General features: G+C 34.4%; 2 protein-coding genes across 3 annotated transcripts; both read left to right on the forward strand.

The window, feature by feature from the left end:
• Window positions 1–40,429: 40,429 nt before the first annotated feature.
• ATERDJ2A (DnaJ / Sec63 Brl domains-containing protein) lies at window positions 40,430–94,903 on the forward strand. The gene is made up of 10 exons (XM_089819846.1): window positions 40,430–40,784; window positions 40,869–40,964; window positions 45,095–45,215; window positions 45,304–45,410; window positions 55,379–55,596; window positions 56,101–56,278; window positions 56,404–56,523; window positions 80,838–80,924; window positions 93,567–93,695; window positions 93,837–94,903. The coding sequence occupies exons 1-10, from the start codon at window positions 40,590–40,592 to the stop codon at window positions 94,677–94,679; spliced, it is 2,094 nt and encodes a 697-aa protein (XP_089675972.1). The 5' UTR covers window positions 40,430–40,589; the 3' UTR covers window positions 94,680–94,903.
• Window positions 82,918–88,169, forward strand: LOC149566538 (uncharacterized). Of its 2 annotated transcripts, XM_089819845.1 has the most exons (4): window positions 83,091–85,402; window positions 85,535–86,968; window positions 87,104–87,392; window positions 87,511–88,169. In XM_089819845.1, the coding sequence occupies exons 2-4, from the start codon at window positions 85,575–85,577 to the stop codon at window positions 88,072–88,074; spliced, it is 2,247 nt and encodes a 748-aa protein (XP_089675971.1). In that variant the 5' UTR covers window positions 83,091–85,402; window positions 85,535–85,574; the 3' UTR covers window positions 88,075–88,169. The 2 variants fall into 2 exon arrangements, with proteins under 2 accessions (XP_089675970.1, XP_089675971.1); XM_089819844.1 differs by having other exon boundaries at window positions 82,918–86,968.
• Window positions 94,904–144,179: the final 49,276 nt, after the last annotated feature.

Here is a 144,179-nt window from a genome sequence, read left to right on the forward strand (position 1 = left end):
ATCCCATAATTCAATAAGTATAAGTGAATGTGAATGCAAGAAAAAGATGCAAGCAAAGAATTGAAGGAAGTGAGAAGGGGTGAATTGATCAGAAAGCATACAAGGTGACTTAGAAGTGTGAAAGAATTGCAGAATCAATTTGCAGAACAGAGGAGAAGCTATACAACATTGTTATAATAGATCAAAATGATCAATATGGATAGAACTATGATCTGAAATCAACAAGGAAAAAGTTGTAAGTGTATCAGATCAAGCATTCTACTGTTACTTTCTAACAACTATATCAGTAGGGTGAAATCCTTTGGACTAAGGTTGATTTAACAGTCATTATAAAATCCTTTAACAAGGTGACTTTCCAAGTGAGTGTTTTAAAGTTCTTTAGCCAAGTACACTTTTAACAGGGTTTTAAAATCCTTTAATAGAGTAGGATCTAACAATCCTTTGTAAGCCTTTAATAGGGTAGGCCTTTCACAAGGTAGATCATGAAAATGGTCAAACTATGTAACCTTAATAGGTGACACTTTATTGTTGTAGTAGTGAAGAATTTTGGGTGTCATCCCCATGCCAGTTTTACCTTCTCATAAGAGGGTTTTTAGGTAATCATATCTGGTGTCACGTGTTTTTGTGGATGCATTTACTTTACATGTTATTGCAATTAGTTAATGCATGCATTATTTTAGGTTAAAAAATTTATTGGTTAGAGACTTGTACTTTTGATTCCCCCCCCCCCCCAAGAAGTATATATATTTCCCATTTGTATTTCCAAAAATTTGTATCAGAGCTAAGTTCTCATCAGGAGAAGCCTTATAGCTTAGAGAAAAGATCTTGAAATGGAAGTCTACAAATTTGGAAATACCATTGAAAATCAAGAGATTGAAATACATCTCTTACTACAACAACTAAATGAAGCCAAAGATGCCTTGAGAAGTTCGTTGAAGAGAAGGAAAGAGATTACTATGGTAGAACATGACACACAATACAAAGAGATTGACACCACAAAGTTATTTGCAAATGGTAATTCTTGTGAATTCAATGCAGCAATTGTAGATCTCATGGAAAAGAATATAGCACAAGTTGAAGAAATCATAAATCTAAAGTTGGAACAAGAATCACGAGCTATACTGCTATCTGAGGTGTCTGAACAAAAGAAGAAAGCTATAGAAGACAAGGCCATGATTGAAGATGACAAAACAATCTTGGAAAATAGATTGGAAGAAAAGTTAGTAGAGCTATCTAGGATCTCAAACATGCAATTAGGCACCCTAAGCCAAATGATGAATGCTCATCATGAGTTGAATGTCAAGGACATTGAAATAACTACATCGAAGTTACAGAATGAATAGCTATAAAATGACCTAAAAAGAGAAAAGGAGTTTGCTAAAAGTTTCAACAAGCCAAATGAAGCCATCAAGGACTTTGAGCAACTACTGAAATCCCCTAGATCCAGTAAAGACACATTAGGATTGGGCTACATAAGCACTGAAGAAGGAGAGTCATCCAAAGCCACTGAGGAAAGAAACAATAAAGGTAAGAATTCTAAACCTACTTGTCATCATTGTGGTAAGAAAGGACATACAGCCAATGCTTGTAGGAGTAAGAATGCTAGTTAGAATGCTAAGCCTAAGAATATGACTCAGTGTCACAAGTACAACAAACAAGGTCATTAGGCACATGAATGTAGAACCAGAACCATGCATGCACCAAAATTTGAAGTGCAGTGCTACAATTGTCAGAAGTTTGGACACAAAGCCTTTGAATGTAGATCCAAGTCCACATGGTCATCAAACAAGCCAACAAAAGGAAGAAGCTATGAAAACTCCTATATGGGTGATTACAATACAAGACATAGTTGTCATTATTGTCAAGAGTATGGACACATCCCTAAGAATTGCATAAGAACACACTTTAGTGGTAACTACAATAGATGGTTGAGTCAGACTACATGCTTTAGTTATTTGAAGACTGGTCATATCAACAAGCACTACCTAACAAGGACAAAGGCACCTAACTTAGAGTTCAACAAAGGAAAAGGCAAGGTAGATGTTGAACACATCAAAGGAGAAATGAACAAAACATGGAGGAAGAAAGATGGATGCAGCACATCAAATGAAGGGATCACTTCACCTGACAGGTCAAGTGGTCACATCTCATCAAATTAAGCAAAAGGAGGTATGTGGGACTGATATTTAAAATGTTTTATCATACATCAATTCCAAAAGAAGATAGTATTGAAAAGGATGTATTAGCATAAAGAAAGATGCAAGATAATAAGGAAAATCCAAGGTCAAATCTTTAAGTTTTCACCTTACTGTCAAGAGTGAAAAATCACCTTCAATTGGCGAGTAAGATCCTAGTATGTGTCGAGTTGTCTGCCAAAGTTAGTTGAAGCCGAGTCAATAGTAGCTGCCAAGTGAGGGAAATTTCTATAGAAGCTGAGTAAGGGTAATTCTAATAGCTACCAAGTGATGATAAAATCACTGAATGCCAAGTGAAATATAAGTTGCATTGAAGCCGAGTTTACAGCTATACAAGTACCATGCAATAGAAGTTATATTTTGAAAGGGTATAAGGTTGAATTTCACATATTTTTCATCATTACAAACATAGAGCAAGAGCAAGTAGAGCGAAGAAGTGATTGACAAGCGAGATTAAAGCATTTGTACGAATCATAGTGAAGATTGAGCGTCAGTTCATCGATTTCAAAGGTATTCTTCATCTACCAAGTTATGTAGTTTACATATTTGCTAAAACCCTAGCTTGCATAATGGCCTCAAGTTCAAAGAATGTAAAGGAGAAGGAACTATTTGAAGTTCAATTAGTCAAAAATGAGGTCAAACAACCATATTTTAGGGCCATACCAGAAGTTGCTTATAAAAATGACTTAGCAGGTGCGTTATCTGTCATTCCACCTAAGGTTGTAATGGTCCAAGATGTGAGGAAATGTTATAATTGCAAGGTAGGAGGCATTGGAGACATGGAAATCAGATAAGCATATGACAAACTATGTGAAAATAGAGTGTGTAAGGAGGAATTTAAAATTGTAGAGAGGAAGGGCTTAACCCGTGCCCTAGATTTCCCAACAGTTTTCAAAAGTGAATGGATCAAAATTATTCTGAGCAAAATACATGACAACTGTCCATGGCTAGAAGGTGGACCCATCAAAATTTCAAAAAGAATTGTACATAGGGTTACTAGATACCCAACCCTAAATCGGCCTAAAACATTGAGAAGCAATTCTAAAGAGGTAATTGAGTGAAATACAAGAGCTAAGTGGAACAAGTGTGGGATGACTATTGACACTATTATAGATACACTCCTTGAATTTTCCATTAGAGTCACATCACATAAATTCTATCAGTCAAGTAGACTGAATAATGTTCCATGTATAGCAGTTTATGTAGGCTATAAGATAGTCAAGAAAGATCATACCTATGATCTTGCAGAACTCTAGTTGCAACAAATAATGGAAAACCTAGGAGCAATAAGAAAGTCAAAGAGTGCTCAATGTAAGTTTGGTTCAATACTAATATGTATTTTTTCTATGTTCAAAATGAATTCCCATATTTTGGTAGATGGAAGACCAATAGGTCAATTGTTGTACAAATCAATGAGTATATTGAGCAAATGGGAGAGAATTTTGAGTCAATAATGATGAGCTATTTTGAAGATTTCAAGTAGTCCATCAAATAGAGGTTGAGAATTCTTGTTTCCCTAGTAAAGCAACATTACAATGATATTTGTTTTCTTGTAGATATTGACTGCACTTTCATCCAGGCTGCAGTACCTAGAGTTAGATGGTTAAGGCCTCTAGGTTATGAAATCAACATTGATGAAGCTTCAGCTGCTATCACTGCACTTCTTGCTTAAGAAGTTGATAAGATTGCCAAAAAAATTGGTAATTATGATGTTGTTAAGTCAAAGATTGAGATGGAATTTAAGACAGACTCAACTTTGAAAAGGAATGATAAAATGGTGAAGAAACTAAAAGTTAAGTTTGGGGAAGGTATAGAAGATAATGATGGAGAAGATGATGAAGAAGAAGAAGAAGAGGAAGAAAAGGTACAAGGTCAAGAACCTCTTGCTTTGACCCAATGAATGGGTGAAGATCAGGAAGAAGAAGGTGTCGAAGGAGATGATGTTGAGGAAGCACCAACAAAGCCACAACCTAAGAAGAGAAAAACCAAGACATAGCTCATTACACAACCAAAGGCAAAGAAGACTACAAAACCTAGTGCAACAAAGCCTCTAGCTCCAGCAACAAGAGCCACTACAAGGGAAACTACTCAGAAAGCCAAGGAGAAAGCTAAAGAGAAAACTAAGGTAACTGAGAAAACTAGTCCTATGCAAGAAGAAAATATGTAGCACAACCAAAGATAGATGATGAGTCATGCTCCCAATATGTAGCACAATTCAAAATGGTAATTCATGCTCCCAAATCTAATCTAGAAAACATTTCTAATAATGTTAGAGATAATGCAGATTTGATAGGTTTGAAAATCATTGAATTTGGCAAACTCTATAGAGAAGACCAAAACATGATAGAAGAGTCTGTATATGCCATGATGGAAAAATTCAAGAACACTCCTCTTGATTTTGATGATGCAATGCCTAAAGATTTGTATACAATTGTTAAGAATAAGTGGCATATTGCCTAAATATGGAAAAAGAAATAAGAGAATCTAAATTAGCACATGTGGTGCCAAAATTATCAAAAGGACAAATAACTAAGGCAAATAAGAAATATGCTAATAGATTTGCACCAAAGTATAGGGCATTCAATATTTTACAGAACAGAAATAAGGATGTTCTGAAGAAATCCACACAAATGTGGAGGTTAATATATGGTTTAACAACTGTAAAAGAAGGAGAAGCAGATCCCTTTGAGGGAAGAAATAATGAGGAAGAAGGTGAGGAAAAAGAAGAAGAAATAGTAAAAGAGAAAGAAGACACTACTATGGAGGAGACACACCAAAAGAAAGATAAGGTGGCAACATTTGATGAGCAACAAGCAGAACAGAATGTTGAAGATTCACAATTGCCATGAATGAGCCCTCCACATGACACAAACACACCTGCAAAGACCATAACAATGAAAGATGTTCCTGATAAATCACCTCAGAATATTAATCCTTTAACTGCAGAAGATTTGAAAAAGATACTTGAACAATCCACATTACAAGCCAGGCTATGTGAAAATCTTGTATTGGTCAGTGTGGGTGAACTTCAAAAAGTAGTAGCTAACATAACAAGGGAAAAGTTGAACACACAAGAACCACCTACTACTATCCCTACTGCTACCAGTGCTCAACAAATAATACAAACAGAGGATAAATCTATAAAGGTTGACACTACTACAAAAATTGATGAAGTTCAGATTGCAGAAGTAAAGGAGCCAACACTAGAACAAGCAGGATAGATAGATGTTTATGTACCTAATGCACAAACACAAGGTGCACCACATTTGATTGTAATTGATCAAGATAGATCTAATGAACAAAAGGACATACCCAAGGAAAAGGAGCAAGAAGCCATACAGACATTGGTAAACTTACCAAGATCTGGTACTACTACTAAAGTCCTTCAGAGGCTGAGCATTGATGCAATACCATTGCAGATTTCAACACCAGCCTCCATCTCAACAAAGGTTGCTAAGGTATTTCACTATGGTGATACACTTCTAGAAGAAGAACTAGTGATACAGAAATATGATTATGCAACAATGACATTCGAGCAAATCAATATCATGCAAGAAGCATTGGAAAGAAAGAAGAATCAAGAGTTACTCAGGAAAGAGTATAAATAGAGGCAAGCACTTCAAGAGATCAAAGACATCTTTTTAGATGCTTTTAGCATGCAAACACCTAATGAATCTAAACCCATATTAGAACAACTATCAAAAATCATTGAATAGTTGACGAATGAAGACTAGGACACTAATGTTAAACTCATGGCATGGTCAGAAAAGAAATTTCAAGGGAAAGTAAATGAGAAAATATCTGGTGAGATAGCACTATCACAAGTTGAACTGGCTAACAAAATTGAGAAAGTGAAGAAAGTGCTTGAGAATATATTCTCGTTGTACACAAAATTGTGTGATCCCACACTCTTCACACAAGAAATGAGCCACAAAATTTTGAGTCCGGAAAGAAACTTGAAGGTCTCAGGTATGTAACTACCTCAAAATCTAGCTCAAAGTGAGAAGCACTTTCATTCAGTGCTTCATACACAAAATCAACTAGTTGTGTTAATAGTAGAAGAGGCTAACATAAGAGCCAAGTTGATTATTATACAAGCCTCCCTTACCCTTCATATAGAAATACTCCAAAAAGAACTAGCATATGCAGAGATAGTATTAAAGAAAGATCCTGATCTTTCAACATTGGATGGACTAATTCATCTTGCAGTAGAGACAGCCATCCAGATAAAGTCCTTAGATGTTGCATTAGACAACTGGGATGCTACTTTGAAGATTATAATGGAAGTCCACAAGAACTTTTTGGACAAATACACAATCAGTGTATAGAACCTTTGACATTAGTGTCAAAAAGGGGGAGATATTACCAAATAAAGGGAAAGACAAATATGAAATGGGGAGAGCAAGAAAAGAGGGAGTTAAACTAGCAAAAGAACAGAAAACAAAGTATATATGACAGAAATAGAGTGTTAGTACTTTTGAAGACAAAGAGTATCAGCATGAAGTAAATCCACTCAGATAAGAGAAGAAATTTTGGATACAAAATGGGCACATTAACTCAGGGGGAGTTACACAAATTTTGAGTGAAAATTTTTGAGGTATATACATTTTGAAGTTTTGTATATATATGTTGAACTATGTATATATTATACTCGAGGAAATTAGATTTGTTATGTACAGTTAAGTGTTTTTGCCACCCATGTGAAAGGGGGAGATTGTTGATCTTAGATTGGTTTTGACAATTGAGTGTCAACACACTTAAGATATTTACTAAGTTCATCTCGAGCTAGTAACACATGCCAAGTATAATATGTGTAGATGTCGAGTTGCAATGACTGCCAAGTCACTCATGTGTCACGCAATTCAAGTGTCGAGTGAACAATTGATGCCAAGAAAGTTCAAGTGTCAAACAAGATAGAATTATAGTAAGTGTGGAGCATCAATATTATCAAGTGTCGAGTAACATAGAATGGACCTAGTTGTTTGTGATGGCACAAACAACTATGTAAAGCATTTTTTGAGCTAACTTATGGATAGATCTCAAAGCTTTGAAGATAAGATCAAATCTATTTTGATTCCCTATGCGATCAACATGTAACCAATCAAAAAAATGGAAGTAATTGAGTTAGAAAATGAATGAATCTTAGTCATAGATTCATACCTAACCCTAAGCCACCAAAGTCTTTTTAAAGAGAGATGAAGCCCCATAATTCAAAAAGTATAAGTGAATGTGAATTTGAGGAAGTGATGTGAGTGAAGAATTGAGCGAAGTGTAAAGGGGTGAATTGATCAGAAAGCATACAAGGTGACTTAGAAGTGTGAAAGAATTGTAAAATCAGTTTGTAGAACAAAGGAGAAGCTATACATCATTGTTATAATAGATCAAAAGGATCAAGATGGACAGAACCATGATCTGAAATCAAAAAGGCAAAAGTTGTAAGTGTATCAAATCAAACATTCTACTATTACTTTCTAACAACTATATCAGTAGGGTGAAATCCTTTGGACTAAGGTTGATTTAACAGTCATTGTAAAATCCTTTAACAAGGTGACATTCCAACCGAGTGTTTAAAGTCCTTTAGCCAGCCACACTTTTAACAGGGTGTTAAAATCCTTTAACAGTGTAGGATCTAACAATCCTTTGTAAGCCTTTAACACGGCAAGCCTTTCACAGGGCAGATCATGAAAATGGTCAAACTATGTAACTTTAACAGGTGACACTTTATTGTTGCAATAGTGAAGAATTGTGGGTGTCATCCCCACCCATGTTTTACCTCCTCATTGAAGGGTTTCTGGGTAATCATATCTAGTGTCAAGTATTTTTGTGGATGCATTTACTTTACATGTTATTTCAATATGTTAATGCATGCATTGTTTTAAGTTAAAAGTTTTATTGGTTAGAGACTTGTACTTCTAATTCAAACACACCCCCCCCTCCCCCCCCACACCTCTTAGAAGTATATATATTTCCCATTTTTATTTCCAATACCGCCCCCCCAGTAATTCCTATTTCTAATAGCTCCAATGTTCAAATGTTGCTAGAGGGATATTTAGAGTGGGAGATAAACTATCTATGCTGTGATTTGGGGTCTAATTTGCTTGCTAGGACCTTGTAATTTCTACCATTTTAGTTTCCAAAGTATGATCTTTCAATCATTTTGTAATGAATGTTGTATTTTCTTCTCTACTATCTTTTCTTGACTTTACTTCCAGAGTTGGTTGAACATAATTGTGAGTTGTGTTACAATCTGTGAGGGGTTCCACTTTATGTCTTTCTATAATTCCCTCCACTTGATTAGGAGTGTGTTTTCCATTTACCTTCTGACATCCTATCAAAAAAATTGAGTTTTGCATTCTTAATGTGGTTTTCTTCAAATTTTGAATTCTGGAAATACGTAAGATGTACCATATGTTCCTCTTGACCTAGTGATATTTGATCATTTATATCATTTTGGATAAGTAGTATATTATGAGATAACTTTTGATAAAATTTTAGGCTAGCATTTAAGTCATTTATGAAGTTCTTCTTGATCTAACATAGATTACATTGTTTGAAAAAAGTTACAATATTGGAAAAATCCTCTTTACTCTTATTAAGCTCATCTTCTTTCCAACTCTCCCACTCCTCCTGAATAATCATACTACTTTGAGGTAAAATTTTACTCGACTGCTTATTTTGGACATCAAATGCTAATAGCTTCCCTTTCCCCTAGTTAGTAATCCCTCCTAATCTATTCTACCTTATTCAACCTATTTATCTTTTTAAAGATGTTATAAAGATTGGAAGTCTTTTCCATCAAATTTGAAGTCCTCTTAGGTTTAAGATTCTTAATATTATTAACTTTACCTCTAGATTTTTTAAAGGAAAGGTTATAAATGGACTTGTTGGTGATGATCTTTATGATTTTAGGTTGCTTATTACCAAATTTTGAGTGAATGAGAAAACTAACATTATTGGTCTGATAGTTGTTATACTTCATTCCTATCAAGTTTCCTAAATCTACACCAATTTTATTTAAGATATGATCTTGATTTAATTTGGGTGGAATACATTTACATTCAAATCAAGTAGGAACACTAATTTTCTCTATGCTTGTTTCGCCAAAATTAGGTTCCCAAGCTAAAAATTTTACAAATTGTCCTTTATAAAGAAGATATGGTGCTGTGAGTAAATCATTCTTGATTGCTATATTTTGACAATGCATATATAATAAATAATCAGAAAAGAAAGAGATACTTACCTGTTCCCCACAATAATTCCTTAGTCATTTCAATAGATTGTGTAATTTATCTTAGGGGGCATTCTAGATAACAAATACTACTAATTCTTGACATTGCCTCCATCTATTTTTTGTATATTTGTTGCTAATAATGACATCTTTATAGTTTTCTTTCTTAGGAGTAGATAAAGAAATATTAGTATTATGAATGGGAAGTGAAGGGTTAGAACTAAAAACCTTACTGGTATTGTGAAAATAATTAGGCTTCCTATGAGGGGGAATATAAGCTTGGTGAGAACTAGATAGGATCGTAGGATTGGAAGGGTTAGGGTTTGAATTAGAAGGATGAGAAAGCTTCTTAGGTCCAATAGGAATGTTGTTTGCAACAGAGACCTTTGATGGCTTAATAGGGAAGGCATTGACACTATGATCAATGGAGAATGAAAATTAAGTTTTTGATGATAGGGAGGGAGCAAGGTTAGCAACATATTTGGTGTAGGAAAAACACTCAACTTGCTTGCTAAAGCATTTTTCATCACTAAGCTTATCAAGAATATTAGAGAAAGTTTTACGAAGCTTGGGTCCTAATTTACCTTGCACTTAAAGTTTTTTATGATTTTGCACTAGTACCCAACCATCCTCTGACTTTCCTATTTCACAAATATTTAGGGCTTTTGCTTCGCCGCTACTTTGTCTTGAATAGAATGTGCTATAACCAATGATGCAAAAGTAGATCAAAGATTGCTAGATTTGAGACATGGATTTTCCTTGTTGGGTTTTGAAATTGAATTAAGATTATATTTATTATCCCATTTAGAATCATTAGAACTTTCTTCCTAACATAAGATCCTCGCTTACAAAGTTCATAATTCTTAATCTTATGTACTAGATTTCCTAAAATAGAAGGTTTACCAGTTCCTGTTATAGAATTTCGAACAAGATCCTAATTTAGGGATGAGTCTTCCAAGGGGAGTTGATGAAAAATATCAAAATTGTTCATTGTAGGTAGAGGGAGAGAAAGGGCATATTTGGTTTTTGAAAAAAGCACTTCTTTCTTATTCACTGCTTTTTCTGCTTTTCGTATTCGAGCCATTTTTTTCACAGATAGGTAGATCAATTTGATTATTTTGAAAAGAATAAAAAATTTCATCAAGTAATATCTACATTTACATGGATAACTTGGTTGATAATATTTTTTTTATAAGGCTTTGGATTTAAACTTGAGTGTCCAATCATTATTGTGTGGATTCTTTCCTAACTACAATATGAGTCATATTATTTTGTGGCAAATAAGCTTAGCATCATAAAAAGTCTACAATCATATAAAGATTTTTCCATCATAGATGAAGCATACTCTATAGATTAGTGGACTCTATAATTTTATAAATTATGCCATCATCCTTTTCAACTTCGCCTAGAATTCATCAAAAGGAGACTTAACCTTCACTTACTAGTAAAAATAAATTATAAATTCATCATATTAGTCTAGTTAGAAACCCTCATAGTAATGTTTTGTTAGAGAACCATTTTGAATAGATAACCAAATCTATCCATTATTAGGATAAGGATACTTAAACTTATTAAATTCCATGCTCAACATAGTGATGAAAGGAAGAAACTATGAAATTATTCAAACATGTATACAAAATGCTTGGAATAATTTGTATTGATAAGAAGTAAAAAAGAAAGGAAGAACTTTAACCTGATACAAAGTAGCTTAATGTGTGGAAAGATGAAGTAGTCTCCATGGAGTTTGCTATAGGGCTCAGAAAGACAAAGCCATTGTGATGGGTTTTTAATTTATTTTATAATCGTACACATTATTACCAGGCTCACATTAATAACAACCACTTTGACATTGTTTTTCATGAGGCATGAAATGATTTATGCCCTATCTACAAATAAAGTAGTCTAAAAAATACTAACATAAATGTCTGCCATGAGAAATTGACGCGACCTTACTAGCGAGGCACTTAATGTGCCTTTGCAACAATGAACAACTCTAGAAAATGCATTGACATGAGAAGGATGCCAAAAATTGCCCATTGTGATGGGGACACTAAATCAACTTTTATGAATCATTGAAGGATATAAGAGATCACAGTTTCAACACCAATATATATTGTCGTCAAAATTTTGACGAACGTGGGCATTATTAAAAAATGCAAATTAAAACCAAATATAATGGCCATCAAAAAATATCATAAAAAATTTATTCCTAATGTATTAGTCTGCCATGGTTCTTTACACAATAGAGTCTGGAAGGGTACTTTCAATTCCTTCCCATGTGACAACAAAATCAACCAGAATGGATTCTAGACTACCCTATCAGCCTCCACAAGTGTGCTTTACCAGTCAACTTTGGGGGGAGATTTTGGCAGGAAATTAGATGTACTTGTCATAGAATCCTTGGCATACTCAATGACCAAGTCGCCGATAATAGAATCTAGAGGGGATCACCACACAAAGGGTGGGGGAGAAGGCTCCCCCCAGGAAAGACCACCATTTTAAAAATTCAAAAAATCTTACAGAGCAAAAATAGAAGAGAGCATTATAGAACACACACGACTTAGTGTTTTGTTAGGTTTACTTTTATTAGATAACTGGGGGGGGTGAATCAGTTATGTTCAGTTATCCTACAATCCCTTCAAACAATTTCAATACCAAACTAACTCCATAATCGTCATAAGAATTCACTCAATGTACTTATTCAATTTCTCAATTTACTCACACAATCAATTTATTCCAAACTATCCATTTACTATTAAGTTACAATTGATCAACAATAATAAAACTTAGTTATCACCAAACATTAACCTAGTTGTTACCGAGTTGTGGTAAAATGTAAACAACATAAAGATTAACTTGCAACATAACAACATTCGCATATTTGACACCATGATTTTTAACATGGAAACCTTGTAAAGGGAAAAACCACTTAGGATACACAACCTAAATTTTCACTCTTCTAAAGTGAGCTCTGCTAGGAGCCAACCTTTTAAAAGGTTTACATATACATTGTTAATATGACCTTGTTGGAGGATTAACACCAAAAGATCATCTAGACCTTACCACTCCTTGATCATGTCTAAAGAGTGGTCTTCTCTAAAGGACTTATAAACGCTACTAATTGATGTTACCATATAATATTTCAAAGACTTGTTAGGTCTACCCAATTAAGCATTTTTTTCTGTTGCAATATTAGAAAGTAACTATACAAAGTATCTATTAGGTATAATAGTACCTTGCTCCTCTGATCTCTTTACTGGCTTATTCACTCCTTCACTCTTCCACTTCTTACAACTTTGCTTGTTCTTCACTCTACTATGCTTGGTCCACCTTTGCTTCCTTCAACTTCAACAACTTTACACTCTAGTCTTCTCCAACAATATCGGCAACCAAAAAATTGATTCAACTCCTCCTAAAATAATAGTGTCTATGCTTCTAGAGTCTTCCAATTATTGCTATTTAATCACAATCGTCAATCTTAGATACAATGCATTCAGTCACTTAGAAAATAGAACTTTGTGCTCATCCTTATCTTTCTTCAATCTCCCTCATCACATCTTCACTGCATTTTCCCAGTCATTGATCTTGTAACAAACTTTGACTTTTGCCTTTTAACTTCTCGAACATTCTATATTTCCACCAAAAGTTGACCTTAGATTTTATGCTTACAAACTTGTTCTTCTTATTGTTACTCGGTGAACATAACATTTTAGTCAGGTAATATATCACTCGATTAATACTAAAATTACTTGGGAAATACTAAATTTCCAACTTTACTCTGCCAATTGTTCGGTGAACACTATAGTCACTCGGTGAATATTGCCTTCCTTCTTTAACCTTATCACTTGATGTATTTTTGTAACACATTACATTAAAATATTACATAATTGTAAAACAATCAAACCAACATTAGATTATCATTGTCCAACTCATTCAAGTGCCCATTGAATACCATACTTAACTCCATCTTCAACACACTTTCTTCAAATCCTCTTAATCAATCAAATGATATGACATTCTACTGAACTAACATAATGTCTCGCCAACTAAGACTTGACATCAATAACAACATAACAACTGATATGACTCTTTTACATACATTCATAACATCATCAATTACATAATTAGTTGGGGCTAACAACTTTTTCCCATTGTAACAACTTTCAGTAGACAAAATATTCTTTGATGATTATTTTATGATAGATAAGTCCTAAATTAGATCATAATTAAACTCCATACAAATAACATTATATAGATTATATTTGTTATACAATTAGTTTTTTGAATATTTTCACTTTATAATAACCTATTTATTATTTCCTTAATATGATTAATTAATAATATTATAACTTCATAAATCTAAGAAGACTTCAATAACTTTAAAGTGGAAAACTATTTTTTAGCCAATAGGCTATTTGTGAGAACTTTGTTCCCAGAAATTGATTTTTTGATGGAAAAGTTGTCAGTTTGGTCGAAAAATTGTAAATCCTTCCCATTAATTATTTACCCACCAATTTTTATATCACTCCACTTTTAAGTCTTATGTTGATATTTATTGGTTGTTATCTAACTATTGTTTTTATTTTTCTATTTATTTAAAAAATAATTACTTGTGATCTCTACATTAGCTCAGGTTGTGATCTCTATTTGTTTAACTTTTGATTTTTAAAATTGATTTAGATTTTAGTTTTATGTATTATTTTAATAATTTTTTTATATTAGTTTTTTTTTTTTAATATTGTTTTTTAGTTTCTATAATTTATTTACTCAATAGAATATTTGTTAGAGATTTCATTTTATTTTTGTATTTCTCTTTGATCAATTTTTTTAAAATGATTTTTTTCATATTTGATAAATTTAATTTAAATAAATAATATTAATAATCTAATTTGTTCATGATACGAATAATTTGATTGAGGTATGCCCCATTTATGTTGTAATAATATAGGACCATAATCTAGGCTAGATTAAAGGTTTTCTTTTCCCATTCTTTCCTACCAGTGCTCGTTTGAATGGTGGAACGCTACTGTATGTATTTATTTTATTAGTAATCAATTATCATGGCCATTGGTTGTTTACTAATAAAAAAATAATAATAATAATATAATTTCTTCACATAAGATTATATTTTAAATCTCCACTTTTAACTATTGTTTTTCTTTTCTGATTTATTTTAAAAATAATTACTTGTGATCTCCACATTAGCTCATGTTGTGATCTCTATTTTTTTAACTTTTGATTATTAAAATTGATTTAAGTTTTAGTTTTTAAATTATTTTTATATTAGCTTAATTTTTTCTTTAAATATTATTTTTTAGTTTCAATAATCTATTTAGTCAATAGAATATTTGTTAGGTTAGAGACGTTATTTTTTCATATTATTTTTTTGTATTTTTCTTATTAATTTTTTATAATAGATTTTTTTGATGGGATTTAAAAAACAAAAAAAATCATATTTGATAAATTGAATTTAAATAATTAATATTTATTAATCTATTTTATTTTTTTAGTAAATATTATGTTATTTAAATTTAAAATTATTAATAATCTAATTTGTTCAAAAGATGATATTTTAAAAAATAATTTTATTATCGAGCACCTATAAATAATTATCATAATATAAATAGGGCATATCAAAACAATGCGAAATTTTAATAAAGTTACTACCAAAAAATAATATTTAGACAAAGTGAATTTTGGAAATTTCTAATGAAGGCAACTCAACAAAAACGATAAAACAAAAAGAAAAAATCTCTATTTTTGTTCTTTCTTTAGAAATTAATTTCTAAATTAACAAGTGCCACATAGTGGTTTGTATGTGCCTTATTGTAAGTTGAAATAATTTAAAGTTTACTAAATTATGAAATAAATTCAAGAAGTGTCACATAGTGGCTTAGTACTTACCTTTAGCTTTTATATAAATATAATTTTAATCTAATAAATTTATTATATTTTATAAATTATTTTAATTAATAAAAATATTAGATAATCATAGTTTTCTATAATGATATCAGTTATAATTTAAATTTAAATTATATTTATAAAAAAAAAATTATTTTTTTATTTTTTAATCGATGAACGGTCGAAGCCTTTGATTAATATAATAAAATATTTACAAAAGCTTGCCTCCATTCAAAAGAAGCATTGCTAGGAAAGAACGGAGAAGAAAACCTCCAATCTTGCCTGCGACATAAGTCCTATATTATTACAAATATAAAAGGGGCATACCCTAGTGATGATACTTAAAATTGGAGTGTTTTACAAAATAGAGGGATTAATCCCATTTAACATCTACATCACATCTAAGAGTTGTGCATATGAAACTAGGCAAATTACAATAGTTCATATCCTTCATGTGAAAGAAAATACACCATTGAGCCATCCTCGCTTCATGTTGGGCTAGTCAGAAACATGTTAGCAAACAACGAAAACACAAAAGAAGAGCAGATATCTGAATAACAAGTATGTTATTTCATATTGTAAATATGAGAATATAAAAACCTATAAATAAGATACTTAACTTGAAAGCACTTCCCAAGTGAGCTCAAAAATTAGAATTCAACATATAAGGTAGAATAAACATAGTCTTATCCATTAAAAATCTGAAGAAAAGCAAGAATTGAAAAAGGTGAAAACTAAAAACAAAGTTGCATAAAAGATAAAATTGAAATAAGTTAGAACTACTTAATACCGCCACCCAAAACCATCTAACAAAGGATTAGAGACCAAATTCCCCCACCTACCATTATCCATAATAAATCTAACTCAGTTAAACATTCCTATTTCAACAAGCTAATACCATCCTCCAACTATTGATTAATCAGAGTGGATTCCAAACGTTCTCTCGACCCAACACCAAATAGCTTGATATTATTTAATGAACTATTGCAACACGAGTGAAAGGAATACAATCACACCAAAAGAAACCATGCAATAAGTTGCAAATTCAAGAGAAGCTTTCACACTCCTGCCCATCTATACTTCTAGCTGTATCAGTAACTACTATCTAAACAACAAACCCTCATGCCATATTGTTACATAGCCCAAAACTGGGAAAAGAATAAAACCATCTAGGAGTAAATAAAACAAGGAATCCTCAAACAAATAGGGAGGGGCGATATTCCCCTACCCAATCATACAATAATCATAACCCCTATCTCCAACTGCAGATAAAAGGATACATACCATTCCGCCATCCAAATACATGAAACAAATTAACAGGGGAAGGGGATAGACTCCAAGAGGGACCATTACAAGGAAACTCGTGCTCAAATTAAAAGTCTTGTATAAGCATTCTACTTATAGACTAGAATATTATTAGGTCTGTGACCCTTAATTAGATGAATATTAATACCATCTGCCCCATAGTTTGCTAGTTGATCAGCTATTGAGTTTCCTTCGCAATAAATATGACAAATTCGGTAATCCTCAAAGTGATCAATAAGATTAAGGATAGATTATAGTCTTGAGTTAATGACCCAATTAGGAGTTGATCACTTCCTAATTGCATTCAGAATAATTTGAGAGTCTCCTTCGATAACCACTTTGGTAATTCCAACCTCCAAACACAAATTCAAACCTGCTTCCAATGCCTCTAGTTCAACCAAGTTATTAGAGGTGGGCCTAATGGCTATTTCTTTTTTCGCTAACCATTTCCTAGAATTGTTCTTAATAATGCAACTGATTCCTGCAATCCCAGGGTTACCGCGAGCAGCTCTATCAAAATTGAGCTTCGCCCATCCTGTCGGGGGATGGGACCATCTACAGTTAGCCCTATTTTCTTTGCTTTTTTTATTATAGATGAGGGGGATTAATTAGGTTAGCCCAATTCTTTTTCATAAGCCCATCCCAAGATGAAAAGGAACCTTCTTCTTTCATACATTTCCTGAGATGCAAGTTAGTGACTTCTACGATACTTGCCTCAATTTTTAAGAACAACTCATCTATCTTCAATTTAGAATTATGAAAAATACACCTATTCCTCTCCTTCCAAATTTCCCAAGAAACAATTGACGGACATATATTCCAAATCTTACTGTAGACACATTTAACCAAGCTAGTTGGCCAGCTAATAAGAAGGTCCCCATAAGATTTTGGGAACGGTGCAAACCAACCTAACTTAGATCTCAGTCATTCCCAACAGTAAAGTGAGTAGGGACATCCAAAAAGTAAATGATCAAACTCCTCCAGATGTTGTTTACACAGTACACATCTAGATGGACCATATATCCCAAATTTACTTAACTGTTTCGCAGTTAAGATCCTATTTTGAAAGGCTAGCCATAGGAAGAATCCAGCCTTAGGGAGACAAGCCCCATCCCAGCATAGTTTAAGTGGGATATCTAAATTTTTCCAACTTTGAGAGAAGAGAATTGTATTATAACCATCCTTAACTTTGTAATTCCCATCATTGGTTGCTGCCCATATAAGCTTATCCATTCTTTCGGATAGCTTGACAGCCCTATCCAAGATAATCTTGATGTATTCTTCTACTTCTACCTGATCAAGACCCAAGCTTTCCATTGATTTCCAAACCCATCTAGTCACACCATTAATCAATATCTTTGTTTTATATTTACCGACTTCCGTGCCCCATTAAGAAATTAAAACTTTCTTTAAGTGTTTTGGATAGGCTTTGGAAATAATAAGAGGATGTCCATCCCATGAATCCTCCCAAAATAGGGCTTTATCACCTATGCCAACCTCCCAAGTGAGGAACTTACCAATAAGGTCACAACAATTTAGTATAAGGTTCCAGCTTTCAGATCCTTTGGGGCGATTCTTCATTCTAAAGATAGGCATGGGGTCTTCCACATTTAGATATTTGTTGTATAATATCTTAGCCCATTTTTTATCCCTTTCAATGAATAATCGCCAAATGAGTTTCGCACCCAAAGCTTTGTTCTGCCATTCTAGGTTTTTAATGCCTAGTCTGCCCAATGCTTTAGGTTTACAAATATTATCCCATTTGATTAGTGCCAGTTATTTATTTTCATCACAATCCTTCCAAAGAAAATTGTTGAGTTTAGATTGCAGTTTAATATGATGACTCTTTGAAAGAGGGAGGCAGGATAGGGGATAAATCGGAATGGTAGAGAGCACTGAACTAAGTTTGGTGACCTTACCTACTTTAGAAAGCCATTTGTCCTTCCAACCCCCGATCCTGACATCCAATTTCTCAATAGTGTTATGCTAGACTTTGCAGGATTTAAAGCCTTTTCCAAGTGCAATTCCCAAATATTTACATGGGAATTGTCCTTTCCTATAGCCCATCAACTCACAAACCCAATCTTCCAAATCTACTTTAGTATTTAGAAAGAAAATCTCGGACTTATGCTCATTTACTTTCTAACCTGAAGCCATCACATATGATTTTATAATGGATTTAAACTCAAAAACTTTAGAAATAGTACTCTTTCCAGGGAGGATAGTATCATCAGCATATTGTTGATGAGTGATATTCGGTATGTTACTTGTGACAGTAATACCCAAAAGTCGTTGATTCTGATGAGCCGCCGTTAAGGCTCTCCCAAAAGCTTCAACCATAATGATAAAGAGGAAAGGTGATAATGGATCACCTTGCCGAATACCCCTAGAGATTTCAAAGAAACCTTTAGGCGTACCATTAATAAGGACAGATATTTTGGGCATAGAGATGAATTTAAATATGAGATTAATCCATTGGTGTGATAATCCAAAGGCTTCGAGCACCTTGCACAAAAATCACCAATCAACCATATCATACGCTTTTTGTATATCAAGCTTCATAAACATACATGGTTCCTTACTTTTGCCAACTAAATGAATAGCTTCTTGAATAGTAATTATACCATTAAGAATGGATCTTCCAGGAACAAAACATGTTTGTTCCTCAGAGATTAATTTAGGCAGGAAACTTTTAAGCCTATTTGCCATGATCTTGGAAAAGATCTTATAAATCATATTGCAGAGAGCAATAGGCCTATAGTCTCCCGCTATCTTAGTATCATTATTTTTAGGAATTAGGGTGATAAAGAAGAAATTAATTTTTGATAGAAGGGCGCCTCCATTTCTTGAGGCTTCAATGGCTTTCCATAAATCGACACCGATAATGTCCCAACACTTTTGGAAGAAGAAAGCCTGGAAGCCATCTGGACCAAGAGATTTATTGGGGTTCATATTAAAAACTATAGATTTTACCTCATCCAAGGTAATAGGTTTATTTAAGAACTTATTGTCTTCCTTAGTGATAAGTCTAGGAATATAATTTAGCATCTTATCATGTGCCACTTTATTGGATCCTTCATAGTTGTTAAGTATATTTTTAAAATGGGTTACAAAAGTATCAACAATTTTGCTTGGCTTTTCAACTAGGATACCCTAATAATTTTTAATACAAGTAATTTTATTCTTAGATCTGTTGTATATAGTTGAGTTATGAAAAAAAATTGTATTACGGTCTCCTTCTAACCATTTTTTCCTTGATTTTTGTGGCCAGAAAGTTTCTTCTTTTGATAGAATTAATTCCTATTTAGCTAATAACTCTTTTTCTAGCTGATATCTTTCATTGTTCATACCATTCTTTATAATATCCATGTGTAGGTTTTTAAACTTGTTTTCTATTTCTAGCTTTTCTTTGAATATATTGTTAAAATGACATTTATTCCATTTAAGGATGCACTCTTTAAGTAACTTTAGTTTATAGACAAATGAAAACATCTTCGAACCTTCTAATATCTCTTGATCCCACCAAATTTTAATATTGTTAATGAAATCTAGATCTAGGAACCACATTTTTTCACATTTAAATGGGTTTCGCGAGGGTTTGTGAGGTTCTGAAAGTTCCAGATGAACTGGATAATGGTCTGACCTAGCAATGGGCAGAATAGCTGATTGAAAGTTAATATTATTATCAGCTAGTTCACCTACGATGAAGAACCTATCTAATTTCTTCATAATATATGCGAAGTCTTTCCTTCTATTATTCCACGTGAAGTTCCCATTGCTGGTAGGGACATCTATCATGTCATGTTCCTTAACCCATGCTCTAAAGTCTAAAGATGATTGCGAGAGATGGTATATACCACCTATCTTTTCAATTAGGTCTAAAATAGTATTGAAATCTCCTCCTATTAGGAAGGCATAGTCTTTAAAGTTTAGAATGAACTTACTAATCTCATTTCAAACTTGTTTTTTGTCCCCATAACTAATCAGACCATAAACATTGATAAGGATAAACTACAAATCAGACTTAAGACTCTTAACGCTAGCACTAATCCAATGAGGACATTGATAAAGACAGCTAAGAGATACCTTCTTGGGGTTCCATAAAACTCCTAAACCACCAGAAGCTCCTACAGATTCTTGGAATAATGAGCTCCATAAGCCTAACATTTTATCTAATTTAATAGCTTCATCATTATTAAGTTTAGTTTCTTGAATTATAACAATATCTGAATCAAAGGATCTAAGGTTTTGTTTTACTAACCTTTTCTTGCTAGGGGCATTTAGTCCCCTAGCATTCCATGTTGTTATCTTCATGTCTCTTTGGGAAGGACCTTCCCCTTCCCTGCATTAAAAAGCTGATCAATTTTTTGCTACTCTCTACTGAGCCCTTCTGCTTCTCTCAAGTCTTTTAGTGATCTCCTACCCCTCTTGCCTTTGGACTTACTGAAGTTAGGAGAGCTCAAACTATCCTAATTCTACTGGATCCCCAGAATTTCTATCACTTTTTTGGGTCTAAAATCATTGCTATTCTTATGATTCCTCTTCCCCTCTGTATTTTTAGCTTCTAATTCATTAATGATCTTATCAATGATTTCTACCTAAAAATCTTCTTCCACACCATTTCCCATAGTATTGTCACCTCTGTGTCCCAAATCTGCAACCTTCGTGTCAATGCTTTGTTCTAATCATCTAGCTTTATCCTTTGCCTCTATGCTTACCAAGTCTCTTCTAAGATCATCACAAGTATAATTGTTGCCCCCTAGTTTGATGATTCTCTAGATAAGTTCAATTTTATGCTTCTCTGAACTGTTATTGATTTCTTCAAAGCTTAAAACCTGAACTAATTCATCTACTAACTGCTCCAAATTCTCATCTCTTGAGCTCAATTCATATACATCTACCTCTATATTGCCTTTTGTGTTTAAGAATTCTTGAACCATTTTTGCTAGAGATCCCTCACCTTTATAATCCTTCTCTTTGCAAGCCATCTCTGTTGGAGTGAACGGAGAGCTTTTGAACTCTAAAGGAGTCTGCCAGAATTTAGAGGCTTTGTATTGGCATCCTTTAATAGGTGTGACAATAGATGGTTCCACCATCTGGCATTTTACCTTTGAAGATATTTCCTTTGTAGGTACATTGAGCTCTTCTGGATTTGGATCTACTTCAAATAACATGTAATTTTCCATATCTTCAATGTTGGTATCTTTAGACATCCTTACATCTCCTAGTGGCTAGTCACCATGCATCAAATTGACTGAATCCACAACTTCTATGATTTCCAATGGCCTAGGCTTGATTGGTGTTAAAGCCGGCTCAATTGCCATTTGCTATTTACTTTTGTTCGAAACTGAAGAGCCTTGATCCTTTGATGATCTATCTGGAAGTTTCTGTACCTGTGTAAATTTTTGCTTCTCATTAGTTGAGCAATCCTTGTCTAATGGAGAATTTGCCTCAGAGTTCTTGACAATAACCAATTTGAGTCTTATCTGGGACTCTGGTTTGCCTTTAGCAGAGGCCTTACCACCTTTATGAGAGTCTGTATTTCCCTTAAAATGTTTATAATCCATGTTAAAAGGATCCAGTTTACACATTTCCACCCTTGATTTCCTTCTTTGTTCTCTGAACTTTGGGAATAACTTCTGAAAATCTAAAGTGCTTGGAAGAATGTCAGTGTATGTCTTATTGCCCTTTTCTATTTTAATAATTTATGAGATTGCTCCTTTGTAGGAGTGCAGATAGCAATCATATGATGCTTTCCTTGTATCAACTTTAATTATTTTTGTTTTAAAGAGCATTCTAACATCATTATCATACAGATAAGAAGAATCTACAACTAAGAGATCTCCTAGTCCAAACCCTAGGGATTTAAGAATCTCTAAATTATTTAACTCCAGTGGCATGGACATAATATGAAACCAGACTGGACATATGATATCTAAACTCTCTAAATTGAAATTAGTATACCAAGCAATGAATTTCATAGCATACCTATTAAAAAAACATTCAGAGACATTCATGAATTGATTTCTAATGCCTTCATTACTGCATTGTAGATAAAGAACATTGTCTGAGAAGTAAGAAATACTTACCTGTGATCGGCAGTTATCTTCTAACCAATCAGATAGAGAAGGTAAATCTTATTTTCAATCCACACCAGATAGCATAAATGCCACATAATTTGCATTCATCCCAAGCATCTTCTATACTTTTCCCATGGATGGTTATGGATCGAACTACCTAATTTGAAGAATCTGAGCCCTTAGGATTTGGGGATGCCCTAGGAATTGTAGATTCCAGGCGACGATGTGGGGGAGATGTACAAACTAGGGATATTGGGGTAGTCAATGGATGAATGGTCAATTTTACGAGGAGTGAGATGTGCTGATGGATCTGCCCTACCCAGGTTTGACCATGGCAAAACTGGCGGTTCATGAAAGGATTTAGCATATTTGGTTAAATAAAAAATTCTAAATTGTTCCTCAAGGCTATCTAATGTGAAATATGCCCGAGAATAATGATGAATAGATCGATCAGGGCTACGACTTGCAGAAGTTCCTTGGACTCCTCTAGACGACCTTGATTTTTGTTTAAGATCATTCCACTGATTCGCTTCCAATACCTTTAGTACCTCAAATTTGTTTGAGGTTTTGACCTCAAAATTTGGTCTAAGATTCTTTTGAGCCTTTTGAGAATCAGCCTTATTCTTCTTTTTTCGCTTATGAGTAGGCTATTACCATGAATGATGATCGTTTCTCTACTCTATAAAATTTGCATTTTCACCGTGGATTGCCATTTTTAACGTTTTTACACATATAGATAAAATAACTATTTATTTAGAATATATTTATAAATATAATTATTAATATGTGTTCTATTATATATATGTCATCTGATAATATTATATTAGAAATATTTTTTTTTATCTATAAACAACTGAAGCCTAGATTAATTATTATTATTTGTTTGAATTAATTATTATTATATGTTAGGAAAATGGTGAGTAGAGGAAAAATTGTGAAAAAAGTGAACTTTTCAAAGTAGGTGAATTTTTTTAAACCCTACACAAATAAAAATGTAGAGTGACATCCATTTAGACATGCACAGACATCCAAACATGCCTTCCGGGGGCAACAAAGCCCTTGAGCTCAGAATAGGAAGAGGGATACAGGTTACAAGGGCAAAGAGAGGGTCATTACTTCTAACTATTTTGCTCTGTTAGTAGATTTGTAGATGGAGAGGATGATGGAAAACACAATATTAGGCAATGGTCAGGGTCTATATGATGAAGGTAAGGATTCTGCCCCAACCAAAGTATACTCGATATCCAACCTAGATAAGTAGATATTCGTGTTCAATTCCAACAAATATGCTAGTCTAAACCTGAATCCTCTCTACCTAGGGCAAGAGGGTTTCATTCCTTATTCGTGCCCAGATGTTTCATCCCATTCATTGATTAGCCCTCCATTGTTTGCCCCCTCCATTTACATCCCTCCTCGCCGCAGAGAGATAATGAATCTTCATATGGACCCTTTGCCCTCTCATACCATCCATCAATCCATAACTAAAAATGAAGAGATGGTTCTCATCATCAGCAATCAAGATAGTGAAGAGCAATAGGAAGAATGTCAAGAGGTAGGTCTTTTCACCTTTTGGAATGGTCCCATAGCAGAAATGCACAAATTGATTGATTAGTTTGAGGATTTCTATGGCTCCCAGGTATGTATCTCTCAATACCCTGATAGAATTCTCTTTATTCATTGTTGTGATGAATTGGTTAAAAAAGATTTTCTTAAGGTTTCTAATTGTATGTTTAGAGGTCATGCCATATTTTTTTTTATTGGATCCCTAATTGTGATAAAGGAAACTTACAGTTTACAGTTCCAACCTTGTTTGTAGTTAAATCACTACCTCCAAAATTAAAACATATAAGCATTTTAAAAAGGATTGGTAGATCATTAGGAAATCTATTTGGTTTGGACTTGGCATATGAAAGAAGCAATGATGTAAAACTCTTAATCAAATGCCAAATTAATAAAACTAATAGCAAACCTTTAAAATTCATTACAAATAGATCTACATACAACTTAAAATTTCATAAGTACGAGGGCAGAATATCAAACATGATCAGACTTGATGATGAGAGAAGGCACTCCTTCAACATGTCATCAAAAAATTTAGATCTCAATAGATCTTTACATTTAATCAAAGGAAGGAAACTCAGGATGATCCAAGAATATCGTGATCTAGAAGATTGCAATATTAGTTATGATTCAAATATGCTAGAAGCAAAGAAGGAAAAAGAAAATAATAAAATAGGGCAAAAGAAAGGGTGTCAATAGGTTAGTCCACATATATCTGCTAAAAGTGATGCATGAAATCTTCAGTCAGATAGGATCAATCATACAATCAATCGCAAATCTAATTCATCTCTATGGGAAGCCTCTAGTCAAGAGTATTTTTTTGGGGATAAGGAAATATCTCCTAAAACAAGTAGCAGACCTAGGCTTCAGAGCATTATTGTGGATAACAAAAAATAGAGAAAGAATGATAGGAAAAGCAAAAGAAAGAAGATCAGGGATAAAGAGATTCAGTCTGTATTGGAACAATAGGTACTCATGGAAAAAGGGAAGAGCTCATCCAATACTAAATCAGCCAATCATAAGAAGTTAGAGGAGCTGCTCAATGATAAAGATTCAAAGGTCAAGTTAAGACACACATGTGAAGTTGACAATCATGAAGAGAATTCAGAATTTCAGAAAGCAGATGATCCAAGAGACAATCAAGAAGATAAGATAGAGGAAATTGAGAAATCTATGATGTTTAACTCCAATAAGGAAAGTAAAGAGGAAATTATTATTCAAAAGGATACAAACCTATCAGAACTTTGTCAGCCTTAGGTGTTAGATAGTAACATGGTAACCTCGGTCATAAAAAATAAGTTTTGGCAAACCCTAGCTGCCACAATCAGCTCTCCATTTACACCTTATAGCAAGCAACAAAATAGAGAAAGGTTTATTAAGCAAGCAGATAAGTTGCTAGTAAAGGAGCTACACAATTTCCTGAACAAGTAAAGTAATCTAGATTTAGTAATGGATGATTTGAGCTTAACAAAATCATAAGAAACTAACCTTGATCAGCTCACCGATGAATTAATCCAAGTGTTTTGTTTTGAAAGTATTGACAAAAGCATGAATGCTCATAAGGAAGAACTTATTGAGAGGGTCCTCAAATTAGGTGGGAACAATTACACCTACGAAGATCTTAGAAAGGACATATTAAATATTGAACAAGAGGATAATTTTGATAAACAATTTTAGATGACAGTGTTTGGTTCAGACATGGAGCAAAAGAGTAGTGGTATCAACAATGTCAACAAAGTGGGATATGATTTAGAGTTAGAAAAGCATATTGGTATCCTAAATCAAATTTTATTAGAATCTGAAAATGAAGAACTTGAAAATAATTCAATTGAGAAGATTGTTACTGTTCAAAAAGTGGAATCTAATCTAGATCAGCTTGGTATCCATATGAATCAAGAAGGGCTCAAATCTCCTACATGCGGAAAATTAAAGGGCGAAAGAGGAAGAAGGTCACTAAAGGAACTTAGGGAAGCATATGGCCACAACATAGAGCAACAAAAGATAGACCAAATTTTCAACATTGGGAAGGGGAAGTGCCTTCCCAAGAAGGTATGAAGATCACTACTTGGAATGCTTGGGGTCTTCGTACCCCTAGTAGAAAGAGGTTATTATAACATAACCTCAAATCCTTTGATTTTGATATTGTTTTAATTTAGGAAACTAAATTAAATAAATTAGAAGTTAAGATAAACAAGATGCTAGGAGTATGGAGTTCTATAATTCAAGAATCACTAGGGGCTTCCAGGGGTTTAGGTATTCTTTGGGATCCCAGGAAGGTCTATATAAACATTCTAAATAGTAGCAGTAACTGGATTAGTGGTAATGTTCAAAGCTTAAAATCAGATCTTAAATTTATTATCATCAATGTTTATGGACTAACTAGCAATTTTGGTAAAAATCTAGTTTGGAAGGACATTGGTTCATTTATGAATAGACATAAGGACAATCTATTTGTTTTAGGAGGCAACTTTAACACAATCTTAAACATTGATGAAAAGGTAGGTGGTACTCAATTATTATCACAAGCATCCAAAGACTTCAAAGAGTGGTGCGTGACACATAACTTGATTGATACCCCAATTAATAATGGATTATACACATGGAATAATAGGAGAAAGGATTTCACATATATCACAAAAAAACTAGATAGGTTCATGATTAAGGGTGATCTGGATGTTAGAAATCTAAAGTTCCAGTATTCTATTTTGCCTATAGCCGGGTCTGATCATTTCCCGGTTAGATTCAAATTTCTTGAGCCGCACAAGCCAGCTAGGAACCCATTTACATGTGAGAAAATGTGGTTCTTAGATCCAAACTTCATCAATAATATCAAAGAATGGTGGGCTCAAGATAATTGTGAAGGTTCAAAGATGTTTGTCTTTGTCACCAAACTGAAAATGCTTAAAGAACATATACTTAGGTTGAATAAGGAACAATTCAATAACATCTTTAAAGAAAAATTGGATATAGAAAAAAAATTGAAAGATTTAAATTTCAAAGTAATTAATAAAGGTATGAACAATGAAAAATATCTATTAGAAAAAGACTTGTTAGCTAGGCAAGAAGATATTCTATCCAAAGAGGAGATATTTTGGAGACAAAAATCAAGAGAAAGATGGCTCGCTAAAGGGGATCATAACACTAAATTCTTTCACAATTCCACATTATGTAATAGATTAAAGAGCAAAATAATGTGTGTCAAAAATTAGTTGGGTGTTCTAACGATAAACCAGGTAAAATTGCGAACATCTTTATTAATCACTTCTAGAACATTCTAAATAACCACAAATGCTCAAGTAGAGTATTGCAAGCTAATCTTTTGAAAGTCATCCCAAAAATTGTTACACACGAAGATAATAAGATTTTAAACAAACTCATAATCTTGGAAGAAGTTAAGAAGGTAGTATTTGATATGAATCTAGATAAATCCTGAAGTCCAGATGGATTCCAAGCATTCTTCTTTCAAAAATACTAGGATATTATTGGTATTGATCTGTGGAAAGCAATCAAAGCATCCAGGAATGGGGGTGCTCTTCTTTTTGAAATCAACTATTCTTTTATTGCACTGATTCCTAAGAAGTCTGATCCTGAGACCCCAGGTGATTTTAGACCAATTGCCTATGTAATATTGTGTATAAAGTTTTTTCCAAGGTCTTTGTGAATAGACTTAAAGGTATCCTCCCTAAAATTGTTTCAGAGGAATAAACTAGATTTATGCCAGGTAGATCTATTGTTGATGGTATTATTACCATTCAAGAGACCATTCATTCTGCATGCTCTAATAAAGAAGCATGCATGTTCATGAAATTGGACATTCAAAAAGCATACGATATGGTTGACTGGAGGTTTATATGTAAGGTTTTAGAAGCCTTCGGGGTTTCTCATCAATGGATCAACCTCATTTTCAAATTCATATCAACTCCTAAAATTTCCATTCTTATTAACAATTTGCCAGAAGTTTTTTTGGAGATATCAAGGGGCATTAGAGAAGGAGATTCATTATCTCCCTCACTTTACATCATCATGGCAGAGGCATTTGGGAGAGCAGTGACATATGCATATAAAAAGTATAGGATTTCAGGAGTTACAGTTACGAGCAATATGCCAAACATCACTCATCAACAATTTGTTGATGACACTATCTTACCTGGCAAAAGCATGGTTCAAAAGGCTATTAGTCTAAAAAACATCATAAAAATGTATATGGAAGCCTCCAGATAGAAAGTTAATGAGCTCAAATCTGAGATCTTCTTTATTAATACTAGTCCAGATATAGAACAACAAATATGCAACATAATGGGCTACAAAAAAGTGCCTTTCCTTGCAAATATCTTGGTATTGCTCTAGAGAAAGGAACAAAATCAAGTAAGGTCCGGCATAATACTCTGGAAAAATTGGACTCTAAGCTCAGTTGTTGGAAGGACAAATGGCTAACAAAGGCCGATAAATGTACCAAGACCCGATCAATTTTATCAGCCATTCCTACCTTCCCATTATTTTGTCTTCCTCTATCCAAGCAGAACCTCCATAAATTTGAATCCAAAATGCATAATTTTCTGTGGAGAGACTGTGAAGAGGAAAAGAAATTAGCCCTTATCAAATGGGATAGCATTTGTAAACCCAAGGATTTGGGCGGACTAGGGATCAAAAACTTACAATGGCAAAATGAAGCCCTTGAGGCAAAACTTATTTGGTGCCTCTATAATGAAAGAGAGCACAAATGGGCTAAGATTATTTACAATAAATATCTTAATGTGGAGGATCCTCTTTCATTTTTTAGAGTTAATAACCCTCCTAGGGGATCGGAGAGTTGGAACTTTATGATTAGATGTCGTCATATGATCTCTAAATTTTTTACTTGGGATGTAGGCAAGGGTGATGAGGCCCTCTTTTGGGAGGATTCCTGGGATGGTCATCCTTCCCTTCCTTAGAGTAACATCCCAACGGATTTAAAAAACAAGTTAATTAACCTATGGGGTAACAAAGTCAGGGACTACAAGACTCTGGTGTACATAGATGGGATCCCCAAATGGAAGTGGAAATCACTGGATGATTTAGGCTTGGATGTTGAGACAATTAAAGCTTTCAAAAAGTTACTAGAAGACAAGAAGCTTAAGCATTTAGAAAAGAGAGATGTATTAATCTAGGCCGCCTCTAATGATGGTAAATACAAAGTTAACAATGGATATAGGGTTATTTTAGAATCTCAAAAATTGGAGAAAGTGGATATTCTGCTAAAGCTCTATTGGGATACGTCATGCCTTCCAAAAGTTGGATTCTTTTTATGGCTAGCTATCCAAAATAGGATCCTAACTATGGATAGGTTATTTAAACTTGATATTCAAGGGCCATCTAGATGTGTATTATGTAAACAAAATTTCAAAGATGTGGATCACATTCTATTTAACTGTCATTTTTCCCAAAATTGATGGGAGTGGCTTAGGAGCATGTTGGGTTGGTCCACCCCTTTCCCAAAGTCTTTGTCTAATCTTCTTAAAGGCTAGCCCATGACTTTGGTTAAGGGTGTATAGAACAAGCTATGGAATATTTCTCCATCCATCGTGGCCTAGGAAATCTGGAAGGAAAGGAATTGTAGCATTTTTCGTAACCTGGAGTTTAAAACTAAAGAATTAATTGCAAAAATAGAAGATAGTATTGTGGAAATGACTAACTCGTACCTTAGGAATGTTTGGCTAGAGGAAGGATCCTTTTCAAGTTGGGACGGGCAAATGAAGAAACGTTGGTCTAATTTGATCAATCCTCCTCTATTCTATATGAAGAATAATAAAGAGGCTAGAAAAAATTGTAGATGGGCACCACCACCAAATGGTTGGGTTAAACTAAATTTTTACATAGTTGCTCATGGCAATCTAGGTGTAGCTAGTATCGGATGTATCATTAATGATGATTCTGGACATTAGGTAGCTAAAAAAACTATGTCTATCAAACCTACTTCTAATAATCTAGTGGAACTAGAAGTGTTGTATCAAGGTCTCCAACTATGTCTCATGCTTAAATTTAACAAAGTCATTGTCAAAGGAGACTCACAAATTGTCTTAAATGCTACCAGGAAACGTTCTACCCCTAATTGGGTACTCAAGTCTTAGTTAGAAGGGGTCCTTGTCTTAATGGATAAGCTTGAAGATTGCAGGATATGTCATATCTTTAGGGAAGGCAATCAAATAGCGGACCACTTAGCAAACTTGGGGGTGGACAAAGCTAATTCCTTGCTCTTTAAAGACTTTTCACCTCTTCCAAATTAAGTTTGGGTTCTTAACTTAGGTGTTGTAGTGTTTATTCCTGTCATTCTTAGTTCTCTTTTCCTTTTAGTGTTTATCCCGTGACATAATCATCTACAATCAAGTGCTAGTTAATGGTTTATATGGGATGACATCATGTGCCAGCCTCACTTCTAGTTGTGTCTAGATGCTTTTGTCTTCTTTATCTGGGTGTTGAATCCTACATGTATCACTTTCCATCTCTTCCCTAGTCATGTATTTGAATATCTATTTGTTTCATGCAATAGAAAATCAAACCATGGCATTTTGTGGTAATGTAAAACTAGAGAGATGGAATAAAATCCTTTTCCCAGTTGACAACATGACACAGATTGCCATTAGCCAAGCTCTCGAGGAAGGGGTCTTCGACTACTAGTATACTTGGAGGACTAATAGCAATATTATTGGGTCCTTCATTGGATGCTTGGCCTGTGCTAAGGTTGAGGCTGGAGATATTATCAGATTATGCAGTGACCTATTTGTCCTGACCTGGCGAAAGGGCTTGGAACAAGCAGTGCTTAGCATTGATGGAAAATTCAGAATTCCTTTGCCTAAGAAGTACATGAAGCTTCCTGTGGGTTCTCCGAATTTAGAAACTGCAACTCGACACCCATCTCTGGTAATTTGAGAAAGCCTAACATTCTATTGTGAGTGGCCTAAAATGGAGACCAACATTTACTTTCTACTTCGTTGGAGAGGGGTAATTGTAGACAATAGCAGGGACTAGCTTATTAATTACCTTCATTTGTTTAATGTGTATATCCAACCAGGAGTGACATTTGACAACCTTGACGCCCTTAATTTCTGCACTCCGAATGTAGAAAAAACCAATAGGGCCAAGGTTGACTTCAAATTTCTGCCTAACTACTATGTGGAAAAACCTAATGACATCCCAAAAGTGATTATGGTATATTGGAAGTGAAGGAGCTGCTTCGAATGGACTCTAGGAACTTGCTCTATTTTGATAGGGTTAGTAAATTGGGTTCGTAATGTAATGCAACTTAGATAAGATGGTTATGTAATGACCCTATATACTTAGCATTGTATTAGACTTCTATGCACAAGTTTTGGCTAATCATCTAGAAACCCTAAGACTCACATGAAATGTATCTATTTTGATTAATACTACACACACACGCATGCACACGCACACGCACACGCACACGCACACGCACATGCACACGCACACGCACACACACACGCACACACACGCGCGCGCGCACACGCAAACACACACACACATTGGACTATCTTTTGTTTATATTCATCTCTATATTTAACTTAATCATGAATGCTTGTAGGGCTTTTAGTTTCTAGGCTTTACAACTTGGTAGGGTTTGTTTTTTCACCATGGATGGATGCAGTTCGTTATTTTTAGGGTTTCTTTCTTTATGGCTCAGCTCTTTGTCTTTTTTACTACTACTCTTATATAGCTCTATTTATAGTCTATTTGCTTAAGGTAGGCTTTTTCATCAAATCTCGTAGAATGGTTGCTTTTATGCTCTACATGTAGTCTTGGAAAGGCAATGTTTTCTTACGTCTCTACCTCGAATGGTAATTATCTCCTCTGGATGGTTGTATATGATCAATTGAGGGTTTTTTGAGTGATCATTATTGGGTTCGACGTTATATGTTTAAATACCAATAAAGATATTCAGCTCGATTGAATTTTATGATTAAAAGGATTATGAAAAGTAGGTTTTAGAACAGGGTAGGATTTCTTTATCCGTTATCCTTCATTGCATTTTGTTTGATTGGTTTTGAAATGAAGGCTAACAACGGGTTTTGCTGTAGGCTTGTGATTCAGTTTATTATGCTTGATAATGGTAGTAAGCTTTGTCTACGAAGTCCCATTTTATGAATTGAAATTCTAATTGCTCTGATTTGGATGGTTGTGGTACAATCCCTCATTTGTTTCGTAAGCTCCTTTTGTTGTATCATCTTCCTTATCGGATTCTATGAACAAGGTGGATTTCACTGAGATTTTGATTTAGTGCTAAACATAATTTGGAGATTATTTATGAGTGCTTCATTTAGTGGTATTTATTCATATCGTGGTCAATATTACAGGTATTTTTTGATTCCCTTTCCTACTTTGTTTTCGTTCTAATAGTTGGGCATACTATTTTGAGGTAATAGCCAAAGTATGCTATTTGGTTTAGAGCATTTTCAATTTTGCTTGCTGATGGTTTGCCTTTGATTGATATTTATCTTATGGGTTTTGTTATTGTCTTGTCCTTAGGTTGTCTTCTTATTGTTCTCTTATGTTCAGTTTGGTAGACATTCTTTGACTTAGATAGGGGCACTTAAAAGGAGATATTTATTGTTATAACAAGGGTTAAGTTACTAAGAGGTATCCAAGAGGTATTGCTCAGTTTGCATTCTTTTAGGCCTTCTTAGTGATGGATTTTTTATGGTTTCTCCCTACCTGTTTATGTTACATATTATATGTAAATCCATGATCTTCATAACTTTGGTAAATAAATATCAACAAAGAAAGGAAAGCAGATCCGTTTGGAATCCATGGATGCTTGACTCATTCTTTTAAATTCTATATGTTTTCTAACATGATTGATTGACTAAGTTGAGTAGGTGGAATGTGAGTTTGGTGTGGGAGGAATGCCAACACATAGGTGGTTTTCATGTCTAGTTCAGGTGAATCATGATAAATGTATTAATAATTGTAACCAAAATTGATGCAATCTCTTAGGGGTATGCCCCTTTTAAGATGTAATAATATTGGATGCTTGTCCCGATCTAGATTGGAGGTTTTCATCTCCATTCTTTCCTACCAGTGCCCGTTTGAACGGAGTAAAGCTATTGTAATTTTTTATTAAATTAATAAAATTAATCAAGGCCTTGACAGTTTACCAATAAAAATAAATATTATTATATGTTAAGCGAAGGTAGATTCGAACACAAGACCTCCCACATGAGAGGCTCACAAGTTATCGTTGCATTGTAGGCTTTTACCTATATTATATTAGAAATATATTAGAATATGAAAATAATAATATTTTTATAATAATAATATATAATAGTATTTTTGAAACTATTATATAATATACGAAAGATATTATTTTAGTATTTTTAATTGAATGATAAATATTATATTATAAAAAATATAATATAAAAATATAAAAAATTAAACCAAATCATTTACATTAAAAATATTAAACATTAAATGAATCATATTCACCTTAATAAAAACTAACTCTTATAATTATTAGTTTTACAATCCACCCTACCAATTTAAGAGCTAAATGAATTCAACTAATCAAATCTTAGAAAAATAAAATTTTAAAATTGTAATGTTAACAATCATGCATCTATGTTATGCAACATATTAGTTCCATAGAAAATTTTAAAATCAATTAATTTTTAAGTCGTAGGAACCAAAAAATTTAATCACTAGTTAAAATATATATTTTAAAAAAATATCACAATAGTACTTAGCCTACCGACAAGTATTAATTAGCCTAACGTCAAGTACTAATAGAAGGAGAATGTAATAGAACTTATTTAAATGGAATAATTATTTAATATTAAATTTTTAATTTATTTTTATTAAGTATAAGGATATCAAAAGTACATCGAAATCTCAAAGTATCCGAGAATCCGAGGACAAGCCTCACACCAAAAAAGGAGGATTACATATACATAAGAAGGATGATGAGCAAAAGAAGAAAATCAGTGGAGCACATCTTCGATGGTGTCAAACCAAGCTGTCCAACCCAATGGGCCTTCCATCCAGACCGGATTCTTCTAATCTTGGATTTGTTGTAGCATGTTGATATTCTCTCCAGTAGAACCATGAGGAGGCCTCTTGATTTCTTTGCAAATGAGCTTGAGAGTTTGAGTAAACATGTGGATGTTGTCCAAGTGCCACTTCCAAAAGTATCCATCCTTCACCTTGTGAGCAAAGAAAATTTCATATCCATCCTTAAGCAGCCTTTTGAATTTAGCCTTGTTGGTTCTCATAGTAAATTGCACTTGCGAGAAAATTTTGAAATAAGTGAGACTTTGAAAAGACTCAGTAAGAAATCTCGAGAAATTCTGAAACCTTTCTTCATTTTTGCATTTCCAAATTTGCCATAAGATGTTAGCTGAAAGAATGTCCTTGAACATATTGACATCTTTTTTTGCATTATAAACAAAACCAATAATGATTTCAAAAATACTAAAAGTAGAGGGAACAGAGATACCAAACATAAGCCAAATCTCCTTAGCAAAACTATAATAATAAAAAAAAAAAATGTCTTCCCGTTTCTGGGGTTTTGCAAATGTTGTAGTAATTAATATTAGCAAAAGTGTTTCTAATTGAAAGCTTGTTAAGAATCAACAACCATCTGAAATACTTAATATTAGGATCAATTGAGCTTTTCTAGCAAAAATCAAGAAGTTTACTCCAAGCAAAAACATCTAAATCAGTATGCCAAAAATTATTAAGGTGACAGATAATATCTTCATTGTAATTGATGACATTGTAAATGTTCTTAGCCTTAAGATTGGGCAAAATAATTCCACTAGGCCATTTAATATTAAGGAATCTGTCATAATCGATGTGACAAATCACAGGGAGATCCTTACAAGCTTTAAGAATCATATTATAAGTCTTTCTGTGAGAATATGGAAGGTTAAACTTGCTTTTTAAATCATGCCACTGGATAAGGCTATCCCTTTCAAAGATGTCAATGAACTGATTGATCCCATGGTTAGCCCAAAACTTAGCATAATAGCCTTAGGTAAGAGCAAGGGGTTTATTTCCCAACTTAAGGTTCCACCAAATGGATCTTTTATCGTGAAGGGACTTATCATCAAAGAAATTTTTGTTAGTGATGAGATGCATGACATGGCTCCAGGATTTCTAAATGGATTTAAAAATAGGAGAGCCTTGAACAATGATAGGAAAGTCACCACATATGAGATTAGCAAGAGGAAGATTATTCCAAAATTTAGCATTTTTAGGATAACCTCTTTCAATATTACTACGAATCAGGACCTTCCAAGGGTCATCTCCTTCTAAAGCATGAAAGATCCATTTGGAGGCCAAGGCAATACCACTAAGCTTTAGGTCTTTAAGCCCAAGTCCCCCAAGGAGCTTGTTAACATGGCACCACTTCCACTTAACAGAGTGAGACTTATTGTTTCCTTTACCATCTGATCAGAGATAATTTCTCATAGATTTCTGAATTTCCAGCACTTGGTAATCACTAAACATCTAGGTAGAGGCATAATAAATATTGTAAGAAGAAAGAATCTTTTAACAGACTTGGATTCTACCAACAAGAGATAAATACCTGTTATGCCATTTATTAAGCTTATTAAAAATCTTATCCTTTATCCAACTCCACATCTCCTTTAAGGAGGGTTCAATAGAGAAAGCGATGCTGAGGTATTTAACAATCTTAGACAGGCCACCCCATTGAAACCCAACATTTTCAAACCAAACAAGAGGTTGGTTCTCCCATCCAAGACATATAGACTTAGCTTGAGACAGTCGTGCTCCTGATATTTTACAAAAGAAGTTTAGCTTATTAATCACGACTTCAAAATTGGTTTCAGAGGCTTCATGATAAAGAGAAGTGTCATCAACAAATTGGTAATTTATGATCTCATTATTATCAGGGAGGGTGATACCTTAACCGCTGGGGAGAGAGAATTATTCCTTAGACTATAAAAGAGAGCTTTAGAAGCAATCACAAAAAGGGCTGGGGCTAGCGGGCAACCTTGCCTAATCGACCTGCTCAAAGGGAAAGGGGTTGAGAGAAAACCATTAATATTAATTTGAGCATAGGCATCTCTAAGGAGCATTCTAACGACGTTACAAAAGGAGGGGAAACCAAAAGTCTCAAGACTCCACTCAACTCTGTCATAGGCCTTTTCAAAGTCCAATAAGAACGTAGCCACATTTTGGTTGGTAAGTTTAGCCCAATTAAGAGCCCCCCAACCAGTGATAAGGTTTTCAAGGATATATCTTCCCTTGATAAAACCAGTTTGAGTAGGACAAACAAATTTAGGAAGAATGGACTCCAATCTTTGAGATATAATCTTGGCAATAATTTTATAAGAGACATTCAACAGAGTTATGGGTCTCCAATTTTTAATGAAGGATTTATCATCTTCTTTGGGAATAAGTTTAATAATCCCAGTGTTAATATTCCTACCCAGAGTCCCAGAGTTAATGGCTTCATTATAGACATTAAATAAAACTTTACAAATCCAATTGTTGTTATGCTTATAAAACTCCACAGGCATCCCATTAGGGCTAGGAGCTTTATCATTGTTAAAGGAGTTAATGGAGTTCTCAATTTCCTCAATAGATATAGGCTATTCAAGGAAGGAAGCATCAGTAACTGAGATTCTCTTGGGAATTAGATTTCTGTATTGATCTCTGAGGGCCTTAGCTTCTTGGGAATCCTCAGAAGTGAAAAGATTCTCATAAAACTGGGCAATTTTTTATTTATTGGAGTCTATATCCGTGATTAGCTGGTTATTTATGAGGATCTTATCTATATTTTCTTTTTCCTAATTATGTTTGATAAGATTAAAGAAGAATTTACTACCTCTATCCCCAAATTGAAGCCAATGGGCTCTTGAACGAATCTTGGCTCCCAGGGCTTTGTGGTGTTGATGCTTACGAAGAGCATTCTTAGCATGAGCCGATTGATGGCAAAGGTGAGGATCATCAGGATTATTTTGAATATCTTTCTCGGCATTATACAGATGATTGTTAAGGCAAGACTCTTTGGATCTAAAATCTTTGGCCTTTTTTTTACCAACAGTTTTGAGAAGAATCTGCCAAGCAGAGATATTCATGTTCCATCGATCAATGTGAGACAAGGAGGGATAGTGGGAATCATTAATAAGTCTTATAATATTGATAGTAGTAAGAACCTCTTCATCATTTAAAAGATTGGTATTAAGGATAAATTTGTGATCTCCCTAATTATGACAGACGGGGAAACAATTGAAATTGACAGATATAGAAATCGGGTGGTGGTCCAAGAGAGTGGAAGGAGAGACCAACACCAGATTATTAAGATTGTCAGGGATAACAGAGAAGAAATTGCTATTGAGGTAGAATCAATCAAGCCTAGAATAGATTCTATTTTGACCTTTTTGAAAATTGCACCAAGTAAACCAGAGACCAGGATTCCTATTCTTATTTCCAATTAAGGGATGAAAAAGAGACTTAGCATATTTGAAGGTATTGCAAGCCCTTTTCTCCTACTCCTTCCAAGAGAAGGGGAGGCCTCCCATTTTATCCTCTTGGTGCTCAATCATATTAAAATCCCCTCCAAAGATCCAAGGGATATCAGGCAGTGAACTAAGCCACAACCAAAACATGCTTCTGTCAGTATAATCATTAGCAGCATACAAGGAGCATATGCTAAAATCAAAACCATTATAATTGAAAATAATCTAGATAGCTCTATTACAAGGAGAGAAGCCAGAACTCTTTATGTGAGGACCCCATTTAGGGTTGATTAAGATGGCAACACCTCCCCTGCCCTAATGGTGGTTAGTGAAGAACTTTATAGCATCTCTCCAAATGAAATTACGATTGGATTCTAATATGAATCCAGTAGACTTAATCTCCTGCAACATGATAAAGTCTAGATTATTCCTGGTACTGAGAAAACTTTTAACAACAAACTTTCTGTTGAGACATTCAAGACCATGAATATTCCAGGAAATAAAATTCATTGAGAAAAGTTCTTGGAGTTAGATGATACAGGTTCTCCGCTATCCTCCATAGGAGTAACATCTTCAGTGTGGGGATGATTATTATCAACCTTATTCTTTTTTTTAGAACTAGGAGGTCTACCCTTCTTCTTTGAGGTAAAAAAAAAACATTATCAGAGAGAGACTGAGATGAGATATCCAGTCTTTACGACTGGTTGTTAACCTGAGAGGGGGCCACAGGAATGACTTTGAGGATAAAGTCATTTGAAATTTCCTTAAAAACTTTTGTAGGGGGTTTAAGAGTGGTCGTGGATATGGAGATGGAAGGGGAGGGGACAGGAGGATTATCTAAATCCTAAGGAATCACATTCGAGTTGTTGCTTTGAAGAGGCAGGGCTAAAGGCACACTAGGGGTTTGAGTGATTTTTCCTCTTTTTAGTAATCGCTTGGAAACCATCAGCATCTATGATGCTAGAGAAAGAAGCATTATTGGAGGCTGGCATTGGTAAGGAGGAGGGACAGGATTGCGAGGAGGTGAAGGGAGGGGGCGAGGTGTTGGCATTAGCAGAGGAAGAGTTCAAATGGGTGGAAGTCAGGGTATTCAAAGTCTTAGGATTATTAGGGCCTTTATTGCTGATAATAGGGCAATCTTTCCTACGATGCCCTTCTCTCCTGTAGAGAAAACACGCATTTAGCCCTCCAAGGGTTTCAATAAGGCAAGAAATAACTTCATTAGCAATGGAAATTGAAAGCTCTTTAAGCAAATCATGGCCCAGTTTCAGGGCAATCAAAACCCTAACATCAAGATGGGGGATCAATCCAGCAAAATCATCCATACAGAGGAATTTACCAAGGGGCTCAACAAGTTGTAGAATAAATCTCCACAAAAGGGTGGGATTTGCTTTATAAGGACCCATTTTGGGGCCGAGAGGGCAATTATTTCATCCAAGTTAGCCTCGACATTCCATGCCAGAGCTCGAAAGGCGGTGTTTTGAACAATCCAATATTCTTTTTTAAGGAAGACTATTTGAGATTCAACATTATTAAAGAAAACCACAAACAATCCCTTTTGAATTTGCCTGCAAAATGATATTTGATATCCGGGCTTTAAGTGCCAATAGTTTTAGAACCAATCATCAAGGAATTTTCTTGCAGGGACTCTATCAATTTCCATCGTAGAGAAGAAAATGGCGGTGGTTTTAACCTCTCCTTTTCACCTATAATTTCAGCTAGCATCTCAAGATTGGGAGCAACATGAAAAGAAGAAGGTTCCCTAGATTGCTTACCTTGGGTTGAGCTTTCATTTTGAGCAAGTGTGGTGAAACGGGCTCCGGAGACGATTACGGGCGTCGAATTAGCAATAGCCTCCAGGAAGGTCCTCGGTTTACCAGTACTGCCATGAGATCTAGTAGTATTGCTACCAAATTTAACCTCAAAATTGGATGCAGGTGGATTATTACTAAGCGGAGTAGATTCGTCCGCACTAGTAAATGAAATATAAACTGGAGTTACGGGAAGAAGAGTGGGCATACCTGGGAATGTCCTTACTTGCCAGGTCATTAAAAGACATACCTTTTGTAGTTGCCACCTCTACGTTGTCATGACATTCAAAGTTTAGGATGACGCCAACATCAGAAGCCAGCGGGTCTCTATCTGACATGATCAAAGATGTCAGAAATTAGAAAAAATTAAGACAATTAGTTTAGAAGTAATTTATAATAGTATTGTAAATATTTATAAACTTTATATATAAAAAAATAATATAACTATCAAATTATGAATAATGTGTGGAATATTCTTTCTACAACAAAATTACATTTAGATCTAAATAGGGTGAAATATTTAAATATAAAATATAAATTAAGATGATTAGAATAGAACTATAGTAGAAAAATTAAACTTAAAAAATAATTTAAGTTGCATCTCCAAATTCTTAAAATATTGCTTCACATTGCAGGTTGTGTTTTGGTAGTGGGAAATCCACTCCTATAACACGCAAATATGAACCAATCAACTTACAATAAAATAATTTTAATGATTTAATAAATAAAAAAACTCACATATGTACCTAAAAAAAATAAAAACTAATAACTAATAATAAAAAATAAAATAATTGATATTAATCAGAAGTTTACTGTAGGTGATTGCACTACGGCAAATACAATAAATAAGACACCCTCTTGAGTAAAGAACAAGCCTCGACTCCATATCCAAGTTTTCAATCGTGAACTTTGGTATTCTAAATTCACATTTTCTAAGGCAAACTCGTAGATTTCTAGGGAACATTTGCCTTTCATAGCGATCAGCGATCTGCGATCTGCCAAGGCAAAGGTGAAATCGTAGCGAAGCGAAGATGGCTACAGGTGGAGCGGAGAATAGCGGGTTGTTCCCAATTTTCATACTGGCGATGGTGGCGTTGTGGCTGGTGCCCTACACTATCCACCGCCTGGTCAATGCCGCCTTCAAGCGCGCCAAGTCCAGGAGCATACACTGCCACTGCTCTCTCTGCCTTCGTTCTGGCAAATTCCGAACCTCCATGTTCAAAAAGGTAACACTATCGTTCCTCCGCTCCCTTCGATCCAACAACGGTTTTTATCTTATCTTTATCTAATGGATTTTTGTTTTGACGTAGATCTCTAAATTTTCAACGTGTGGTAACTTGACGCTTATTCTGCTCTGGATAGTAATGTTCGTACTCGTGTATTATGTCAAGCATATTAGTCGCGAGGTATGCCCCCATCCCTATGCCCTTAATTAAATGTTTTAACCAAATATATTCTCCCTTTGCACCCGTCATTTGCTATAAATGTCTGTTTCCTGTGCTTCTATATTGCTATACTGGTAGATTTATAGATTTATTACTGTTGATTTAAGTATAATGAGAATTCGTGTTGTCCATGTCTGGTTTATGGATTTTGAGGATGTTGAGCGTACATGGGCTCTGGCATATTAATTGGCTGAAAAATAAACCTTTTGAGTCGTTTTAATCAATGACTTTTTGTAGAGGAAGAGAGCTATTTAATAATTTATTTATTGGGAATCCTTCATTTCTTCTCATAAGTAAATTTCAAATTTAATGTTTTGTTGGGCCTCTTACAATATATTTTTTTGGTTCTACCCTTTGTTTAGTTGTAGATATGTTTAACAGCCTCAAATGGCTGTGTGAAACTTCTGAAATGAAGGCGTCGGGCTTGGGGGTAGAGAGGTATAATTTGCCTCGTTACAGAGTCTAGGAACAAGCGTTGACCATATGTTATGATTTTCATAAAACACGGCCTATTTCTGTCAATCTGATCATTTGCAAAGTTGAACTAGAATTACTTGTGAAATTTGTTTTGTGATCACAATTCGTCTGTTGTGAAAATGTTCTTTGCTTGCATTATACACGTGGAAGAATTTCATCGGATAGCACCAGCTTTTTAACAGAAGGCTTTCTTTCATCAGAAAAATATGAAATCATTCGGTGCTTGCAAAGTTAGCAACTTTATAGGATCAGAGACTTATGTAGGTGTTCTATATGTGTGTCATTCTTCTTTTGACATACACGAATCACGTTTTTGCTTTTCATGTAATCAATAAGAAACATTCTTCTGTCCATCATGGTATCTGGTATATTTTTTTGTCATGCATGAACTATGTTTTTGGAGCTCATATTAGTCAATATCAAACATTATTCTGTCAATCATGGTATTTAGTACATTTTTGGTATTCCTTGTACCTTTCTAACTTGAAATTCATGTCATTCTCCTCAAATTTTTTCACGAAGTATAGGTATCTTGTTCTTCTCATAGCAGTGCAGGTTTTTAAACATCACCATTTCCTATTTAGATTCCCCTTCATTACCCTAACTGTGATTACTGTGTCTTTTTGTTATTTTACAATCCCTGCCCCACATGTAATAAATCACACATTAATTATCTGAATCTGTGGGGTTCACCCAAAGCCCGCCTGGTCAGCAGAGGAGGCTTAAGGTTGTGGGTAGTTTCCCATGGTCTTGGGTTCGAATCCGGTGGCCTGATTCAATGATGCACTGGTTCTGCGGGTGAGTACGTGCATCCCCTGGGCATTCGTCTTGCCCTAGCTCGCCTCAGGCTACTGGATACTGCGGTGGGTTGCGGGGATAACCCTGTGTCAATTTTGTTTTTTCGTAAGTCTCAATCTGTACCTCATAATTAAAAAAATTTCTAATATACAAGGAATCCTCAATAGTAAATAAAATTTCAAATATATTATAGGCTGCAAAATGCTCTTTGTCAATATAACTTCATGCTTAGACGGTAGACACAAGAATGGAACATATGTGATCAGTCCCAATAATACTATTATCAACAAGACGAGTTTTTTTTCCGTCTCATAATAGAATCTGAATATACTAGTATAAGATCTTGAGCCCTTAACTCTGTGATTGTATTTCAATCCATCCTGTGATATTACCAATTTGTTTTATAAACAATCATAGCTGAGTTTTTTGTTGGGAGTGACTTGGCAAAGTATTATTGTAATTTAGTTAATTCGAAAAATCTTGGACATTGAAAAATTTAAAAAAAAAATAAATAAAAATATGAGGAGAAATTGCTGGTTTTGTTTTCTAGAGAAAAGATAAATCCCTTTTTTGTTATTTCAAGTCAGTTGGAGGGCGAACATGCCACTTTTTCCATCTGGCACAGACCCAAACAACTTTTTATTCTATCTTTTAAATTAGAGCAGGGGTTTGGTGATGGCAGCTCCCATTGGACTAAGGGCAGCATCTCATGTGCATTGATAGTTCATGGTATAGGGTGGGGTTGAAGGGCATAGCCCCTGCCACCAAGCCAAAATTAAGGCCTTTATGAACCTTCATGCACATGACATTTTCATGATTAGGCCCAAACCCTCAAAAAACCTTCATGCACAGGCAATTTTTCATAGTTAGATCCAGAAACTTTAAATGCCATGTTTCAAACTCTTCAAAAACTATAGCAGTTGAGGTCACAAAGCAATATTTATGGCCCATCTGAGTGAAAATAGAACGAATAGACGCCGAAGAGTGAACACCCTTAAGTACAACCCTGGTGATCAAATTTTTGGTTACTTGATGAAAATATAAATCTGCAATAATATATTTTATTTTGACAGCACGCTCAAAAACAAGTGTTTTAGAGGAAAACTGAAAAATTCGCAGTTTGTTTCAGAGTAAAACAGTCTCAGGAATTGTGGTAGTAATCATAGGGAAAAACTGGCAGCCTCAGGAGTCATGCCAGAGATCAGAGAAAAGATTAGCGATATGATATGAATAGGGTTGCTTGCCGGAACAAGTGGTGATTTGTCATGATAGATTTATTATTTATTATTGCTGCTATGGTCTAAACCACAGTGACAAAAATATTTCTTTGCAATAAATTGACAAACCAAAAAATAATTTTCCAATTGATAGGATTTAATTAAGTTAAAAATGGGATAGCTTCAGCAAACAAATTAGTCAAAAATCACCAGAAGAAAATAGGAAGAAACTCAAAAGCTCTAGTTTTTGACCAATCAATCAGGGAAACTGCGAAAAATAATGAAACTGATGAGTTGTGATTTGTCATAATAAATTTACGATTTCAGTAATTATTGGCCAGACGTCTCACTTCTGTTCAAATGTTTGTGTCCTTTCACAACCAGAGGACACCTACTGTTTTTTCTTGTTCCCTTTTTTCCTCAAGATTAACAAGAGCAATTTTAACTGCCCACCAATGTTGTTAGATCTGAGTTGTGATTGATTTTCCTCAAAGGTTGTTGTCAGTGCTCTAGCTCCCCATATTTAGTATTCTATGTGGTTTCTTTCAAACATTCATGGCTGATAATATATAGATTGAATATAAGATTGGGTATTTCATCCAGGTTTTCTGAAGATTTATTTTGAATTCTTTCTGAACTTGATTTAATTAATTCCAATGTGGGTTACTAATTGGTCAATTCTGTAGTGTATTATTTTTGTTATGGATGTAATGATTGAATGTAACACAAATATTTGTGGTACTCTGATCATGAATTTTGTTTAAGATACTTCTTTAAGCACATTATGTTGTTTGATGCAGTAAGAAAAATCTTTATTTCAGATTTTAAACTGAAAATGCTACTATATGTGTAATTCTGTTTGTAAAATTGGTATCAAAGCTTTAAGAGAAGTGTTCAGAAAATCAAACTTACAATGGAAAGTTGTCATTTTAAGGCGTTTATAATAGAGTTTAAAGGCAAACTATAATTATATTTTTCAATAGAGTAAGGGTAGACTGTGACGCTTTTAAACTTATAAATAACTGAAACTTTGAAGCTTTAAGTTTATACTATTATATAAGGGCTGAAGCCTAGAATGTTTTTTCCTAGTTGTTGCTTTAATTCCAGTTTTCTTTCTCAGTTATGTTCATCATTTTGTGAACCTTATGAAATGTGAACAAGCCTTAAATGGGATTTTAAGATGACGGTCAAATATCTGACTGGATTCGTGTCTGTCAATTAGTGGTGTTTCTCAGAGAAATTTTTGACATGAAAAGAAAAAGAGCTTACTTATTTAATAGCAATGAGCACTGCAGTCTTGGATATTGTTTGTTTGGAGGAAAATCTTTGTCTATATTCCAGTAGCAGATCTTGCATAAATATTGTTATATTTGAGTTGTTATTGCTTAGACATCAGGGTTACAGAGTGTGAAGCTTCTTCTTATCTATAAAAAGTTAGAAGCTTATATGATTGTGCCAAAGGGGAAAGTTGACTTACTCTTTTATCTTGTGGGATGTTGTTTATGGTTAAGTTTTCTCTTTTATTCTTCTTTTAACAATGTTAAACTTTGAGCCACTGATGTTTATTTGCCATGCAACTTTTTTTCTGCTTGATTCTAGGTGCAACCCTTTGAGCCATTTGCAATTCTCGGCTTGGAGCCTGCAGCTTCTGAAGCAGAGATCAAGAAGGCATACCGGAGACTTTCTATTCAATATCACCCTGATAAAAATCCGGACCCAGGTACAATTCTTAAAAATTTAAAAATTGGTATTTGCCCAAATATTTGTAGATGCTTTTTTCACTAATGAATGTGTATATGTGCTAACAGAGGCCAATAAGTACTTTGTGGAGTTTATATCCAAAGCTTACCAGGCTCTTACTGATCCTATAGCTCGTGAAAATTTTGCAACATATGGTCATCCAGATGGAAGACAGGTTTTCTTACATTCCTCTTTCTACACTGAATGTGAATACAAATATGTGTTATCATACAATTGAATACAAAGTGTTTGCTGAAAGTGAACTGTGAGTGAATTTAAAGAATATAATTTTAAATAGACACAGAAATTGTGGATGTCCTCCAAACATCATTGTGACACACAACAGTATACCTCCTGTGACTTACACGATTCCTATTCTTGTTGATTTTGTTGTTCTTGTGTATATGGCTTTAGTAGATGTCATTTTTTTTCCAGCTTCTAGGGTTTCTATTCTAGCCCTTTGTAGTATAATTCATATCTCTGTTAAGTCTCTTTATCCGACTGTAGTCAGTCAAAGTAATGTTAAGCTCAGTTAACTAACTATGTTCAATCAATTTAATATAAATTCCAGTAATCAACTATAGTGAATCACGGGTATTTTATTTATCCATCCAAGGAAAAAATTCATCAAATGTTCCCATTTTACTAATATTGCTGCTACATTATTATATGACAATTCTTGTTTTTTGCTTAAAAAATGGGCTAATATGCTTCAAAAGAAAGAATCAAAATAGTTACATTAACTTGGTTAAAATGTTATCTCATTCAAATATGTTCTTATTCAATGTGCCCGATGCCAGTTAAAGAATCCTTTGCCTTGGTTTCAAGTTTGTTTGGTTAGTGCATTGTTCCCGATTTGTCACATTTTGTCTTGAAGGTTCATTCCATCATGTTTATATTAACTTGTACTGGAGTAACCGTGACTTTCAAGTATTTGTGCTGTCAATTCTTTATGGATTCTACATCAACTTTTCCTATCAAGGCAAACATACCAGTCACTATTGCTTTTACCATATACAATAAACATCCTATCTCTCAGAAACTTTATTATTCTATATATACAAAAATATACTTTGGCCCTTTGCTTGGGCTGACTTCTTGTTTAATGGGTTATTTTTCTTAACACAAGTTTGATAGAAACCATCCGATTTTTTATTCCTTATATCTATAACTACAATGATGTAGCCATGCAGATTAAATTGCCTAATAAAGTGAATACTGGTGTTGGGCCTCTCTTGGGAATGTGGTAGAAATTTGGATCAAAATATAAGATTGTGTCTTTCTGTATGGTTTTATAAGACTTCATTCAGATTACCATTTTTCCAGTTTTTGTCCTGTTCCAAAGTCCACAGCATGCCTAGGATGCTTAAACTCTTGACTTTTATGTAATGTCCCCATCTTTTTAGCATCTCAGTGATGTTCTTAACCTTTATGTTCTCCGAAGGCTAAGTGGAGAAATAAGGAGAAATTGATTAAATTAATTTCTTATAAAGTCATTAAATAAATTAAAATTAAAAGGTGACTTTATATTTAATTAATTTAATTTTTTAGAAGCACAACTAATTATTCTATTGGAAAGGGGGAAGCTTCTAGAGAGTGCATTTTCTAGAAGTACAACTAATTATTGCCTTGGAAAGGGGGAAGCTTGTAGAGAGTGCAATTAAATAGGATTTTATTTCCTTCTAGAAGGGTGAAGGAAAAAAATAAATTGGGGGGGCAGCTTCATTGTTGAGCATCGAATGTGTTGCCATCTACTCTTCTGGTTAGCTTGTGGAGCCAAGGGTTTCTACAATTATTAAATTGATCGTTGGGAACAAACACCCCCATTGATTTGCATAACTGAGGTGGCGAAATATCTTCCGAAGGGTTGCGACTGTTGGAGAAGACAAATCAGTCTTTTCATTGTGCCAAATTTGTGGCCTAGGGCCAGCTTTGTGAAGTAAGGAATAAGTTGGAATTTGCTATAGGAAAATTCAGTTTTTGGAGCAATTTTTAGGTTTTTATCCACTACATTTTGCATTGTTTGAGAGTGGATATTTAGGGCATTGGTAGGGTTTGTAAAATCTATTGTAATTTGATTTATATTAGAGTTTTATATCAGAATTTGTTGCTCTAATGTCTTATTGATGTAGATGCATATTTTCCTATTTGTAATCACTGTTATTCAAAAACAATTGCATCTTCATTGTTATTTGTTTGGTGTGTTCTGTTTACTGTACGGGTAAACTAGATTAATGCATACAGATAACTGGAACACGAACAACAGAACTTATATTATTATTTGCATACGCTAGACATTACATACAGAGCATATCATATCACAAGATGCATTACAATGATCCCAGACGGGATATAAATACTACCGCCGAACCTTCCTGAAGGAGTCCGTCGGCCACAAATATTCTATCTGTTACAAACTATTTACCGACGACGTCGGCTATAGAATACAGAAACACCGCCGGACATCACCCCGTCGGCTACAGAAACACTGCCGAGACCATCCAGTCAGCTGACACCATCCCCCCCAAAAAAAAGTCGTCTCCTGACGACTAACAAAATATCTGAGACAAATTAACAAACAAAATACATTAACGAACTAACTGCAACAAGAAAAATCTGCTTTTGTCCCATCACTTCCACATTCATCCCGTGCCTGTAGCCTCTGCTAACACAATACTGTCTCCTCAAGCTAATTTTGATAGCCACCCGTGCTGCTTTCTCTGTCCAACTCCTCGGTACCCCGAGCCAAGTGTCGCTGCACTGCCTCCAACTGGATGATCAGCTCCTCCTGAGCTCTCTACGCATCCACCAAGACAGCCTCATAGCCAACACCTGCTCCCACTGCCTCTGGCACACAGAAAGTCCATGCTTGCAGCAACTTCAACTCTTCTCAACTGGTCAAACTCCCACAACTGATATCCGCAACGACTGGGGGCCGCTAAGACCAAATTAACACTCCGGAACCCACATAAAAATGCATGGAACGCACTGTGTTTGCCATTTTCTGCCAATTCCAGACTCTTTCTGGTAACCATTGCTGCTTCCCCTTCCCTTTGGCATCATCTGTTACTCATTCTGAACAACTTGAATCTGTTGTCGTTTTTTTTTTTTTCTTTTTGTTTTGTTACTTGCCCGCTGCTGTGCCTCTTTCCTATCTTGCCGGTCCCTGCCAAGAGAATGATATTAATTCCTCCGAGTTGAATTTGTCCTTCAAGGTGAACTCAACCACCTTCGCGAGAGAACTAAGAAAAACCTGCATAAAACCATCCGCAAGACAAGAAAACTCTGAAGAAGACAAGCGTCCGCTGCAAGAACAAATGCCGAGAAGAAATTCGAGGAGAAGGCCGTGCGGCCGTGGGAGTCAGAATAAAAAATCCGCTGGTAGCCAAAAAAAAGAGCCTTCCGCAGGAACATTAAAAAAAATTTCGTGGGAATGCTCCGCGGGAGGTCTGAACAACTGCCCACGGGACACAGTCCGCGGACAGCTATCCGCGAAACCTTGTTCGCGAGTAGACAGTCCGCGGGACCCTCTCCGCAAAATTTTTTTTTTTTAAAATTCTTTTTTCTTTCAATTTTTTTGTTTTGTTTTGTTTTTTTTTTCTTGTTTTTCAAAAAAAATATACAAAGCACCTCAAATTTGCCTCCAGGCGTTGCCATTCTGCAACAACGACGACAAGGGAATCATCTGATCATTCTGTGACGGTGACGACATCTTCCTGGCATGGTAGGATTCGTTGACTGTGTGAGGTACCTCTTGCCCATCCAATGTTCCCAACTTTACCACTCGATTGTCGCCGACCTCCCGGATTTGATATGGTCCAAGCCATCTGGCCTTAAACTTTTCCACTTTGATTTCATTCTGACCATTGTACACCTTACATCTGTTCTGTGCCACCTCCGTCGCCCACTGTGCTTGCGGTCATCGCGCAACTGGATTATTTCCTTGCTGTCGGTGCCCTTCCACTAATTTTATGCTGCGGTGTAACCTTTTCTTTCTGCGCGGTCAATTCACCATGTACCGAATAGTGGGATCTTTCGTTTTTCTGTGTTCAAACTGTATGTTCTTCCCCTCAGCTTCAGCCATGGCAGCTTTTCCTTCTTCTGCTTCCCTACATTCCTCCGGACATTCGTTTTCCTTCTTTTTCTCACCTTCGTCGACCCTTAGCATATTACAACTCGGAAAGAGTTCGTAGTCTTCTATCTGCTGGTGGTAAAGGCCATTCACCGAGTCCAAGTCGTCGTCATTCAATCCTCCGTCAAGTCTCAATACTCCTTCATCCGGTTCCATTCTCCTCTTTCCTTCGTCATCACTCTCGCCTTCACTGTCAGAATTTGACGATGCTGCCTCCTCGCCAACCATTTGCGTGTGCAAGTCAATTATGAATCTTTTGCCTCCGCGCTCCATTGATAGGGTATTTTGTTTCCAATCATGTTTTACTTTTGCTTGCACCAACCAATCCTGTCCCAGAATAGCATCATATCCTTTTCTTTTCAATGGAATGACTACGAAATCCAATAAAAATGGTTGCGTACCGATGGTTACCGGTTGTGCCCTCAAGGTTCCTAACGGTTTGATCTCGTGCTGGTCCGCCGTGAGCAACTGGAATGTAGGTGGCCACAGCGTCGGCTTCCCCAACTTCTTCCAGGTATCCTCTGGTAAGACATTCACGCTGGACCCTCCGTCAACAATTCTCTCTGTCAAAACATTTCCCAAAATCTCCATCTTGATGACCATCGGATGCCGTCCAGAGGTGAGTGCCAACAGCATTGGGTCTGTTGTCATCACTTCCCTACTGTCCCTCGTTGCTTTCGAAAACGGTGTATGATTCAGAATGGCCGTCCGTAACTGGGGCATTGTGAGAAGGAGGTCACTTATCTTTACCGGTATCTCCGTTTGTAAAATCTGCCGTACAATGTTTTGTTCTGCGAAGGTCTTTGCCAAGGTGCCGGTGATGTCCTTCAACTGAGATGTCCCTGCCAACGATGCCTTTCCAATTTCCGCCTGCATTTCCCCCAATTTTCTTTTTTCCTCCGCTTGCCTTCGTGTAATTGCCAGAACCTCCTCTACATCTGTGCCGACAGTGATCAAGTTTACTTTAGACTTTGGACACTTGGAATCTTCGTGATCGCCGGGTCCGCACCATCTGCATAATAATTTCGGTGTGTTTTCCGCTATACAATCCCGCGCAAAATGACCCCACAAATTACATGCTCGGCTTTGAACAATTGGCCGTCCGTTTGCATCATACTAAGTTCGACTTCGGCTCCCATTATTATTGTTATTGTTTGCATTGTTGTTATTTTGCCCTCTGCTATTATTCTTGTACCCTCCAGATGTGGCACCATCAATGCTTGCATTTCCGTTACTGCCCGACGGGGAAGCCTGTTGCGTAAGAAGCACCTGCGGAGATCCTCTTGTCTTCATGTTAAAGGGACAATCCTTTGTCGAATGGCCCATGATCTAACAGATGTCACAAAATTGGTTCTTTGGACACGATCCTTTAGTATGACCGTTGGTCTTACACTCCGTGCACCACAGTTCACTGCCTTTTGGCTCCTTTTGCATGTTTTTAAACTCCTTCATCATGCGAACCATATCTTTTTGTAGGGCTCGAACTTTTTTGCTGCTGCCTTCGTCATCGTTGCTATCATCTCCGGCAGTTTCGTCGTCATCAGAATCAGATGAGCTAGTTTTCTTCTTCTTTGTCTTCTGTTCACTTTCAAGATCTAGTGCTCTGTTATACGCGTCCACATATGACGATGGTGGCACAATTTTCATTTTCCTCCGCAATTCCGATCGTAGGCCGTCCACGAACCATCTTTTTTGCAATCCGTCTGCCGGCTTGCTTTTCATTTTGTTTATTAGGTCTTTTAATCTCCTAGCATAGACACAGAGAGTTTCGTGTTTCCCCTGCTTGGTATTGAAAATTTTCGCTACGATTTCATTATCATCCCGCAAGAGTTTAAACTCTGCCAAGAACTCCTTTTTAATGTTATCCCAGGTATTCAGCTTTTGTGGATCCGTATCCGAAAACCAGTCAATCGCCACACCCCGTAGGGTTGCCGAAAATTGCTTGACCCATTCGTTGGCATCTGTGATTCCGTTTGCCCGCCAGATCGTCTCACATGTCTTACAATGTCGGATGGGGTCGGTTGTACCATCGCACTCAAACTTCGGCAGCTTTTCTTTGGGTCCCGCCATCACAACACTGGAGGTCTGCACTGTCACACCGGCGGTCTGCACTCCCGCACCGACGGTCTGCACTCCCACACCGGAGGTCTGCACTCCCACACCGGAGGTGTCGACAGCTGCGAACCTTGGTGAAGAAGAAGGATCTTCTGAAGTTGTTTCCTGTGGAAGTCTATCCCGGAGGAAAAGGTCACTCCACACTCGTGCTCCCTCGGCACTGCGAGCCGTGCGAGTTGATGCTCTTCTATCTGAATTTTCTTCCCTCGGCGAACACAATTTCAAGAACTCATCCCTTGCTTCTTCCACCAATTCCACCCACTGCCGAGTTTCCTCCAACAATTCTTCTGCGCTTCGGTTTCTGTCGGCAATCTTCTGAAATCTCCATCAGCATTTGGCTTGCTGTGCCAGAATTAAATTCTCTTGCGCAGTACGGGTTCCATCTTTTTCCTTGACCTTATTCCGATCTTTGTTAAGCTGATTTGGCATTAATCTTCATTCCTGCCACCTTCCAAATTCATAAGGCAACGACGCCAAATGTTTACCGTACGGGTAAACTAGATTGATGCATACAGATAACTGGAACACGAACAACAGAACTTATATTATTATTCGCATACGCCAGACATTACATACAGAGCATATCATATCACAAGATGCATTACAATGATCCCAGACGGGATATAAATACTACTGCCGAACCTTCCCGAAGGAGTCCATCGATCACAAATATTCTATTCGTTACAAACTATTTACCGACGATGTCGGCTACAGAATACAGAAACACCACCGGACATCACCCCGTCGGCTACAGAAACACCGCCGAGACCATCCAGTCGGCTGACATGTTCTTTGGAAGCATATTTATTAAAGTTGGCATTTAGAAAGCAATCAGAATTTACATATACAATATATCTCTTGCTTGCAAAGTGTTTGACAAAATCTCAAACAATTGAATTTGAGAAGGATTTGGTGTTTCACGAAGTTATAACTTGTTGGGGTTATTACATTTTAATTAATTATTTAGTGCCTGTAGGCACCAACCTGGCCGCATCAAGAGTAAGAGTCAAAGCTATCTTGGCACTAGAAGTGTTAGCACTAAAATAAGAAAATGAGCTCAACAAGCCCAAACAAATGCATTAAGTATTTGAATATTTGTAAAAATAATTTGACATTTTTTATTCAGTGAGAAATTAACTTCATGGTTAATATCATAGATATAGATTATGCTAAATTAAGCGCTAAATAGCCTAGTGAAATAAACATAGCTAAGTGCATTTCGATGGACATACTTAATATTTTTTCATATTATAAGGTCCAAATTTGCTTACAAGCTTTGAAATTCTAAATGTGTGTACAAGAATTTAGCAGTCAAATACTTTGGGCATCCAATGAATTGGAAAAAATAAAAATATCAGACCATTGTTCTAATGATTGATGGTTGTGATTTAGATTATTGATCCACCTTTTGAATCTCTTCTGTTCTTCGGCCCTGCATCCAGCTAAGTCCTGTAACCGGCATTAAATAATAGAAATTGGGTTCCTTTTCTTGATGGTCTAATTTGATGTTAGATCAACCTCATTCAATTTAATGACCTGCACATCTATTCTTCTAGCTATTTGTGGATTCAAAGGTTTATAGTGCACCAACAATACAATTATTCATCTATTTTTATGCTAATCTATCTCCTTAGTTGTGACAATTGAGTGTGTGCTTTCACACATTCTAATACACTCAGTGATATGAAGCTAATTGTTGGGAAGTTGAAATAGACTAGGATATACAGAGAGATATGGCATTGAGAACTTCTTTTACGGAATTGTTGAGAAATATCCAAAGAAATCTTCTAACCTCTTGCAAATAAAAGGGCACGGTTGTATTTCATCTTGGATTAACTTTTAAGGAAACATCTTATCTATAAGCATGTTTATAGACAACACAGTTTCTCTTTCAAAATAAATCTGGGTTGGTGTAGATCTTCACCCCCGTAATCAGTTTTGTAAACTTGTACATAAATGGTGAGCGAGGGGTAAAAAGCTCATGTACCTTGAAAGTCTGGAAAATTCTTATTTTTGTGATTTATCTTCCTCCTTTCGGTGTTTATTCTGTGCTAGGAATTCTCCAGCTTCTACCTGTTGACTTTGAAGAGACTAATGTGCTGGTGACTTGTGGCCAAGGGGTAGGGTTTTTCCAGAGTTTTGAGTCTTTGGCAAGTTAGGCACATGGCTTGGGGATTGTGCAAACTTGACTTGTATGGGCATTTCTTGTGAGTAGTGTTGATTTAGGTAAGGCCTTTTAGTTTTCAGTTTCATGATATATTATTTGTTAAGGTACTATCATTAATGGCCTTTAGATTCATTGTGAACAGACAAATTTTCTTAAATTAGGCTAGAATATCCAATAGAAAAGTATCATTCTTTCCAATCTTTTTGGGAAATTTGTCTTCCAGGGTCCTAAGCAAATTTGAGTTGGTTGCCTGCCATATATTAGTCACATGGGCTATTCTTAATAACTTTGAATTTAAACATTGAGACTAAATTGTTTGGATTTCATCAAGAACATGCATTAGAAAGTCATTCTTTTCACTTTTACTGTATAAACTTTCTTGGCAAGATTATCTTACTAGTTTAATTCATTGTCTGCCCAATTCCAAAATTATCTGGCCTTTCTCTTGTTCAGATTTGGATTCATATTCTCATTGGCAAGTTGGTTAGTCATTCAATCTCTTTCAAGTCTTTGACTATGCCATTTAGATTAACATTTTATTTCTTGAATCATCTTTGGTTGTTATGGTATCCACATTCATCACCAAATTTCATATAAATATTTTAAGCTTGAAATTAAGGCTATCCTCTGTGCTTGATCTCTGATTGCTTGTTCCAGCTAGTAAAGTAGCATTATGTTCTGATAGCAATTCCTTATCACTCCAGTCATAGTTGGCAGACTGTGTAAACAGGCCATGAAAAACTTGTGAGTTGTAGAGAAAACATTCTGAGTTTTTGGTGAACTTTTCACAAAAACTCAGTGAATCTGTGGTAAAGTTGACTGGATAAAATAAATGGCCTAGATGTGTCAAAAGAATTATCAATTTTTTTTTGGAGGGCATAGACCCCAATACCTTACTTGCAGGCCACAGAGAAATGAAACATTTGCCTGCACACTTCCTATCATTGGGTTTTTGTCACATCTAACAATGAGGTGCTCTAGACAAGAATCAAGAATTTAGATAAGTAATTTTATTGCTATCATAATACCATTGATAAATGATGAAATATTATATTATTAGTATTAAAAATTCAATTATAATTTGCAAGATGTAAAATATTGTGATGTACAATCTCTGAATCATTTTGATGTTCAATAACAATCGTTGTAAATTAATAAGTGTTGTCAAAGTAACTATTATGTCAGGATTCAACACGAGGATGCGATTTTGTAATTTATCTATATTCAAATCAATCAATTTTGGTAGAAAACACTTTTGTACTCATTTATGGGCTCAATGGGATACATGTCATCATTGATTCCCTTCCCCCCGCCCCTCTCACACCCCCCCCCCCCCCAACAAAAAAAAAAGAGTGTTTCTAGCAAATATTAAGTAATTTCATAAGTTGCCGAGGTTTTGCCATCATATTTTTTGGGCTTACTGAGTCTGCGGAGTCAAAAATTTCCAACTATGACGTTAGCTACTTGTGTTCAATCCAATTTCTCTTAAAGATAACATCAAACTGAAGTGATATATGCATTAGGATTATTGTTCTGTTGCAAAAAAATGATTTGCTTTTGTTGTTGTCTTTGCCACTAATGTCCATTTATGAGAGAGGTGTTATTGGCTGCATTAATTTCGCGACACTTTATTTTTAAAAAAATAGCTAGTTTTTGTTTTGTATTTGTCTATGATATCTGTCTGGTTTTGGTTGGTTTATTTGTCTCTGAAACACTGTTTCTGTTATAGGGGCTTCAAATGGGCATAGCACTACCTGAGTTCTTGCTAAATGTACATGGAGCTTCTGGAGGGATTCTCTTGCTTGGAATAGTTGGAGTGTGTATTTTACTGCCTCTTATGACTGCAGTCATATATCTTTCTCGGTCATCAAAGTATACTGGCAATAACGTAATGCACCAGACTCTTTTGAGCTATTATTACTTCATGAAGCCTTCTCTTGCACCCAGGTTTGTTAGCGGCATCACAATTTTGTTGATAAGTTTTGCTCTCATTAAGGAATTCAACTGTGTTCAAAGAAACTAGCATAACTAGATTAATCAATGATGTGAGTGTTGTAAGGAAATAAGGACATTGTTATAATTTTAAAAATGGTTAGGCAAGTTCTGGTATATTTATGTGAATTCTATTCAAATAATAATGATTTTTAACTCTTCATAAAAGAAAACTGTAGTTAGCTGTAACTCCTTAAGAAATGTTTCTTTTTCAAGTAGTAATTCTAGGAACAGGATGGCAGTTAAATATTCATTTGGCTGTTCCCAAATCTTACAAATTGTTTTAGATATGGTATTTAATTTTAAACTTTGCACTCAGATACTTATTCAGTCATAACTTTAATTTCTTTCTTTTAATGATATTCGTACATTGTTAGCAAAAACACAAGTGCACGTGCATCTCTAGAAATTCATTTTCTCTCAATATTTAGTTAATAACTCAACTGATTTGATGCACAGTAAGGTAATGGATGTCTTTATTAAGGCAGCAGAATATGTGGAGACGCCAGTTCGTCGCAGTGATGATGAGCCTCTCCAGAAACTTTTTATGGTTGTTCGCAGTGAACTAAATTTCGATCCAAAAAGCTTGAAGCAAGAACAAGCAAAGTTTTGGAAGAAGCATCCAGCCTTGGTTAAGGTCAGCCTCTTATATCTTTGTTTGTTATGATTTCTGAGTTTTATTTGCAGGGACTTCATATTTGTTGAGATATTTTGCACTAGTCTAACTACTATTCCTGTTTGTACTCTGTTGTGGCTGCACAGACAGAATTATTGTTACTGGCTCAGCTGACTCGTGAGTCAGCTGCTGTGCCACCTGGTTTGCAGTCTGACTTTAAACATGTCTTGCAGCTTGCCCCTCGCTTACTTGAAGAACTGATGAAGGTAAATCTTACCCCCCCCGGAAATGTGCTATAAATATCCTGTTTTATATGTATGCGCATATATGTAAAATGTGTTATAAATATCCTTTTGTGTGTGTGCATGTCTATCTATATATCTATCTATCTATATATAGAGGAAGGTTGCATGGGGATGGGGGTACATGGGGATGGGGGTACATGGGTACTTAAGGTACATGTATGGGTATGGCTATTTTTCAAAGTGGGGGACAGGAGTGCTTGGCTACATCAGTTTCAAAAATTACGTATTGAATTAAGCTTGATAAAAAACAAGCTGATTCACAAAAAAAACCAAAACCAAAAACTGAAATCTTAACCAAGGTAGCTATGATGCTCTCAATGTGTGTATGCGTACCCATGCAATCTTGATATATAGTGATTTGCAGACTTGATTATGTATGTAGGTGCATAAGATAAATATGATAGATAAGATGAGCACATTTTAATAATATTATATTAATTAATAGATGGAATTCAGTAAAACTTCAATTCAATTTTTGAGAGTGGTGTACTTATCTGTTTTTTGTGGATATGGGGTAAAAAGATATCCCATTCTCCAGCAACAGCTGTCACTATCAAATATCCTCTGACACCAGCATATACATCAAAAAGGTTTCAAAGTGACCATAAATAAGGCTTATGGTATCAGGTTAAATGTGCAGCAGATTGATGGAGAAGAAATGAAAATTGATAGTAAACAGAGTGCACAAATAGATCTAACATGGTACTCCTGTACACTTAAAGTTGGATTGAATATACAGATCCATTAGATGGAAAGATCTCTAAGACACCGTTGGTAAGATATATATATATATATGTACACACACACACACACACAATGTGGAGGCTATTGCCACATTTCTAGCTATGCGAGGTTTGACAGCAGCCTTTACAACTCAAACCCTCCTGGTGCAAGGCATTATAGGAAAAGTCACGCCCTCATAATATTGCAGTATTACAGGATGGAGGGGCTTTAGAAAAACTAAACAAGCTCAACAATTTGTTGTTCAGAAACACATTTTACTTTTTTGCTGTTTTGAAATCCAAAGTTGTGTTTTGAGTAAGTAAAATTATTGAGAGAATTCATGGTCAAATTCAGTTTCAAACTAATTATGTATTGAATTAAGCTTGATAAAAAACAACCTGATACACAAAAAAAACCGTAGCTATGATGCTCTCCATGTGTGTATGTGTACCCATGCAATCTTGATATATAGTGATTCATAGACTTGTTATGTATGCAGGTGCATAAGATAAATATGATAGCTAATAGAAGTATGTATAGAGATGAGCACATTTTAATAATATTATATTAATTAATAGATGGTGTACTTATCTGTTTTTTGTGAATATGGGGTAAAAAGATATCCCATTCTCCAGCAACAGCTGTCACTATCAAATATCCTCTGACACCAGCATATACATAAAAAATGTTTCAAAGTGACCATAAATAAAGCTTATGGTATCAGGTTAAATGTGCAGCAGATTGGTGGAGAGGTTTACAAAGAGAAATGAAAATTGATAGTAAACAGAGTGCACAAATAGATCTAACATGGGACACCTGTACACTTAAAGTTGGAACTGAATATACAGATCCTTTAGATGGAAAGATCTCTAAGATGCCTCTGGGATATATATATATATGTGTGTGTGTGTGTGTGTGTGTGTGTGTGTGTGTGTGTGTGTGTGTGTATGTATATCTATCTATATATGTACACACACAGATATATGTCTATATATACATATATATGTGTGTGTGTACACACACACACACACACACACACACACATAATGTGGAGGCTATTGCACATTTCTAGCTATGCGAGGTTTGACAGAAGCCTTTACAACTCAAACCCTCCTGGTGCAAGGCATTATAGGAATAGTCATGCCCTCATAATATTGCAGTATTACAGGATAGAGGGGCTTTAGAAAAACTAAACAAGCTCCCACAGTTTGTTGTTCAGAAACACATTTTACTTTTATTCTTTTTTGTACTCCAAAGTTGTGTTTTGAGTAAGTAAAACTATTGAGAGAATTCATGGTCAAATTCTATTCACAATTAATATATGTTTGTGTTGCGTTTATATCTATGTTTCTGAATCAGAATCAAGTATTGGTAAAGGTTCTAGTAAGAAAAATTTCTTTTGGGGCTGAGTATGTCTGTTTTAAAAGATATATTAAATTCATATATCTGTACACATTTTCATGCTAAAAAGCTAAGTTACCAATTTGGTTACGGATGCAGATGCAGGTACAAGAATCGGGTGCACAAATGCTTGAAGTTTTTGGTGGTTTTGGATGCGTTTATATACATATATACATACAACCAAATGCTAGAAATAGGCAGAATTAAATCATTTGATAGTATGATATTTCATTATTGATCAAGATAAATATGAACTGCCAATTGATAGCTCACAGATAGTTAAATAAGCCATATCATACAAGTCTATATTCAATATTTCAATGAAAATCAGAAAATCATTACAATTATAAAATCAAAATATAGTTTAATTCAATGTTCATCAATCAGAATCATAAGGATTATTGAAAAAATCCTCTTCATCTTCAGCTGCTCCAACTTCAAGATCATTTGAAGCCAAAGCAGTTCCACTTACACAAGATGCACCATGTTTCAGGATGTAATCATCATCATAGTCTGTGGCAAGTCTAGTAAGATCATCTACGGTTGCATCCAAATTGGCACACTCAGGTGCTATTTCCCAAAGTTTTTCTGCCCCATCCTTGTAGTTTGGATCCTTACGTGACACAAGATGTAAATTGTAATGAATATAAACCAATTTTTCAGTTTCTTTTTGAGCCCAATCAGTTATGCTTCATTGAGTGGATAAATGAGTATGTATTCCTATTCTGTTGTCATGTCCCCATTTTTGGAGGTAGTTCGATTTAATTAATTTGATTAACTTGGTTGTCCAAAATAATGAATATTCTGTGAGGACGACTAATTAATCATTTTAATTAAATAAATAAGTGATATTAAGTTAATTATTTATAAAGTTATCAAATAAATAAATATTAAAAGGTAACTTTATATTTAATTAATTTAATATAGTGACTTGAATTATAAAATATTTAATAAAGTCACTTAATAGATAAAATCAAAAATGTTCTAGAAGTTTCTGGAGAAGATGGAGAGAAAAGAATAAATAGGCACCCCGGGGCTCCATTCGAATCAGGCAGTTGTTTATCTCTTTTTTGATTTCAGATTGTGATTCAATCATAGATGCATTGTGGAACTTAGGGTTTCTACAATTGTCACAAATGGCCATTGAGAACGATAACTCTCAATTGGTGCGCAATTTTGAGGGTGTGAAATATCATCTGAATTATTGCAGATTGGAGGTGACATTCAGTCATTTCATCGGGGCGGTAATTGGTGGCTTAAGGCCAAAATTTTGAAGGATTATTCTGAGAATTGAGTTTTGAAGATATAAGTTATTCACAAGGTTTTTACAGGATCAGTTGTAAAGCGACTTCTTTAGCAAAGTTGCAGTATGAACAGATCAGTTTCCTAGACAACCTTCCCGCAGCATTTCCATCTATCATCAGGGCCGAAGTCTGGGCCGATCAGCAAAGATTATGTTATAGGAGATAATATGTATAGAAGCCGTTTTGGAATTATTTGCACAAGACTAGCAGACTGAATGCGTCATTGAATTAATTGTCAGCTTTCGAGACTCTCCATTCGCGTCCTAGCCAAGTGCGGGTTTCATTATCGATATTGCAAGGGATCATGAGACGGAGTCTGCCGCACTCAAAAGTATATATATATTGGTCGATCCTTTTTAATTACTGAGGAGCTATCGGATTTAGTAATTTGTGAGCCGGCAGCTACTACAGAAATCCAACTTCGAATAAGTCTATTTCCGGTCAATATCCAAGGGGGAGAACAGCGTAGCCGCCCGCACTCCAGTCAAGCCAGGAATACATTATGAAATGCGCCGCCGTAGAAGGGTTTGCTTGAATCCGACATCCAGCGGACTGATTAGCCCGAGCGTTCGGCAACAGACTGTGATCTGTTAAACCATAGACAAGGCGGTAGAGGTACGCTAAGACATTTTCAATGTCAACGTGAGCAGATATTTAAGCCACGAATTCTATCCTTCAGCGTCCATCATCAGTTTGGGAGTCTAGGGGATCATAAGAAATTTTCAAGAATAGTTTCGCAGCGTTCTTCAAGCCTTCTTCCATGAAGAAACCGACTCAGTGACTTCAAGCAGGCATTTAAACACGAGTTGTATACTGCACATAGTTTCTACCACCCATTTCGGTATTGGCAAAATTCGTTAGCAAGAGGAGACTCGAGTGTGGGTTAAACCGGCAGCGGAACAATGAATTATCTCCATCAGTTTGGGCATCATTTGAAAGGCTATAATTAAATTACAGCTGTTAACAGGCCGATTCTGTCTTGTGGGTTTCTAATTGCAAGGGGGTAGTGGACTCAGGACTGTTGGAGCAGAAACCCGTGCAGCAGGATGAAATTAATTCCCAGAATGTGAAGGACTACCAATTTGTCGGAATCCATGAAAGCAACAAATCTCAGGTTTTTGATATTGTTTCTATTATTTGAAAACTGAGTACATTATTATGCATTTGATTGTCAAACCAGTAACGGAAATAAGCAAATACTGTTGGTATTACTACTGCATTTGTTATAGCCATCACATTCAGTAAATTAACTAAGATATCTTTCCATTTAATGGTGTGGCACGTTTATAGTACAGTTTTAGTTTAAACATTGTTTCTTAGATAAGATCATTACGAAACGTCAAACTCCTGAAGTATTAAGATTTTGGTGTTTAAGGAGGCAATAACCTGTTGGGGTTATTTCATCCGTTCAGTGATAGAAGAACATGCAACTTGGACAGTTCTCATAAAGATAAAAATAAAAATGCAAAAGTAAATTAAAGAATGTCAAGTATTGGTAAAAAAATTTGTGAGAGGATCTTGATTGGAAGAGGTTTTAGATGCTTAAATGGTTGACCATAGAGGCACCAACATGTGATAGCTTCCATATTGTTTTGGTCATTGATAGCTGTTGGACCATGATTTCTTCTTGAGGCAAACATGCCAAATTTTATAATAATTGTTTTTTGCACATCATCACAAGGCAAACAAGCTTTCTTGTACCCATTAGCAACATCATCTGTATATGGTGCTAGTCTTTCTGGCATAATATACATTTCCCTACTATAGTACCTTAGAGATAGGGCATATGCAAGGAGATCCAATGGGGTGGACATCTTCTCCCAACAATGATGAATGATTGATTCCAGCTTAATGTTTAAGGTTTCACATTCTATTGGGTCATTTGCATGTTTTTGTATTGCAATTTTTACCTTCTTTACTATTGTGTCCAAGCCATCATAGACACACCCTAAACAACGTGCATCCTTATAAGCAAATTGGAGCATAGTCATGATAGGCTTGGTGAAATCCAATACATGTTGCACACGAGCCCACTGTCATTCAAGACCAATACTTTGACCTTTGGGCCTTATCTAAATGTGAAGTCTTTTGTATGCTCCATTGTTTGGAAATAACCATTTGGCCCAATGCCTTTGCACATTGGGATTTCGTCTCACAACAATAGTAAGAGATGCAGATCGGGTCTCAACAACCTAAGTTAATCACAATATGTCAATAAATATTATGGAAATTTATATAAAAATTGATGGTTGAACATGACATAAACATTATTGAAACTAAAAAATAAATTAACTTTAGTAATTACAATTTACCCTCTGATTTCAAGAAAGATCTGAATATTGATTGTGACATTTGGTGGTTTGTCACAAACATCTTGATCTCCTCCCCTTCTTGGTATATTTGTTTCACCCACTCTATTTGAGTGCCAATTTGTTGCATTACCAAATTGAGGGAGTGTATAGTGCATGGCGTACAAAAAATGTGGCCATATTGGCCCTCAACCAAAGCACTTGCACCCCTACAATTATTTGCATTATCAATGATTATGTGGACTACATTCTCACTACCCACCATCTCTATGGACTCAACGAGAATTCTAGAAATGAACCACACATCTTTCACTTCCCCATCACAATCAACTACCCTAAAAAACATTGCCCCTTTGGGGCACACCACAATGACATTAATCAATGGACGGTTTGTGGTATCTTTCTATCCATTGGAAATAATAGAAACACTAGAAGTAATCCAAGAATCTCTAGTTGGTTGAAGATATTATTCTATAGAAGTCCTCTTTTTTTGCAATGTGGTGGTACACACTTTTTCATTCTCAAAACTTGTGCAACTAGCTGGTGCACTATTGATGGCTGCTCATCTCTTTTCAACTTCCAATTTGGTGATCTCACCAAGTTGAAAGGAGGAACATTGGCACAGAGGCAACATTCAATGGCATAATCAACAATGTATCTTGTCTCCATTGGATCTCTTTTGCTAGTGATAATTTCTACTTCTTGATCTTCCGCTTCCGGTATAGGCAAGAATGAATGTTTTGAGGCTGCAACTGTTTTAGTGGCTAAATCGACCAACATAAGATTTTTGTTTTGATCTTTTAACCAATCCATCAACTTCTTCTTGTTCTTTTACATATCTTGCTATGTCCAACAAACATCCCCTTCCTATCTTTGCCTTTGCTTATTCCCATTCCTTTACTAATAGGGCCCATAAAATGTTTTAAAAGTTGAGAATACGAGCTATTAAATGGTTTACTATCATATATATTACACTTCCTTTTATATGACCCACCTCTTGCAACCTGTAAAATTTTAGTGTAATGTCTCCATAAAGGAGATTGTATCTCAATTTTGTATATATTGGCTCTTTGCCCTCTTACTGAACTTTCACCACCAGCCATTGTTGCAATCTGATTTCTTGCTATCACAAGAAATTATTTAAATTTAAATTAGAAAAGAACTATGAAATTCAAGCATACAAGTACAAAAACAGATACAAAAATATTAAAATAGATAGCTAAATTTGTTCCTTTATTTCCTTTAAAAAATCTAAAAATATTTCATTAAAAGACAAGAATAGGGTCAAATGCTTATCCTAGACACTTAGATCTCCTTTGTAGAAGCTATTTGGCACTCTACAAACGATCTTCTTTGAGAATAATCACCTGCCTTTCAAAATGGAGACCAAATGAGAAGAGAGCAAAATAGAAAACAAAATGCTATGCTAAAACAATGAGAGGTCTCTACTAGTGTTATTTTAGGGTGTAGAGGAAAAATAATAATCAAAAAGTGCTTTTAGCACATGTTTTGAGCAAAAATTAAAAAACATTGATTTTTGACATTTTATTTTATCCTGGGTGTCCTGTGAGGCACGCATGGAATGTTACAGTGTGGATGCACTTGTATGCATATCCACATACTTGTACATGGAGATGTAACACTCCTTGTGCACCTTAGAGCACATCCGGATAACCATCTGCACTAGAACACGTCTCGATCTAGATCCAGAGGGTGTGAGAGAGAATCAAACGACTTAGCTAAAAATAAGAATTAGGTTGATAATAAAATGTCATGAATATGTTAAATGAAACTTGTTGTTACTGAAGTCTGCACCCTTGTCCAAAGTTGCTACCTAAGGACGACCTCGTGAAACATGGAAACAACCTCCAAGCTGTGGGACTTGAACTATGAGGTTGAGTCTCCGGAGAAGGTCGGCTTCCTCTTACTATTAGGATGCACATAACTACTCTTGGAGAGGAAAAGGGAGAAGGAGAGCATGAAAGCAAATCTACCTAATCTAATTTAAAGAGGTGATGCACCAAAATAGAGTGTTCAGACCAATCTCTGCCCATATATGCACTTTTGAACCAAAATGAAACTAAGGATATACACATTCAGACTTGTTTTAATCTAATAATCACATGCAAATCAGAAGACCAAGATGAATGACACAAGGAAAGAGAGATTCACTTATATTATCATTCATAGGCCAAGGAGATACAGTCATGCAGATCATAGATCTCTACAAAACACCAGTAAGAGGCAAAGAGTTCTTGCACTTTAATACCAATGGCTGAAAGAGATAAGGCAAAAAATCATGTAGTTCAGAGGCACAGGGGAATTTACACTGAGAATCTGCAGAGCAATAACAGAGAAAACAGAGAAAGGTCGACCCCTACAAAATTCACAAAATTTTGCCTTTATAGCTCAGGCATAACTTGGATGTCCTCCAATTGTAATTACTTCGCAACAACCTGCCATTAAGTCCTGCAGAGAACAATCATGGAGAAAATCTGATCTAGATACGGATCCAGATGCAATGATATCTGATCTTCTGTGTCAAATAATGCCTTGAGAGGACGGAAATGACGCCATTAAGCCATTTTGACTAGGTAGATGGATCAAAAATGGGTAGTGGAGTGCTCTTCCTTGTCTCACATTCATTCTGGGTTGGTCAGATTCGCAAGATAACCCTGGTTTTCCATATTTTGGCTCGTGAATCAGCAAGCCAATGAGTCAAACTGAAATTGCAAGCAGGACGAGCCACGTGGGCCAATAATTTCTTTCCTTTCTGCCACCTCGCAAGGTCTTCCCGAGTTGACCACCTCTTTCATTACTGACTGCGCCATCTTCTTTAAAAAATCCTGACCGCAACGTTATACTAACCGTCGGCCACTAACCGTCAATGCCTTAACTGCTGTTTATACCTTAGCCGGACCCCGTGATCCTAACTGGCACCAACCAGTGGTTTCATAATACTTGGCCCCACCTTGCCACGCGTCGCCGAGGCGCTATGTGGCTATGCGTATCCTCCAAGCAATTTCCCATAGCGAGATAGCGCCCACCGTGGATCTAGACTGATCTGACGATTGTGAAGACTTGCCGTATTACTGCGCTATCTCCTTTTAAAAAACTTGAAAACTTGGCCCCACGAACCACTCAGCACACTTGGCATCTTCATCTTGGCATGACCTGGCCCCATTGATCCATGTGGCACAATGGCGCTATGTCACTATGGATAATATACTCGCAGCTTTCCATAGCGAGATAGCGCCCACGGTTGATTTTCTTTAGATCTATGGCGAGCAAGAAAATTGCACGACTGCACACCGAGTTGGCTGAGTGGACCAACGAAATACCACCATTGTACTATGACCCACATGAAAATTGCCACCGAGGACAAGCCGTAATATTACTTTGGAGAAGGGCGGGCCCATGATGTCATCTGTGCCACGAGTCGCCGAGGCGCTATGTCGCTATGGATAATATCCTCGCAGCTTTCTATAGCGAGATAGCGCCCACCATTGATTTTTCGAGATTTGGCGGCGAGCAAGATGGATCCGACCTATTGGTATACCAACCAATAAGAACTGGCCATGCGCCAACTTGTCTGACAAATCCTCGTTTGCGGCTTGCCAAGTGAAGCAGGACCCACATTCTTCCTTCTGATGTTGCCGTAGTATCACTTTCCGTCTGGGCGCTATGTCGCTAACGGCGAGGAACACAGATTTTCTGATAGCACCATAGCGTCCTCCGGGGATCTATCAAAACTCAGCGCCAGAGAAACAACAAGAAAAAGGGAGGACCCACCGGCCACGCGGCCAAAAGGCGCTATGTCGCTATGGCAAAACAATGTGCAACTTCCCATAGCGAGATAGCGCCAATCGTTGATCTATCTCGATCCGACGATGGGGACTTGCGGGCTCGTAGAAACATTAAAATGCGCAGGGAAAGAAATATATAAGGTTGAGCGTAAAGTATTTTGTGGCCCCTTTTGAATATTTGAATATTTAAAACTTGTGAACGTTACTACGTCAAATTCAAATGCGGTGATTCTGGCGGGAGGGCAAAAATGACCAACAAAACCATCATAAATATAATATATTGCAATTTCATAGTACATTATACTAATTTGAATCAATTTTTCAAACTCAAATGTCATGACAGATATTCATCGTTCAGTATTAAGACAATATAGTTAATAATCAGTGTTATATGTGTCTTCGTCAAGAACAAGATTGTCGTCATCATCATCATCATCATCATCATCATTGATTGGAGATGGTGTAGGTTGATTTGAAGAGCTGCTGCAAGCAGTCATAGGAAAAGTATGATGGCTATTTGAATCCACAAAAGGTGAAGATTGTGTGAAGAATAAGTGTCCAATTCAACTTGCTCTGTGTCTCAGTCCACAACTTATTTGCCCCTTCTACTAATTATGTTCGCGTGTAAAAAGGCACACATTGGAATGTACATAAACTAGTGCTCTTGTTTACTTGATGTGGATTGTGATTAGTTGAGTTGATGGAGGAGTATGCACTCTAGTTTCACCTAGATGAAGAGAAACTAGCAACCCATTGGAGCAAAGTGAGAGAATTGGAGTGATCAAATTGTAAATTTAACTTGAAACATGAAAACAGTAATTTCAAAAATGAATGAAGTTCAAAGTTAGAGAGTGTGATAAAAGCTAAGTAAATCATTCGTGATAAAGTTTTGATTACAAGAGCCTGTAGGTGTGGTAATTTATGGCCATTGAGGCCCCAAGTGTGATCATTCCTTGTGTACTTGTAACAATAATATTGATGAGTGGCTGATTTCGAATATAAATCTGCTTATCCATGACAGTAAAACTAGTTTTCAGCCATGTTTATCTCATCTTCTTAATCGACATGTTCACCTTTAAATAATGTTTGTGAAAGAGGGAGGTAGCCAATCTTGGTGGTTGAACATAAGAGGGTCCAACTGTCATAGCATCTATCTATACCTTTGAATTAAGGAGACCTTGCCAAATGGAGTGAATAGTGTGGGCATAAAAATCTTTGTCTATCAAATCATTCATTTGCTCACCTTTTTGTAAATTTATTAACCCTAATTTCTATTCCTTTCACCTATAATAGAAGTGGCTTTCATTTTCTCTCACAACTCCCTCCAAATTACACTGGAATACTTTGCAATATGTTGCAATGTTTTGGATGAATATTTCTTGGTAGTAGTACTCTAAAGTTTTCCTCACTTTCCCCAACCAATCTTGCTCTTTGAAGTTGTTCTAATGTTATGTGTTGACAAACTCTAACCCCAATAAATGGTGCATAACCCTACTATAGCTCCCATGATAATCGGTTTTGCAAATATGACATAACCAATGCCTGCAGTCTCTTGTATTTTCATCCCTTTAATGTTTAAATTGATGATAAATCTAAGCAAGTGGATATTTGGGGTTGAAAGAACCTATTGCAAAGTCCGGAGAAAAAGTGAAGGGCATGCAAAATGGTGGCTGGTCATTTTATTCCATTGCTCATTGTTTGCACCTTTTTTTTTCAGGAGTATCATGCTCTTTTTCATTTAGAATGGAGTTCATTTTCCAAATCAATGAGTTAATGCCATTTCTTACCCATCTTTAACATGGCTTATCTATATCAGTAAAGTGAACCATATTCATGATGGGCTCAACAATGCTAAGAAGATATTCTACAGCATCCCACTGAGTGTCATCTAGGATTATCTACTTTACATTTAGTAATGTCCCCAAATAGGAGACTAAAGCAAGATAATAATATATAAAATTAGGTCAAATCTGATAAGAAAAACTTTTACAAACTAGGGCATAAATCTCGAAATTTATTTACATATAAATTTCTTCATGACAAACTCTGAATTCAGATCAAATTTCAAATATAGTTTTTAAGGCTAAAAGATACGGAGTTCAGATTATTTCTGAACTTCGGAAAATACAACCAAATCCTTTACTTCTGCCCATATTTTTCACAACCAATAATCAAACATATCCATCAAACAACGTGTACGTAACATGCCAAAACAATTCCAGATTTGGTTCAGAATATTTATAACCCTAGCCAACACTTCCAAAAGTGGTGCTGGGCGCCCAAATTGACCAGGATAAAGTCTGAAATTGATGCTCTTTAACATCCATCTATGAAAGACTCAAATAATGATATGCAGTAGTGATGTTCCCAGATCTGAGTCCATCACTGATATTGTTAGTGTTACCCCTACTTTCTAGGACGGGGATGACGGGGGACAAATTTCTGGGACCACAAATCATTCTGCCAAGTTTGGGCACAGCAAGGGGATGACAATGGGGACAACTATACAAAATATAAGGAAATTAAAAAATGCATAGGGAAATTTGCATATATACATTACATGCATATGAAAATATGGATAAAACATGTCATTTAAACGTCATAGAACCTTAACATATAAGTTTACAACATTTCACTGTTTTAATATTCAATATGTATTCATAATTTGAAATTCACTGTCAATATGCATGTGATAACAAGAATATAAGTTTAACATACCAAATGTCCAAAGGCTAAAGTGCTGCCATATAGTTTCATGCTCAATATAAAACTCAAAATACAGAAAAACAAAGCTTAATACTGCTCCTATTTTGATTCTGCCAACATCGCATAAAAAACGTAGTCATCTGAGTCATTGCCACTGTCATGCTACACTGCAAGTACATTGTCATCTAACAGAACCTTAACCAGTTCCGACGGTGTCTCTGCCTACAATGTCCCATTTCTAGCACTTATTGCATGATATGGTGGTTAGTCCATTTCCTCATGGCCCTGTAGGCTAACCAGGACATTTAAGAGACTCTAAGGCCATTTGGCCTTGGCAGCTTCAGTTGCAAATCATTTTGAGGGGTCTAGAGACAATGTTGTGCATACTTACTATTTATAGTAAGTCATTTGGGCATTGTCAGAACCTTCAGTGATGTTGGCATATCAATGGTAATTGTCTAGAATCGATAGAATAATTGTATTATTATTTATTTATGCATTAATAAAGTTAAATATAAATATTTTAACTCCATTTTAGTGGGATTATAGATAAATAGAAAATATTTGAAGTCCCTTTATTAATAACTCTTTGGTGATATAAAATGTTTGGGGATTTGAGATTGAAGGAAACAGCATTGCTGAAAAATATGAATTGCGATAAAACGGGGGAAAAGAGCCTCAACAAAGTAGGAGGAAAAAACAAAGTCCTAAAGAACAGGAAAGACAAAAAATGATTTTGTCTATCTCTCATTGCCGAGGTGAATAAATGATTTCACTTGAGAATGTTATAAAAGATATTGAAGAGCTCTTTTTGAGCATGCTGGGAAAATATATGAAAGTAATGAAATTAATTGGAGATATTATCTTCAAGGGCTTCGAGGATGAAATCCCGCTTCGCTGATATTCTCTTTGCTGTTGAAAGATACAATAAGGATGATTGCTAAGAGCTTTCTCGAGGTAATTACATTTGAGTGAGCTCTCATTTATATTTGCTAGGAGGGTTTGAATGGAGGTTTGGGTGATATGTTAATGGCAGCCCTACTGTAAATGATCTGCTGGAGGTATTTTACATATTTTGGAAAGTACATTGCATGATGTCTATGTTTGATACATCATACGAGTAAGCTGCAACATTTTTGAAAGGACTATAAGAGGCTGTAGAAGACTGCAATCATCACAATCACTGACATCCTAGGTCTGCAGCCAGTAATATTCAGTTGCAGGAGTCTGAAATCACTCCATATTGGTTTATACAGGTTAGAAGGAGCTGAAGAAGGTTGTTGTACAGGTCTGTTATTGATTCGAGATACCATACATGCCCATTTGGTTGTTGTACCAGTTCTGCAGTTAAGTTTTTGGTTAGCATTTTTGATAGGCTTTCCTTGCAATCACTGTTTGAGTATTATTAAGGACTGTATATGTAAGCAGATATATGCATTCTTTAAAAGCAATTATTTGGCATTGTCTACAGCATTAAAATATGATATAAGTCTGCATATTATTTTGAAAGCATTTTAAGTTCTAAATCTTGTTGTTAGTGCTTTCATTGGCTTAGTAGATGCAATATTATGTTTATTGTTAGATTGGTTTGGCATTTTGTTATCATTGCAAAATGTTTTAAACAGATTAAATAAATAATATAAGAGTGAAGACTAGGGCAAACCATTACACCTTCTCATCAACCTGGGATCAATATCCCACCATAAAGATGGAGTCTGCATATACTCTAGAGTTTGACAATCTTGAAGTTTAAGAGAACTATGCACAACCACTAGCTTCTCCATTCATGTAGATGTAAGTCTATTCCTCTTGAGGGAGTGGATAGAGGCATATGTAGACCAATTTCTCTTTGCAACAGAGAAACTAACAACCTGTACAAGGAGGCAAGAGGCAAACACTTTCAACTGTGGTATATTTCTCCCATGAAATGTTCACCACCCAATAGGATCTTTTTGTGCCATTATGACTATTTAAACTTATGTGTGGTTTACGTAATGTTGGGGCCACAATGATTTGTGAAGTCAAGGAACAATGTTCGAAGTATGGAAGCTTTCTGCTCTGAAAACATATTATCAATGACTTATGAGAACTCATATAATATCTCTGGATCATCATATGGAGGCACCCTTTCATTGATTTCTGCATACCATTTTGGATTTGAGCGCAGGCTGCCATATTAAGAAGGGTATTCATTATGCTCCACATCTGCGTCACAAGGGGCCTAATATGCTGCTCATATATCCTCAAAGTAAGACCTTTAGCTAAAATTGTTTTTTATCTCTCTCCATACTGCCAAATGTCTCATATATCTCTCCAAGACTAGGAGAGCCTGTATTGACATATCTAATGACATCTACAATGGGTGAGATGACCAAGCAAAAATATTTGCAAAATGCAAACAAAAAGTTTTAAAGAATTATGAATTTATAATCAGAATTATAAATTTTAATTTTATCAAAAAATCAGCAATATGAAGACTAACATTTAATTTTAGTTTTTAAGTAAAATCAGCAGCTTACCTTGTTGTGGTTCACCAACTTTCATCAAAGATCTTTTGCATGACTGATCTTCCTTTGGGAGCTAGAATTAGATCATCAGGTCCACTCCAGATTCACCATCATCAATTGTAGAGGCTTATGTGCCTCAAGGATCCTCTCCATCAAAATGTACTAAGTGGCATTACCTATAATATATATAATTTAAAAATTAAAACAAAACATATGTAACAATAATTTAAATAATTCTAAATTTATAAATTTAATAAAATGAGGTAATTTAGATTGGCATACCTTGTGTCAATTGGTCTGAGAAGTCCTTTGAGAAGGACCTAAAAAGAACAAGTGTGGTGCCACCTAAGTCACAAGGTTCGAATTCGAATTTGGGTTTGTCGATCATAAAATTCGGATGAAATTCGACAAGGGTAGAAATTTGGAAAAAAATCGACATTAAAATTAAGTTATATAAATTTATTTATTTTTAAATATAAGTAATAGGTCCACAAAATTGTCAAAATAGTTTGACATTGCTAAATAATTAAACTAAATACCTCAATATTATTTTAAAATAAAATAATATTATTATAACACAACAATATTATATTAAATATCATAATATTTGGATGAAGTTTGGAAAGGGTAAAAATTTCTCTGAAATTCAAAGTTCATGGATGAAATTCGACATATCCTGTGACTTAGGGTGCAACAGTTGCAAATGAACATTTGAACCTCTCTAGTTTTTGACACCACTTGCTTACCCAATTTAACCTTCAAGTTCTTTTAATGCATTGTTCAATGTGTGAACACAAGGGGTCCAAAAGTGTGCATGTAAGTACCCTTGACCATCAAACTAGCTGATTTGTACACACATGCTGAATCTATGATCACTTCCACAACATTAGCGGGCCCAGTCTCCTTAATGGTTCCTCAATAACTGTTGAGCTAGAACTCTGCATCTTTATGTTCTCTAAACAATCAACGACTTCTAGAAAATAAGAACCAATAGGGGGTGTGACAATGATACTGATGAGTGGCTGATGTTTAACAATAGTCCACCCATCCATCACAATAGAGTAGTCTGTCCTCACCCAAGTTCATCTCATATGATCTAACAACACATTAACCTTGGACTACACTTTTTCTAGGAGGATAGCTTATAGCTTATGATCACTAGAGGGTGTGAATGAGGGGCCCATATTGACTATATTTGAACTAGTTGTTTGAAATAAGAGGAACACACCATAAAATGGGATAGCATTGGCAGAAAAGAAATTAGCAATGGATGACTCTAGCTTTGGTGCTTGTGCATTAATCATACTTTCAATTGTTCCCTTTTCACCACCACTCATCTTCCTCTTTTCTTTTGTCTCAATAGGAGTGGCACCATTAGGATGACATAAGCTTTGATATTGTTCACTAGATAGAGAAGGTGATGACATTGTCAAACTTTGTTTTCTGATTTCAGCTTCCATGTGCAATCTATGACACTTTATTTTCTCCTCGTCAGTTAATTTTGGACAAGCTATAATCCCATGGCATGCAATACCCAAAAAGTGTGAGTTCACCCTTGTTTAACTGCCCCTAAGTCATCATTACAAACATGACAATCCTACACCCAAGTCCCTCCTGATTTTTTTTTCTTTTGATCCCTAGGTGTAAAACATTGGAGACAAGGCATTTTCTTGTTGAAAAAACCCTTTGCATATTTGCTCATGATGGGTGAAGTGCACTTAAACAAATCTGGTTGCTGCCCGCTACTAACCTAAACACTTCAAATTTGACCACCTCCCAATTCTTCATCACTACTACTACCCTCACTTCTACTCATCTGCTCATTTTGGTTTCTAAATGTTTTTGAAATTGAAGAATGAAATAAAACAATAAAAATCAGACTGTTTCAAGCTTTAGCTTTGAAAAAGAAAAAGAAAAATACAAGCATGGAAGTATGTTTAAATTTACTTTTTCCAAGCTTTTGCTTCTAAAGATGATCAAATAAAAAGTCAAAACCCTTGCTGCTGCTCCTTCAAACAAAAAATCAGAACCCTTGCTGCTGCTGTGAAGGAGAGAATAGAAACATAAATGTTGGGGATGTTTCCTGGCTGTCCGCCTGTCTCACAAACATCCATGTTACAAGGACAATGGTTTTCAGGTCAGGGATGTGTCTCTAGGTTATGCTGGATATTGTCCTTGATTTGGCCTCCAAACCTGATGAATTCTTGCAACCCAGAACTAGCAATGTGCCAGGGTTTCACAAATCATAATTCTTCCACTGAAACACACTTCTAACTAGGTAGAGCCCCTATATCTCAATGAAATTAGGAATACTCAAAGAGTTTAAATCCCCAAGCCAAATTGCAGCAGCAATAGACAAAATTCTTCATCACATAATGAGCTTTAGATAAGCTCTTATGGTGTTTTCTAGCAACTCCTAATAGGATGAATCATTCTCCACCATTGATAGTCCACCTCATAATTTAATGCTCCAAAATAAAAACCTAAAGTATGCACCAATGGAACTTCTTGAAGCTGGGTGCACACTAGGATTTTTGTCACATGTCTTGATTAAGTCACTTAAGTATATAAAAGGGATAAGTCTCTTGGCAAGGCATCACTTACAGTTGCATCAAAATATGTGCACTCAACTTAAAATTAGAATTTAGAACAAGCCAAGGGCTTCATTTCTTGCCCAATAATGCTTGGACTTGGGTATTCCAAGGGAAGGACAGCCAACTGCTGTTAATTGTTGTGCTTTGAGTTTGGAACATTTTGCTTATTTGTCGCCTGAAAGATTTAGTGGCCTACAAGATGTGGTGATTTGATCTTGTTGGTTTTTGCAGAATAGTTTGATTCAATCTATTTTCTTGCCCAACTTTTGGCTTGAGGTTGAATGAGTGGACATCATGAGGTTTCCAAAATGTTTGTGAACACTCTTAAATTTTAAGAACTAAATTCGCAAAGTGAAACACTTCAAAAAATTATTTGTCATAATTAACATTAGTAGCTTTAAATGCAGGAAAGATCAAAAGATTGCTTGCAACATGCAGTTTGATCCTTTTGGTTTTGTATAGACTCATTTGATTTAATCTGTTTTGACCATTTCTTTCCAACTTTTGGCTTCAGCTTGAATTAATGGATGCTAGGCAATTCTGTGTTGTTGTTTTGGATAACATTTTATAATCCACTTCTTGAATGCATTGTATAAGGACAATAGCAATATATTGTGCATTCTTCTCTTACCACTTACTTACCAGGACGTTAAAAAACTTGCTTTTTTAGGGCACACTATAATGACATTTGCCAATTACCAAATTTTGGCATTCCTTCATTCTCTGTAAATGATTGATGCCCCTGTTTGTTTCCATGATACTTAATGGGATATAATCAAATTTTTAAATATTTTTGGCCTCCTTTAACTTGAAGGTGTTGTGCCAAATACAAGTATATTTTTGGAGCCTCATTAATTTTTCTCAAAATGCTCTACCTATATGGTGAATAGACAACATTGAAGGACAAATTATTTTCTCAATGGCATCATGCTTTGGTTTGATTGGTAATCTAATCTCTTTAGTGTCATTTTTATATGCCCTTTCTAACTATGCTTAGCCTTTTAGAAGAACATCTACTTTTCTCTAACTATTTTGCCAATATGTTTGACTAAACAACATTGAAGGACAAAGTATTTGCATGGAGACATCATTCAATGGTTTAATTAGTAATCCCTAATTAGTCAAATATTTTTTTTTGAAATGTCCTCTCTAATTGTCTTTTTCACTTTTCTTCTAAGTTGCTGGTTTGGATTTAGGATCAAGTTTAGATTTGAATAACTGGTTTGCTGGTACAATAAAGTTTTGAAATGGGGTTTGGGTTCGTTGGTATAGAAACATGTATATGTGTGTTTGTGTGTCTATATATATATATATATATAAAACCAGGATCCAAGACTAAACAAGGGGATCAGGTAGCTTGTATATGTGTGTATATATATGTATTATATATATCATAGTAACGTGAATCAAGACAATTCACGCAATTCACGCGATTTGGCGATTCGATTCAAGCCAAATGATTTTTTGTGAATTGGTGAATCGAATCAGCAATCAAGGGTTTATGAAATAAGTTACTCACTAAATTTCAAGGGTTTATTTAATTTGCCAATTCGTGGCTATTCAATTCTGATTTATGGCCGATTTGAGATTCAATTCGGCCTTGCCGATTCCGATTCTCAATACTTTGATATATATACACACATATACAAGCTACCTGATCCCCTTGTTTAGTCTTGGATCCTAGTTTTAGTGGGAATCTGATTTCAAATCTGCCGAATTATGGCATGGTTTTGGAGGGGAATCTGGGCTGCTGTTCGGATTCCTACAAGAATTTGAATGGGATCCAGATGAATCTGCAAGAATCCAAGGTTGTGGGTGCCCAAAAACAGACTCCTCATGCCAATTTTTAAACCTAAAAAGTATCTAAACCCTAATTTTGACCAATAAAATGTCCATTTGATTATTTGATGATCATTCGTTGATCTCTCAAACAGTTTCACCATTTTTGGTTTGTTCTACAGATGTAGCATTTTCCTTCTACGGTGAATGCTACAGAGGAGTTAGAACCTCATCAACTACTTAGAAAAGTTCGGATATTAGTTTTTAAATATAAAATATGGCTTGTACTATAAATTTTTATTGTGTAATGACTTTTTGAGACTTTTGCGAAGTATGAATATGATGTATTTTTATTTATAATTTAATTGACAATTATGGATTTATCCTTTTATGAGTATCACTTTTCTAACTTATTATTATAATTATATGTTTGAAGTTTTGAACCAATGATGAATGAACATTCACATGATACACATATGTATCCATGAATATACATACATACATACACATATGTATGTATATGTAATATCTATATATATACCTGCGCTACTAAAAGCTGCCCTTTTTTTAATTTGCGGAATCCTGGAGTTCGACTCTAAACCCAAATTTGAACTAAAACTAAGATCGATTATATATATACATATATGTGCAGCTTAGAAGCATGAATTGAGATTAGAATGTCACATAGTATCATAAACCTGTAATCGCATCATAACGACATCAAAATATTAAATTAATAATATCAAGTTCAAATATCAATTTTTCAACTTTCAACAATCAGAACTTTATACCATGTTTTGATCATCTGATGGATTATCTTATCTTCTTCTACTACTTCATCAATAACATTAGTTGATTCACAAACAATGCCAATGCCAATAGGAGCAGCTGCACCAATAACTTTCTCACTTTCAAAGTTCTCAAATGCTTATTACTTTTTAATTGTACAGAGAGCTTGTTTGCTTGTAATTAAAATCCTGTTTGAAAAATGTTAAAAAAGTAGTTAGCAACTGCTTTTGCCTTTGCCTATGCCTACTGAAGATATTGTTTAATGTTTAAACTTTAAAATATAATTTATTGCTGCAGAGATGTTGAAATTAGTTTGACGGGTCATTACGAGCAATTGGATATAAAAATCACAGGAAATTTTTTTGGGTGCTAGTTTAATTTGATGTAATAAATATCTGAACTTCAGTGGAAATGTACTTAATCAAGAATTGTAGAATGTTTCTCAGTAGAAATGTACTTTGTCAAGAATGTTCTTAAGGCCAAACACTGAGTTTGATAATCGAATTGTAGTTTTAAACAGATACTGACAACTAGTCGAAAATACATCGACATGCTAGCAAAAGGTGACCCATATGTTGCGTATGGGATTTGTATTAAAAGATCAAAATCATGTCTCCCATTTGTTCTCCATATTGATTACTATGAACCATGAGCTGGGGCCTATGATGGGGATTTACTCCAGATTCATCAAAATTAAGTCTCAATCTGTATTCCAAAAGCAAGTAAATTTGCCGAAAAAAGAGGTCAGATTGGTGCCTTATTCTGTTCGGTTTGCACTTGGTCTGCTTGGATCTGCCCTGAGTTGACCTGGGTTTGTCTGGATGAACCAACTTTCCTAGGGAGGGACCCTGCAAATTTGCAAGCAGGCAAGATTCAAATGTGGTTCAAACTGGACCGGTACCAGGGTCTTAGGTAGGTGAATCAGACTTCCTAGTGTTTCTTCATGTTTGCAGGCCCTTTTTTCATTTTTGTCCAAATATTGGTGGTGCTCTACCACAACACTAGCAATGAATATCATATGGGGAAGCAGGGGGCATCACCTTAAAGGATGTATATTTTTAAGGACAATTGCTGCAGCCACTTCCTCGTGATCTTAAATACATTTTGCCTAAGTTACCAGATTCTCTTCAGCTACCCTCAAAGTCTGGTTCAATTCTGTCCTAAGTCTGGTCCTTGTCAAATTCTCCCCATATTCTCCTAGAGAGCCACAGATTCCCTACAAATTCTGTCATAGGAATCTGGGCAGAATTTGGAGCAAATTTTGAAGAATTTGCTGCCCAGCAGCTGAACCCAAGCTGAATTTTGTCTCAAAACAAATTGTTTTTACCTTTTTAGTGTTTTTTGCCTAATTTTGGTTCATTTGATCCTCCCAACCCTAAAAGTGACCACTAAAGACCAAAAAATATGGTTTATATGTCATTTATGCATTTGTGAGTGAAAATGAAAACCTGCTCATAGAGGAAATCCAAATTGACAATTGGTGAAGTCCACATTGACGATTATAGAGGAATTTCTTTTAAAAAGCTATGATATATTCTTTGAATCCAGGGCTTCAAATCTGAATCTCAGCTTTTGATCTAGCTTGGTTAGATATCCTCTAACCAATATAAAAAAAATTCAGATAACTGCACTTATCTTTTGGTGATTCCTTTCATTCTCAAACTGTCCCTTGATATGGAAATATGTCCCATGCATGCTGCCAAGCAAGTGTATGCTGTTATATGTATGGTTAAATAGTGCAATTAATATCATATTATATTGAAACATAGATATGGTGGTGTATTTTACTATGTTGCTTTACTATTAGCAGAGTGGTGTATGGATTTATTTGTTGTTGCACACACACACACACATATCTTTAATAAAAAGATATGTTTTGGTATGGACAAACCCAAAATGAATCCGAACCCAACCCAAAAAACATTTGGATGAATTTCGAATCCAAATCTCGAACCAGCATCCGTACCAGAATCCGAACCAGCAACTTAGCATTTTGCTATTTTACAAGTGGGCATAGATGTACCATTCTTTCTTTGCCAACCTTTGTTTTTCATGCCAAGAACGGCACATAACAATGCTCTTACCTGGTTGTATGAGTTTTATGCCTCTGATCACATCCATTGCATATCCAAACATATGTCCCGCCACCGGAAATTTACAATGTCATTTCCGCATGTCTCCACCTAGGTGAACTTGGGCTAGTTATTAAGTAGGGTTGGCCAATGGAGCTAGAATCAACTGCCATTGCAATCCTAAGCAACAAACCCCTAAACCATAAATTATTTAGTATATTAATTGTAATAGTTTGCATTTTGCAGGATATGCAGATGCATTGTTTATTTTGAAGATATTGCTTGAGACTTGAGTTACATAATTTCAAAATTTCTCAAATTGTCTGCAGACAACTGCAAACTTTTTCTATCCACAATTCTGGATTCAGTAGATTATGACTGCCTCCCACAGTCCCAACCAAGCAAGAAGATAGTTATTAGACTTCTAAATACAGAGAAAGATTGGTTCTAATATGAGTGAATTTAAATTAGGTTTGGCCCAAGATTCTCATATAAGTGACAAGATTCTTCAACCTATATAAAGAGCCACCCAATAGCCAAAGCTGTGCCAACAGTGAAAAGTAGAGCATACATACTGTGAAAATGGCAGCAGAATGTAAGGCTCCATGCATAGACCATAATCTAGAGAAAATTGTGGGCGCTGCATATGGTGATCAACAACAGCACTCATGAATCATTTGTTTGGACCATATGCAACAAATCAAATGCAGACTAATGGACTTACCTCAAGCCGCTAATTGAAAAAACGTAGTATTTATTTTTTCCTTGTTATTTATCCAACAAAATGCATGTGAAATTGATTGTCAATTTGTGGTTTAGCTAATGTAATTTTTGATGCTCAAGATTCAAACAAAATCCATAAAAAATCATGTTTTCTGCTGTAATTGCCCATGAATGCTCATGAGCAATTTTAAGCAAGTCTGTTAAAATCCCTGCATCAGATGAACGGAACTCGATTCTAGTTCTGGAATGAATTGTAACTGGATGTGTAGGGTTTTGCCTATTTAGTAACATGACTCAATACATGACCCTTTGAAATGCCCATATATGATGAAGCAACTAAGAGTGTAATAAATAAAGGCAAGTTGCTATTATCCTTTCTAATGTGCTTGTCAGTCCATGTATGTGGCACCGTGATCTACATGAAGACATATTGCTGTTAGGTATGAAATGTAATGGAGCTTTATCTGCATAAGCTTGGACTGCAAAAAGAGTTTGGTTGGCAGGTGAGCAGTGCTGTAAGCTTCTTCAAATAGGCTGTTTCTTAAAAGGGCTCATTTTTTTAGCCATTTAGTCCCCACTAAAAAATTGTTTATAAATTATAAAATAAATAGTTATTGTGCCTTTCAGATGCATTCTTAACTTTGCATGTTGTGATAGTCTGTTTCTTGAAATGGCTCAGTTTTTTGTAACCATTTTATCCACACTAAAATTCTCTATAAAACTAAGGGAGTTATTCAGTGTTACCTGGGGACGTGTCCCTGCTATATTTTCAGCCGTCCCCGTCCTGGAAACATTTCAGAGACTTGGGGACACCTAGGGGACTTTAACTTCTAGAACAAATTAGATTTTGACTTCAAAGTAACACAAATTTGACATATGAATTCTGCTGATTCTTCTATTTTAAGATTCTATTATGTATAAGTACATGCTTTATCCATGTTTTCATATAAACATTTTAAATTTCTCTACATATTTTAATTTTCCTTGTTATATAGCAGCCCCATTTGCTGTCCCCCGTGTCTCCAAAATTGGCAAAAGAAATTGCTGTCCCGCACCTGTCCTACTGTCCCCTGCCGTCCCCATCCTGGAAACTCGGGGGAACATAGGAGTTATTGCATCTTTCTGTTAAATTCTTAGCTTTACACTTGTGTTTAGTTACTTCTTCCACAATTAATAGCTTCTTGAAAGTGGTCTACAAAGTACATGGACTGCTATTTTTATCTCAAAAGAAATGCCTGCCTGATAAATAACTCAAGGTAGACTATGCAGTCTTCTGGGTTATTGGATTATATTCTGTTGATATAACTTAAAGGTGCTTTTCCATGGATATTAATACATATCATGATAATATTGCCAATACCTCTCTATTTATTTTAATTGTTTTCCAAATCCCTTAGTGAAGGACTATATTTAGTCTTTATTAGTCTGGTACACTTTCTATTTATAACTTTATGTGATTGCAAAGCTTGGAATTTTATAAATTTAATGCATTTAGTAAGGATTTCATACTAAACATATTACATACAATTGCTAATATTGTTTTAATGTTCATTCTGATGTAGATGGCAGTTGCAGCACGAAATAGTGAATGTTATGGCTGGCTGAGACCTGCCCTTGGTGTAATGGAGCTCTCACAATGTATTGTTCAGGTGAACTTATATTCCATCAATCTTAAGTTTTAACCCTTTTCCCCCGAAGTTGCATTCCAGATTATTTTCAAGCTATTTTGCTGTCATTTTCAGTATTCCTTTGATAATAAGTGTTATTTATTTGCTTCATAACTAGATTGTCGTGTGTAAGTAGAGATCTGGGATCTATAGTATTTTTGGTGTGAAGCAGATGCTTTTTGTTCAGATGATTTTTGATCTTAGTCTATCAGTTACAAAGATCCTAAGATAATTGCTTAATTTTGTTCATTTTTAAGGAAAATGTATGACTTGGATTATTACTTTAAGTACTGTTAATGCCTCTCTTCAAGTCATTCAAAGCAACAATAATTCTGAAACATTTTAAATGTCACCCTTCTTCTCTGTAATGGAGGCTGAGTTATGGGTTCTCATATCCATAATGGTGACCGAGAAGGCTTTGTTGGCATAAATATGTTCTCCTCAAAGTGGAGGCTTTTCTTTGGGTGGCTCTGCATGGAAGTATTTTGTCAGGAGATAGATTGAACAAGATAGGTATTCGAGGCCCCTCAAGATGCCAACTATGTAAGGAGTATGAGGAATCAGCAAGCCACAACTATTCCTATGCTCATATGCAATATCTTGCTTGAATTGGCTTTTGGGATAGGTAGATTGTTATCATATGAGGCAGGAATCCTTGATGGAATTCTTAAGAAGCTGGCTGAAGAGGGATGGCAGAAATATTTGGAGTCACGTGTGGACCTTTGCTCCCCTCTTTGCTGGTTTGACATATTTGGAAGGAAAGAGGTAGAAGGATGTTCCAAGAGAAAGAGATGGCATCAACAAAACTCATTTAGTGTTGGTGTAATTAAATATTCACTAATTTCTTTTTACTTAAGCTTACATAGGATAACTTATTGTGCAGGAGTGTGTATTTGAGACACGTAGGAGTTTGCACCTTTCTTTGCACGTTGTGTAGGAGAAATTCTACTTTAGATGGTGATAGTTGATATCATATTCCACTTTATGTGTTGACTCCACCTTTTGTGTACTTGTCATATTATCATCCTCCACATGTTGCACATACATTTTGTGGACATGTGATTCCACCTTGTGTAGGTGATAACTTATCAACTCCCTATCATAGTCTTTTATTGCCTTGCCTATATCACTAGGCATATTATGTACATTTGATTCATGTTCATTATTAATAATACCATTCTTGCATCTTGTTGCGATTGTCTTGCCATTTTCTTGTGGAAGTTATCATGGTCTTTCATTTGATCTTGGATGTTTTGCAAAGTCACCTAAAACTCTACAATGGTATTAGAGCTCACAAGGTGTGAAGACTTCTTCTCAAGAGTAGCAATTTTGGCAATTTTGGTTTGATTTGATTGTGAACGCAAAAGCTATTTGGGCATCACCACAGCGTTTGGGAGGATGTATTAGTGGAAGTCTACTATAAATTTGCCTGTATTGGGCAAGAGTCACATCCAAGGCAAAATTTTTTAGTAGACAGAGTTGAACAACATGATCGTCCTCTCCATTTGACAAGAACAAATTTCGGCAGTTATTGGAAATTGGGGCTCATTTCTACCACACATGCCACATGAATAATCAACATTCTATTGCAGCCAACAATAACCACAACCAACCACACAATTTGAGTAGTCAAATGAAAAGGCCCTTCCCCTATTGTAGTTCCCAACAACATGGCCTAGAGTCACTCACAGTTACAAATATTGGTGCTAGGCATCACACATCTATACAACCAAGTGCTGAATGCGAACAAAGCATCAAGTGATTGCGTACATCCACGTGACATTTGAGGAACAAGGCACATACATACATTGCATCTGATTTGGTAGTGCACAATCCATGCTGGTGAGGTGGCACCAACCCCAAATCTGAGTAGTCAAATATGTCATCAATTGACATCATTCAGCCTGGCGAGCCAATTGTATGTTGACATGTCAGTAAATCAGGCAATGAATGGTGAATCAGATTGTGGCACATGTCAACTAAACACCTCGGCAAGACTATACTTGCACGTCAACTAACAGTTGGGCTTGTGATGTTGCCCTTTTATGACATTTAATTTGATTGCCATACAATCATCAAAATAGGGCAAGCTGTCTTTTTTGTGACACGGGTATCATTTGTGAAATTTAATTCGGTGGTTTGTTCACGTCATTAGGGCTTGAAATTTCTCCCCCTTCACCATTAAGCTTTTTGATACTCGATATTTAAAGGCTCATAACTTGCTAATTTTGACTCTCTTTTTGATTTGTGGTAGAAAATTGTGAATTTTCTAGTGGTGGTGCTATTTTCTGATTTTAGTGTAGAGGTTTGCTAGAAATGTTAGTTTTCCATGAGTGTACTTGTCAAAACCGGATTTTTGCAACTTCTAGGGCTAAGTTCAGGCTCATTCGAAACTTGTTTTCAGGTGTCATTGTTTTTGAAAATGCATAATATTTTGTCTACTTTTCATATGTGCTGCTAGTTTACAGTCATTGTGAGTTGACATAACACTTTTGGCATATGGTCTTTTTGTTCTTAGTTTGGTGTTTTCCATTAGTGATTTGAAGAGTTAATTAGTTGTTTGTGTACTATTTTTGTAGCACGGATCTGTCAAAAGTATTAACTCCATATAACTACCATGAGTGGAAAAACGAAATGAAGAATTTGTTGTTATCAAAGAGGTTGCATATAAAATGTTGCATAAAAGAAAAAAATGGTTTAATAAGAAGAATAAGCTATGAGAACACTCAAATTTCTATCTCTCCTGATTTGAGATATCCTGCTGCATCTTACACACATCCTCATGATATATGGACTACATTTTAGAGTCTTTTGGTAAGCCGGATAAGATGAAGAAATTCAAGTGGGATAATGAACTCAAAAGTCTAAATTCTAGTGATTTTGCAATCTAGAACTTCTTTTCTAAATTCAATTCTCTTAGATTGGAGCTTTCTAATTGTCGGTTACTAAACAAGATGAACAATTGGTTTTATCTATTCTTCCAAAGCTAGGTCTTGCTTATTCAATTTTTGTTTCTACATTCTTTGCTACTATGGATTCTCATAGTAGTGCATGCAAAACATCTTCTCTTGATGAATTTGTAGCTCAACTCACAAGGGAACAAGAAAAGTTGGCACACATGGGTCAATTAAATGAAGCCTTCAAAGTCTAATGCATTTCTTGGAAATGACTCCACTATAAAGGCTTCAAGTGGTAAAGGAAAGAAGCAACATAAGGATTCTAAGCCTCATGAGAAAGCGATGATTCTCCTTCACAACATACCCCTAAGACCAAGACATCTTCTGGAGAGGAATCATCTAGAAGGAAGGTGACATGTGCATATTGCAAAAGGATAGGACATGATGAGCATAAGTGTCACACAAAGAAGATTTATGACCTCACACACATTCTTCAAAAGTGCAACGTTAAGCTGCCCTCGTCAGTATCTCCATCAAATTTGGCAGCCTTTCATCATATGGCATCTTCTATGGATATGGTTTCTTATATTGAGCTTTGTAATTATGCTAGCATATTGCTGGGTTGTAACACATACATGAAGGTTTGTGGCAAAGGTTCTATTATCATGGGAGGGGACATTTAATAATGTTCTTTGTGTACCGTTCTTGATTACTAATCTCCTTGAATTTACCACTAGAGGTGTCATAAGTAAAGGGGTTGTAGATCATGTACCTACATGTATTTTTTCACATTCTGTTGTTGACGACAATGTTCCTAATATTCCTACCTTTCCACCAAGGGTTGATTATGTATGTTAAGAACACTAGACTCTTGAGTTATTGTGGTGGCGTAATTAAATATTCACTAACTACCCTTAAGCTTAGTGTAATTAAATATTCACCAATTGCACTTTCCTTAAGCTTAATTAGGATAATGCATTGCATAGGAGTTTGCATTTGCTACATGCAAGAGTTTGCACCTTTGTTTGAACATTGTGTAGGAGAAATTTCCTATGCTCCACGGGGACGCGTCCCCTGCCTCTGTACCCTAGTACCCGTACCGGGTACGAAACGGGGACGCGGGTACGGATTTTGGACGTACCCTGCGACGTCCCTTTTTGAGGGGAAAGGGGACGGTCCCCGAAACGCAAAAAAAAATTTCGTAGGAAACTTGGGTACGGATTTCCGTACCGGGGACGGCGTTCCCGTCCCTCGCCCGTACCCTTTTGCCCACGCCGTCCCCTATTTTCCAGCCGGCCATGGGTGAGTTAAAAAGTTAAAAAAAATGGTTTTTTTAAAAAAAAATTTAATCTTTTCTATTCCGCCTAGGGCCCACATGGATGTTAAGTTGTTAACCCTAATGTGTCTTCTTAAATAGTTAAAGTTGGAGCTCATTGCTCATTTGGAGTTGTTTGCAAGTTGGGAAGAGGAAGAGGAAAACATTGAACATTCAACAACAACAAAAGAGGAGTGTGTTTTGGAGGTGGAAGAGAAAGTTTTGCCTTCATTTCTACTTCATTCTAGGTATGTTTTTTATTTTCTTTTTGTTTGATTCAAACTTCATTGTTGTTTGTTGTCATTTTTCATTTTTTTCAATGACATAAAGAGGGCATGTTAATGGAACATTGAAATATTTTTTTTTTCTATAACTTGCAGCAGTATACTATAAATCATTGTAAAATCCAAAGGCAAAAACATGAGCAGCAGTGAGAGTGAGGGAAGTAGTGATAGCATGGAAGTTGCCATGCAAGAAACTCAAGTGTCACAATTACAAAGACCAAGAAAAAGACCTAGGGCAGCCATTGATGAGCCTAATGTAGATGTCCCTATGCCTAATCCATTTGAGTGCCCTTCCAAAGCCTTAAAACAATATGCCAAAGGCCCATTCAACCCTAAGAAACCTCTCCTACAATTTGCCACAAAAGTAGACAAGAATAAGAAGAAAAATTCGGGGGGTAGTAGGGAATGGGAGTGTCATTTATGTAAGAAGCATTATTTTGGGAGCTACACAAGAGTGTATTGCCATCTTTTATGGATAGGTGGGCAAGGGGTGAAAGGTTGCAAAAAAATTACGGAGGAAGAAAAACTTGAGGCCAATAGGTTGTATGTGGAGGGGGAGTTATTGAAATCCGGGGGTCCTATGAGTAGCACACCCACACCCTCATTGACTCCCACTAGCACTGTTAGTAAAGGGAAGGGAAAGGCCAAGACTAAGAGAGATACCAATGTGGCTGATTTATTTAACATACAAGCAAAAGATAGAGCTGAAGAGTCCATTGGCAGATTTCTTGTTGCTCATGGCATACCATACCATGTTTCTCGTTCCTCATTCTATAAACAAATGTGCAAAGATATTTATGCTGCTGGTCCCTCATTTGTACCACCAGGAGAGACTAAATTACGCACCACTATCCTTGACAAAGAGTACTCAAAAGTAAACATTTTGATGGAGGATATGAGGCAAACATGGATGAGTGATGGATGTTCTATTATCATGGATGGTTGGACCGATATCAAACATCGGCCACTCATCAATCTTATTGTCACTAGTACAGCAGGGGCCTATTTTCTTAGAGCCATTGATTGTTCGGGAAAAAAGAAGGATGCATCCTTCCAATTTCAGATTTTGAAGGATGCTATAGAAGAGGTAGGGACTTCAAATGTTGTGCAAGTAGTCACTGATTCAGCCCGTGTGTGTAAATCAGCTGGATTGATAATAGAGAGCACCTATAGACACATTTTTTGGACCCCATGTTGTGTACATGCATTGAATAACACCTTGAAGGACTTTGGGAAAATTGATTGGATAAAGACTATGGTGTTTGAGGCTAGAGACGTGCAAATGTTTATTTGCAATCATCACACATCTCTTGCATTATTTAGGACATTTTCCAAAAAAGAATTCCTCAAGCCTGTGGAGACTCGATATGCTAGCTACTTCATTTTGTTGGAGAGGATGCTTGAGGTCCAAGAGGCCTTACAATCCATGGTGGTCAATGCAGAGTGGAATAGATGGCATGAATCAAGCACCCCAGATGGAAGACTTGTCAAACGAAGAATCCTAGATGAACATTGGTGGACCACAATGAGGTAAGAAACTTAAGAATTGGTGGATATCATAATTGTTATTATTGCTGATTTAATAAAAAAAAAAAATTGATTTAAGCACTTGCTGATTTTTTTAACATATTATGTTTCTCACTTGCAATTTTCTTTCATTTGCAGATACATTTGCTCCTTCATTGACCCTATTGTGCAGGTCATTAGATATGCTGATACTGACTCTCCTAGCTTTGGAGAGATTTATGAGACTTTTGATAGCATGCTTGGGCAGATCAAGCAAGCTGTTAAAGATAAGGAACCTACTTTGGAGTTCTACGAGGAGCATCTTAAGCCCATTGTAATGAAAAGGTGGAACACTATGAACAACCCACTTCATATGGCAGCCTATGCAGTCAATCCAAAATGGTATGCACCAAGGCCTGGGAGAGTGCTTCCATCTAATGATGAGGAGGTGAGTTTAATTTATTAAAGAATTCTGATTTTATAATACATTTTTAAATATTTTATTTTATTTGTAAAGTTTATAAACTCTAAGTTCTCACTTCTTAATTTTTGTTTGTTCAATATAGGTGAAGGACGGCTTCTTCAAGGCCCTTTCAAAAATGTATAGTGCAGAGGATGCTGCAAAAATTCGAGGGCAATGGCTTGACTTTGCCAATCTTCGTGGTCCAACATTTGGTAGACCAGAGGCGAGGACTGATAGAGCTACATTAGCTCAAAAGGACCCGATTGGATGGTGGACATGGCATGGTAGAGATGCACCTGAGCTGAAAGCCCTTGCCACCCGTCTTCTCTCACAGGTTGCGAGTTCCTCTGCTGCAGAGAGGAATTGGTCTACATATAGCTTCATTCAATCGGTCAAGAGGAACAACCTTACCTCTAGACGATCAGAGAAGCTTGTGGCTGTTCATAGTGTATTGCGACTACAGGAGCGACAGAGTCTTGAGTATCGACAGACTCCAGCACTACGTTGGGATGTTAATCCTGAGGATGCATTGCAGATTGATGAGGATAACACACCCCCAGGGCTGCTTGGAGTTCCATTGGATGAGGACCCTCTGCCTACCCCTGCCAGTGATTCAGAGGATGAGATTGATGATGATCTTGATTTAGATAGAGATTTAGATTCCTAGAGGACAGCCATATATTTGGCTTTCTGCTTTTCAGATACTCAGATACATTATTGCTTTTGATTATTATGGAGTTGGACATCTCATTTACACTTCTAGTATTTACTTTCATTGTGTCATTTTGATTTTCATTTCATGCATGATGATGATAGATTGATACTTGGAGCCTTTGGGCATTTTTGCTAATTGTATGCGATATTCGGATATATCATCATATCATATTCTCATTTTGATTCTAATCTTAATAGTTTTCAATTTCCATGTATTCTATGGTGAATGGTTTATCAATGTTATGATTTATCATTGTTATGGTATGCATATCAGAAATATATCTCTAAAGAAGTCTAATTCTCCATATATAAAAAATTTAAAATTCCCTATATTTTATAGCCGTCCCCTGAGGTCCCGTCCCCTAAATTTTGGCTTCGACCCGTACCCGTACCGGAAACACGTTCCCGTCCCCTAAAACGTCCCCGTCCCGGAAACTCCGTGGAGCATAGGAAATTTCATTTGAAGTGGTGATAGTTGTTATCACATTCCACTTTGTGTAAACTCCACCTTTAGTGCACTTAACACATTATCATCCTTTACATGTTGCACATACTTAACTAATAATGGAAGATGATCCACCTTTAGTGGACATGTGATTCCACCTTGTGTGGGTGATGGCATATTTACTTCTTGTCATAGTCTCTTATTGGTTTGCCCATATTACATTTTATTCATGTTCATTAGCAATAAGATCATTCTTGCATCTTGTTGCAATTGTCTAGCCATTCTCTTGGTCTTTCATTTGATCCTAGGTGTTTTGTAGAGTCACCTAAACTCAATCAGTTAGAATAGAAGCAACAATGTGTGAAGTAACAAATACAAATCAGAGATCAAAGAAATAAATGTACTTTACATCTTGGGATACCAATATTCAAAAGAAATGGATAGGGTTGAAACCTGAAGCTTGTTGGGCCTCAAATGAAGGTATTAGAAGAAGAGATGTATAATGGAAAGCTTTGGACATGGGATGTTTGAAACTGAATTCTGAATGAGCATCCTGTGGTAATCTAGGATTGGTAGGAGCTTGATGTGTAATCATAAATGAGGAAGGGAAATGTATTTGGGCCTTGACAATGAATATAGGAACAATTTCAAATAATGAAGTGGAATGTGAAGCTTTGATGAGTGGTGTTCTATATCTTAAGAAGGGTATAAAGAGGGTTGAAATTGAAGGGGACTCTACAGTTTGTATTACTCTACAGTTTGTATTACTATCATCAATAGGGACGAAGTTCATAATTGGAAATTGAGAAAATGGTACAATTATTAGGAATCTCATAGGTGAGTTGGAAGCTTTTCTCGATCTTACATATTTATAAGGTGGTGTTGAGCGTTGTTATTGCAGGACAGAACGACATGAATAGGTACAAATTCCACTTTTGAAAGAATAGTAGAATTATTCCCCCAAGGTTCCTTTGGGCTGTTTGACAACCGCTTAGATAAGTCAATTGAAGACTAATGTGATTGTTCACGAGGAAGCCTTTGCCAGCTTGTAGAAAATTATAGGCTGCAAGCAATAACAATGATTCCAATTTATTTTTAATATTTTATCTTTTATGATGAAATGCAAGTCTATCAATACAATTTAATCTATCGCCTAGAATGAATTCCTAATATAACCAATTAATAATTATTTAAAGAAATCACAAAGGGGTTAGGGTAACAAGAATGTAAGCGAATTATTGGAATGAAAGCCTAACGGACATAAATTATCACATAATCATCCTGTGAATTAAATTGCTAGGGAGATGAAGGAAATCCACAAAACATGAATAGAAGATCTCACAATCCAAGCTTTGTAGATGCAATCATCGAGAAAAAGAATATGAAGATGTTTGTGTTGGAAAGGTAAGTACTCAATCGCCTGTAGTTTTCTGATAACTAACTCCTTTGTACCAATTAGATATTCACGTCCTTTGTACTGATGACTATGGAGTTACTTGAAACTGTTTGTCTGTTTGCCTTGCTTATGATAACTCTCTTCTTTCTGATAAGATAATGCTATTTTCTGATAAGATATAACTGCATACCTTTTATCTTTAGCTCTTCATTTCTTGATTCTGCCTGTACAGTTGTTGGACATGAATGACAAACTTGACTCTGAAGTCATCATCATCATCATCATCATATGCCAACAATATGATATAATATCAAAACTGATTTTATTGTGAAGCTAACACACATGTATGCACACACGAGACAAATTTATCTTAAATGTACCAATAAAATATCTTCCTAATGATTAGTCACATCAAGATAATTGCAACAATAATATACTCCAAAACTAATGATCATAGACATTAATCACAGTAAGCACAATCAAAGTAACAAGAATCGGAATCGGATCAAAATCGGCAAGGCCGAATCAAATCGTGAATCGGCCATGAATCGGAATTGAATCGGCCATGAATCGGAAAATTTAAAAAACCCTTGAAATTTAGTGAGTAACTTATTTCATAAACCCTTTATCGCTGATTCGATTCACCGATTCACAAAAAATCGTTTGGCTTGAATCGAATCGCCGAATCGCGTGAATCGCATGAATCGCCGTGATTCTTGGAACTATGAGCTGCACAATTGGCTCTTTGAAATACACAAATTAGCAGCGATTACTTCATGGTTTTAACTATGCATGAAATTGAAATCACAATAGGAAAATTTGATATTCTATGCAAAATTACTTCTAAACTAGTTGCTAACTACTATGCACGGAGTATTGTCCATTTACACCATGCATTTATGCCCGACAACTCAAAAATCCAACCATAAATGGAGGAAAATCAACTGCAGCAATATTTGTGTTCATTTCCAACTGAATTTGTCTTCTAAAAAGATCACTAACTGGATCGATAACTACCTAGAAGAACAAGAAAACTGTACAAATGAATGTAAAGCAAACTTTTTGAAATACACAAATTAGCAGTGCTTAATTCATAAACTCCCACAAATAGCAGAATTTTCACACTAAGTAAAGCGCCTATTGCATATAGCTTTATTGTTAAAATTGTTGACCGTAATTACATTGTTTGGATGTGTTTATATAGTGCTCCAACTCTAAACTAAGAAAACCTATAGCTAGGGTTTTAACTATGCATGAAATTGAAATCACAATAGGAAAATTTGATATTCTATGCAAAATTACTTCTAAACTAGTTGCTAACTACTATACACGGATTATTGTCCATTTACACCATGCATTTATGCCCTACAACTCAAAAATCCAACCATAAATGGAGGAAAATCAACTGCAGCAATATTTGTGTTCACTTCCAACTGAATTTGTCTTCTAAAAAGATCACTAACTGGATCGATAACTACCTAGAACAACAAAAAAACTGTCCAAATGAACGTAAAGCAAACAAACTAAAAGGAAATATTTTTCGGGGATGCAAGATTGCCAACAACCCAAGGATGCTGGTACATCATATTATAAGTGTTATGCACATTGTAACAGGTAATAGTAATTTAAAAAAAAAAAAAAATGTATGGATAACGGATTTATTATTGTTAGATCCTGGGTGGATTGTGGAATTTTCTATGATATATGCAATTTTGCTGTTCAACCTGAAATTATTGTTTGGAATGGCATTTGCTCTGTGTTGACATCCTCTATCTAATTTGTAAAACCTAATGCTTAATTCCAGCAATCAGTATTTTCTTGTTGGCTCATAGTTTCTGCTCTCTACAACCAATTCAGGAATTGCATTGCATTTTTCTGTATTTTTGAAAGGTCAGAACATAAATACATTCTGAGCTTAAATGTTGTTTCAGTGTAAGTCTACTTAAAAGGTCCAAAAATATTGTATCATATCTTAAAATTTTCTTTATATTTCAAAATTATGAGTTCTGTATAAGTTTTTTTGTTTACGAGTAAAGGATTGTCTGTTCAAGGAAAATCCTGCTCCAAATTGGGTGGGCGTCGTTCATATTTTGTGAATGTTGGGGGTGGCAGTTTCAATGTTAAGAAGATTCAGACTTGCACTACAAATTATGTTATTCTTTGAGGGAGTCACTTGCTATTATCTGTTAGATATTCTTCTATTTTTGTTGATTCTATCTACTACTATCTTTCCATTAGTGTCAAGTCAAGGGGGAAATTGCCCCAGGCAAGATTACATTTGCCCTGCTTCCTTTGATTTATGCATGCCTGATTAGTTTTGCCTTATTCTGGTTAAATGACATTTTAATTATTTATTTATTGCCTGCTTTCATTGCCTTCCATGATGCCTTTTATAGCTCGTTTGTTGCCCCACCTGTAGTGCTTGCTTATTTTGATTTCACTGTACATTCTAGAAAGACTAAGCTTTTGATATCTAGAGTTTGTTGTGGTAGGGACTCCTTTGTAGGTACATTCCGTGTATCACTCTAAGTTTAAACATAGGAAGCAATAGCTTAACCTTCTCCTATGCTATTATGGGTTTTTAGCCTGATCATTAACTTAAAGCTGCTCCTCCTGATGGCTTATTTGAATTAATGCTTATATTCAGGGCATAACATTTTGGAACTTTTCCGTCGTGTCTTTACTTGTCTCCAACTCTTAGCAATGCCACATGAGCCCTTTGCCATGCCATCAGTGCTTAGTCCAAGCAAACTGCTTGGCTGGGAGTCCTGTCATCCTCGGTTTATCTAGGTGTTTTAGTTTTAGCTCCTTTCAGCAAGTGCTCTAAATGCATTTTACTAAGAACTGGTTACTGGACAAGTACTGTGAATGAATTTAACTAGAATTTGTTATTAGGCGAGTACTCTGAATGTATGCTTTTGCAAACACGAGGTTTTCCTTTGCTCCTAGTGGAGCTAAATTATAAATATTACACACTGAATTATCTAATTATTTTATCTTGTGCATGGTTCTGCTAGTGAAAGCGGCCTTTGCATTGTAAGAACTGATATCATTTTATCCTTGGAAGGGGCAAACAAAGATTTCTCGTCTTTTTCCATATTAATAAATAAGATTGCGATCTCAGATTCAAAATAATTGTGGCAGAACTTGCAATTTATTAATTCTTTGAATCCATTCTGCCATTTATTAATTCTTTGAATCCATATTATCAACGAAGTTTCATAGGTTTGAATTCATAGTTCCTTGCAGGGTCTTCTTGTTTGTTATCTAAATTCTATCTGGATGGCATTCTTTTCCTGAGTCTTTTCGTGGATGACATTCCTTACCACTCACGTCCCACTTGGGTGACCTTGGTCACTACCCAGAGTGACTTTAAACCTTAAATAACATACAAAGTTTTTGTTTCTTTAAGAGGATATTTTTTCTGTTATTAGCTGGTGGCACTTGCCATCAAGTTTTCACAATTTCTATTTGATTTAATCACTCTGTCAAATCTTGAGTATCTTAAGTTGCTTGATAATCTTTGTAGGAATGCTAAACATAACAATTGGACTTGGCAGTGTAGTCTTAAGGCTTCTTACTGTCTGGTGGTCTCTAATTGCAGGCTGTGCCATTGAGTGCCAGGAAAATTACTGAAAGAAATGCAAATGCCGGGGGGCAAACAGAGGGGATTGCTCCATTTTTACAGCTGCCACATTTTAGTGAAGCTGTTGTAAAGAAACTAGGCCGCAAAGTGAGTAAACAAACTATTAACATTTTGTTTCTTTAGCTCCTTTTGGCTTGTGATAAATTAAATCTTAGATTGATTTTTTGCAAGATCTTATAATTGTTTTCTAGCCAGGGTGTTTCCCTCTAATGTAGTTATTGTATGCAGAAGGTGCGCACTCTTCAGGACTTGAGGGAAATGACTTGTCAAGAGCGCATGGAGTTGCTAATGCAAGCAGGCTTTTCAGAACTTGAAGCAAACGATGTGGAAGTGGTTCTTGAAATAATGCCTTCAATAACCATGGATGTTACGTGTGAGACTGAAGGTGAAGAAGGTATTCAAGAAGGTGACATTGTCACATTGCGAGCTTGGGTTTCATTGAAACGTGGAAATGATCTCATTGCTGCTCTTCCTCATGCTCCTTACTTTCCATATCAGAAAGAAGAAAACTATTGGCTGTTGCTCGCTGATCCTGTTTCCAATAATGTTTGGGTTTCACAAAAGGTCAATTTCATGGACGAGGCTAGTGCGGTGACTGCTGCTTCCAAAGGTATTCAGGAATCCTTGGAAGGCTCTGGAGCCAGTGCAAAGGAAATAAATGCAGCAGTTAAGGATGCTGTCGAGAGAGTTAAGAGTGGGTCAAGGTTAGTCATGGTGAAATTCCAAGCACCCGCTGAAAGTACATACAATCTCACGGCTTACTGTTTATCCGATTCTTGGATAGGTTGTGACAAGAAGATTAGTGTAAAATTGAAGGTGGCAAAGCGTAGTAGAGCTGGTACAAGGGGCTTCATAGCTGAAGAGGGACCTGCTCAGGAAGATGGAATTGAAGAGGAAGAAAATGAAGAAGATGAAGGTACTTATGATGATTATGAAAGTGAATATAGCGAGGATGATGAAGAAAGTGAGAATGAGAAGAAATCTAAAACTGGAAAGCAATCAAATGGCAAATCGCATATTGAAAAGAGAAGTTCAGATACTGATAGTGGCTCAGATACAGATGAAGCTTAAAGAAACTTTTGTTGTGAAAAATCAGGGCAATTCTGAAGAATCAGAGCCCTCTTTAATAAAGAATTAGGTTTATTAGTATTATAGTTAAAGGATAAAATTAATTATTAGTCCCTGCCTTGTAAAGGCAGGGTACTAATGTTTTCAGTGTTGGTGGCTATAATTAATTTTTACAGATAAAGTCGATGAATGTCTAAAGTTAAAAAGGCAGTTTATTTTTTAATTAATTTTGTGTTAAAAATTTCTATTTTTTGATTGGCTTGGGGGCAATTATAGTAGGGGTTTAAAGAAAAATTTAACAATAAAAATTAGGGAAAATAGTTTCCAGAAACTTCTTTCATATTTTTCAGAACGCAAGAATTATCATTCCTCCAAAAATAAAATGATCTGAGATCAACAGCCCTGCCCACCTCTGCCCACATGCCGAGCCAGTCTCCAGCAACACTTCTTACAAACCACAGAAGCAATCTTCATGGAGTTAAATTCAAAGTGCTGCTGTGGACAGAGGAAAGTACATTGGAATATCATCAATCAAAGCCGTAGACAAGTGCTCCAAATTCGGGTACCTCGTATGGATTTCCTCTGCTTGTTTTCAGCCCATAAATCTATACTAGCGCAAGCCGTTTCCAACTCGCTCCTAGTTCAACCCCATTTCACCTTTTCCTTTGTCTTCTTCCTGCAGTATTTTCAGAGCTCTCTCCTCCGGTTATATTCCTGATCAAAAAACGCACAAAAAATAGTAATTGTTTAAATCTACATGCTCTCCTTGTGCGTCAATAGCAACTGCAAATCACAAGTCTCTTGGGCATGATCGCAGAAAAAGCAAAAAAATAGATATAAATTTGAAACCGGATAAAAAGGAAATCCCAGATTTGTAAGTCTTTAAATTTTATTATGAGACGATCACAATTTTAAGACATGAAAACGAAGATTTTTTGGAGATCTTCAAAAGAACTCAAAAATGACAAAAGGTCTGTATTTCAACATGCATCTTAAATCTACTGTCAGCGATGTCTCTGCGAAAAAAGGGGCATCAGAAATTAAGACGAAGTAGGAGTTGGAAGACAAAAAAAATCAGATCAGAATGTACTACAAACATTCATTAGTTACTTTTTTTTTAATCGAATGAAAATGAGAGGTTTTTGTGGAGAAATTAATGCCAATAGCCATTCTACAATGGCAGAATGGGTGGAGTGGGAGCATGTTAATGTTAACTTTTATCTTTTAAGGTTAAATTTGACAATCATTTACATGCCAAAATTTAAATTTAATTATAAACATAATATACTTTTAATAATAATTTAACACTACATAAAATATTTGAAAAAATTATAATGTTTGGAGATCTTAAAATCATCAATTTTCTTTACAAATTATAATAAAAAGCTTAAGTTAATGGAAAAAATAGAGATAAAGGAAATATAAGCAGTTTTGGGTGTTGTAAATTAAATTTTAATCATTTTGTAGTGGATATCTATCGGCATTCCTTTAGATAGATTTATTTAAGATATCTATACTACTTTGTAATTTTTTAGATAGATTTATTTAAGATATCTATACTAGTTTGTAATTTTTTTCAATTTGTGAATATGCAAACTTTATCCATGTTTCCAATCAATATTAATATTACATTTTATTTTGTCTGACTAAATTAATAATTTTAATTTTTGGGATCAAAATTAATAGTTGAATATGCTTTTGCCATTGTTTTATATTTATAATTTTCAATTATAAATTTGTTCAAATTTTTAAAATAGATAAGTTTAAAAAAAAATTGTGTATAATTTTTTTTGAAAAATGGATTAAAATTGAATGTTAACATTTAATTATTGACAAATATAATAAATTTTTAATTGTTGAACTTATATATTTATAATATATAAAAATAATACATAATTTTTTTGATAAAGCAACAAGTTTCACAAATTGCATAGACAAGGACTTAAGCTCTGTGCACATAGCGCTTGTTATCAAGGGAATTAAGATGCCTCAAATTTTCTTGCAGTATAGCAAAATAAATATCATTGTAATCATTTCTAGTTTGAAATCTTGGTAACCTTCAACTAATTGTTCATACTCGCATGCCCATTTTTAATTTAGCAGTATTTGAAAATCTTGCAAAAGTATAGCAACTATCTTCTGTATGCTAATCCTCATTAGTGACATCATCAATTTGTTGAACTTGCATTGTTTTATATTGAGAATAGTATACAAAAGACTTACATTATGATGCGTCTGTACCAACCAATATCCAAAACTCTAAACCATATACAAAATAACGATAAATTAAGAAGTTACCTATGTAGTTTTTGAGTCAAAAACTCATTGACCCGTGTATTATGAGTAGTGATTCACACATGGATCCATCTCTCATGAGTATAAATGGAACACTAAGCACTTATTGGATCTAAGTGGTGCTCATAGAGGTGAAGCATCGAGACTTCTTGAGAGGTACTACTCTAGCTCAAACGTGCTTTACTACGGAGTTTCTTCCATGGTTAAACCCATACTTATCTCTCCTGCTTCTCTCTCCAATTATGTTTGAGCTCTCTTTCTCCTCCCTCCCCCCCTCAATCTCTCTGCTTAAGTCCTCTCCTCACTCTCTTCCCTCACTTTCTCTCATCTCACTAACATTTTTAGTTAGATTTTAAATGCGCAAATGTAAATGATGATTTCAAATGAATGTTTTATGGGGATATCTATGTTTAATATATTAAATTAAAATTATGATTTTAGTTTGTCTTTAGGGGACATGTTTAATATATTTACTTAAAGTTTCTAATGTTTAATTTGTTGATTGAGTATTCAAGTTTCTACTGTTTAATGTTTATAGTGTTAAATTTTAGATGATTTGAATGTATACTTGAAGGATGTAATGTACACATTATATATACACATATACTAGATTGAACAATTTTACCTTGCTAATTTTATATCTATTCACATGTGCAAACTTGCAATGTTTATTTATTCTATCATCTTCTATATTTCATACTACATATGTCATGGCATCCAATGGTTCGGATCCCAGTATAAGGGTTGCTAGTGGTTGAGCATCACATACTTCGTCTAAGGGTACTCCCCAAAGTAGAGAGACCCATAAACAAGATGTTCTCGCGGCATTGTAGGCCACTCTAGCTAAGCTAGAATAGAAGTTGCAAAATTTTGTTGTCTTCCCTAATAGGGAGAGACTATCTTTTACTAGGACAATATGATTCAGAAGGGTGAATCATACAACCCTTAAGATGATACATCAATTGAGACAATTTACTAAAGCTTAGCACACACAGTGACATGCTCTATGAGATATAACACTATGGAGAAAGATGTTTCAACCCATATGGTTAAGAGCACGTTATTCTTAGATTACCTAGATAGGCATGTAGTAAGAGCCTATAGAGTGACAAGTGCCATGATGCTCTTATTGCTCCATTCATATATCCTAAATGGTTGGCAACACATCATGTGTGGTCACAAAAGGATGAGGTGCCCCTTTATTTTTGAAAATAGTTGTATGCAATATTTCATTTGGGTTATGCTATGGATTATATAGACTATTAAGAATAAGCCTGTCATCAGATGGCGAGGCATAGGACAGTGACCGCCATGGATGCTTTGGTAGCTATTGCTGGAACATGCCTCGTGCAAATACTCACTCTCACAATCTCTGCACTCCATTGAGACCTGAAGAACACATTTTTGCCAACTCCCATAGATTTAATACACTTCTCTACGGTTTCCCCCAAACCCACTCTGACATTCTCCCCTTCTCCTTTCACATCACATTCTCTGTATAAGTTTGTCAATGGAAAAAGGAAAATTGGCTTCTTTTGCATTTTATGTGTCGCTTGGATGACCTGCAGTGCATTTATGGAAGTGCCAGGAATCCATGCCGACTCTGCCATTTGCAAGGATCATGTGACTTCTACCCATCTTCCCAAACAATACAAGTCTAGTGGAAAAAAATTGTTAAGTAGAATCTAATGAAACATGAAAAATGGGAGATTTTTTAAATTTACTACAAGAAGTAGAGGTTTTTTAATCATTTTTTCATCCATAGTAATTGTTGATGCACTCAAATCTCACAATCCAATAGAAAAACAAACTCATATTTCTCGATCCATACCATAACAGCACAATCCAGACCCAAATGTCCATTAAAATGTTTAATACTAGTAGAGAAAGCCAGTGAGTTTGATGCTGCAGATGTTTTTACCTTTTTCTTTGAATGCCTCTATACTTCACCATATTCTGAGCAAATAGATTCACTAGGCAGCTAAAACATGTTAAACGAATGGAAGTAAAACGACTTCCCACCGCCAGAGTGTGTAAATTTCATAGCTTGTTTAATATGTTTTCTCGCTTTTGAGAAACAATTTGTCTGTTTTATTTACCGCAATTCAACATGGGCAGCGGCCACACCTGTCTTAAAATAGAACTTCAAGAAAGGGGAAGAGTGTAACTAGTCAGAGATCCAAGCTTTTCCTTAGATGTTGCAAGACATCACTATGTTCACTGATTATCTTGGAGGGAGAACGAGCAGGAACAATTGCTTCCAGAGTTCTGCGCACCTTCTAGAAACAAGGAACTTTGGGAAATTTTTGATATTTTATTTTTGCTAAACATTTATAGGATAAGTTAATAAATAAAAAATTGTTTGAAATTTAATTTTAAAATGAAACAAAAAAAATTTGTACAAAAATCATTAACAGAGATTACTTTAGTGGCAAGTATTCGTCTTTTGGCAATCCCGTCTCATGGGTCGATCATCATTTGGCGAATAGCACATGCAACGTAGGCCAACCGCGTCACCGAATGTTTATCAGATTTGGGTTTAACGCCCGTGGTAGTACCCATTAGTTATCACATGATTGGTCAAAAATATCGGTCCAATCGCTAATGCAATATACATTTTGGATACATTTATTTTAAACATTTTGCCAACCTTTGCATGTTTGTTTCTTATTGGCCCACGTTATTTCGCCATTACTACAATGACATAATTTTCCCTTGAGTTGGGTGTCACCTACCATTTTCCTGACATGTGTCGACCACCAGCCCCGTTTAGCCAATTGTTTCCTACTGTGGGCTTGCATAAGAAGGTGTGCTTCGCCTACGTTTGATATTCCTGCTTGTTAATCCCGCATAGTTCGCCAACCTAGATTGGATGATAAGATATTATTATTCTACACAATTCGCTCTTTTCTGGTCTAGAGACTGGCATTTGTTATTGCCGTCAAAGTTTCAGAGTTTTGAGTGCATTACCCATTGACTCGTGGACCCTGGTTTTTATAAAAGGCAAGTGATTTTTAATTTTTTTTAATGTCAACAGTGGTACTATTGTATTGGTACATGTTATTTTTTAGTTTTATTGTCCAGTGTCCAATGGTGACTGAACATCTCACATGCTAAGATAGCCTATAGGTTTGCGAATTATATTGAGTAGTATTGTAGATTGTAGTACCATAGCAGCAGTACCATTTTTTGGAGAATGAATCATCATATTATTATTATATGTAGTCTAAGTAGTCTACTATCACTATTCACAGTCTTTGAGTCGTCACTATTTGAGTCTTTTGTTCAATAACTAGGTTGATTTTTTTTTTGCAGCCTTTATCGGTTTGCAATGTCAAACAAGAGGGGTAACAGGGGTTTCGATAGGATCCCTGAAAGCCAAGAGAGGCCACTATTACCAAAATGCAGAAGCATAGTGGCATATTTTGGTGGTGGAAATGTTGGCAACCTATAAGATTCACAAGTTAGATCTCCAGTGCTTATTAAGAAAGGAGATTCATCACAAGTTGGAGACTCAGACCGTATTGAAGTTCAAATTGGTGAACCTAATATCTCAGTCGAGGATGAACTTGAACACAATTTGGAGGCACTTCCCCTGAGTAGGGAGTCAAAAATTGATATTGTAGAGTTGGAGTCAGTCCCGAACCAGTCGGGTGAGAAAACCAAAAGTGATTCCATAAATCATGTTCATGCACAAAAGGGGAAAAGAAAATTGGAATCAAAGAAAGATAGATCTCGCTGGGATTTGTCCAAAGGGAATTTTTAGTTGGAATGGGTGGAAAAATATTGGTTCATTGAACTAGTGGCCAATCCAATTGATGGTGAGCCTACTATAGAATGTAGATGTAAGATTTGCACAGAGATAACAAAGAAGGAGAAGAGGTTGTAGCTTAAACTTGATACCATAGAAAAGCATGTCGGTAAAGTTTACAAAAAGGAAACTATAGATGGAGCTGAAAAATCTGTGCTAACTTGGAAAACAAAGGACAACTATCTGCATATCAGGAATGCCGAAATATACCAGTTACACCAGCAAATACGAGAGAAGCATTCTGCAATACAAGATTCCATTGAAGATTTCATTGGGAAAGCAATGGAAGTGCAAAATATGGGAAAAGTAGTTTAATTAAGTGTGGTCTTTTATATTTTGAGTAAAGGATGTCCTATGACGGACTACCCTTCAATTATTGCCTTATTGCGCTTTTTCAAACTTTGAAACTATCCGAATAGTCACTGGTCAGTAAATAGCGGGTGGGAATGGGCTAGATGTCTTTTACAGGTTGAAAAAGAAGATATGAAGGAAAAAATAAAACACTTCAATTTTATTCCACTATTTCTAGATGAAGTTACAACAATTGATAATACTTCTTGGGTGTGCATGCATGTTTATATTGTAAACAATCTTTATTGTCAACCCTTTCTACTATCTATTGCTAAATTGAATTGTAGTGCGATAGCTGAAAATTTATATGATTTATTAAAGAGTACTCTAATTGAATGTAAAGGTTTGGATAAAATGGAGATTTCCAAAAAGTTGGCGTATGTTGGAGCGGATGGAGCTTCAGTTATGCAAGGTCATAAAGGCGGTTTTTGCAAAACGATCAAGAATGATTTGGCACCCTATGCTATTCTCATTCATTGCATGGCCCATCGAATGAATCTAGCTTTTAGAATTGTCAACAATTTTGGTTGTGTAAGTAAAGTGGAATCTCTAATCAAAGAGATTTACCAATACTTTTGTTGTAGTCCAAAATGAGTTTGAGAATTTCAACACTTTGCTTAAGGACTTACTAATGGGAGGAAGCTTCTTAAAGACAATGATACCAGATGGATCTCTTTGGATGAACTAGTGCATCAAGTAATCTTTGAATATTCGTCATTGCTTGGACTAATCCACTCTGTGCGAGACAGATTCCCTCAGCTATATTCAAGTCTAACTAATGTTAAGATACTCTTTAACTTTAGTAGCTAGTCTCCCCATGCTACAGGACATGAGAAATATTAGAAAAAAGGTTCAACAAAGAGCTATGTACATTTCAAAATATAATAAGCTGCGTAAAATGACATGTAATAGCCTGGATACTCTATATTGATTACTACCATTAGATGAATCAAAGTTTCCAAAGTGGATAGAAATCACAGATTTGAACAATCTTGGAAACTTTTTACATATTGATGCAAATGATGAGGTTTATGCTAGGGTACGTGGAGTTGACATACCAATGCAGTACTATGCCCACGTCAACCCCGACTCCAACCCCAACGAAGCAAGAAGCAAAATTGAATCAGAACCAGAGAAGATACTTTCATGTGTTACAAGTGAAGACTTCAAGAAGATCAAAGACTTTGTGCTTGACTCTATCAAGCGAGTTTGCTACAATCTTTCGTCAGAAATTAGATTTGGATTTCTACTAAAGGAACTGCTCAAAGCAATGCCAATTGTTTTTCCACAATATTGGTCTCTAAACTGTCCGACTGATTTTTGAAGAAGGATAACGACTTTGATTTAGCATTTTTGAAAACCTAAAGTAATCAATGGAGTAACTATAAATAGAATTTTAGATGAATCTTGACTGATAGATCAATCATATTCTTTTGCAAACATAATGAGGGAACAATATGATCTTATGGAGAACCCAAATGAAGAGGCAACGGTAACAAAGTTTTGGAAAAACCTTGGTGAGAGCAATCAGTTGAGAGAGTCAATACTAGAATATTTCAAGCTTACCAATTTATGTTTGACAATGATATTGGGTTTAGTGGAGGATGAGAGCGTTTTCAGTACTTTGGACTTCTTGAAGTCCAAGGTTAGAAACAAATTAGACAAAAAATTGGATAATTGTTTGAGGCTCTATAATTCTAAGTATGAGGTAGATAGTTTCCCTTATGACAGGGCTCTCAACATTTGGAGAAACTAATGTCAAAGAAGAGGGATTACCAACATTTCAGACCCAAGTGGCAATGGCAGTGGCAGTGGCAGTGGCAGTGTTTCATGTCCTGATATTGGAAGCAATGAAGATGATGTTGACTTTGGCATGCATATTGATGCTGATAGTGAATCTGAAGAAAACACAACAAACAATGAAATGTAATATGCAATAAATGAGGAGGATTCTGATGATAGTGATGTTGAGACGATTCAGGTGGATTGACAACTATAGCAGCTTCTCAACCTCAAGTATTAACTTCTGCGTGAGTCAAGTAGTAGGCTAGTAGTAGTAGCTTTGACCTAAGACTATTTACTAATTAATTATGTTGGTAGAAATCAATTTATAGCCTTCATTCACAGTCCTTTTATAGATGCTTAAATTTTTTTTTTGAACATGTTGATGTTACAAACTTACATGTTGAGATTTTCATTGTTTGTATTTTTTTAACATGTTGAGATTTTCATTGATTCTAGTTTCTTTAAAAAATTGTAACATAATGCATTTAACAGAATAAGCTCTATTAAAAATAAATTGTATTATAATTTATAATTATAAATCAGCCTGTAACGTAATACATAACAATTACAAACAATTACAACCCTTTGCAAATGACTCGATGTCAAATTGAAATGACCCTGAGTTCCCTTTTGTAGATATAAGGGAGCAACAATAGTTGTAGGTTGGTTTGTAATTGTATATATCATTAGATTATTACTACATAATACATTATGTGTATACAATCACATTGCCAATTAGCCAAATTGCCAATTGTACAATTTTTTCATGTAGTAGGGAAATTTTTTCCATCTGCTCTGTTTAGTAATAGTATGCTAGTGCCTAGCTACCCAACTATCTTGATATGCTGGCTCTTGATTCCTGTAACAATTTATATTAAACAAAGTTGAAATTAAATCCAAAATTTGAAATTAAAGAGCAACAAGTAACAAAATGATTATAGTACTATCACTCACTAAGTTGTTACTTCTTAGTGCTATCAGCTATGACTGCCACTAACAACAATAGTAACAGTTTGAGAAGATGACCCACTTCAATGAATTTCTTTAGGGCACTCCATTCTGCGTCATTTGGAAGCTCCATTTGTTTGAGGTTGTAGCTAAATAGTTGTAACCTTGTCAACAATGAATACTTCAGAGAGATAATTTTACATGAATCAAAGAATTTATCTATAGCTTCATTCATTGTTGATAGTAATTTGATGCAACTTGCAATTCTTTCTGGAGTGGTTTCCTCAAGCAAGTTGCCTAAATCAGAATTCATGTTGTCTTGCAACTTTTTCATGTAATCTTCTTTTCCAATGAATCTGTCGTCTGAGTTAGCTGGATTTGGTAATCCAACATTATAGCAAGTTTAGTATGACATGATTCATCTTCATCAAGTCTTTGGAAGCAGATTTGAGAGCTTTAGCTATTTCCATTACTTGTTCGCAATTGTGATAGACATCAATGGTCATTACAGAGGCATCCAAGCGGTTGTTTATTCCATGGTTTGCCAAATCCTTGTCACTGGATCTCCGTACTTTATTCAAAATTCAATTAGCAAGATTTTTTAAGGAATTGGTGAAGATTTGTCTTTTACATTTTACATTTTCAAAGACAAGTCTGAGATTGCTATTTAAATCAAGCCATTCAAACAAACTATCACTGTTCTTCATTATTTTGTCCCAATTTTCTTGTTTGATAAGCTTAACTGTGTTTATTATAGTATCCTTCACATGATGGTCTTCGGAAGAGGTCCTTCTATTTTGTGCAATTACATTCTCCATCTTTTTCTTCATTTCAAACATCTCTTTTTCGCTCTTTTTCTATATTTCCTCTAGTTGCCCTTGCCAATTAGTTACTCTCTTCCTCTCATCCTCCAATTTCTTCTTCAAATCTTGGATTGTATTTGCTGTAGTTACCTCTTTTTTCTTCTCATCCTCGAGTTCCCTTTTCAAATCATAGATTGTCTTTGCAGTGGACTCCTTTTTCTTCTCATTGTCCAATTCCTTCTTCAAATCACAGAGTCTTTGAGTAGACTCCTCTTTCTTCGCATTCTCCAATTCCTTTGTCAAAACAAAGATTTTCTTTGCAGCTGAATTCTTTTTTTTCTTTGCATTCTCCAATTCCCTCCTCATATGGTGGATTGTGTTAGTGCTTGCAATAGCACTAGACTCCATTTTCTTCGCATTCTCCAATTTCTTTTTCAAATCAATGATTGTTTTTGTAGTTGACTCTTTTTCTTTTTTTCATATTCTCCAATTGATTATTCCAATTGTGGATTGTGTTTGCATTAGACTCCTCTTTTTTCTTCTCATTCCCCAATTCCTTTTGCAAATTATAAATCATCCTTGCCTTAGACTCCTCTTTTTTCTTTTCATTCTCCAATTCATTCTTCAAATTATTATTTTCCTTGACAACAGAGTCCAAGTCAGTTTTCAATTTATTGTTGACCTGTGCACTACTCTTTACAGACTTGAACAATTGTGTAGTAGAGGCTTTTTTATGCTGAAGTCTTTTTTGGCACTCATCCAATTCTTTGGTCAAATTTTGCATTTGTTCATTCATCTTTTCTTTTTGGACAATTTCCTCTGTAGGAGAATAATTCTTTATCCTATTTTGCAATTCTTTGAACCTATTGTCCACTGCTTTCTCCTTGGCCTTCACATTATCAAGGTCTGCCTGTAGCTTTTCTATTTGCTTTGTAAGCCTTTCGTTTTCCCTCTCCACTTTTAGAAGTGTAGAGTAGACCATTTTGTTGCTCTCTTTTGATATATTGATTTTGTCAATATTTTTCACTTTTGACAAATCCATTTGAAGACTGGTAGCTTGTATATCCTTACAATTTATTACATTTTTTGGTGGATTATTATCTCTACCTAGGGGCATAACAGCCATGAAGTTTATCATTTCATTGTTTGGATCATATGTTGGAAATATTCTGTTAGTAGATACCTAACATTCAACAGCTACATCACTTTTCAAAGTCTTCATAATTTGCCTATTTCTTTTGCTTGTCTGTTCAAACTTTGATGCAAACTCATTCAAACTAAAATCTAGGTTTGCTGACACGATTGAGTGTTTGAAAGGTAAGTTATCAGTTGTATCATTATATGCTCCTCCAACTCCAGTTAAACTTAGTCCACCTACAATTGTATTTTGAAGATTGCCAACAAACTAAAGATGGCCCATTCCAAATCCTAGCATTTTAGGACTATTTTCTAGGTTTTGTACAAAGCTACTGGTGCATACATTGGTGAAGTAACCACTAACATTGCTAGTGGTGTAATTGTCATAACTTTTTGCTTTTTTTGCACAAGGTTCATCCATGCTAGTGCTAGTGCTAGTGGGATCAACTACAACTAGATTTGAAGATTTAACAAATAATGTGTTGGGATGACCTTCATAAGCATAAGTATAATGTTTTTTGCCCTTTCTAGATGAATCATCTTCAATCTTAGAGAGTCCAATGATTAGTTTACATCCTCTTTTAGGTGGGTTTGGTATTGAAACTGGATTCAAAATCCCTTCACTACTTGCACCAATGGGCCCTATACCTGCATAACCCATTTTTTATATCATAGCTGCCCCTTTACTATACGTTTGCTTAATAGAATCACACATTTGAAGTTTAACAATATCTCTGCTCCTGGTTGACCTGGAATCCTGAATACCTTGAATGTTGGCATTAGATTTGAGGTTCTTCTGTCTTTCATTATCACTGTCACTACCAAAATCATATAGTACAATTGAACTCTTTATTCCAATAATTGCTAAAAAGTTCATCCTCCTCAATTTCCTCAAAAGCTGCTAATGTCCTTAGTTCACCCAAATTTTGCCTCATTTTTCAAAAATCAGTCATCTTGGTTTGACACCACGAAGCAGATGCACATGCCTCTTTAATTGCTTTCGACATAGACCTCTTAGAAGGTGTAGATGTTTTCTTGTAGAAATTTAAGTATGTCAGAGGTTCTGATTTGTGTGACTCTGATATGTGCAATATCGTAATTTGGGATGACAATTCTTGCATTGAAATATTATTCTCTGTTGCATGTTTCTCCATCTCTTTCTTAACCTCATCCCATGAATCCTTGTTTTTTAACTTTTCTATCAATGTTATCTCCTGATGCTGATATTTTCTTGCCGAGTTCCCATTGGTAATAAGTCTCATTTTTATTATGTTTAGTGGATTAGAATTCTACTGACTGAGAAAATCAAAGCTAAAAAAATTTACCAATTCATTTGCCACTTTGAAAGCCTTTCTCTCAAATGTGAGGCCTCCAATTGCGAAAGGCAAGGAAGGAAATATCATTTTCTTTTGTTTTCCACTAATAAGTTCATCTGCGCTCTCCATCTGCCGTACATATTCTAGTGCAAAAACTCTTTTTGTAACATGCATTGGAAGTTTGCAGGGTTCAATTGCTGAACCGTAAAACCTTAAGATAGTGTACTCTTCCATGAAGAACCAGTCAGCCAATTGAATCTAACTTCTCAGTTGAATACAATCTTTACAAAACATGCAATCTAGTCATCAAAGTGCCTATGATTTTTTGGTAAATAGGTGCCAAAAAGAAGTCTACAAAATGGTTGTAATTTTTATTTGTAGCAGTCATCCTCATCCTATGTGTCCACTCATATACTAGACTTGGAGTCTTTGATTTCTTTTGGATTTTCTCTTCAAACTTATAGACCTCAATATCAAGCTTCTTGTTTTCTATCTCAAATATTGGGTGATGCTTTGCTAAAAAAAGGTAGCACAAGTAACTTGTGAACCTAAATATCTTTGTCTTGCCTGTAGTTGTACTTTGTTTAATCATTAGTAATTATTGTTGCATAGATTCAACAATGTGATGAACAAATTATATCTTACATGTACCTTCTCAACTGACTGACCTCGATAATGGATATTATAAATCATTTCAAGAACACTGACCCCCACTTCTTTGTTACTGTCCAATCCTAGAACTTCCTTGTTACTAGCCAATCCCAGACAAAATGATAACAAAGAAATAATATTATGAACCCATGGCACAAAAATATCATACTAATAAGGAGGCTTATGGTCTATGTTCATTGTAACACTAGTAGAGGACTCTGAGTTTATTAAACCCTTAATAAATGAATCTTGAAAAAATCTTTCTAGTTTGTCATAAGTCTATGCTAGTTTATCCAAGTCAATGCACTTGTTAAAGCTTTTTGGTTTAAACTCTAGCCCTAGGTCTAACAGAGTGAAAAATTCACTCTCAGTTATGATAAAATTTCCTCCTGAGTGTTTTGGTTTACAATTTCCTTTCTATTTTCATCATAATTTTGAGTGCATAGCATTACAATTTCAGGGAAAGGGAATACATCGGGTACAACGAAGTTTGCTAATCCAGTAACCAGAGCAGCTAGTTTATTTGTATGTGCACGAATATTGTTGTTATATTTGTAATAATTTCTCCCCTTCAGTGGATCTTTCCACTTATTAAACAATGAATGTCTAATTCTCATGATTCCAAAATCTCCATGGATAATAGGATAAAAAATATCAGCGCTTGACTAAGTTCTATAATGTGTTTCTTTTCCTTTATGCTTTCACTTGTATGGGAGGTTTTTGACTTTTTTTTGCCCATGCCTGCTACTAGTTATTACACAAAATTCTTCTTCAGGCCCTATTTAAAATAATTGTAAAGTGTAAACTTAAGACAATTAGAATCAAGATTTCTATTGCTGCAAATTGCAATGATTTTTAAAAAAAAAAATTAAATACCCAGAATCGAGATTGGATAATTGGTGTTGTCGTCTGATACTCAAGTTTCACACTAGTCTTCAAAATACAAAATGGAATTCTGCCAGTCTTTGAAAATTTGAAATTTGAAAGCCCTATCATATTGAACTTGACTTGGAGAACTTTCAACTTCATACTCTAAAAACATAGAGGGTTAATAGTTAAAAGTTAAAACGAAAGTATTAAGTAATTAATGATTTTAGGTACTTTACTAATAGTATGTACAATGTACATGTAAACGACATAAAGAGTCAAGACTCAATAATTTAGTAATGTCCATAACAATAATAATAAAAAGTAATAATTTATTACATTAATATACATTTGAATAATTTTTTTCATTTTAAATAAATAAAAATTGAACTTAATTATCAATATGATTTTTGGGTCAATTTGTGAAATGCTATCGCTGTTGTCAAGAGTCATCCAAAATTGTGACACATGTCAATCGTGACACTTGTCAAGGACATGTGTCACGATTCCAGATGTTTCTTGACAACAACGATAGCGGACCCAAATTTTACTCGAAATTCATCTCAGGTTGTTCCCATTGGTGTTGATCTACCTTTTACTTAACAATCGTGGCATCACTGAGTTGGGATTAATTAATATTTAAAAAAAAAGACTAAACATAATTATTAATAAATTAATCGAGTCCTGACACTTAATTGAGCTTTGCAATGACCGGACATGCGTCACAGTTTTGGATGAATCTAGGCATATGGAAATTTTTTTCCAAATTGGCTCGAAATTCGTCTTAGGTCGTCGATCTTTCTTTTAGTCAACAGTTGAGATTTTGAGTAGAATCTTGGAGTACACGTGTCTCGATTTCAGGTTAATTTATTTATTTATATTAAAAAAATATATATTTAAAAAATATAATTTATAATAATAATTATAATAGTTATTATATAATATAAATAAAAGAGATTTTCTTTTCTATTATAGAAATGATTTTCTTTTCTATCATAAACTTTTTATTCTAAAGATGCTATGAAAAATTCAATAAAGATATATTAAATTTTATAAAATAAAATTGGTGTAAGATATGAAACAAGTGCCATTAGTACTTACCTTTAGTTTTTATATAAATCTAATTTAAATTTAATAAATTTATTATAATATATAAAATATTTTAATTAATACAAATGTTATATAATTATATTTTTCTGTAATGATGTTAATTAAAATTAAAATTTTATTCATAAATATAATCATTGCTATATATGTTCTATTACATATATATCATATAGTTATAATTATATTATATTATAAATAATTATATTATATGTTCTATTATATAATAAATAATTATAATATAAAAATAATAATATTTTTACAATAATAATAAATCTTAAATGATTATATAATATAAGTAATATTATTTTTAATTGAATGACAAAAAATATATTATAATTTATAAAAAAAAATATTATTAAAATATAAAATATAAACCAATGCACTTACATTAAAAAAATAAAAATATTAATGTTAATGAATCACATTGAAAATGAAATATTTAGCTCTTAGGCCTAAGCCTACCGTCAAAAACTAATAATAAATTATAATAAAATAGTTTAATTTAAATAAAATAATTAAAATTTAAAAATATAATAATAAATGTTATATTTGTATTCATATTTATTATTTAGTTTCAAAATTAATATGTAATATAGTTTAATTATCTACAAATTATTAACATATATTGATAATTGTGATCATTGCTTATAAACATAATTATTATTAATATTAACCAAATCTTCCAATGAGCAGGCATGTGTCATGATTCTGGATGAATCTAGGCATATGGGAAAACATTCTCCAAATTGTCCCAAAATTCATCTCGGGCCATTGATTTTTCTTTTATGCAACGGTCAGGATTTCAGGTAGAATCTTTGAGTACACGTGTCTTGGTTTCGAGTAGAAACAAACTTTATCTTCAATCTTATAAAATTTGGCCCGAAATAGAGCCGTGGTCATTGAAAAGAATTTACATAGCATAGAGAAAAATGTTGAAATAAATATTGTTAAAGAAATTGTTATTAATTATTATTATTTTACTTTTAAGCTTGAGCATGTCAAAATCATGATGTTAATTTAATTATTTATATAAAATATTATATATATATAATTTATAATTATTATTATAATAGTTTTAATATAATATAAATAAAATATTTTCTTTTCCATTATAGAAATGAATTTCTTTTCTATCATAACATTTTTATTGTAAAGATGATATGAACAATTCAATGACGATATATTATATTTTATAAAATAAAATTGGTGCAGGATATGAAATAATAATGACAATAGTTTAATGTAAATAAAATAATTATAATTAAAAAATATAATTACAAATGCTATATTTATATTTATATTTATTATTTGATTTCAAAATTAAAATGTAATATAGTTTAATTATCTATAAATTATTAACATATATTAAAATTGTGATAATTGTTTATAAACTATTCTTCATCATTTAAAAGATTTCATAATGAAAAAAAGTTAGGAATAGGTGACAAGATAGGTATGAAATAAAAATTTGACACATAAATTATCAAAATTATATTTAATTTTGTTAAGGGTATAATCTTTAATTTTCCTTGAAATCCGCTCTTATCGCTCTTTTTTTTTTTAACCAATCAGATTAAAGAAAAATAATTTTAGAAATTACAAAACTTTTAATTGGATGATTTTCAATTGAACAATATTTTACTATAAATCATTAATCAAATATATTGTATGAAACCATAAAGGGAATTGAGATTGTTGAAACCCTTTTTTTTCTTCTTCTAAGTTCTAAGTTCTAATTTTATAACTATTAACTATTAACAGTTAATTATTTTTAACAAAGTCACAGACTAACATTTCAACAGTGCATTGAGAATTGAGATGCCAAAAACAAAGTCGTAGACTAACAAGAACAACGATTTGAGAAGCCAAAAACTATTATTTTTATTGATAATATTTTAGACTATACAATGTACATAATACTGATTCATAGCATAGATATTTAAAATAGCTGATTAAATCAGTTTGGTTTTACTATTTCATAATTTACAAAAAAGGGCAAGGCCTAATCCAAAGAAAAATACAGATATCTTAAAAACAATTTTTTGCCCTAAGGGCAACGGTTAAGGAAATAGCATTCAAAAAATAACGAACAGGGAACCAGGGAGGCTGGAAGTGTCAGTGGGCTGAGGAGTCGAGGGCTTGAAGCCTTCAATCAGAAAGGTCTTCGAGTCCCTTCGTGAGGAATTTGTTGGAGAAGATGATGTCACTAAACTTATCCAGCCATGTAAAGTCAGTCTCATTGACGTTGTCCAACAACCACTTCCGTAGAAAATCCCTTCCGAGTCGCGCCCACTTCTGATGGTGAGTCAATTGCCGTTCGTTCATGCCGAGCAGGATAGGATGCTTATGTATAATGCACCCTATGCCTTCCTCCCAACACTTGTCTACTACGTCTGCAAAAGGGATGCCAATACCTGGCCCCGGTACCTACTCAGCCAATACAAGAATTTTGACATCATCTTCTAAAAATGTTTCCTTAAAAATGTTATGCAGAAGAATCATAATTTCTACTTGACTACCTCCAAGGTCGAGAAGAGACACGACGAAGTGAGAGGTAATATTTGTGGACACACGGTACCTCTTATTGTTTCTCAAGAATTCATGGCCAAGGACCGTGAATATAGCATGGCAGATAAAAGGACTTTGGGCATCTAGCTTGCAAACCATGGCAAGGACATCGTCAGGAATCCTGCTCAAAAAGGGCTTTTGCAAAGCCACTGTAGTGCATTTCAAGTGAATTGGCATATCCATGACTAAGATTCAAGAAACTCTACAAAATGCAACTGCAAACCGAATTCATATTGAAGAATATGAGAAATGATAATTAAAGAGGAATTGAAGAGGCTATTCAATGGGAGTTGCATTAAGTTCTTTGGCGTTCATGATCTTTCATATCTTTTTTTTTGTATTTTTATTAATTTTCAAGTGTGTGAAATGCCAAAATGTACTGGTATTAATGTCAGACAGTCGATAGTACCTGACATTGAGTAATGATTTCCATGCAAACCTTTCCACATGTCTCCATTCTAGAGAATTTCATGCGACTCTAGGTCTTTTCAAGCGAGTGGCCCCAAAATGCATCTTTTTTCGTTGATCTCTAATTAATCAACGATCAATAAAACTATTGTATTTACTATTAACAATACGAAAGTGACAGTAGCCAACTTGGTAATAGTGACATTGACGTAACAACGTTACAACAATATTAATAATAGACCTAAGACAGTACACAAGTTGAAATTTCAAGTGACTACTCAATAGTCAATACAATCACTAGCCAATACATGTGCAAATTTTGCTTTCAGATTAAACAATTTTTCAATTTACCACTGAAGATTAGCCAAGACCATTATTATTCATTTTTCTAGAAAACAAGTAATTCGCCTCTGACATTATTAATTTATCTTTGGCAAGGAAAAAAATAGCCATCATTTATTTATCTGTCAGCAAGAAAAAACATTAATTCGCCACATTTAAAATGATTTTTCCTAGGGCAAGAAAAAAATTGCCAACATATAATATTTTATTTCCCTATATGGAACAAAAAAATTTACCCTTGACATTAAAATTTTCCCGCCCACAAAATGTTGTATTCGTCAACATTTTAGGCTTTTTTTTCGGGAGCAGTTTCTTAAAATTATCACTAATCATTAGTGTTGGAAATAATTGAAAAGCTCATGAATGAAGAGTAATGGAACTAGTAAAGAATGTTTTCAATCATTGTTTTTTCATTGATGTCAAACTTGCTACTTGCAAGAATGAAAAATTCTTTAGTGATCCAAATACTATCAATTAGTTAATTGACAAGGAGGTGGCAATCAAAAAGATGTAACTAGAGTACCTAGAGAAAGGTTGAAGTTATGATGTTGTAATGAAGCATAAGGAATAGCTAAGCCATTGATGAAATAGTGTATTGATGACATACTCTAAGACATAGAGGATGGACACACCAAGACATATCAAAGATCAAGAGTCGAGCAAGCTAGTTAGTGCCGAATAGATTTTTAGTTGAAGCCGAGCAAAGTTCAACTTAGTGAATGCCAAGCAGTCTTTAGGTGTTGAGTGAAGATCAAGTGCCGAGTAGCAGAAAAGAAATAGGTGCCGAGTAAGTTTTCAAGTGCCGAGCAAGATATAAGTGCTGAGTGATATTGAAGTGCCGAGTGAATTTCAAGAGCCGACTTTCACATAATTTCTTCAAGTGCCGAGCATCAGTAAATCAATAATGCCGAGTTGCTGCATTACTTTGAAAAATTGAAGATTCGCCAGATTTGAGCCGACATGGTAGTTATCTAGAATTTTGTGAATCAAATAGAAGATAAGAATGATGAGCTGGTGGCACATAACACTATGTAAATTGTTTTTGAAAAATATAATTGGATTCTAGACAAAGTTTCTAGATAAGAGCAAAATATGGGACAGATACATTGTATCTTACCTAATCCATTGAAACCCTAAAGTTGCAAAGGGAGAATCGAGCGGGAAAGATATTTTAAATTTCTATTTAAGGAGTCATAAGGTCACGAAGCAAAGTGGTGGTTGAGCATGAAAGCATGAAGTGCTGAAGAAGGTGCTAAGGTGGAAGAGAGCACATATACTCTGCTTCGATTGGTGACCATAGATATGATTGCATTGGTATGATGAGTAAGAAGACTCAAGATGACGAAGCTTGAGATAACAAGCTTTCAGAGCTACAACGATTAAAGCCAAGCAAAGGATTGAACTGAAGTGTGATCTGTAATCTGCAAGATATGTTGTAAGTTGTATCAGATCAAAAGCCATTGTTGTTACTCTCTAGCAATTGTAACAGTTAAGATAAATCCTATGGACTTAGGTTGGTTTAATAGCCATGTTATAAATCCTTTAACAAGGTGACATTCCAAGTGAATGTTCCAAAGTCCTTTAAACCAAGCCCATACCTAACAGTATGGTGAAATCCTCTAACAAGGTCACATTTAACAATGTGTTGTAGCCTTTAATAGGGTATGCTTTTAACAGGGCAGACCATCAGAAGTGGTTGAAATCAATTACACAGTTATTTTGTGGGCATCATCCCCACTTCAGTTCTACCTTCTTATTCCTAGAGAGTTTCTGGGTTATCAAATTCTTAGTGTTATGATGTGATGCATGTTTACTTTTCATAGCTATTTAATGTTCAATTGCATGCATGATCATTTCAGTTATGCACCATTAAGGATTTGCTGAAAAAGTATTATTAGGGCATTTGGACCTTGAATAATTGATTCACCCCCCCCATCAGTTATTCTAAAGAATTATAACAATTAGTAATATTGTAGTTTTATGGGATCACAAATTTATAAAAAATTATGCAATGATTATTACTCTTAATTTTTTTTAAATGAGTAAGATTCTAGAGCATGAAATATAATTAAATTAAGAATATGGATACAACTATTAAATCATCGATGAATAATTACATAATTAAAGAAATATATTTATAAACTTGAAAAAAATCTATTCATAATCTAATGATACCTTATCACTTCGAACAAATATGTGACTAATATGCATTTATTATTAATTTTACATTATCAAATATATATATATATTAAATGCAAACAACCATTACAATAATTTAGATTGTAATTTAAATTTGGGAGTCAAAATTTTTTGAAGCACTCTTTTTTTTATATCATTTTTATAAATATTTTGAAGTTCTTTGATTTTCACTTTGGTTGGGAGTCTTGATCCATGAATTCATTATGATCTTCCCATGCCTGATGAGATAGCACAACTGCCCGAGAGTTGTTAGCACACCATGAGCTCTATTCTAGTTAGAGATCTCCTTGAGGGATATCAGAGTATCAACATGTTGCATGGGGTTTGTTTGACTGATGTTTGAATTTATAAGAGGATTGGTTAGGAGATCCACCAGTCATAATAGCCAGGAACATGGAGATGCAGAGGAAGCTATTTCTACATAGGATGACTTTTTGATACGTGCTACAACTTTGAGACCTCCTCTAGAGCATATACCTCCCCAGTACAATCTACACCTCTTATTCAAAAAATACCTATGATGTCTCGATTCAGGTTTGTGTTCTCATCTCTTCTTATGGATGACACTATTGATCCTGATGCAGTCTCCATCCACTCTTCTGAGTTGTCTGACATTGGATGTGCATTCCACTTAGGAGATTAGGTATGAAACCATAAATGAATTAAAAATTTCATGTTAAATACTTATATATATATATATATATATAGATGAAGATTTATAGGCATCTAGTGATTCTATTGATCGAGATACACAAGTAGGTTAATTAATTTAATTTTTTATTTTAGAATAAAAAGTATTTCTTGGACTTTTGTAAAATATCACAATGCGTGGAATTTATTTTTGTATAGTTTACAAACCCTTGCAATAGGTGCACCATCGGGCGAGGGCCACATGAGACATATTGATCTTATTAATCTGGAAAGATAGGTAAGTTAATTCATTTAATTTGTAAGTTAAAAATATTTTGAACTATTTGTATTTCTTAGACTTTTCTAAAATATTCTAATGTATGGAATTTATTTTTATATAATTTATAGACCCTTGTAGTAGGTGCATCATTGGATGAGAAAGAGGTGGTGAGGGCCACATGAGTTAGTTTGCATCTAGAGATCTATTTTTATGTATTTCTATACATTGTTGGTCCACATTTCTAGATACCTTGAATTGATGTTATATTTATATATATGTTGTGCATTCATACATTTCTTGTTCACGTTAGTGATATGTCATGCCCAAAATTCGGGGCAAAAACACACTATTTTTAAAAACAAAGTTAAATAACCACTATGTTTAAAACATGACACCTCGAAAGTTACAAGAGGTTGACCAAGGGTTTTAGGGAGTTTGACTTCATTTCATTTAGATGCAGTTAACCCTTCAACCAAACTACACAGATTCAAAACACTCAAGCCAAGATACTACAGATACATCTTGTTCAGACATAATCTCAAAGATTACACCCTTTACTAGGGCACATTCAGGTTCAAACCCTAATTGAGGACTGAGTCAACCTTACTTTGACTAGTCAGTAAATCACATTATTAATTTTATATAATTTCATAAGTTATGTTAGTTTATTCAAGCTATCTCATATTCATTCGATGTACAGGTTCAATCTCCTAGGTGAGCTAGCTTTACACCTTCAAGAAGTTGACCTATCACGTTAACACTTGATTCTGGTTATTAGCATAACCTATTAGAATTCATTATAACATTAAATATTCTTCAAAAAATCATTTATGTCAAACAATTTATCTTTGAACATAAATCCTAAACAACTATCAAGTCATCAAGCAATCTAACCTATAAAACCTTTGAACAATAACATAACACTTACTAAGACGTCTTCATTGCAATTACAATAATATTATAAACAAATAAACATTAATTAAACCTTCAAAGATAAAATATATCTATAACTTAAAGTAAATTAATCTTAAACCAATACTAAAATCTATTTCAAGAACAATAACTATCTAATCTTAACATCTCATAAAAATCACTAAACTTTATTAACACTAATTACCAATTATAATTGTAACACTCTAAACATACTTACACCTTTAATACAAACTAATTCCCAAACCAATATATAATACTATCTTAACACTTATCAAACAATTAACCTTCACTAGCGAACAAACCCACCTCTGACATTTAACTTAACTCCTTCGACATTTATCTTAACTCCTAATGACATCACTTCAATTAAAACTAACTTATACTAATTTATAGTATTTAAATTAACACTAACTATTCAACTTTATCAAGTACTCAAATAAATTATAACATTAAAAAATGTACTAATGATTAATAAGCATACTAATCACTTAAAACAAAACTAACAAACTTAAACAAATTCTACTACTAACTTTAATAATATTAAAAAGAACATATATTAACAACTAACTACATTCAACTAAAAATTAAAATAAAATTTTAAAATCAACATATACTAACACCACTTTATAAATTACTAATTTACTAATTAAAATAAAATCTAAAACTAACCTATACACTAACTATCCTACTTTAACAAACACTAACTACAATTAACATAACACATAAGATAAATTCAAAATTTAACATATACTGATAAAATTAGTTAAAACATAAACAAACTAACTAAAATTTAAAACAAACTAACTTGAACAAATTCTAACTAACCTAAAACCCTTAACCATTATAACCAAACCCCTTAACCCTTAACCTAGCTGCCCACATTCATTACAAATATCCACTCATGCATAAGTACTCCCCCTCCCACATGGGCACAAGGTCCAAGGACCCCCTATGCAGACCCAAGATTGCAAAAAATAACATGGCAAGGGTGGGCGGCCAAAACAATAAAGTGGAGGCAAGAATAAGGTTTAAAAGAATGAGTATAAGCCTCCCTTTTTTTTAAAACAACCTGTCCCATCATAAATTCAACCTTAATTCCCAATTTGACTTTTGCTACTGCACAGGGTGACATCATCCATGTTCTGATCAGGATACCATGATCTCCTCTAATGCCTAGGAATATGCAAGGGGGTAATAAATGTTAAAGTTTATTTGGTAGAGATAGGATAGGCTTAGGATATTAGGATATTTTAATTTCTATATTTACTTATTTGTTTATAAATCTTTTTATTATTTATTAAATTTGGAAATCAAATCTTCTAAGAGAATAAATCTAGAATATTCTCTGTTTCAGCAAGGGAATAATTCATTTTTCCCATACAAAATCTAGTAAGCATTTTTGCTCTTGGGAGGTAATTTTTTTTTTCAAGGCCAAATTTTTCTAAGTGTTAGTTTTTTGAATGTAACTATTTTTTGACAAGGGGGTGTATTATTTTTTTCTAATTAGATTTATAACATAGAGTTAAATGTAATTCTATTGAATTCGAATAACATTATTTAATCTTCCTCATCCTTACGAATAATTATGAAATTTAAATACTAATAAAATATGAAAATTTGAGATGTGATCTTCATTCATGCAACTTCAAATTTACTTGACATAATTCGAATTTAAACTACTTAATTATATACCATCATTTTATCCAATTAACATAAATCAAGTGAATGAAATTTCGAAGTGTATAATGCACAATAAGGTAAAACATCATCACATCAAATTTGAAGTAAACATATGCAAAGAAAAATTGAAATACTAGATAACTCATATGCAAGGATATTACTCAATCATTTTTTTTGAACCATCTAATTCAAAGGCTCTGCCAGGAAAGAACTAGGAAGAAAACCCGACATCGTTGCCATTTCAACAATAAGTTTAAATAACATTTTTACATAGGATTTCAATCCCAAGGAGAAATCTCCCAACATAACTAAAATCCAATAACCATTTTGAATTTCCTTCTTGGCCTTTAATAAGGGATCCACTACGAATTCTGCAATACATCACAGTGATCATGGAGAGAACAAAAACTAACTAGGAGACAACCAATCATAACATGAAGACAAAATTAGATATTCACTCCCATCCTGAGTTTACGCAATAGGTTTGACATTGAACTAGACTAGGGAGAAGGTGGGTTTTTCCAATAGGAGATGTTAGACACAACACCATAACAGGTGCCCTTTCGGGGCTAAAACTCAAGAACTTCCATTCTTCCATTCTTACATACCAAAATTCAAAATGTGATTTGTGCTGACAAGTAGGGGCCCACAATACCCTACCCTCTCTCCCTCTTCTCATCTTGAGAAGAGACTCTACACTATCGAAGTCCAATTAAAGACTTTCCCTCGTACATGGCCACTTTTGCCCTATCCGAGGGTGAGTAATGCCAATACAACCATACAATCCTTTCCAAATTCAAAGCAAAAGACAAGGGAAAACATTTAAGAAAACCTATTCCAATCCTATACCAAACATACTCAACACACACACGAACATACATATGCAATAAAATTGAAACATGAAACACAACATGAACAAAATGAGGTGAAGTATTCCTACCTTCAAAATCGAGTTATGAAAAATGAACAAATTTGAGATGAGCATTCCCTTCCTTCTTTTTCTCCTTCAATCCTGAATTCCTCTCTAAAACTAGAGGTTGGGTGAACAGTCAAACCCTCTCAAATTTGCCTCTAAATAAGATCATAAACTCAACCACCTCTCAAAGGCAATAACTCTCCCACTTGCCTAAAGTTCTAGAGGTTTCTAACTCAAATAGACATAACGCTAACCTCAAGGTGGAGTTAAAGTTATCCAAATCATGATGGAAACATTCAAATTTCGCAATAAAACAAAAATGAGGTTTTTGAGTGACCATAAAAGTCAACAAAAGGGGCTAGGGGGGTGGAAAATGCCCCCAACCCATACCCATACCCCTTAGGTACTTAGATTTCATGATTTTAGGCCTTTAAGATTAATTAGGGACCTATCAAAAGCTAGGAAATTTTAGGACTTACTAACAACCTTCAAAAAAATGCAGATTACTCACTAATTTTGATTAGGGTAAATTAATCTCAATTACTAACTGATTAGTAAAAAGGTCACTAACCTAGTCCAACTTAGATCTTTAGGTTACTCAGTTAACCCTGACTATCATGTTGGAATGCATATACAATTTACGAGTGTCAAGCGACACTGAAAAATCACTATTACAAAACATTAACACTTAATGATTACAAAATGATACATTCATTCAATCCACAACACAAATAAAATACAAACAATGAGGTTTGCACATTTTGTTAGACTCAACCCTAGTTTCCACAATTGGTACATAGGGTTTAGTTCCGTTTCTCCATTAGATTTTCTAGATAAAATATCCTACACACTCATTGCTATATATATATATATATATATATATATATATATATATATATATATATATATATATATATATATATATATATATATATAAAACTTATCAGGGAAAATACATAACTTAGAACATAATCGTTCAATTAATTAACTATTTAATTCATTTCTACTCACATTTAATCATCAGAAATCACATAATCAAAATAACATAACTTATTTATTAATTCAGATTAAAATACTAGAATAATCATTATTAGGCATGCATATACCCAACATCACCAATTAAGGAATACTGAACTGTCTGAAAGCATAAAACCTAATCATCGAGGTACCAAAATCAACACCCTTATCATTAGGTGAAAATGTCTTGTATCTTTGTTAATGAAATTTTAATGCTTAAACAGTTGAGATAATGTAGCAGTTCTCGAATCACTGAGTATTAAAACATGGATGTATCAACTACTCTTGATTTCATTAGAACATTCACAACATAAAATATTACTTCATATCCGTTCTAATCTCGTACAACAGATTTAACAAATAAATTCATATTTAATAAGTACATGTGAAGAGGGACCTTACATCCTCCCCCACTAGCCTTTGACTTCCTCCTGGAAGTCACACAACTAGAATGTTCATCTTATGCTAGACTTTGTCTAGACCTGTACCAAAATTTACTCTTATAAAAAGAATGATTAATAATTCACATACATACTCAGGGGAGACAACATATTTACCTAATTATTCTTACTAAAAGGAAAGTTCAATCCAAAACTCTGACATGGTTAAATTTTCTAGGTTCAAACACTTCTTAAAACATATAAGTCACATATAAACAACTTTCTAATATAATATAAATATGCCTATAGAGTCTCTAGCAATAATAATATCTTAAGATGTTTCGATTTCTACATACCCACTCATTGAGTAACAACTATACGAGACTCCCTCAAATGAGGTTTCTTATAATGCAACTTGGCTCTTTATGTAGGGTCAATCACTTTACCATTAGAGTTTCCATGACATACTGATTTCTTGATAGGATATTCAACAAGTTCATTACTACACATGCATCTTTCCACCTAGAAGTCCTTTCGGTTAACCTGTAACCTTAACCAAATTTATGTTGGGGTGCAATTTCATTACTCATAACATCCAACGGGTATCACTAGTCCTATTTTTGAAGTCTTGGGAGAGGGTGGGGCACAAATGCTCTCACTAGTAACCCCAAACCCTCATGTTAAACATCCACTTAATTGTTAAGAATCTCTTTTGGTAGGCCCATCATATGTCACTTGCCAACAAAATTTAAAAGAAGGTGCCTCACAATTTAAATTCAACATCAAGGATGAAACATCCAACACAAAATTCAAAAATCAAAGAAATAAAGAGTGGCCACAATAGAAAATTTTTAAATGAAGAAGTGAAGACATGACATAGAGGCAAAATAGAATCATCAATAATAAAGTTGGCTAAATAGCCCTACATCACATTGTTTGGTAGAAAGGAAAGAAAATTAAAATACCAATATCTAAAATCAGATAAATAAGGAAATAAATCCAATTACTCACAAAAATTAAATTTTTGACATAATGCGGTTGTACTAAGGTCATTGAGGAAAATGAGGAATCATAAGTCTTTCAAATACATTTCAGGGATCTAGAATTGAAATTAGATGGTGGTCAAATGACCATGTCACTCAACCTATGATTGATCCCACATACTAACTACATAGCTAACTTTATCGACATCGCCCTATGATAAGGGTTTATTATACCAAGGGGTTTAGCCTAATTAGGACTCACTCCCAAAAATGTAAATTTGAGGATACTAAAATGAGTCTCCATCAATCCTCTTGTTTGTTATGTTGGTTTCCTTTCGAAGACTCTAACATGTGGGGACCTTAGTGACTGTAGAGTTAAACTCTGAGTTGTAAATACAAAACCAAATCTCTCATCCTCAATTCACCACAATTTCACATTAGGGCTCCTACCCCTAATCTTTCTTAGGTCAAATTTACCACAATATACTGGTTCTGTTTATCTCATTGTGTACACAAGTTCTAATTATCATCCGATAATGCATTGAATGCTACTGCTCTTATCAATACTTCCATATTTCACGTATCCTGGCCACAAATGATTTATGAGTCCATCCATAGGTTGCAGGGTTGCAACTAGTTAGGTATAAAACCATTATTAGGATGTTGTCAATGTTTACTTATTCACTCCTACAACTATCTCCTTACCAACGATATAAGTCATCATCATTTTTTTTTATCATGCCTCATGGCTTATAATCCTCTTATAACTTAATTATGATACTTGAACCCTTTAGTTCATATTAGGTTGGTGACCTCATCAAGAACTTTTCTTTCTCTAAATTGTAGGGTTATAATTGATCCAATAATTTCAATACTAGAGTCTACAATTATTCACTTGATAGTTAAAATTTAGTATTACTTATGCTTATATAATCAGCTTGCTAACATAATTAGACTCACATAACCTTAACTCAGAAGTTTGTGTCTTCCCGTCTTACTAATTCGATAATATATTTTACATACTTCTCACCATTCAATTTTCTTTTGTTCTTACCACCATACTTAGATAGATTCCTTCTTCGATTAGGGCTCTATCCCTCATGGTAGACTAAGATATTCATATCCTTTATACATTCCTAACTAACTCTCTTTTGTTGAACAACTTCTCGCATTAGTAATCCTATCATTCGAGGTTTCCAAATGTTACTTGCAGATTCCAAGTTAGCTCTTGTTTTCTTTTTGAGGGTTATTGGAACAATATCTATTAAATTCTCCCATGAGTAATCGGGTTAGAAAAAATATAACTTCTATTAAAGATGATGAGCAACATTGCTTCGCTGATCGCTAGGTTATGTACTCGTTTTCATCCTCATGATTCAAAGTTGTTTTAGGGTTCTTAATTTAGTTTTCCCTCAAGGTGATCGTGTTCAATATAATTTTTATTTCTCAATGAGATCATAATATACTTTAATATAACATTCTTGCATCTAAACATTCATTTCAAGTCATTAAGACTAGGTTATTTGATATGGTTAACCATTTACATTTGTTAATACCAGTTCAAATTTTACTTAGGTTTAATTATTAGTGTCGTAGTTTAGAAGGAATATATTTACTTATCAAATTTTTGCAAAGGGAAATCCCTGCTCTATATAGTAGAATTTAAATGTCCACACTTATCATGGACCCATTATTGCCCAAGTTTCACGAAACTGGGCTCTGATACCAAAATGTCATGCCCAAAATTCGGGGCAAAAAAACACCAATTTTTTTTTTTAAAGTTAAATAACCACTATGTTTAAAAAATGACATGTCTAAAGTTATAGAAGGTTGACTAAGGGTTTTAAGGGAGTTTGACTTCATTTCATTTAGATGCAGGGTTGACCCTTCAACCAAACTGCACAGATTCAAAACACTCAAGCCAAGATACTATAGATACATCTTGTTCAAACATAACCTCGAAGATTACACCCTTTACCATTGTACATTCAAGTTCAAACCCTAATTGAGGACTAAGTCAACCTTACTTTGACCATTCTGTATATCACATTATTAAGTTTATATAATTTCATAAGTTATGTTAGTTTATTCAAGCTATCTCATATTCATTCGGTGTACAGATTCAATCTCCTAGGTGAGCTAGTTTTACACCTTCAAGAAGTTGACCTATCACCTTAACACTTGATTCTAGTTATTAGCATAACTTATTAGAATTCATTAGAACATTAAATATTCTTCAACAAATCATTTATGTCAAACAATTTATCTTTGAACATAAATCCTAAACAACTATCAAGTCATTAAGCAATCTAACCTATAAAACCTTTGCACAATAACATAACACTTACTAACCCTAAGACGTCTTCATTGCAATTACAATAATATTATTAAAAAAAAAACATTAATTGAACCTTCAAAGATAAAATATATCTATAACTTAAAGTAAATTAATCTTAAAACAATACTAAAATCTATTTCAAGAACAATAACTATCTAATCTTAACATCTCATTAAAATCACTAAACTTTATTAACACTACTTACCAATTATAATTGTAACACTCTAAACATACTAACAACTTTAATACAAACTAATTCCCAAACCAATATATAATACTATCTTAACACTTACCAAACAATTAACCTTCACTAGCTAACAAACCCACCTCTGACTTTTAACTTAACTCCTCCGACATTTATCTTAACTCCTAATAACATTACTTCAACTAAAACTAACTTATACTAATTTATAGTATTTAAATTAACACTAACTATTCAACTTTATAAAGTACTAAAATAAATTCTAACATTAAAAAATGTACTAATGATTAATAAGCATACTAATCACTTAAAACAAAACTAACAAACTTAAACAAATTCTACTACTAACTTTACTAATATTAAAAAGAACATATATTAACAACTAACTACATTCAACTAAGAATTAAAATAAAATTTTAAAATCAACATATACTAACACCACTTTATAAATTACTAATTTACTAACTAAAACAAAATCTAAAACTAACCTATACACTAACTATCCTACTTTAACAAACACTAACTACAATTAACATAACAAATAAAATAAATTCAAAATTTAACATATACTAATACAATTAGTTAAAACATAAACAAACTGAGTAAAATGTAAAACTAACTAACCTGAACAAATCCTAACTAACCTAAAACCCTTAACCATTCTAACCAACCCCCTTAACCCTTAACCCTTAACCTAGCTGTCCACATATATTACAAATCTCCACTCACGCATAAGTACTCCCCCTCCCACATGGGCACAAGGCCCAAGGCCCCCCCATGCAGACCCAAGATTGCAAAAAATAACATAGCAAGGGTGGGCGGCCAAAACAATAAAGTGGAGGCAAGAATAAGGTTTAAAAGAATGAGTATAAGCCTCCCTTTTTTCTTAAAACAACTTGTCCCATCATAAATTCGACCTTAATTCCCAATTTGACTTTTGCTACTATGCAGGGTGATGTCATTCATGGTGTGATGGATACCATGATCTCCTCCAATGCCTAGGAACATGCAAGGGGGTAATAAATGTTAAAGTTTATTTGGTAGAGATAGGATAGGCTTAGGATATTAGGATATTTTAATTTCTATATTTATTTATTTGTTTATAAATATTTTTGTTATTTATTAAATTTGGAAATTAAATTTTCTAAGAGAATAAATCTAGAATATTCTTTGTTTCAACAAGGGATTAATTAATTTTTCCCATACAAAATCCAGTGAGCATTTTTGCTCTTGGGAGTGGTGATTTTTTTTCAAGGCCAATTTTTTCTAAGTGTTAGTTTTTTGAATGTAACTATTTTTTGACAAGGGGGTGTATTATTTTTTTCTAATTAGATTTATAACATAGAGTTAAATGTAATTCCATAGAATTTGAATAACATTATTTAATCTTCCTCATCCTTACGAATAATTATGAAATTTAAATACCAACCAAATACGAAAATTCGAGATGTGATCTTCATTCATGCAACTTCAAATTTACTTGACATAATTTGAATTTAAACTGCTTAATTATACACCATCATTTTATCCAATTAACATAAATCAAGTGAATGAAATTTTGAAGTGTATAATGCCACAATAAGGTAAAACATCATCACATCAAATTTGAAGTAAAAATATACAAAGAAAAATTGAAATACTAGAAAATTCATATGCAAGGATATTACTCAATCAATTTTTTTTTTGAACCACCTGATTCAAAGGCTCCACTGAGAAAGAACCAGGAAAAAAACCCGACATTGTTGCCATTTCAACAATAAGTTTAAATAACATTTTTACATAGGATTTCAATCCTGAGGAGAAATCTCCCAACATAATTGAAATCCAATAACCATTTTGAATTTCCTTCTTGGCCCTTAACAAGTGATCCACTACGAATTTTGCAATACATCACAGTGATCATAGAGAGAACGAAAACTAATCGGGAGACAACCAATCATAACATGAAGACAAAATCAGTCATTTACTCCCATCCTAGGTTTACACAACAAGTTCGAATTGAACCAGACTAGGGAGAAGGTGGATTTTTCCAACAGGAGACGTTAGACACAACACCATAACAGGTGCTCTTTCGAGGCTAAAATTCTAGAATTTTCGTTCTTCCATTCTTAATTACCAAAACTCAAAACGTGGTTTGTGTTGATGGGTAGGGACCCATAACACCCTATCCTCTCTCCCTCTTCTCATCCTGAGAAGAGACTACACTATCAAAATCCAACTAAAGACCTTCCCCTATACATGGCCACTTCTGCCCTATCCGAGGGTGAGTAATGCCAATACAACCCATACAATCCCTTCCAAATTCAAAGCAAAAGACAAGGGAACAAATTTAATAAAACCTATTCCAATCCCTCCCAAACATACTCAACACACATACAAACATACATATGTAATAAAACTGAAACATGAAACACAACATGAACAAAATTAGGTGAAGTATTCCTACCTTCAAAATTGGGTTATGACAAATGAACAAATTTGAGATGAGCATTCCCTTCCTTCTTCTTCTCCTTCAATCCTGAATTCTACTCTAAAACTAGAGGTTGGGTGAACACTCAAACCCTCTCAAATTTTCCTCTAAATAAGATCATAAACTCAACCACCTCTCAAAGGCAATAACTTTGCCACTTGTCTAAAGTTCTAGAGGCTTCTATCTCAACTAGACATAAGGCTAACCTCAAGGTGGAGTTAAAGTTATCCAACTCATGATGGAAACATTTAATTTTTGCAATAAAACAAAAATGGGTTTTTGAGTGACCATAAAAGTCAACAAAAGGGATTGGGGGGTGGAAAATGCCCCCAAACCATACCCATACCCCTTAGTTACTTAGATTTCATGATTTTAGGCCTTTAGGATTAATTAGAGACCTATCAAAAGCTAGAAAATTTTAAGACTTACTAACAACCTTCAAAAAATGCAGATTACTCACTAATCCTAATTAGGAGTAATTAATCTCGATTACTAACTGATTAGTAAAAAGGTCACTAACTGTCATGTCCCCTATTCAAATAATTAAAAAAAATAAACTTTGTTAAGGCAGGGAGGCTCCAAAAAGGTGAAATTTCGGAAAAAGGGGTTAATCTTTGGAAACCAATGGACTAATAAATAAAAATTATTATTAAATTATATTTTATTAACCCCTCTTGGACGTGAGTTAGGGTTATGCCCTCTTTAAAAGGGGTTTGGAGGCATTTTGGGCTCATTCTACATCTTGATTCTTGCTAATTTTCTTGTTGTTCTTCAGAGGCTGCCAAACCTGTGGAGAAGGAGACCCAAGAATGGGAGTTTGCAGGTTTTCAGGAAGGCTAAGGACGGGAGTTTGAAGCCATTCCATGTGCATGCTCATACAGAGTTTGCCCTTGTGCTGAATAGTGCCGATTTGGGTGTTTTCGGGGTTGTTTTTGGTTTGAATTTGGGTTTTCAGTTGAGTGTTTCATATCAGTTTGGTTTGCTGTTGTATTTCAGACTTTATGATGTTAAAATAGAGCTGAATATATGTATTGGGTCGTGATTAAACTTCTGGGATAATTTATGAGTTTTTTGTGGTGTTTTCGGGCATTTTTGTGTTAATTTCGGGAGCCCGATTGAGCATAGTTTTGCCCTACATTTGTGATATGTTGTGTAAGGGCTATACAAATCTGGAAATGTCATTTTTTAGGCTGTTATGCTGCTAAAATTTCTGTAAAAATGTCCATTTTCAGATTTATTAATAATTTGTGAAGTTGTGAAGTTTTTGGCACTAATTTGGACATACCCGATTTGGGTTTTATTGGAGAATTGGCAGATCTTTGTAATATTGGTTGTTTGATTTTAAAGTTCTGATTTGAGGCTGGAAATATCATAAAAAAATCAGTAAAGGGACATTTCAGTGGTATCAGAGCCGTGATCTTGCCAGCCTGAGGGTTTGTAGATCTTGCATGTCAAGTTTTGATAACTACCCAGATCTTGCATGTCATATTTTATGATTGCATGCAACTAAGTGAAAGAGAAAAAAGATATTTGCAGCAAGAAAAGAATAAAGAAATTTTGATCAAACCCCCAGTTGAAAGCAAAAGTACAAAATCCAAGGAAGAAAAAAGTATGGCTGATCCAGATGAGATGGCAAAGAAATTCTTCCAAGACATCCAAAATACTCAGAAGCAAACAGTGGATGGTTTGGCGGAAACTAGAGAGGCTTTGCGAATATTGACAAAAAAATTACAAGGAATTGCATCTATTAATGAGAAAGGGAGCACTTCAGAGGAGCCGAGAAATGGGAGATCCACACCATCTAAATCAACCAAATCTATTTTCTTGCCTGCAGATGAGCCACCAGTACCAAATCCAGCCATTAATCCAGTGGAAGAGGTTACAGGTAATTTGATTACATTAAGAGCTACTTACAATGGCTTAGATGATGACTTTCGTAGTTCAGTTCCTTTTAGAGAATATGTGGATATGATGAACGCTTTGATGCCCAAGAAAGAGAATAGGAGGGAGCATGACACAAGTGGAAGAGAGCTCAAAAATAAAATAAGCAAGTTTACAGCGCCTACTTTTGATGGAACAAATAAAATTTCAGCTAGAGCATGGCTACAAAAATTACAAACTTTCTTCACACTTAACCCCATGAAAGAGAGTGATGCTATTCAATTTGCAAGTCTACACTTGGAAGATGCAGCCTATGATTGGTGGTATCATGGAATGACTACTCAAGGTCACGATCAGGTAACTACATTTGAAGATTTCAGTCAAAGGGTGATAGATAGATTTGACCTCAAGGATGATGAAGAGTAATTTAAAGAATTGTCAAAGTTGAAGCAAACCAAATCAGTTAATGAGTATATAGAAGAATTTCAAAAAGTGGCTGTTATGGTACCTGATATGAGTGAAAAGAGGATCATTTATCTTTTTCTTGATGGTTTAGAAGATTCTGTTAAGGGTTTGGTTAAGGTTTTCTCACCCTCAACCTTACAGGAAGCTATCAAAAGAAGCTTGCAACTTGAAACTTGCGTGCCTATGAAATCAATCACTAATCAAAAACCCCCAAATCTTTGGCAACATAAGGGAAATTTTCAGAAAAAGACTTTCCCAACACTACCACCAAAAGATGTGACAAATGTGGCAAGAAAGAAGGTAGATGAAGAGACTAGGAGTGAATTACGAAGGAAAAAGCTTTGTTTTACTTGTAGAGAACCATGGGTTCCAGGACACAGATGTTTGGGGAAAGGTCAAGTGCACTATATTGAAGTTGCTTCAGAATCTGATTCAGATGAGCATGAGGAATTTCATGATACTAAGGAGGAGGTAGAAGAAGAGAAAGTAAAAGAAATCAGCAAGGATGGCACTTTAGCAGCATTATCAGGAGTCCCAAGATACCATCCCTTCCGAATTCGAGGGGTACTAGCAGGGCAAAGGTTGACTGTTCTTCTTGATAGTGGGGCAACTCACAATTTTATTGATGAGGGATTTGTCATGAAAAGAGGGCTTAAAGCAGAAGATTTTGAGGGATTCAATGTTACTGTAGCTGATGGATTCACTATGCCTTGCACACGGGTGGTGAAACAACTCAAGATGACCTTAGGAGATTATGAGTTATGTGATGACTTCTATGTGGTTGGTATTGGGGAGACAGATCTTGTATTGGGTGTTCAATGGTTGCACTCTATCGGAGGCTATTACATGAACCATCAAACTATGGAGTTTAAATTTCATTCCAATGGGAAAGAAGTCATATTGAGAGGGTTATCAAATGGAGCACCTAAGGCGGTCTCTGCAAAGAGGATGGAGAGGACTTTTCGAAGAGGACAAGTAACATGGGCAGCAGGAGTCATAATCCAACCAACAAGCTCTCCCAAGAATCAAGGTAATTTCCATTTTGAAATTCAAAATATTCTTGATAAGAATAGTATAGTTTTCAATGACTTGCCTCCAGGATTACCACCAGATAGAGGTTTTGAGCATGTTATAGAGTTAGAACAGGGTGCCAAACCAGTTATAACAACCCCATACCGCCATCCAAGAGGTTATAAGGAAGAAATTGAAAAAACTATTAAAGAACTCCTGGACATGGGATTCATAAGGCCTAGCTCTAGTCCATTTGCATCATCTGTGGTACTTGTCAAGAAAAAGGATGGTACAATGAGAATGTGTATAGACTACAGGGCTCTAAACAAGAAGACCATAAAAAATAGGTATCCCATACCACGCATAGATGAACTCATTGATGAGTTACATGGTGCTGTATACTTCTCAAAAATTGACTTAAGATCAGGCTACCATCAAATCCGAATGAGGAGTGAAGATGTGGAAAAGACTGCTTTCAGATGTCACTATGGGCACTTTGAATTTCTTGTTATGCCATTTGGACTCACTAATGCACCAGCAACATTCCAATCTTGTATGAATAAGGTATTCAGTCAGCATCTTCAAAAAATTTTTTTGGTATTTTTTGATGATATCTTGATATACAGTAAAACATGGGAAGAGCATCTAAAGCACATAGACACTGTTTTGGGAATCTTGGAGCAGCAATCCTTCTATGCTAAGCTATCTAAATGTGAGTTTGGTTTGACAGAGATCCTATATTTGGGACATATTATAAGCTCTAAAGGAGTACAGGTTGATCAACAAAAAATCCAGGCAATTTTGGATTGGCCTCCACCCACTAATCTTACACAGTTGAGAGGTTTCTTCGGGTTGTGTAGCTACTATAGGAGATTTGCCAAGGGATTTTCTTAGCTTGCTGCCCCCTTGACTGATTTGACAAAGAAAGGAGCTTTTGTTTGGACAGAAGAGGCACAAAAAACATTTGATAAGCTTAAGGAGGTAATGAGTTCATGCCCTGTGCTTGCAATTCCAGATTTCTCTTTACCTTTTGTTGTTGAATGTGATGCTTCGGGAGAAGGTATAGGGGCTGTCCTAACTCAAAGGGGACATCCAATAGCATTTGAGAGTCAAAAATTAAATCAATCAGAGAAAGGGTACTCCATCTATGATAAGGAAATGTTGGCAATCATGCATGCACTTCATAAGTTTAGACAATATTTGGTATGTGGGAGATTCATTGTAAAGATAGACCATAATAGCCTCAGGTTCTTCTTGAACCAAAGGGATTTGAATGATCATCAACAAAAATGGGTAAGCAAATTGCAAGCTTATGATTTTGATATTGAATACATGAAAGGAAAGAATAATGTGGTTGCTGATGCTCTCTCAAGAAAGCCCACTTTGTGTTCCTTATCATCTATCTCTGCTGATTGGAAAGTCTCCATAATTTTAGAGTATGCTAAAGATTCATTTGCCACCAAGATTTTGGATAAGTTAGTGGATGATAACAGGTACAAGGTTGTTGATGAATTGATTTATTACAAGAACAGGATCTTCTTAGTGCCAGGGTCAAAAACTAAGGAGAGGATATTGAGGGCCTTTCATGACACACCTTTGGCTGGTCACCAGGGATACTTCAAGACATACAGGCAAATTCGAGAGCGGTTTTCATGGAAGGGTATGAAGGAGGATGTCCTTAAACACATTAAGGAATGTATGGTATGCCAACAAAGCAAGAGTGAGCAAAATTTTCCTGCAGGGTTGTTGCAGCCACTTCCTATTCCTGAACAAAAATGGGAAAGTATTTCCATGGATTTCATCACTGGGTTGCCCAAGGTTCAAGGTAAGGATTGCATATATGTGGTGGTAGATAGACTAACTAAGTATGCACATTTCTTTCCTATCACATCTGATTTCAAGGCATCACAAGTGGCCGAATTGTTCTTCAAGGAAATTTTTAGATTGCATGGTTTGCCTAGAAACATTGTTAGTGACCAGGACAGTAGATTCCTCAGCTCTTTTTGGAAGGAGCTCTTTCATTTGGCAAGAACTGAAATCACTCCCAGTACTAGCTATCACCCTCAAACAGATGGACAAACAGAGATAGTTAATAAATGGATAGAAGGATATTTGAGGAACTATGTTTCAAATAAACAACATGCTTGGGTGAAATGGTTACACCTAGGGGAGTATTGTTACAATACATCTCATCACATGTCTATTGGTATGCCTCCTTTTCGTGCTCTTTATGGTTACGATGCCCTTTCCTTTGTTGATCTAATACTTTCCGATAGTAGAGTACCCGCAGCAAGTGATTTCATCAAGCAAAGCCAAGACATAATAAGGTCCCTCAAGGATAATCTACAACATGCACAAAACCAACAAAAGATATATGCTGACAAGAAAAGGATTGAAAGATCTTTTGAGGTGGGAGATTTGGTATTTGTTAGGTTGCAGCCATATAAGCAAAGCACCTTGAAGAGAAGTGGGGCAGAGAAACTCAAGCCAAGGTTTTATGGGCCTTATAAAATCATCAAGAAGGTAGGAGAGGTAGCTTATGAATTGGAGCTCCCACCAAACAGAAAAATACATAATATTTTTCATGTATCTTGCTTAAAGAGGGTTCTAGGCCAGCAAACCATAGTATCTACAGAATTACCACCTCTTGATGATGAGGGGAAATTAGTTTTGATACCAGAAGAGATTTTGGATACAAGAGAGAAAAGGTTGAGAAATAGGAGCATCATAGAGCATTTGGTCAAATGGAAAGGATTATCACTAGAGGATGCAACTTGGGAAGGAGAACATATTCTTGAGAATTCCAACCTTCATTGCTTGAGGACAAGCAATATTTGGGAGGGGAGGACTTGTCATGTCCCCTATTCAAATAATTAAAAAAAATAAACTTTGTTAAGGCAGGCAGGCTCCAAAAAGGTGAAATTTCGGAAAAAGAGGTTAATCTTTGGAAACCAATGGACTAATAAATAAAAATTATTATTAAATTATATTTTATTAACCCCTCTTGGACGTGAGTTAGGGTTATGCCCTCTTTAAAAGGGGTTTGGAGGCATTTTGGGCTCATTCTACATCTTGATTCTTGCTAATTTTCTTGTTGTTCTTCAGAGGCTGCCAAACCTGTGGAGAAGGAGACCCAAGAATGGGAGTTTGCAGGTTTCCAGGAAGGCTAAGGATGGAAGTTTGAAGCCATTCCATGTGCATGCTCATACAGAGTTTGCCCTTGTGCTGAATAGTGCCGATTTGGGTGTTTTCGGGGTTGTTTTTTGTTTGAATTTGGGTTTTCAGTTGAGTGTTTCATATCAGTTTGGTTTGCTGTTGTATTTCAGACTTTATGATGTTAAAATAGAGCTGAATATATGTATTGGGTCGTGATTAAAATTTTGGGATAATTTATGAGTTTTTTGTGGTGTTTTCGAGCATTTTTGTGTTAATTTCGGGAGCCCGATTGAGCATAGTTTTGCCCTACATTTGTGATATGTTGTGTAAGGGCTATACAAATCTGGAAATGTCATTTTGTAGGCTGTTATGCTGCTAAAATTTTTGTAAAAATGTCCATTTTCAGATTTATTAATAATTTGTGAAGTTGTGAAGTTTTTGGCACTAATTTGGACATACCCGATTTGGGTTTTATTGGAGAATTGGCAGATCTTTGTAATATTGGTTGTTTGATTTTAAAGTTCCGATTTGAGGCTGGAAATATCATAAAAAAATCAGTAAAGGGACATTTCACTAACCTAGTCCAACTTAGATCTTTAGGTTACTCGGTTAACCCTGACTATCATGTTAGAATGCATATATAATTTACGAGTGTCAAGTGACATTGAAAAATCACTATTACAAAACATTAACACTTAATGATTACAAAATGATACATTCATTCAATCCATGACACAAATAAAATACAAACAATGGGGCTTGTGCCTTTTGTTGGACTCAACCCTGGTTTCCACGATTGGTTCATAGGGTTTAGTTCTGTTTCTCCATTAGCTTTTCCAACTAAAATATCCTGCACACTCATTGCACACATCAGTAGCTCAAGAAAATCACACACACACACACACACATATAAAACTTATCAGGGAAAACACATAACTCGGAACATAATTCTTCAATTAATTAACTATTTAATTCATTTCTACTCACATTTAATCATTAAAAATCACATAATCAAAATAACATAACTTATTTATTAATTCAGATTAAAATACTAGAATAATCATCGTTAGACATGCATATACCTAACATCATAAACATCACCAATTAAGGAATACTGAACTGTCTGAAAGCATAAAACTTAATCATCGAGGTATCAAAATTAACACCCTTATCATCAGGTGAAAATTCCTTGTATATTTGTTAGTGAAGTTTTAATGTTTAAACAATCGAGATAATGTAGTAGTTCTCGAATCACTAAGTATTAAAACATGGATGTATCAACTACTCTTAATTTCATTAGGACATTCACAACATAAAACATTACTTCATATCTTTTCTAATCTCCTACAATAGATTTAACAAAGAACTTCATATTTAATAAGTACATGCGAGGAGGGACCTTACATGATACATGTGCTTCTAGACAAGTGTACTTGTTGATAAATACACATTTAGATATGTTTCAAACATTGGTCTTGTATATTTGATGCATATTTGATGCATGTGTTTTGTGTGTGTGTGTGTGTGTGTGTGTGTGTGTGTGTGTGTGTGTGTGTGTGTGTGTGTGTGTGTGTGTATTTCATGGGGTTTCATTTATTTTTTGGTATATTTCATGGGGTTTCATTTATTTTTTGGTTCAATTTTTATGTGAAGTTTAATGTATAAGTATATAGTTATTTACAATGTTTAATTTTTTTAATATGTAGCTTCATTTAGATGATTTGTATATGTGAACCAAAAAATTTAAGCACACATGTATGTTTGATGAATGAATGTGTTAAAGGGATCTAGACATAATATAGTTTTTTTGATTTTAATTTATCTAATTGGACATGCAAATAATACAAGCAAAGTTTACAATGTTTGGTATAAGGAATATGTTGCTTAATTCAGATAAAGTTTAAAATATCTATTTAAGATGTTTATTTTAGATCATTTGAATAATATATACAAGTGAAATTTACAATGTTTAATTTGTCAAATGTGTAGCTTAATTTAGATGATTTGTATATGTGAACTACAAACTTGAAGCACACATGTAAGTTTGATGACTTTAAATAAATGTATTAAGGGGATCTACGCATATTTTTTTATAATGTTTTTGATTTATCTTAAGGGGACATGTATTCAATAAATTGAACTCCATTTTTTTCAATCTTCATTTGCTCATTGTAATGCCCTGCCAAGGGATCCAAAGAATTAACCTAGAATTTCACTAAGTTTGGTAACATTTTTTTTTTACATGAAAGTAAATACCATACATAACTTACTCACAATAACAGAAGCAATAGCAATGTCCATCTAAAAAGTAAACATAACATACATAAAAGATTGCATTCTTTAAGATCCCTTAATGTTGAATTACATAGATGAATCCATCTAGTACAACAACCACATGAAATAATAATGATAAGTCCAATGTTTAAACATTACATTTCCAAATGCTCAATATCCTCTGTACATGTCACAGGGTATGACAAGCTCAAAGAATATACATAGGTAGAATAAGGTACATCATCCTATTCCAATCCATGATACATCAAAGTAGAGATAATCACATGATACATCATCATAGAATACATATACATCCATCATAAGATCAAACAAAATAAACTAAGTGCACGGTTCCTCCCAACCGTTAATAGCATCATTAGACCATCATGGGCCCTAGCCATCCCTCTGTGTGTAACATCCCAAATCACCGAAGAGATCATCGGTTTTAACATAGTAGGAATGTCACTCCTAACATATATAACATCATATGTAGAAAGAAATCTAATATGCAAATATAAGCATAAGATAACATCATCTAACATATGCTAATCATCAATGAAAGGATACATATCCACCATCACGAAGGATGCATCAACCACGATGTCTCAATGAGTCTCAAATGATAAGAGTGGAAAATACGCTACCACCCGACCGCGTGGTACCTAAGTGGTTCACTCCCACCGTGCTGAGGAGATAATCTCAAGTCCCAAATAGGCTATCAAAACCACATAGCACAAATCTCTATAAGTCTAGGAATCCTAAAAGTATACTAACTCAAAGGTTCCAATCACAAAACTAACATCTACTTCCCAGAGGCACACAATGACATGTAGGAACCTACTATGCAAGTGGGAAAGTGTCATCGCAATTATCACGTACAAGTTACCCTGGCAATTAGCTAAACTCCACGAGTCCATACTGATTTCATGCAGACACTAGTATCCTCTCATACAGACGAGGCATACTACGGAATGCAAGGTCACAACCATGCGTCTCACTACTCCCATCCTAGCCTATACAAGCACTCAAGGCATGGGCGAGAAAAAAACAATTATCTTTTTAGGTTCATTCAGTTAGTATTAGGTCTGAATGTTATCACTTATTAATCCAACTTACAATGAGTTACTCTGGCAGCCTCTTAGGACCCCGGCCCCCATTGCAAGCCACTTCCTGTCACTACATGCAGATATCCTACCCTAATGCTCATGGACTCATAAATCTCAAAATTACAAAAGATAATCCATAAAAAAATCATCAAATATGCATAAAAGCATCAAATCTCCATGAGAAAACATCCATAGAAAATCATGAACACAACAACTCTCTATTGGCAACTGAAGTATCACTGATAATCAAAAGTATCCAATGGTTCTCAATAACCAAAATATATCTCAATCATACTGATCGAAGACTCCAAAAATGGCTGAGTCAAACATGTCACAACATGACATTATCAAGAATAAATCCACATCTTAGTCCCATCATGGTGACTAGAAAATAATCAAGGATAACTGATCGATGACCAAAATAATGGTTAGGTCAAGTGTCTCATACACAAGAATCTCAACTATAACAATAAGTAATCACATCCAATACATAGAGCATTCCATCACATAACCATGGTTGGGTTTATAAAGATCGAGATTAAAACATCATCATGACATCACAATCACATAACCCCCAAGCCTCTGGTAGACGTCTTATAACTGGTCAACACTAGTCAACCCAAAACCCAAAACAATAGCATAAAGAATACACAATGTAAACACATATTTTGGTTTTGCTAAGTTTTCAAATTTGAATTCAAATGCAAAAGTCTCAATTTACGTTTCCAAGTTTAGAGAAAGAATTAGAGGTACATTTTGCATGTTTTTCCATGTATTGTTTTTGGATGGATAAAAGTTCTCCTTTATAAGTCTAAAATCCAATTTCCAATTACAATATTCTGTTGAAATTGTTCCCCACCAAATCTTAATTAAATTTCATATACTTTATATATTTTATAATTTAAAACTATTAATTAAATCTTAAATTATAAAATTATAAAATGATTCTTTATTATAAAAGATGAGCCCTTGAATCTTTTATCAAACAATAATAATTCAAATTTATTAATTACATATTTACATATTACATATATACATACATATATATATATATATATATATATATATATATATATAAATATATATACATACATATATGATATATAAATATTTATTATCGCATTTTATAAAATCGATTAATATTAATTTCGATTTATATCATATAACATATGAAAATCTAATACAATAAAAGTTGAATTCCATAACATTCTTTCCTTTTAACAAAACAAAGCCAAATTATAATATACAAACGCTGACCGAAATCGTATAACATTAAACATATAACATTCGGCAGTTTTTTTTTTTTAAAATGAAGTCGTCCACTTGATATGACGCGGTGCCAAGTGTTTCGTACTCTGCTGTTGCAGAGTATTGTGGCGACAACGGGTACAGAGTACCCTGTCGTCGCAGCACCCGCGATGACAGGTACTCTGCCAGCTCGCGTGGCTCGAAACACAATATTATATATATATATATATATATATATATTTATAACGTTTTTAATAAAATGTTTCCCCATTGATGCGGATCGAAATTGAAATAAAATTTCATCGCTGCGAATAATAAAATGCCCTTGTTCAGTATATATAGACACACACACACACATATATCTATGTATGTATTTGTATATATGCATTCGTAGACTTTAATCAAGTTTTACAACATATATATATAAATTTTTTCTGTATGTAGATTTGACCAATATAATCATGTATATACACAGTTTATTAAAAACTTCTAATTTTTCAGAATTCCCTCATAGACCTTTGATCTCAAAAATTTCCAATAATTAATTCTAATGGGTTTGACTATGAATTTCAACCCTAGCCCTGTTTTCCTTTTTGATCTATGCATATAAAATTCTCAAATAAATTTAATTGCCCGAATTGAAAATGCATACAATAAAAATATGAAATTCCTCAGAAGACACATGGAAGACACGAAGAAGACAAGGAAAGCAAGATGCGGAAATAGCATAAGTAAAATCACAAGAATCTACCCAGATTCTGATGCTAAATCGCTCTTCCTTAGAAAACCTGCAGAGCAAGCTCCCTTCTTCCGAACTCTCGAATCCTCCAATGCTTCAATTGTACTCCAAACACTATCTCCCTAAGCTTCTATGAATGCATGAATATAAAGAGCTCTCAAGAAACCTTTGGAATGCTTCTTGAAACCGCTGAAAGGTGTCACCAACTAAGCATGGGTCTTTTCCAACCTTTTTGATGAGTCATAAAATTGTAGACACCTTGTGCTTAATTGATGCACTAACCCCTATGTTGTTGACACGTTAATTCCCATGCAAGCTTATAACTCCAATTTACTTTTTAAATAATTTCTATTTAAATTTTATAACTTTCATTTTAATTTTTACAACTTTTATTATTATTATTTTATTTATTACTTTATTATTATTTTATAATTATTATTAATTTTAATTTCTAGTTTTCTTTTATTTAATTCCTTTTCCCCAATAATTCACATTTAATTAATTACAATCAAAATATCAAAGATCATGATATTTTATTAATTTTCTCAAATAAATAATTTATTAATTAAATCTATTTATTAAGACTTAATTAATGGAAAATTCACCATAGACCTCCAAGATAAAATATGAAAAACCATCATAGAACAAATCATACAAAATCAATCTAAAGGGTTAAAAATCATGAAATATGTCATCCAACACATCCGGTGGGTATTCAACTTTGATACTTGTCCTAACTCACTAGGACAAATGGTTTTTAGGTTTGGGATTTGAACTTGAGAATTTATCTCCCTTCTCTTATCATTGAGATAGTATAATAGGGTACGCTCATCCTAGCATTTCAAGGAAGTCGATACCGGGTACCTGCAACTTGCAGAAAAACCATGCATGTACATACAATATATAATGCTAAGCTAAACAGACAATGGCAGGAGGTGGTGCATCATGTAGATCCTGACTAAGCAGGTGACTACGACTCCCTTCCTTAACCACATCAGAAACGCCATACAATAAGAAAACACACACACCATACACATGCAAGTATGGGGTAAGTAACCATAATAAAACACATGAGATAATAAACCATCTAACTAATCATCATTAATAACTGAAAACAATGTAATGATCATCATACATACATGAAATGTAAAGTCTAAATGATCTCATCATATATCAACTGAATCCATATCATAATATCTGATAGTGTCAAAACAACACCACTAAACCATCAACATAAAACTAGTCTACATAGTCTGATAACAATAAGTCTAGAAAAGATGTGAATGAGGGTAGGCACTACACTCATAATGTGTGCCTTTGATAACAACTAAACTAGTTGGATAGACTATCCATCATCATCTATGGTTAGTTTTGGCATCTTGTATTTTGATTTTGTGCATCTAAGAAGATAGTAGTCCACAGCTTCTATATTCTTAGGATCAACAACCATAGAAAAAATATCAACTACATATACAAATGAATATATTAGATATACATAAATTAATTTAACATCACTTATGTGCATGATAAATGAAGTTATTGTTTACTAGAAAAGTAAAATACATGTAAAAGTATGTAATATACATGCACAAATGCACCAGTAGCAACCAAATTACTCAGCTGAAAATACATGATCATGAATATCTATATTTTCAGCATCATCTTCATAAGGAGGGTTTCTAATTAACTATTTCATATCCCATTGTGAAACATTGTCCATTGCAACATTCTCGCATTGACTCATTGTATTATTTACAACACAATAATTGCAAAGGTATGATTTATCTCTTACTTGAATCAATGGAGACTTTTATTATCCTCTAGTTGTTACTTGATGCATACTTCTAATACCAACAATGGGTTGACAATTATATGGGTTATATCTATCAATAACTATTGCATATACATAAAAATATAAAATTATTATCTATCAAAAATTAGAAAAGAAGAATAATATATATACCAATTTAAATTAAAACATTAACTTAAATTAACTAAATGAATTCAACACTTTTTACCTTTTATTTCCCAAAAATAACATTTGTTTTAGTTTGTGTCCTGACTAGAAAAACAAGATCAACACCATTTAACAATTTTATTTGAATTCTCGATCATATCACCTACAAAAAAGAAGTACAAATTTTAAAATTAAAAGTACTTGAGCTACATGAAATATTAAAAAAATAAAAACAACATTTCTACCTCCAAGCTCATATTGTCGAAGTGCACGCTTCACACCCTTCTCCATCATGTTCTCCTTTTCCATATCCACTTTCAAAAAAAGTTCTAGATGAATCTAATATTGCATCTACTATGTTGCATTGCTAACTAATTGAAGACTTTTGCAGATTTAAGTTGTCATGTTATATAAAATTGTTTATATATATATATATATATATATATATATACATGTATACATACATATATACATGTATACATACATATATACATGTATACATACATATATACATGTATACATATGTATGTATACATACATACATACATACATACATACATACATACATACATACATATATATATATATATACATACATACATATATATACATACATACATACATACATACATACATACATACATATATATATATATATATATATATATATATATATATATATATATATATATATATATATATATATATATATACATACATACATACATATATATATATATATATGTATATGTATATATTGCATCTACTATGTTGCATTGCTAACTAATTGAAGACTTTTGCAGATTTAAGTTGTCATGTTATATAAAGTTGTTTATATATATATATATATATATATATATATATATATATATATATATATATATATATATATATATATAAACAAACTTGTATAAATAACTAAATAAATTTTAACACATGTACAAACTAATCTAAATTATAAATTTAAATGAGCTACAATTTGTAAACTTAATTTAAAAGCTAGAAATAACATATATACTTACTCGCACAACCATCAGACCAAATCCTTTGTTATGAAGTAGTTATCCTACATTGTGCAAGATCATTAAAAGACATTCCAAAACAATGAGCCACATAGTTCCTAACATGTATCTTATCATCACTGACATAGAAATGTGCCTCCTTGATGATAATGTGCTCATTTGGACCACTTTCTACCCCATCCAAATAAAATTATATGTGTCTATAAGTCAGTTGTACAATTATTGTAACTTTATCAGAATGATAATATTGTTCTTGATGCTTTGGTTAGGGGGAAAATGTTTGGTTCTTAGAAAAATCTATAATTGAAAGAAAACAATTAGGTGGAAAACAAATTTTAGATTCACGAAACTGTTTGGCTTGCCATCATGCACCATGACAATGTTAAATATGTGGATAAATTATAGTATGAAATCTAGTCATAAACTTAAGCTAGGGCAATCTACTCTCCTTCAATCTAATTTTTTTAGATTCCTCTGCAATCTTCATTTTGTATGTCTTGTATTCAATTATCTTCCACATACTTTGTAACATCAATATTATCAATTTGAAATTAAAATTTCTGCAAATGTCCACAATCAATGCATTTACCTTTTATACACTAGACATTGAACTCATCTACATCATCTAATTTATCACATATAATGAACTTCACAAATTGTGTAGTACTTCCAAGGAAAACCATATCTTTATTAACTTCTGCCACACTTTTTTATATATTATTACAACTAGCAGTTGCACGTTTATGTACATGCAATGAATAACTGATAGGAATCATTTATATATGATTGGAAAAATGAGTGTACATTAAATAGAATTCAAATTTCACATTTTCCAACAAAGAGACAATTTCATTATTTCTAAACAGAGGCATTTGCATATTTAAAATAAATAGAGAATAATGCATAATCATTTTAAAAAGATATAACATTTTCTCTTTTTCTAATATAATTATTTTATGTTTAATTTTTCAATATTTGCATATCTTTTTTTTTTTAATTTAAAAAATAATAATTAAGATGTAGTAGTTGCAACTTGATAAATCCACATGTATGTAAAATGTCAAAGTGTAGGTAGGTCATTTGAAATGTTTAGATCAAGAAAATCTTAGACTTGTTCAAATGAAACACAATCATTACATAAAATTCACTCAATTGATTTGTTGAAAGAATTTTTATTAAACTTTGCCTATACTAAATTGGGGTTTGGGTTAAGGTATGGACTTCCATCATAAAAATGCCACAAACAATTAGTAGGACCAAAACAACAATCTTAAAATATTGCTAGTTTCCTCCTTTTTGAGAGTCATGGATAGTCTATGCACATTCATCAAATCATAAATGAGACATAATCAGTATGACAAATAGTTGCAAAAACTTGGTAGACATGTATGCAAAATGTAGAAGCATAGACAAACTACTACTTCCTTATTATTCATGAATTTCATTAGTCTATGCAGATTGTTCCATGATCAAACAAAGTTCTCTAGATTAATTTTGTATAAAGTTAAATATATTTTTATTAATATGATATTTTATAAATAAATGAATTTAAAAATATTTAAATTAATATAATTAAATTAAATCATTAATTTTAAACTAAACTAATTTGCATATTTAATAAAATATTAATCAATGAATGGAAAAAGTAAGATTCAAATATAAATTAAGGAAAATCTTAAAAATAAATTATGAGTAATTTTGAAGTGAAATGAACTAAACTAATTTATATGTTTAATAAAATATTAATCCATATATGAAAAAAATAAGATTCAAATATAAATTAAGGAGGATGCAAAAAAATGAATTATGAGTCATTTTTATTATTCCATTTCAATCATATAAATTTAATTAAAATATAATTTAATAAATAAATATAGCCAAGACTATAATCTTTATCAATTACATAAATAATTTAAAAAAATTTAAATTGATATATAATATTATAATTAATTTTAATTATATTAATTTTTTAAAATTTAAATTAATTTGTATATAAATACTTTACTAATTTATTTATTTAAAGTTTTACATTATAGAAATATATTCAACCAAACTCATCTACACATTAAAAATAAAATTACTTAACAATACAAAATAAATTTAATATAAATAATAATATTATTAGCTTCATATCCCAAATAAGTCATTAAAAAGTGAGAGCTATCATAGAAAAATAATTTTCACATAAATGTATAATATTGAAATATTTGATTAAAAAATAAAGATA

The sequence above is a fragment of the Cupressus sempervirens genome, chromosome 3 (genome assembly GCF_028749045.1).
Source record: "Cupressus sempervirens isolate cs-2001-9-10 chromosome 3, ASM2874904v1, whole genome shotgun sequence".
Classification (NCBI taxonomy): domain Eukaryota; kingdom Viridiplantae; phylum Streptophyta; class Pinopsida; order Cupressales; family Cupressaceae; genus Cupressus; species Cupressus sempervirens.

Excerpts from the sequence above, each read along its gene's own strand:
- ATERDJ2A (XM_089819846.1), top strand. The coding sequence starts at position 40,590 with ATGGCTACAGGTGGAGCGGAGAATAGCGGGTTGTTCCCAATTTTCATA. Across the intron at positions 40,785-40,868 it reads GAACCTCCATGTTCAAAAAG|ATCTCTAAATTTTCAACGTG; the intron begins GTAACACTATCG and ends GTTTTGACGTAG. Across the intron at positions 56,279-56,403 it reads AGCATCCAGCCTTGGTTAAG|ACAGAATTATTGTTACTGGC; the intron begins GTCAGCCTCTTA and ends GTGGCTGCACAG.
- LOC149566538 (XM_089819844.1), top strand. The coding sequence starts at position 85,575 with ATGAGCAGCAGTGAGAGTGAGGGAAGTAGTGATAGCATGGAAGTTGCC. Across the intron at positions 86,969-87,103 it reads CATTGGTGGACCACAATGAG|ATACATTTGCTCCTTCATTG; the intron begins GTAAGAAACTTA and ends TTTCATTTGCAG. Across the intron at positions 87,393-87,510 it reads TTCCATCTAATGATGAGGAG|GTGAAGGACGGCTTCTTCAA; the intron begins GTGAGTTTAATT and ends TGTTCAATATAG.